Raw genomic sequence first — 118,345 nt, 5'->3', positions numbered from 1 at the left:
TTCTTGCTCTCATTGTTGGATGACCAAGCCCTTTCTCTCTCTCTCTCTTTTTTTTTTGTGCCTAAAGCATTGCCCGAATTTCACTCTGAACTAATGCTAAATACCTACTGCATGCCAAGCCCTGGGGGGACGAAGACAGACATCCCTTCTCATCAGGCTCACAGCCTGGCAGTGAGCAGGCAAGAAATGAAATCTGGAAAGAGGGGCGACAGGCAGGGCAATTGCAAGCAGGTTGCTGACTATGACAGATTGCCAGAGGTGGGGACACCGGCCTAAACTGTATTCGTGTTCTTGAGGTTTTCGGTTATACGGCCGAATTGTTGACTCACGAGTGTGTAAGGGCATCAGTTTCATTTCACTCTTGCCCAACTTAGATATTGCCACTTAAAATCTTTTTTTGGGTCAATTTTTCAGATAAAAATGACCATTTGGTTTTAAGATAATGTTTTGTGACCGAATCTAATTATGGCTTCAAAATACAGGGTGTCGGGGAGTGGGTGGGGAGAGATTAATCAAAGAACATATGTTTATAAGCATAACCCATGGACACAGATATTGGGGAAGGCCTGGGGGTGGGTGGACGCGGGGTGGAGGGGATCAAGGGGGGTAAAAGGGGACATCTGCAATATTTTCAACAATAAAGATTAAAAAAGTAACCAGATTAAAAAAATTAAAATACAGGGTATCCCCCTAAAAGTCTACACACTTTAACAGCTTACAGCTCAGTTTTGAAAATGAAATGCATTTGAATACACACTGTCTTTATAATTATTCAAAGTGTGTGTAGACATTTTTTGGGGACACCCTCTACCTGCCGAGGACTGTGGTCCCTCCTCCGTGTGTTGTCTGGTCAAGCTGCCGTCTGCTCACTTATCCCGTGGGGTCTTCGTGCTCTTGTTATCAATCGCATGGCTTCTGTGTGCGCTGAGAATGCTCCTCTCTTGTCTGGCACGCTTACTGTTAGTATCACGTCCAGTTTACTGTGTGTGGCGTCAGTGCTGCTCAGTTGCTTAATGAAATACCGAAGCTCTAAAATTCATGTAGTCAAACTCGGCGGTCCTTTCGGTGATTTCTTGTGCCGCTTTGACATTTGGAAAGTTGGTCGGTCCCCACCCAGAAATTTGATGAATGTTCACTTGTATTTTCTTCTAGGTATTTATAGATTGATTTTCCGCATCTGAGCTCTTAATCTGCTCAGTGTTTATATCGGCAGGTGATATAAAGTGAGACTCTAAAACTTTGTTATTGAATAGTTAACCAGTAATTGCTACACAGCCCTGGCCGGTGGGGCTCAGTTGGTTGAGCGTTGGGACCTACGAACCAGGAGGTCACCGGTTCGATTCCCAGTCGTCGAACATGTCCGAGTTGTGGGCTTGATCCCCAGCAGGGGGCGTGCGTGAGGCGGCCGATCAATGCTGACTCTCTCGTCATTGATGTTTCTCTCTCTCCCTTCCTCTCTCTGAAATCAATAAAGATATATTAAAAAAAACACACACATTTAAAAAAAAATAGTTTTATTTCCGGGAGAGGTAGTCATCTCTACTCTATTTTTTAAATCTTCAGCTATTTCTTTGACAATGATTTTTCCTTGTGAAATTTAAAATCATTTTATCCAGTTTCCCAAAAACAGTGAGATTTTTTTTCCCCCCTATCCGAATGGCACAAAAATTGCATATTTACTGGGGAAGAATCGACAAGTTTGCATAACTAAGCCATTTTATTCTCCCCGACGGGAAGTCTTCCATCCAGGGGAGGACTAGTCTGCTCTGCCTCCACCATCAGTCTGCGTCACTGGCTGACCAAGGCAAATGTCAGGGGTCCAGACAGGAGTGCCGATGCTGGGACCAGCTGAGGGGTGACAGGGTGACACTGAGGATGTGAATGGAGGAGATGGAGACAATCACCTTCCTAATGGTTTAAGGGCTATCCTCACGCTTATCTGTCCCGTGAACCGAAGTCCCACAATCAGGAACCGAGGACCTAAAGCCGCCCAGAGACATCCTGGGCTCCTGATCTGTCTGACTCCCGACTTCCTAGCATCCATCTCATACCTTCGACCACGGTAGCTGTAACGTCAGCCTGGTCTGCCTGAAATTTCCCATCACTTCTCCCAAATCTCCTGGGCATCAGGCACTTGCTGGTGTGTCCTAAATTGAATGGACAGTAACTCACATACCTTAGAGGCCCGGCTCAGGTGGGTGTAGGGATTAATAAAATACAATATATATTCAACGTTTACTAAGTTATTTAAAACCAACACATCCCTGCCCTGGCCGGTGTGGCTCAGTAGGTTGCCCGTTGTCCTGTGTACAGAAAGGTTGCCGGTTGGGTGCCTGCTCAGGGCACATGCCGAGGTTGCTGGCTAGCTCCCAGGTGCAGGGCCGATCGGTGTTCTCTCTCAGTATCCCTCTCCCTTCCTCTCTCCCTAAAAATCAATAAAAATACTTTTTATAAAAAATAATAAAATCAACATATCCCTGCCTCTCAGTCCTCTGAAATTTGCATTGGAGTCGAAAATTAAAAATTCGAATGTCGCCCGGCCGGGCGTGGCTCAGCAGTTGAGTATCGACCTGGGATCGGGGTTCGATTCCCGGTCAGGGCACATGCCCTGGTTGCAGGCTCGATCAATGACTCTCTTGTCATTGATGCTTCTATCTCTCTCTCTCCCTCTCCCTTCCTTTCTCTGAAGTCAATAAAGATATATTTAAAAAAATAAAATAAAATAAAAAATTCGAATGTCAAGTGTGCACCTTGATTCAGAGCACCTACTATGTGTCAAGCCCCTGTCCTCATGGAATTTAGATTCTATTGGGGCTGGGACAGGGGAGACACAATTTTTTAAATAAACCATTAGGTATGTAATATATGATACAGCCGTAAGGGCTGTGGAGGAACCTGACACAGAGTTAGGGACTGGAGGATGGGTGATGGGGACAATTTGGGGTTGTTGGGAAGTCCTCTCTGATAAATGACAGCTGAGGAGACCCCCTGGAGGAAGCTGGATGACTGAGACATGGCATCTGGAGGGACAGTAAGGAGTCTAGAGCAGATGTTCAAGGGGGGATGCAGGAGTGACAGGCTGCGGGTGGATCCTCAGGGCCTTGGTGCAGGGCTGGCTGTCTTCTGGGTGAAATGGGAGGCCCCAGAGGACCTGAGGACACGGTCCTTTAAAAGGATCCCTTTGGCTACCGGGTGGAGAACGGATTGCAGGGAGGTCTGGGGGAAGCAGGTCGGAAATGGGCAGGGAGTGAGGGAGGGGAAGGGGTGGAGGGAGGGTGCAGAGAGAAAACGGAGGAGGGGTGACGGGCCTAAAGGGGAACCGAAGACTATCAGGAGGAGGGAAATTAAGTTGGCTTCAGTCCCGATCAAACTGGTCCTCAGGGCCTCTCTCTCTCCGGGCCCACATTTATCATGTAAATAACTCCGTCCGTCACCGCCCGAGTCTCTCCAGAGTCTATGGAGGGGGCTCTTGGGCTTCATTTTCCGTTCTCACGGACCCCCTTTCACTTGCTCTCTTATAAAGCGATGTGGGTGGCTTGTTTCTTCAAAGAGTTTCTACCCTTCCCATGGGGGCCCCTCTGAGCAAGGAACTGACCAGCGCCTGCTAAAGATCGCTAAACGGTAAGAAAACGGGTTTTACAAAATAAGGCAGCGGGGGGCGGAAGTCATTTCCATTTTCAAGGGATACGTATCTGCTTCTGTGCATGACCGATCTTTCTAGCTTTTCTTTTATCAGCTTGAAAATGTGTCCAGTTCCTTTTATAAAAGCTTTAACCGCCCGCCCCTGGCGGTGGGCAGGGTGGCGGGGTGTTACGCGCGCGTGTGTGTTTGGGGGGGCTGGAACTGGGGCAGGTGTGTCTGGCCGAGACCCGAGGGGCCTCTCCGTTTGGGAGATGAGCTCCAGCCTGGGCTTTGTCGGAGGCAGTTTCAGGATCATTCCCACGTCCAGGTGATGCTGGATTGTAATGAGCTCCCCCGAGCCACTGGGCGGGTGGGGAGCGGGAGCGAGGAGAGGGTGAGATTTCTAAACGGTGGGTGCAAAGGAGCGCGAGCCGTTTCTTTCCAACACTGAGCTTGTTCCCAAGCTGACTGCTGGGTGTCTTCAAGGCCAGGCGAAGTCAGAGGAACCCACAGTCTCACCAGCCTTCTGTGCCAGGTGAGTGCGGGGAGGCCCTGCGCTGGCCAGAAGAGTTTGAACACGCGCCGGATTGAACCGCTCCGGGAGTTGCCGGCGCCGTCTGGAATCAGTGGCAATGAGGCCAAGCTGAGGCCCCGACACCTGGTACTTAAGGGGGCAAATCCACCCACAGGTGCGTCCGGGCAGTGGGCAGCGGGCTCTGGCTCCCCGCTCCTGACAGGCCCTCGGCCACCAGGTAGAGCTCGGGGGCAGAGATGGATGAAAACAGCATTAACAAAGAGCTGAGGCAGAAACTGAACTTCTCCTGCTGCGAAGAAGAGAGTCGGAACAAAGAAGGGCAGGAAGCGCCCGAGGGCGGGGAGGCCCCGAGCCACACCCCGGAGAAGGCCGCGGCTCCGGGCTGGAGGGCCAGGCCCACCCCTCCCAGGACACCCCGCAGTGAAGGACGCGGGCTCCCCACCTTTCAGGAAAAAGGCCCAGTGAGCCCGGAGCCTCTGCTGTCAGGATCTCCCAGGTGTCCTGCAACACCAGCCCAGCCGGACGACAGAAGCCAGCTGCTGTACTGTGAGAGTCCCTTCACCCCCAAAGTGAGTGTGGGGGGTGGGGGGGGCCCCAGGCCCCAGGGGGAGGGACCCAGGTTCCTTCAGGCCAGCTGACAGAGAAAGGACTCTGTGTATAGGATAGATTTGCCTCCCAGGCTGTCTTAAGCCCAATTACGTATTTATTGGTGAAAGTGAAGCGTGTTCCAAGTGATCAGAAAACAGAATTAAACGTCTCGCCAGCTGTCTTCTCAAAACCACGGGCACCAGTGACTATTTGGTGGAGGCCACCCATAAAGGTTGGGTGGGGAGAAAGCTCCCAGTTAAGTAATATTGGCACTGGGAAGGACATTGGGATCTGGGGCCGAACCTGTACACTCCACACAGGAGAAAATCAAGGTCTCCGGAGATAAACTGGCTTCTTGCTCAGCCACTGGGCAGAGACAGGACTGCAAACCTGACCTTTCGGTCTTAGCCCCTTCTTTCCGTTACGCCAACTGGCTCTGTTTTATGGGATCATTCACTAATATTTCGTGTTCACTTTGTTTGGACACATTCATATCTCCTTGCTGCTGCTCTTTCCAGAAGGAAGGCTCTTCCCCCCCTGGGCCTTGCCAAGTTCAGGCGCTTCTATTATATGTGAGCAAAGAGGCGACCTGTTGACACTTCTGTGCAAGCTGAGGGTTGCAAATAAGCAGGGGCCCGGGCAGTGAGCCTGTTCCTCTACTCCTGTTGTGGCTGGTCTCCTGCTACATGTTTCGTGTTCCTGAAGCCAGGGCTGGGGCGGGTGGCCTGTGATGGACGGGCGCCCGTGGGGGAGGGAGCTCGGGACTGCTGTTGGCTCTGCTTCCTGCTGGCTCAGCTGGAGGTGCTTGATCCTGGTGGAAACATCTAGGCTCTGATTGAAGCAGGCGCTGTCTGCAGGTCTCTTTAGTGCCTGCTGGGTATGGGCCCCGCGCCCACAGGAGACGCTAAGCTTCTTGTCTGCACAGTAGAAAAACTGCTCTAATACGTTCATGTGTTCATCTGTGGGGTTTTCAATGGTCCCAATGCCCACCAATCCACAGATTTTTATTTTTATTTTTTTGAGAACCCACCGGGTGCAAGCAGCACAGGACACAGACAGAGAGAAAGAAGAGACGCGTCTGTAGACACTGTGTGATGGGTGTTTCAAGGGCGGCCAGAGTTCACTGGGTGGGCTGCTTCTCAGGGGGGTGATCAGGAAAGAAATAAAGGTGAAGGAAACATAGGAAGGTCAGTGAGAGTTGGTGTGGTTTTGACATAGAAAGCGGGGGGAGAGTGGGCTGAGAGAAGGTGGCGCTGAGCAAACGTACACAGGCAAGAAAGCACGACATGGTACATATTTCACTCGTTTGCTTAAAACTGAACACCGTGATAGGGCAGCTGGCCCTCTGCTGACACACCCATCTCCTGCCTTCAAGGAGTGCCCACAAAATAACAATAGACACACAACTGGAACAATAATTAAAATTCAGATCCGGTGTCCTAGGGGAGTGGCACCACACGATGAGAGAGAATTAGGAATTAAGTCTCAAGAGATCAGAGAAGCCTTTCCAAAGAGAGCGATGTTTGAGAGACGTCTCAGAGAATGAGCTGGAGTTCACCAGGCAAAGAAGGGATTGAAGACTTGAGGCCAAGGGAAAAGCATCTACTGAATTTTGGAGGGGAAACTGCACGTTACAGGGCTGTTGCTCATGGAATTAGCGCCAATCTCTGGAGCATGTTTAGGTTCTCAACCTGGTCATCTTCCCAGAAATTTTCAATCTGCTTTACTTTGATGAAATCCTTTTCATACATCTTGTCCCAAACTATGTTCTTTTAGGTTCCAAAAGGATTCCTCCTAGTTCTGCCATTCTGACAATACAATCCTTATTAATATAACTAATATCCTTCCCTCTCTTTTAAGTGGAGCTCAGAAAACCTATCAGCCTTCACATTTCCAGACTAGGAATTCTGATATTGTCTGCCCTGGTGCAAATACTTCTCCTTCCTTTTACCTGAAAACTATCCGGGCCCGTTTTGTGGTCCTGGAGGTGTGGCAGCCAGAGCTCTGTGCGGGTGTAGATTCCAGGTGTGCGGGTGCCCCGCTGTTTCATGTATGAGAGATGCCCCTTTACTTCCCACATGCTGATCAGCATCACAGAAAAACCGTTTCTCAGACAATGACTGACTATCATTCTGAATTCGTCTCTTGGACCACATGGACAACTGAGAATCTGTTCAAACAGTTGTTCTTTTGAACCAAAGCTCAGCCCTATGGTAAACTTACAGGAAGACTGTGACCTGTCATTGATGGCCTTCTCCGACAATAGCCCCAGGGTAGTTCATCCTTCCATTCTAGGACATGCAGAATCCTTGTAAAAACTCGCCCCTGGCAATGACATCTTTTTCTTCATTTAAAAAAAAAAGTGTGTTAGTGCCCTGGCCCTTACGTGGTCCCACGCACTGAAAGATGGCAGGTTCGATTCCCGGTCAGGGTACATACCCAAGGTTGCGGGTTTAATCCCAATGAGGGTGCATACGGGAGGCAACCAATTAATATTTCTCTCTCTCTCCCCCCTCCCTCCCCCTCCCCCTTCCTCTCTCTCAAATCAATTTAAAAAATGTTAGGTTACTGTGCGTGCTCTATTGCTTCCTTCCTTTCTGCTTGTATTGGTCACTTAGTGAGCATGTACGAGGTCAATATTCATTTTTTGTAGCCTCACATCCCTTGACTGTATTTGTATGTGGTGAGCCATGGTGTAACCTACCTTCTGCTTCTAGCCTGAGCCATGGGCAGAGGCCCTGAGAGTGGAATTCTCGTAGAGAGAGCCTCCAGGACAGCGCTTGCCCTATGGCCCCCATGTGTACCCTGTACCCCTGAAGACCTAAAACACGGGTATCCCTCTGGCCCCCCGACATTTAGGTCATAATGGCATCTGCTGTCTCATCAGAATTCCGTCTTTGACCTCTGCCCTCTGCCTTTGGGTTCGTTCTGGTTCGGTCTTAGGCCTGTGTTCTCTTGCTGTGACCTACTGGGAGTGGTAAGTCCTGCACAGTTTTCTGTTTGTTGGTATGTTAGGTACAGTGGCTGTGAAGCCTTGAAGCTCAGGGGTTTAGAGTATTACTTCTCCATTTTTATTTTACTCTGCTTCATGGAGCTCTTCTCATTTGGGGCCTACGTTTTAAGGGGACTGGACATTTCTTCTTCCATGTTGTCTGTGAAATCTTTCCCTTACAAAGTGGTTATTTCCGACACATTAATGAATGGAGTGGACCGTTCATTCCTTAAGAGCTGGAGTCCCCCTCTGCACCCCTCGCCCCGAGCATCCCGCTCAGAGTACTCGGCACGCACCAAACGCGGATTTCCACGAGTGAACGAGGGGAAGAGAAAGCGCACACTCTGAGGGCATAAGGCAGGTCTTCTGAGGTCGTTTTCGTTTGTCTAAGCTTAAATGCCATCCTTAAAGTGTTGGAGGTAGGGCTAGATTTGGTGGTTTTCCAAGCTGGCTATCAGAACTGCCCAGGGCAAGGCGGGGAGATAACCCAAGTAGGGACTCCTGTGTTGGTCCCATGAATGGGAATACCCAGCAGGGGACAGGGAATCCGTAGTCGTAGTCGTCCCCGTCCCCCCCCCCCCCCCCCCCAGGACCAGTTATGAAGCGACTAGTTTGCGCCGAGCCAGATAACCCCTGAGGCCCCTTTCAGCAATAACAGTCTTTGGTTCAAATATTAACTAGCTAACTGATACGAATTTTATTTTTTCTTCACTAACCCCATTCTGATTTGCCTTTTGTCACCCCCGTTCAGGGCCTGCCGGGCCAGTCCATGATTTCTTCAACAGGGAAGCTGCCCTCCCGAGGCTCTAAGCATTTTAGGCTCACACCTGTCTCCTTCACAGATGAAATGACCTCATCAGCTCTGGTTAACATTAACCCCTTCACCCCAGAGTCCTATAGGAAAGAGTTCCTTCAATCCAGTGGCAAGAGGAAAACTCCAGGAGACCTGTAAGTACTATGCTGCCTTTGACTTTTGAGAACTGATCTCACTGTGGTCATAGGAAGGGAGGGGGCTGAAGTGAGACTGGGAACAGCAGCTCTGCCTCCCTCCCCTCCTTCCTAAATGTCACTGGTTTCCCCCTGCGTTGCCACGGAGATTCCAGCATCTTCCATTCTGCAGTGTACCCAGAGGTGCCTTCTCTAGGCGGGGCCAGAGCAGAGGGAGCCACGGACCTCTGACTTCCATTAGGCAGTTAAATGGGCTATGGAATTGCCTTCAGGGGGTCTCCTCCGGCCAGCAGAAGCCTAGCAGCTGGGGAAGGTGTAGTTCACACTTCAAAGAGTCTATTACTGTTTCCAGAAGAGCTGTGGGGCCAGGAGTTGAACTTCTCTGCTGGGGATGGAAGACTGGCGAAAAGAAGAGAGTGTTGCTTTCCAAAATGTTAAAAGCCAAACTGAGCCCATTGTGTGTCTCACATACGGACATTTCCTTACGACGGTCCTCCAGGCTTCTTTTCTATAACGGAGCCGCCTCTAAAATGGGCCAGTCGTCTGTGCCCATAGGTACTCGGCAAGGCAAAGGCCCAGGGAGCCATCCGAAGTCTGCGGAGCGTTTGATGTGCTACCTTGAGCTGTTTCTTTGGGGATCAGTGACTGTGTATTAACCAGCCTCAGGCCCAGAACAGGATTTCTCAGCACTGCCTCCTGGATCTTAAGCAAAAAGGATTTCAGCAGGAGTAAACCGCCCACTCTTGCTGCCAAGAATTCGGGGGCGTTAGCTGTTTGGGATTATTTGTAAGCCATGAGAATTCATGGTTCCCTCTCACGGAAGCTGGCCACATAGACAGTTCACTCGTAATTCCGGGCAATGAAAGTCGGGACACTTTAGTAACGATCGCTCAGTGCTCCCGAGAGGGTATTTTTCTTATTTATGGTGTTATTTTTATAAAGTTTAGAATGTAATATACAATTTAGGTCACAAATGTCGAGCACCAATTCATTTCCACGAGTGTGATGTCCTCCATTGGCCATTACTACCCTGTATTTGTCAAGAAGAAAAATCTATGGCCTGGCTGATCTAGAAATTAAAATCTTGCTTCAGGATTCAGGATGCAGCTGCTCCTGCCAAAGAGGACACTTGTCAGAGGCGTCGGCTAACCTATGAGCGTTTTTATACTAGTTTGGCATAACACTCATAGATTAGGAGGCGTGAGATCTTGCAATAATTTTGTGTTTTCTTTTATAATTTCTATTCAATCTTTGTATATTGTTTAGGACAGTCTTTGTAGTTTAAGGTTTCTAAATTCGATGTAGTTAAAGTAAATTTTTCTTTTAAAATATTAAAGAAAAGAAATCAACAATGTCTTAGCCAGGGTTAGAGCTCCTTCTTCTATACTTCTGGTCTACCTGGGGCCCACACACGTGCAAAGCCAGGTTCTGGGGGGGGGTGGGGGGGTGGGAAAGGGGACGTGCAGGGTGGTGGTGAAGACCATGGACGGTTGCACGTATGTTCTGTGTGCTTTCCTGCCTCCAGTTCTCAGCAGCTGTTGTTCTATTTGCCTAAAACGCCGCTCCTTTCCTCTACCTGGTTCCAACTCATTCTTGGAACCCAGCTTACACGGCCCCCCTTTTGGGAAGGACTTTTGAGATGATTAACTGGGTGTTGTCTATGGCATCCCTTGATGTCTTGCTCTTGTCCTGGCTTCTTATATGGAAATTGCCTGTTTTACCCTGTCCCCAAATATAAACTGAAGAGGCGAAGTAATTGTCTTATTTAGTCTCTCAGCCCCAGAACCCAGCATAGTACCAGGATCAATAAGTGCTAATTATATATCATATGGTGATATCACTTTTTTTTTTTTTTTTTTTTAAAGCGAGGAAGCTGATCCAGGGCAAGGCAAGGTGGAACAAGGGCTGCCTGCCAAGGTGAGCACAGTTCTTCGGCCCAACTGCAATAGCAGTCATTTGGTTCTCCTGCCGCTGTTTGTCTCCTCTCTTCTCTCTCCCCCTCTCCCACTCCTCCCTCCCTCCCTCCCTCCCTCCCTCCCTCCCTCCCTCCCTCCCTCCCTCCCTCTCCACCCCCATCCCCAACACTTTGTAGCAAATGTGCTTTGTAGCTGAATTCATTTGGACTCTCATTAGGGTCTATATTATTAGCTATTTTTTTAATAGAGGAAGGGAGAGAGAGAAACATCGACTTGCTGTTCTACTCATTTATAAAGTCATTGGTTGATTCTTGTATGTACCTTGACCAGGGATCGAACCCGCAGCCTTAGCATATCGGGACGACGCTCTAACCAACTGAGCTACCCGGCCAGGCCTAGCTAGTTGTTACTTTACCAGACACTGTCTGGTATGTATGTTGCTGATTCTTTGTCTTGGGGTATTTTTATATTAAAGGCTAACTGCTTCTATCCTTGATCTGAGGGGGGGAAGGGGAAATTTTACACTCATGGGGCAGAAAAGTTGAAGGAAAAACTGTGATATCTAAGGTCCCAAAGTAGAAAAATAGAACCGAGAAAAATAGCACGAAACCAGAGGTCCTATGTAAAATTTTAACTCTCAAATATGTCAAATTTTTATAATGGTCACAATCTTTGAGTGACCATTTGATAATCTAACCTAAGAAAATACTGTAAATATTATCACCAGAAATGTTTATCAGCCATAACTGTAAAAGAAAAAAAAAATGAAATAAAAGAAGGGGGAGTACTCAATGTCCAAAAATAGAATGGCAAATAAATTATGGTTTAAAGTCAGTGGAATATTACATTGCCATTAAGATGTTTATCATGAAAACATGGCTATGTTCAGTGTTCAGCGCACAAAAGAGGAAGGGAGGGGTTGGGGTGGGGAGTGGTGTGGATGGTAAGCTGGCTTATTAGGCGTCTGAAATGATGGGGAGGCAGACGGCCTTGAGGCCTCTGATCAGAAGTTTGGGATCCTCGTGGGAAACAGTTAAGTGTGTCTGATTCTACAGTGTCATTTTGCAAAAATCATTCTTACTGGTTGAGAAGACGGAGAGAGAGGGCTGGTAGCTATAGGAAGTCCAGGCTGGCTAAGGGCCATGGAAAGCACAGGTCTTGCTGATGAAGGCTGACTGATGTTGGAGGTTGAAAATGAAGAGCTAGTAAGAGTCAGGATTTTCAAAACTCAAAGTTAGATGAAAAAGTTCTTGCTCATGGAGACACTGGGAAAATGTCTTTGTGGAGATAAATGAGCTTGGATTGAGATTCATATAAATTTATGGAAATCAGAGCCACAATTTACTGAGAGTTTACTAGGTGTTTGGCATTGCACACACACACACATTTCATTGAGTAATATTTAAAAGAACCCCGAGAAGCAGTTGCTCTGAACCTCATTTTACAGATGAGAGAATGGATTAGAAGCTGAGCGATTTCCCGGGGGTTATTTACTAGCTGGGCAATCAACGATGTTGCTACCTGGCCCAGAGGGGGAGTGGCTGTTATATCTGAACATGGAATCTGAAATAATTCAGTAATTTTGTGTTCCAGACTAAGAGTTTTGAGGAAGCAAATTGAACACAAGTATGTTTATCCAACCTGGGATAAAATGATTAGCAGCCGGAGTGTGAGACACGTAGACTAGTGTCAGAGGGAGATTGTTTCGGTTTTTTCCTAACATGCTCTACCCAGGTCCCAGTCACTCCTTCAGCTGAGGCCGCAGCTCTGGCTGTGAGTGGATGTGTCTCCTCTAGGGACATACAGGTAAGAACTGTACGGTCAGACTGGAAGCGACAGTGCAGGGAAGGCAGGCAGCCCCTGGGCAGGCTCTCGCTGCCCTGAATATTGACACAGGCAGAATCCACTGAATTGGCCCCACAAGTCATTCTGAAAACTTAGAGAAATGTAGGAATAGACTATGCCTCAGTTTGAATCCCCCCTAACGGAAGGGCTATTTTAACTGTTTTTTACGAAAATGTTTCAGAGATGTGTTCTACGAGAAACCAACATGACCTCCCGCTACGAAAAAGAGTTCATGGAGGTGGAAAGGATTGGGGTTGGGGAGTTTGGCACAGTCTACAAGTGCATCAAGAGGCTGGATGGATGTGTTTATGCCATAAAACGCTCCACGAAATCTTTTGCAGAATTATCAAATGAGTGAGTACCTTTGAAATGTACCGGAAGCACAAATTTGGATTTGGAAAGCTAAATGTTTTAAGTAATAGCACTGATGTTATTAAAAACATTTGCTTTTTTGAAAACCACCCTACCTCCTCCATTGTATGTTATCTCACATGTATAAGCTTTCTGAGTTTTCCAGATCAGAGAGAGGTTATTTCTTAAAATATACCATGATCATTTCAGGGCATTTTGTGATGTGTGTGTGTGTGTGTGGTTTTTGTGGCTTTTGCTACTGGTCTTACTGCTTTTTAATAATTAATAGATTTACGGACTGATCTTATGGCGCCTGCTTAGTTCATCAGAAATAGCGCCAAGTAGGAAGTTACTGTTAACTCCCTGATTTATCTCTACTTTGTATTAATAATGAATTCAACAGTCACGTTTCAAGGACTTACAAGCAAGGAAAAAATTAACAGAAATTTGAATTTCATTCCCAGAAGTAATTGTTCGTCCTTTCCATAAGGAAAACAACCATGTTCAGATTTAGCCAATGACTTTTATGAACTATGGGGATGTAATACTTAGGCTGAATCTGAAATGATCGATTTTGGAATTCTTCAGTTTTATACTGAAACTCACCAAATACTGTATTTTGCTTTTCTTGCGTTGGATTTCCTATTCCACAATAAATATCCCTCTCCAAGACTGTCCCCGCGACATGTTGGCCGAGTTTCCTAGTGACCCTGACTTGTCTAGCCTCCATAGAGAAGATCGGGGGCCCAGGTCAATATCCAGAATCAAGTCCATGGAGGCCTTCCCGTGGGGCCCATCAAGATTTTATGATTCCAATGCAGTGAAATTAAGACCCAAAGCCCGTCTGCAGTTGAGGTAGCCCCACCGAAGCCTCCTCTCTGTGCCATGTTTAATCGAAAAACCATGGACTCTGGTATCCAGATGACCAAGGTCCTGGTCCGAGGTCTACTACTATCCCTCGCTTGACTTGGGGGTCAGTCGCCGAACTTTCTAAAGCCTTTATCTTTGCCACTGCGTCTCACTGCGTAGTTTATGGAAGCCAGGGATAAAATAGTAAGCAAGCAGGGAGCATTCCACGAGGGTGCTGCCCCTGTGAATCACGCGTCATCTCTTACCCTCTAAAAACACCTTGCGTGCGTATGACCGCGATTCCTTCCTCTCAATGCTCTTCTCTCCCTTAGGAATTCGGCTTTGCACGAGGTTTACGCTCACGCGGTGCTGGGTCACCACCCCCACGTGGTCCGTTACTATTCTGCGTGGGTGGAAGACGACCACATGATCATTCAGAATGAGTACTGCAATGGTAAGCATGCGGCCTGCTATCTGCGGGGAGGGAGCTGAGCTTCAAGAAAAATTGATTTAAGAGAGAAAAAAAGACATTGATTTGTTGTTCCACCGATTTACGCATCGTTGGTGGATTCTTGTATGTGACTTGACTGGGGATCAAGCCTTGGCATAGGGCGACAATGCTCTAACCGACTGAGCTCCCAGGCCGGGGTGGGAGGTGAACTTTTAAGTCTTCAGAAAAAAACATCTTGGCCTATTCTTTGTAGCTTCTGCCTGGTGTAGCGGATTCATAGCTAAAATGCCTGCACTACAGTTTTGCTTGGAAGCAGAGCTGCAGGAGATGAGTGGAAAAGGGGTGTCAGGTTCATGCTCTGACCTATTTCTGTGGGAGCTGATGTGTGACTGACACACCGAAGCTCTCACGCCCTTCACACTTGACTTAATAGTAAGTCAAGGGCTGTGACCCTAGTGGTGTGAGTGGGAAACCATCCTTTTACCAATTTGCTAGGTATTCTGAAAGATGCAAGCACAGTCCCTGCCGCTTTGGGGGGAGGAGGTGGTAAATGTATACAGCCAGCTTCTGATGAATTTTCAGGTGGACTCCCGAGTCTGGGGATTGTTCATGCTTCTGGCTGCCTCCGACCTTTTGAGCTCCAGTGTTCTCACCAGACTGAGGACACGGGGTGGGTGCTGGCACTCAAACCCAGAGACTCCAGACCTATTCTCCCAGGCCCTTCGGCGCCGGGCAGACACAGTAACCAGTACAACTACTGTTCTCGGAAATATTTTTCTCCAGAAAGTTCAGTGGTGTCGTAGAAAAAAATACCACCACACTGAATAGAAGCTTGGCATCGTCTGAGGAGCAGCAATCCATACTCTGCACGCGATGCTTGGTAACAGCATCCCTCTTTCCCAACACGCCCCCTCTCCGTGGACACCCACCCGAGTCTCTAATAGCACAGCCTGTCTGCAAGTAATTTTAGTAACCGCCATAGAGCCCCGAGTGTGTGTGTCCAGCCAGGTCAGTGATAAAGCTTCATCACTGTACAAACTATTCAGTATACAAATAGGTAATAACACTATGAAATGCTAGTAACATAGGAAATGGTCCCCATCCTGTAAAATAATGATGCGGCACTTTCCTCCTTTCCTTACAGTCTGATTTCTTTGTAGCCCCACCTGTGAACTTTGTGGGGTTTTTTTCCCCCCTCCAATAAGCTCACCCCAAATCCCTGTCTCTCTGGGATAAAAAATGGGCCCTGTCTTTATACTTGGGGTGGGAAGGTCGAGCCTTTTCTGAATCTCTTCCTAATTTCCTCTGATTGTGGTCTGAGATTCCCTTTTCCTTTCCTCCCTCTCTACAAGAACATCGGTTTTATTTCTATGACTTTTAGCTACTAACCAAAATAATACCCAATAACAAAGAGTACTCAAGAAAGCAAAACCACGACAGATCTGGGGCAATGTAAAGATTTCAGATTTTCAAAAAAAAAAAAGAGATGGAGTGGTTCCTATTCCAAATCACCTTTCAATTCTTGTCCACATTTGAATACCTCCTGCGGGTTGACACTGTATTAGGCTCTAGGGTAAGAAACACTGTAGAGTGAGAGAAGGGAAGGCCTTTAAGAAGCTTTGTTCCCCTTGCTCTGCAACCGTGAACACACGAGAGACGGCGAGGGGCAGAGCCGGGTGGTACAGCTGTGGGTAGAAAGCGTCCAGAGAAGCGGGATGTGGGCAGAGGCAGCCGGAGCGGAGGGAGGGCCTGGGGTCGCCACCCCGCCTGCTGCACACTAGTTGTGTGACCGCTGGGATGCCACTATCTCACCCAGTAGTAATTAGATCAGGGAGGAGCTTGAGAATTAGCAAGCGTCTAGGCCAGGTGCTAGCACAGTGACAACACCCGGCACAAAGCGAGGAGCCATTAGTAGAGTAGCCCCAGGGAATCTCCCACAGGAGGCAAGACCTGGAGGAGGCCCTGCAGGAGGATTGTGAGAGTTTAGGGGAGGGGAGGGAAGACGTCCAGTTAGGGGGCGAGGTGGTACTGGCCCTGGGTGCGGCCCAGCAGGACTGAGGGGACCCCTGTAGTGGGAAAGACCAGCAAGGTCAAGTGTGGGAAGGCTAGAGGGAGCCCGGAAAGCCAGTGGCCTGGGACCAGATGTGAGAGATGATGGGGAGCCACCCTCTGTTCGCCCTGCTGCTCCTCTACCCTCAGCACCTGCCAAGGAAAATGTAACTGTGATTTATCGAGCATCATTCCCACGCTTGGAAGCTTTGAGATGGGAGCTAACTGTGGAAAATAAAGCACGCCCTTCTGCCTTGTCTTGTCTGTGGTTCTGGATGCTCATGGCGAGACTTTGCCTGGTGGCTCTAAATCAGGGGTGGGGAACCTTTTTTCTGCCCAGGGCTGTTTGGAAATTTTTAGCGTCATTCGAGGGCCATACAAAATTATCAACTTAAGAATTAGCCTGCTTTATTTGGTCAGACGTTTAAGGTGATGGCTGGAACTGCCTCTCTTTGGCGAGGCCTTGGCAGGGCCAGCCCAAGTGATTTTGCGGGGCTGGACTTTCCCCACCCCTGCTCTAAATAAAGGGTGAGTCCAAGGTGTCTCTAAGGCAGCAGAGTAGCCAGTGCCTCGGTCCATCTCCTCCCTCCCCGCCCCCGATCCCCTACTTCATCTCCTGCCCTGTGCCCCCGCCTGTCGGAGCAGTCGGGCTGGGACATGCACAAGTATGCTTTTAACTCAGATGATAACTACTAGAGACCAGCAGCCATCAGATTTCCCCAACTGTCCCTTCCGAGCCCCGAACCAAGGAAACGTTCCCTCCTCCTCTCACCCTTGCCATGACCCCTACCGGTCACCTGTGGGCCAGCCTCAGCCACCCCGAGGTCCCTGTAGCAGGCTGATGCCGTGACTGGACCGTGACTCTCCCGACAGGCGGTATTCTCCTGGGTGGTCCCGTCCCTAAGGTTTCACAGAGCATGCTCCTCTAGAACAGCGGTGCTCATGATGGCCCCAGGGATGGGACATCGGACGTCGGTGTCCTCTGGGGAACACCACGAATACCGGTCATAGTTTCCACCAAACGGGACGCTCCGCCGGCAGGAGAGTAGGTTGGTTGCAGGCAGAGACCTAAACCCCAGGCGTGAGGGCAGAACAGCCTGTCGAGCTGCTGGCCTGCCTGCTACGCTTTGTTGTTGGAAGGCGTTTGCTAGTATCGCTACGTATTCGTTTTCGTATCTGTTAGGCCTCATGAGCAGGCAGGAAAATGTAGATATGTTTTTCTTAAGCCCTTTTTTGTTTCTGCCAAGTGGGGAAAGTGCCTTTATTTGACCCGGAGGGGGGAATTCGGCAGCTGGGCGGGGGTCGCAGTTCACTCAGTGTTGCTGTGTCTATAAACACGTGCCTCCCTTAATACCAATTTATTACGCTCCTGTATGTGAGGCGGACAGCTTCAGCTGTAGCAAAGCAAGGGTGTTCAATACTCTGCGTACAGCATACCTGGGGGTTTTCAGTAAGTGCTACTGTAGCTCGGTGTTCCTGGGCTAACTTTCATATTACCACCTCCGGAGCCAAGTAATTACAAGTGCCGCGGGCACGGGTCTAGTTACCCTCACTAAGCACCTGTTGCTCTGCAGGACATTAGAGGTACTTCTGCGTATCTAAGAGAACATATTAAAGGGTTTCTAAGTTCCCCCCAGGGTGCTCTGTTCTGTCCATCCTGGTACCGGATCCTTGATTAGGCCTTTCTCTTCCCTCGGTTGCCAGGATAGACATTCAGTTCAGAAAATATTAATTACGTGCCAGACCTTGGGAAAGGGAAGGTAAGATGCAAGCGCCGCCCTAAAGGGACACCCTGGCTGGTAGGAAACCAGGGTTCTAGTGGACATGGGGGCCTGGACGCGGGCCTCCCTCCTGTCACACCTCATCGCCTCGTCTGCAAACTGAGTCTCGAGGTGACTCTGTTTTTAACAAGCTCCAGCACCTTTACTGATTCTTCCTAATTCATGTCATCTGCAGTATATGCACCCTTTCCTAAACAGGGTCCCAGAAAAACAAACAAAAAAACACCCCACTAGCCCTCCTTGTGTTTCTGAAAGGGACTGAAGTCCTTTCCTTTCTGAACTTATTTTAACACAACAGATCCATCTTTAAATTCCGTTTTACATAGGATACCTTTAAATATGGATTTCCTAAAAAAAATATACTGTTACCGTCTGAGATCCTATTGTTCTGATATACACATAAAGGGTGGAACCGTGAGCTTTATAACTGCCAGGGAGACACAGGACTCTCTAATTTTGACTGACGAGGCTCCCAATAAGTGCTAATTAATGAAATAAAGGGTACAGAAGCATTCTAATACCTTAGTACAGGGGCATCCAAGACCAGGGAGTCAGATGAGCCCAGGCCTTACTTATTGATTATAGTGATAAATCAGGAGTCTAGAGCTGAGGTACAAAACTGTGGCTCAAATAGCATTTGGATGTATATTGACGTGTGATAGTTTCCTTGGGCCAGCAGTCATTAAATGTTTCACGATACATTTTTAATGAAATTAAACTTAGAATCAATTACATTAAAATTACTAACGGCCTATAATTACTAGATTGATACCGACACAAAATTAATTATCACACCAGTAGATCTATGACTAAGGCCGATTGGCCTTCTGGTTGATAATTAGGTAAAGCTTTAATTAGTGAATTGGGGCCTACTCAAGACAATAGGGCCCCATATTGGATATCTGGGATATGGCAGTTTCTTTTCCTCCTTAAAAGCCCTGTAATTCTTCTTTCTAACACGTCTGTGGGATAGGCAGAGGGGAGATAGTACGTTTCGCACTGACACTGGAGTAAATCTAGACTGGCTGGACTGAGATCATTCACAAGAAATTTATTACTGTGCATTTGTCTGTAAGATGCGTCCCTTTTCTCTCATTCTGTGGGGCTACCCCTGGTGGTTCTTTCCCAGGTGGGAGCTTGCAGGCCGCTATATCTGAAAACACAAGGACCGGCGATCACTTCGAAGAGCCGAAACTCAAAGACATCCTTCTGCAGGTTTCCCTGGGGCTCAAGTACATCCACAACGCCGGCATGGTGCACCTGGACATCAAGCCAAGTCAGTAGCCCCGCGGCCTCCGGCTGCACCGCTTCTTCCCCGCCCTTCTCAGAACCCGCGTCTGTGTGTCTGTCAGGTGTCAAAGGGGCCGCTGGCTGGCGGAACCCTTTTCTGTCATTTGTTTCCCTTCCTCTGGGGATGGAGAAAGAAGAAAAGACTCTTTCCCAGGTAGTGAAGTCAGAGGATGAAAATAAGTATTTAATTTACTATGTGGATCAATAACAACATACTGGCTACATCCTGTGTTTACTGGCGCTAAACCCTTTTGAATTCACCGGATTGCAGGGAGCAGAAGTGAACGGCTTTGGCCTTTGTCAATGTGAAACTCAAGGAAATGTTACTATATTGTGTCGTCTTCTTGCATCTTTGTTGTGAGGCCACCGACCGGCCTCTTCAGAGGCTGGGGTCGTGTCTGGCGTCACTGTCATGCACCGAGGTATTTATCGATCACTGAGCCGGCCGTTCATAAGCAGAGAGAGACTCCAGGGAAGGAAAGACGCCCTGGACTCTTGTTAGAGCCACAGGGAAGAGGGGGAGAGGAGGGTGGCTGTAAAGGCAGATGCAGAAAAGAATCTTTGGGGTGAAAAAGCTTAGGGATGATTATTTATATCAGTTCTGTGTATTTGCAGGTAACATCTTCATTTGCCATCAGGTGCAAAGTGGCTCTCCAGTCCAAGAAGACACTGGAAATGACGCAGATTTGTTTCTCTCTGCTAATGTGATATATAAAATTGGTGAGTCTGCCTTACACCCTGACCTGTATTCTATTCTCTTATAACATTTATACTGATGACTCCATTTATTCCTGTTTTAAGAAAGACATGCTTTTAAAGGGCTCTATTTTTTTTTTTTCTTTCTTCCTGTTTTAGGAGACCTGGGTCTTGCAACATCGATAAGCAACCCCAAAGTGGAAGAGGGAGACATTTACTTCTTGGCTAAAGAGATTTTGCAAGAGGTATAGATTAGGGAAACAAACAGAGGCTATTTTATAATCCACCGAACCTTTTGGCCCTCAGATGGAAAAAAATGAAAAGTATATGTTTATAATTTAAATTTATATTATCGCTTTTCCTATTCAGAATGGAGACCAAAGATAGGAGAGAAATTTCCCCCCCAAAAAGCATGAGGAAAGCTGGCTCATTTACGGGTGAATCGATATTTGTGGCGTTCCTTGTGAAAGTCCCTGTTTCTAATCCTTCTTAGAATTCCAAAGCCCACGGGTTGCCCAGTGGGAAGGGAGGCTTCATTGGTCCAGCCCAATTTTTATCACGCATCCTGTTGCTGGCACACCAGCTCTGGTCACTGAAATGACCGTCAGTCATTGTCCACCTTCTAGGGTGTCTGCAGAGTCAGCCTGGCACGGTGGATCTGGGCCCTATCTGCATTCCTAGGAGCAAACCACTAACCGTAGAAGATGCCACCTTGCCCACTGTGCCTGTTTAAGCTCTCATGCCCTCCGATGAACCTTTCTTCCCAGTTGTATTTTAGTCTGGACTCATTTCACCTGGCAAAAAAAAAAACCACTGGCCTCCCTGTCTTCTGTTTTGAAGGATTTTCAGCATCTCCCTAAAGGAGATATATTTGCCTTGGGACTGACAATGGCGATGGCCGCCGGAGCGGAGTCCTTACCCAGCAATGGTGCCCTGTGGCACCACATCCGCGAGGGCAACCTTCCACGCATCCCTCAGGAGCTCTCGGGAGAATTTTACAAGCTACTCAAGGTGATATATTGTATGGAATGAAGAGAAGATGGAAATATCTATTTTTTAAATAAATGTAATGGCAAGTAGGTTGGGGAAAGGGCAGTGGAAATGTTGGTACTTCTGTTCATACAGAAGGAAAAGGGAATCGTGACCAGGAAGCCCAGCAGAGACACTGGACACAGTGACAGCGTCTCAAGGACATTTAGAGAGTGTCATGAAGACCTTTTATGTTATAGTTTAAAAACCCTGTTATATTCTTTTTCATTTGTCTTTCTTGACAACCCTGTGAAGTGGACAGTTGAGAAAACCAAGGCTCACGGCAGTTTCTGCACCTGTACACCACCTTTGATAACCGATTAACTCCAAAATCAAACCTGGTCTCTTTGCTCCTATTTCGGGGTTTTAACCATTGTCAATAGTAACAGTGATGTTATTACTAAAAAACAACAACCTTGAATTTTGGGTACATAGGAGAAAGTATAAATTAATTAATAATTGACAATACCGCCAATCGTTTGAGCTATCAGGAGAAAGAAAATGTCCATTCAGGACGCTATGTGTCACTCGTATTCAATGACATCTGAGTATGTGTAGGGATAAGGGAAGGCAGGTATTACATTAAAACGGAGAGGTATGAAAAAAACCTACACTGTCGAGAAGCTTAGAATTATACTAAGAACACAAAATGTATACGGAAGGCTTGCTTTAGGGCTTAAGGAACAGGATCTGTTAGGCTCACCAAAACAGCCTTAGAACTATCTGCTCTCTTGGGGCTTAAATTTGAGTTTCACGGTTTACCTGAAAACTTCCTATTCAGTGACAAGCTGGTCCTTCTGCACTTCTGCTTCCCTGAGAGGAGGGGGCAGACCCTTCCTCACAGTGGCCTTTGCTTGTACCGTCTTGCCTATTTTTATGCGTAAATCGCCCTTGAATTTAGTAGATAATTATTGAGTGCCTCGATGCTGGTAATACGTACTTGTTAATTCATTTAATTCTCACAACAGTCGGGAAGGCGAGTATTTCTATCCCAGATATCAGGAAAGGGAAACTGAGCTTCAGCACAGCTCAGAGGCTTGCTCAGGACTGCATGGTAGGTGGTGGAGCTGGCTCGGAACGCTGCTCCCCAGATGGAAGGAGGCCTCAGTGTCTTCTTCATTATAGGACACTGCTAACTGCTGCATGTGATTACGTATTTTCTACTGTATTCAAGTCATTTTAGGTTATAGACACCTCCCCCCCCCCACCTGAAGATAAGTGCTAGAGGAATATTGTCCTTAATTAATTTTAAGTGGAAAAGGAGCACGTTGTGGTAGAAAGTAAGCTGAATAATTAGAAGTTGGGTAACCTGGATTTTCGTCTTGGTCCGGCCAATGACTTAGGCGCGTCACTTTTTATTTCAGGACCCCAGTTTCTTCCTGTTTAAAATTAAGGCATTAGACTAGTTAATCATCCAGCTAGCTCTCAACTGTGATACTTCAAGTCAGAGGTATGGATGGCTGATGCCACCAGGCAGGGATGACGTCCTGTCCCGGTGGAGCTAAGTTTTCATCGATTCCATCCCTCCGCACAGAGAAGAGGCAGTTTCACAAAACCCACCAGCGGAAGCTGGCTTGGGGCTGGCCTGGGTGAGCAGATTCCCCAACAGTGACGCCCCTGTTTCCTTACGCCATCAGAACATGATCCACCCTGACCCCGGGGAGAGACCCTCGGCAGCAGCTCTGGCCAGAAGTCGAGTCCTCCGTCCCTCCCTGGGGAAGGCAGAAGAGCTCCAGCGGCAGCTCTACTTGGAGAGGGTGAAGACGGCCGCGCTGGAAAGGTAGACCTTGGCCCCTGGAGCCGAGAGAGAGCCTCTCCGTGCACTGCTCATAGTGACAGGACCAGTGTCTGTCTATGGATTCAAGTGGAACCAAGGTTATAACACATAGGTCTCTGCCCACAAAGAGAGTAGGAGCACGAGGCCCTTGGTAGCACAGGGCTGGGGCTCTGGGACCGAGAGAGAGGAAATTCAGTAAATGCGAAGGAGGCAGAGTGAAGGCTACAAGGAAATACAACGGGTAAAGAAAATTTAGTAGGATTCAGAGTCACAACAGGTGTTCAAGAAACTGGTGGATGGTCTCCCGACGCAAGGTAACCCTAGCTAAGGGGGGAGACCTACTTTAGAATTCCGTCCCGTTTCAGGGGCAGGCTGGTAGTTTCTCTTGGTACATGTTCAGAGCAAGAGGTATTCTTCCAAACCAAGGGAAAGCATTCTGATGACCTAGTCACTAGGCTCGAATTCATGTGCGCACTCGTTTGTTAACCTATTCCTCCGTTCAACAAATGGGAATTAATTAGACGGGGTGGGCTGCTATAAAGGTCAGGCGGGGCATTCGGGCAGCGTCCTGAAGGTGCTTCAAAGTGACGACCACACACACTGTGCGCTGTCGAAAATACAGAAGATGAAAAGGGCCCATGGGCAGAACAGGTGTGGCGTGTACATTCGTGAAGTCAGCTATGCGGGCACAGGTGACGGTCATGAGCCATCACCAGCAATGGGCACCCACCCTAGGGATGGGGCAGGTGCCTTCTTGAAACTGTCTCGACCAGGGGTTGGCAAGTTTTCCATAAAGAGCCAGATAGTAAATATTTTATACTTGTGGGCCGTGTGATCTTTGCTGTAATGACAACTCTGCTATAGTAACGTGAAAGCAGCCATGGGCAACATACACATGAATGGGTGTGGCCACGGTTTCCAGTAAGACGTCATCTACAGAAACAGGCAGCCGGCCAGATTTGACCCATGGGCCATGGGCTGTGCTTCCACAGGCAGACTGTAGAGTTGTCCCTCCCCCTGAGGATATGTTTTTAGAGAGAGGAAGGGAGAGGGAGAGAGAGAAACATGAATCAGTTGCCTCCCACACGCACCATGACCAGGGATAGAGCCCAAAACTCTGGCATGTACCCTGACTGGGAATCGAACCCATGACCCTCTGGGCACAGGATGACACTTTTTAAAGAAATTTTTTTAAAGACCATTTACGCCCCAATCAGGATTTAGGAAACGGAACCTGCCGTGTGTTGTGGCACCTGTGAGCCAGCCATTTTTCAAAACAATCGCAGGAGCGAATTTTCTATTCTGTGTATAGCTTAGATTTGTTTCTGTAAATACCGAAATAAAAAGAAACATCTGTTTATATGTTAGTTTTGATCATAATCATCTCTAATTTAGGATGGAGTAACACGTTTTTCCTTTCATTGCTAGGGAACTGAGAGAAGCCCAGCAGGCTCAGTACCCCCAGGACCTCCAAGAAGGCCATAGTGACCCTGAGGTCTTGAGGACCCCCACAGGATCAAGAAGCACCAAACGCCTGGTGGGAGGAAAGAGTGCAAAGTCTTCAAGCTTCACCTTGGGGGAGTCTTCCCCATAAGAACTCATTTCACACCAACCCACAATACACATTGACCGCGCCAAACTACCTCCTGTAAGTGGAAAGATTAACCAACTTGAACACCCGAAGACGTTAAAAGCCATCCTAATTTAGCATTTATAGCTGAGATCCTAAAGCTATGGAGGCCTTTTACTAGCAGTGGTCTCTGGCACAACCCTCTTCTCTATTGTCACATTCCTAACACCGCCTGTCCATAGTTGATTTCTCACACTCACTGGACACAGCGGGAAAGCACGGGCCTCCGAGCCGATGGAAGACAAGGAATCGGCCCTCAGTGCAGCCGACGGACAGATGCTGCTCCAGCTAATTTCCTACGGAGGATCCCAGCGACTCTCCCTGCACACGGAAAAAAATACAATTTTGTTGAGTTGAGGTAACAGCTTACAAGAAAATGCACCTGAATTTCAACAGATGTTTCCCAGGTTATCTGACGGTATTTGCAAAAGAATTCTCAGCCACTTTAGTTTTCCTACCGGGCTCTCTGAATGGAGACCGTCTCTTCCTCTGATACTGTATTTATTAAATAGGTGGGTGGCACTAAGGTGATACGTAACTTGAAATTCCCGAGCTGGCTATTAAGTTATGGGACAGAAATACTGGGTAGAGGGTACAAGGGAAGTCTGATGGCTGGTCTTCCTCAGTCTATTTGCTCTGACCCTCCTGTAACTGTTATGACTGGTATTGATTTTCTGCATGTCACCAACCTCCCCTTGGTTTTATCAGAATTTGGCTTTGCTTCCTGGGATTTTTATCATGTTTTATCCAAATCTTTTTCTCTGTACATATTTTTAAAGGAATAGAATATTTGTAAATAAAGGTTTTTATCTCTTCCAAAGCCAAATATGGGTAAAGGACTCTTCTTTGTAATCTATAACTAACAAAGAGTGAGAAATTTATGTGGGAAGCCGTTTCACGAGTAGACAGGTGAGAGAATTTGGGGGGCTCGTACTGACAGGTCTTGGCTTCGAGGCCCAGCTTCACAGGCCCAAAAGCTTCTAATGGCCTGCCTATGATATAAAATAAGGTTGGTCATAAGGGCATTTGATAATGATGTCATAGTAATAAAGGTAGCCTGTAAATGGTTTGTAAGGGTTTTTTTCTGCCTTATTTTCTTTTCCCTTAATTTTTAAGTTATTTTTAATTGAATAAACCATCATACCATTTTTTTCTTCTGTCTTGGATTAGCAGTTCTTCCCATGCAATTAAGTGGGGTAGAGTGCTCCGTATGGCCCACTGCCATTTTTAAAACCAGTCTTTATTCAAGGTGTTAAAACTGAGTGGATTTGTCTCTTGCTTCCAACCCAGCCATGTCCTTTGCAGTACAGTGCAAGGTCAACCACAATTTGTGATTTGTAAACAGGTATATTATTAAGAGCATGCAATGTATAGACCAGAATTTTCTGTAGACTTGTCTTCTCTGGCATTGACTGCTCCTACTATTAGGGTCTATGGTCCCTTCTCTACCATGTTCCCACCGTGACACCTGGATGCATCTGGTGTCAGACTAGTGGTTTCTCTCCCTCTGTCTTTTGCTGGGCTCCACGGGAGCGAGAAGTCACTCAAAGGGCAGGTAACTGCATGGACACTGCTGAATGTGGAAGGAACTGGGACTGTTTTCAATTTGCATTGTGCTTTCTGCTTTTTTTTTTTTTTTTTTTTTAAACAACCTTTTCTGTGCTTCTCACCCCAAAGTATTTGTGAATACAAAGAAAGAGGGAGAGATCAGTGGCATAATGAAGAAAGAACTTTCAGGGCCAAATGACTGGGTATGGACGGATAGATGTAGGTGATCGGGAGAATTATTTTAAAGAAAATTCCAACGTTCAGTTCTGGGAGAACCTTGGTATCATTAACACAAGCAAGGAGCTTAGAAAGGGGGACACTGCCGTTGAAGGAAATGATAAATTTAGTTTCTCATTTGACTCAGCAGCTCAAGTGGAAGGAGGATTTTTAAATAGTAAATCACTGAAGGGCACTGACGGTAACTTAGTGGGTGGAATGTGGAATGGCTAATATCTGTGCAAGGCCTAAAGGCAGTAGAATAAATTAGGATAAACATCGCTAAGGGAGTCACTTAAAACAGCCAGGAGGCTATTAAGGAGGTAAGGGACACCTTGTGCCTCAGTTCTTAGAGCTGCTATTAAGTTGCTAAACCTGTTACTAAACTCAACTCAAGGCCCAGCCATAAGCATCCTGGAACAACAGCTGCTGCCTGGACATATGTGGACCTTCCTATCCTTATAGTTTTCACCCCCTCATCTGCATCCTGGAACCAACCAGTCCTTGTTAAGCTAGCCAGCAATCCGTCATCTGCATGGAAGGATTACATTTCGTGGGTTCTGCCTTTATAAACCCTGCCTTCCTTTGTTCTCTCCAGAGTGTAGTTGGGTTGCTACCGGAATCTGCCTTGTTTGGATCCAAATCCTTTAAGGCCCCAAATAAACTTTTGTTTTACAGCCTCAAATCTTTATCGGTTAGCCTGGCATTTCAGGAACTAGACACTGTGAAGGTGGAAGCTACACGGAGCTAAGCGTCTGGAAATACGCTGTGAATGGAAAGGGGGCTGTGCAATAAACCTGACAAGCCCCTGGGTGGGAGGGGGGCGCACGCAGGCCTCACAAACTCGGTGACCGAGAGTAACCCCGCAGGATGGTCTGATCACAAATTCCTCACTGGGTGTCCCAGACCTTTGGCAAAGGTCAGTCTTTAAGTGAGTTCTGTCCATTGTTCCTATGCACAGAGGATAACACACCTTTGAAACGTCAGAGTCATTTCCTTTTCCTGTGCCTCGAAAACATAACTTAGGTCAGCACCAGGGCACAAGAAATGTTAATTATTAACTATCCTATACCCACCTATGTAAAAGAAGCATTTTTCTCCATTTGCCTTTTATTCAATCCTAGGGATTTCCCGGCACCCCCTTGCTTGATCCCACCTCCTTAATCTTGTCAGTGGATTTCGTGCACCTTCCTTAAGTCTTCTCCTTTAATTACGACTTATAAAATCTGCAAAACTGCCATTCTACAGAGCATTTGAGATCTTCCTTCCTGGCGTATGTCATCAGTGAGGCTCAATAAACTTGTAAAAGTTCTTGATAGGTTTGGACATTCTACGTCAACAGTACCAACTAGTAAGTCGGCCTTTTAGGAATGGGTTACTGTGTGCGTTGGAAACCACCGTAAGCAGTTCATATTTTTTTCCTTCAAGGGCGAGCATGGGCACTGAAGGGTTTTTAAGTTGCGTCCTGAGGAAATCTGCATGTTAGAAGGATCTGGAGGGTACCTTCCTTTTCTAGAAGTGGGGCCAGGATAATGGGGAGACCCCCTCTAGCCTGCATTCTGCAATCTGTGGAGTTCCATACCCCTTTTCATTACCAGGGCCAAGATCAGGGTGAACAAGGCAAAATTTAAGGGGTGCCCAAAAACCCAGCCATTAAGGTGACTGATACTTTAATGCAATATTTTTTAAATGTTAAAATTAATAAAAAGTATCCACAATGAACAAAATACCAGAATTTTAAATAAAGACAAGCATCTATAAGCTGAAGTTAATTAGAAGTATTATTTAAATATTGGTCAAAAAAAGTTGTCAGACACGGCAATTTTTGCAATCGGAAATAGATAGGAATTAGGTATTGAAAATATTGACTAGCCCAGCCGGGCATGGCTCAGCGGTTGAGCATCCACCTAGGATCCAGGCGATCGGGGTTCGAGTCCCGGTCAGGGCACATGCCCGGGTTGCAGGCTAGGCAGCCGATCAATGACTCTCATCATTGATGTTTCTAGCTCTCCCTCTCCCCCTCCTTTCCTCTCTCTGAAATCAATAAAGATATGTTTTTAAAAAAAAGAAAAAGAAAATATTGACGAGTTTACCTCCATTAAAGCCGGGACAGTAAAATTATAATAAATTGTTTTTGCTATAAGTGAAATATTTAACTTTAAAACAGTATTGTGAGTTTTAATACACCTACCTGAAATAGTCAATGTTTCTTCCAGTAATTGAATGTTCTGGAAAAAAAAAAAAAATTAATATATAAAAATACAAGGATGCATATTTTTCCTTGTGCTTCAGAACCCAATATGGCTCTGCTTTTTTAAAATTCTAACTGTTCAGCACGAATTTTTTGCATCAACTTGGACTTCTTTAAACATCGCATGAACATATTCACCTTAATTGCCCATTTTTTGGCGCCTCCTTCCTCGGCGCGCTCAGCCCTGTCTGTCCCGCTCCTTTTTTCTCTTGTTTCCTTTCAGCGTTAGGCTGGTCTGGACCTTTCTGGTGTTTTCCAGAGGCGGAGCTATGCTGTGCGGCGCCCATCAAAGAATCTCGTTACATTTTATAACCTTGAAATCAGCCCCATTCACCACCGGGCGGCGTTCCCGTCTCGGCTCCCCGCCCGGAAAGAAAAGCTCCCGGAACCAACGCGTGACGGGGGGGCGTGTTTCCCGCGGCGACGGCCGGTAGCATCTCTACCACGCACGCCAAGCCCTTTCCGGTTTCTCTTTCCTCTCGCGAGTCTTGCGTCGTGGCTGCGTCGGGAAGTCACTTCCTGTCTCGGGGCTGCCGGGGCTGGCGCGTCCGGTGAGGGCGGGAGGAAGGTAGGAGCCCTGCGCCGGGTGCTCGCGCGGCCCCGCGCGGGTCGGAGGCGGGGTGCTGTGGCTGCCTGTCCCCTCTGTCCCCACGCGTGGGGGGGGACTCCGCGGTTCCCCGTCCCCTCCCAGCCCCTCCGTGCCGTCGGTGGGGGGCTCCGCTCGGAGAAAGGGCACCTGCCCATCCCGGCGGTGAGGCCGGCGGCCCAGGAATCCCCTTGAGCCTTCGCCAACCGGGATGGAGGCCGTCATTCTGCAGCAACAAGTTTCAGATTTAAGTCTCTTGGTGACACTCCAATTTTCGAGCCCTCCTCCCTGTGTTAGAACTGTTTTACGTGTATTGGATTTGACAGTGAATGATCAATCTGGACAAAAATCCCTGCACACCGGGAGCTTTCCTTTTAATAAAACTTGAGACGACAGTGGGACGGCAATGGGAATAACTCAGAATAAGGAGTTGTTTGGATGGATGGATGGATGGGGTCGAAAAGATACGGATGGAGGAATGGCGATGTGTTACCGTTATAAGGTGAAGGGCGTGCACATCGGGAATGCACCTCGGCATTTAGGATTAGCGAATTTGTGCTGTTGCTGTAAGAGGGAGTATTAATTTACCTTTCTTTTCCCATTCAGGAGGAGACTACAGATTAGGTTGTAGAAAAAGGAGAAGCGATGTTTCGAAGGCCTGTGTTACAGGTAATCATTTTCCACATGAGCACGGGGATGTGTTCTCATCCGTCTTTGTGATTAGATTTCTTTAGGCTTTTGGCTGCAGAGGCAAAAGACTTTTGATTCCCCCCCCCCTTTGTGTGTACTTATTTGATATGGAGGTGTGGGGACAGATTTTACCTGTGTAAATAATATTCACTAAAACAAAACATATTTTCCAGACATTCATATATATATATATATATAATGGGAGTCATTATTTATTAAAACATGTTACTTGCATTTAGATTAGTTCAGGAGCATTTAAAGTCTTCATTGGTCCAAAGACTATGAGACTCGTTGCCCCAGCATTTTTCTGTAAGTGTGGTTTCTTTTCTGACCGTCTGCCTTCTATGTTGTCAACTGCCCCCCAACCCATCTCCGCATACTGAGGAGAGCTGCTGCAGTCTGGGCATCACTATTTGCTATATTCAAAATTCCTTCTCATTCCACCCAGTCTGAAATTGCTCCAGGCATTTTTGCCAGCCCTGAGCCAGCCTGGGCTACCCCTTTTCCCTACCTAGCACATTTGGGCATCAAGTCCTGCAGATTTTCCTTTATGACGCTTCTTACTCCCCGTGCTGTTCAGGCTAATGAAGAATCAATTCCTCCATGAAAACTGTTCTTATCTCCCTCCTTCTACTGGAGAATTGACCCTACATTCTTGGAACCCCATTATAACCCATGCATACTTTTAGCGTGTGTGTGTGTGTGTTGAAGTGTGAAACTTGAAAAAGTTACTACTGGCTTAATACTCAATATTTCAGTATTAAGAGATCTTTGAAACCAGATCTAGAAAACCAGAGTTAAAAGTTTAATTTAAAAACATTATCCCAGTTAAAAAATTCTTTTCCTATTTCTGCTTCTCCTTAAGGCCTTGATTTTTGTAAACCCAAATGAAACATATTAATATTGTATAAGACTTAAGAGCTAGTTTGGATCATCTGAGTTCTCAAATGAGTACATTTCTAGAATCATAATACAGATACTATTTAGCAGTTTGATTCTTTAGTATGTTCTGACTCATGTCTTTATTTTCTTACCCACTCTCAGCCCCAAAACATAGTGATAGGATTTGACAGCCAACAGTACCCCAGAAATGGGTGTTTGTATGATTGGTGGACATCTGCTTTTTATGTTAACAGTGCTGCCACCTGGCACAGGGAGTTTCCCTGAGCCCAGCGCTGTGCCCAGTGATGTGTACTCGTGTCTTAGCAGGAGCTCTTGAACAGAGTGTCTTTAAGGAGGGAGCAGAGGGCATTGGGAAAAGCAGCAGCCCTGGTGCCAGAGGGTTCTGGGTTCTAGGCATGACTTGCCACTGTAGGATTTTGGGCAAGTTACTTAATCTCTCTGAACTTCATTTTTTTCATCTCTAAAGTGGGGATAATGGCCCAGCTGGGCATGGCTCAGCGGGTGAGCGTTGACCTGGGATCCAGGCGATCAGGGTTCGATTCCCAGTCAGGGCACATGCCCAGGTTGTGGGCTCGATCAATGACTCATCATTGATGTTTCTATCTCTCTCTCTCCATATCCTTCCCTCTCTCTGAAATCAATAAAGATATATTTAAAAAATAAAATAAAGTGGGGATAATTTTGCATAGTTTATAGATTTATTCTAAGGATTAACTGATAAGAGCTAAAGCACTTAGCTGGTATTGAGTAGTGATAGCTGTTATTGTCATTGAGTGCTGCTGTTATGTGGCAGCAACTACCTTTCTCTGCCAAACTGATTTAGACAATCATATCTTTATACTTTATCAAAGAACCAAATTTGTTGATCTTAGACTTTTCCTTTGGCCTATTGAAAGCATGAGTTTGTCCAGCGTATATTAGGTTTTACCTTTTCTGTGCAGCCACAGAAGCAGCATAATCAGGAGGGTTACCACAAAAGACACAGGAGAGGAATGTAAGTTAACTTTCTTCAGCATGCTCTCTGGTGCCTCCTTCGTACCTTTGCGCTTCTGTAGTAGGTTGCCCTTAAGTGTTGCGTGGTCCTTCTGGCACCGTGTGACAAGAGAACTCGGGAAGTGTGTCTCTTGTTTTCCGTGGATGTATGCTGCAGGAGCAGCTGACTAGATGGTAACTGAATGTGAGTAAGTCTTCTGTTTGTGTTTGCCTTTCCCTGAAAATTCTAAAACATCACAGCCATTTTATTCATTTGTTCCACTCTAGGTGCTTCATAAATTTGTAAGACATGAATCTGAAGTAGTAAGCAGCTTGGTTCTTGAAAGATGTAAGTAGTAGCTAATTTCCAAGTTTAAAGTATGATATTTGTAGCAGTGTGCTAATATTCTCTCACAGGTGCACTGGGTGGGTCATAATCTATTAGTCATGGTGCCTTTGGCTCACATTTGCCTCTCAGGTTTTGGCCTTGACCTATCAGGCTGTAGGGCCTAGTATAAATGGGCCCTTCTCCTTTACCAGTCAGATCGCACTCCCTCTGCCACAGAATTTCCTTGAGTCGTAGTTGGTTATCTGAGTTACCCAGGGTTATGTGCTATTTGGCCAAGGGACTGAGTTTGTGAAACCTGTTGTTTCACAGAAATATTCCCTTACATTTATAAAGATTTTCAGATCTCAGATTTGTTATTTTAATGATACAGTTTTTGTAAGAGGTATTTTAAAGAAAAATTTTAAGAGCTTAATATTTAGTTTGTGGGCTACTCTCTCTAAGAATATTTTCTCCTTTCTTGCCAACCCTTTTTTCCTCCCAGCCTCTCATTATTTGCCCCCTCAACTGATTTTCTTCTTCAGGATATTTCTCTCAATCTCATTTTATCTCTACATTGCATTTCAGCTCTGAATCGTGTGCAGTTACTTGGGCGAGTGGGTCAAGACCCTGTCATGAGACAGGTGGAAGGGAAAAACCCAGTCACAATATTTTCTCTAGCAACAAATGAGATGTGGAAATCAGGAGACAATGAGACATACCAAATGGGTGAGTATAAAAGACAGGGTGACAGTTTTATCAGCAATAAATAGACATTGTTTACTTTCTGTTACCTGACTAGAGATGAGCTACTTTTAGAAAGGATTGTTCTTCTCTGACTTTGTTCTGTTCTCCTAGACACTGTGACATTGGCTTTACTTTTGTCATCTATTTTGTCTGCTGGCATTTGTGATCCTATTTCGTGTTCTTGTGATTTAGGTGATGTCAGTCAAAAGACAACATGGCACAGAATTTCAGTATTCCGACCAGGCCTCAGAGACGTGGCATATCAGTATGTGAAAAAGGGGTAAGTGGAGGCAAGAAGCATCTTACAGTGTGAATGGTTTAAAAACTGATAACAAGTGTTCTCATGGAATGTGTAGCTCCTTTGTTCCTGAGTACTACTGATTTATATTAACTCAGATATTTATTTAATCAGTGCTTAATTCTATATGCATTTGTAGCTGTGTGTGAAAAGGTGTATAAAACCTGGTTTAGCCTTCTAAAAACTTAAAGTTTAGGGAAAATGGGACGTGTACATAAATAGAAGCAGATGAGGCCAGAGGGAAGGCAAAAGTGTACCAAGTGCCCTGTGAGCAGGTGCAGCACAGACTTAAGGCATACATGATTGCCTTAGCAGAGGATCTGGAATGTATGAAGCCTGGCACAGTGAGGTTTATGGTCATATTCACACCAGGTATTTTATATTTGACAGTTTTATATAAGCTTCATAGTTCCCCTTTGAAATGCTTGAATCGATTATATATAGAAAGTGCTTTGTCCAAACCCACAGGACAAAGGGTGTGTGTAACAGCAGCTGTATTCACAGTTAATATATTTCGTAAAAATATTTTCAGCAGCGACAACAATTCAATTTCCTTTCAGTAACTGCATACCTTCTCTTCTTATGTACTTTTGTGTCCTTTATATATGTGAGTATGAATATGTGCCTATACACACGCAAACATGTAGGAATGCATACCTATTCTTCGTATGTACCTCTGTGTCCTTTATATACGTATATATGAATATGTGCGTATACACACAAACACATGTAGGAAATTTCAAGGAAAATGTCTATATGGAACTTCACCTTGTGTGTCATGACTATCCTCTAGCTTAGTCTCCTAGATAATGCAGAACTAGTCTTAGTTATTAACTCTGAGTGAACTGCTAAGCTGAAAACCTCTTTTGAATTTTAATATCTAAGTCTCTTGAGAATAACTTGAGGAATTGAAAGTGAGAACCAGATCTGTTAGCGAGTCCAAAATCAAAGGTCAGGGAAACGACACATTAGAAGTCACTCCTAAATACTTAACGGCTGTCTCTAGATTGCCCTTCCATTTCCATGGTCTTCAGGTTGCCTTTTTTAAAAATTTTACCTTAAGATTTTGAACAATTTTTTTTTGAACTTCCTTATGGACCACAGTCAGCTCAAAGGTGAAACATTGTCCTTTTTACTGAGATGAGTCTGTCAGTGCGTACGCTCTGTTTCAGTCCTCTTCATTCTAAGCTTGGAGAAGTGGTAACAAAATGAGGTTATGTGTGATTATACATTCCATCCTTAGTGTACACTCATTACTGCACCCAGTTTGACTCTCTTGTAAAGCATATTAGAATCTCCAGACTGAAAGCGAAATTTTACGTATTTCAGGTCTCGAATTTATGTGGAAGGGAAAGTAGACTATGGTGAATACATGGACAAAAATAATGTGAGGCGACAAGCAACAACAATCATAGCTGGTAAGAAGCTTGTGGTATCAGCTGTTCTTTCCCCCCTTCTTTAAAGGCTTGGTTGTGTTCTAAGTAACTTAAACTGGGGTTGTAAGTGCTGATAACTGATGAGATTGTATAAGGCAGCTCACTAGAAGGATGCTGAGTGTGCTTTCTGGCCTTGCTAAGAGCTTTTACACATATCTATTCCTTTAGAAAATTATCTCTATACTCAGACACTCTTAGTTCACAAGTAATGTTGAATAGATTATAACTTGGGCTGTCTCTGCCAGTTTTTATTGTGGGGCCATGGCCTAAACAGGGAGAAGCCTGTGGCAGGATAGAGTTCCACTATTCGAGAGGCATTGGACATTTGTGCAGATTTATTCAGAACCTCTTTGGTACTTAACATGATGCTTTTGTTTTAAATTCCTATTGTTCTCGTTAAACAAAATACAAAATAACTTAGAAAAGATGGACGCACAGAGTTTAAAGAAGGTTAAGAATCCCCTAGAGCATTTTTCAACCTTTTTTGAAAATTCTACAAGAATTTTGCAAACTACCCTTTTGGACATCTTTAAGTTGACATTAACATTTTTTTCAATGTAAAATTGTTACTCTTAAATGCATTAATGGATCTAAATATAGCAGATTGATACCAATCATCATTTAAAAAAAAAATCTGAATCTTCAGCATTTGGAAATTTTATAATACAGTCATGTACCATATAACGATGTTTGGGTCAACAAAGGACCACATATAAGGTAGTAGTAGTACCATGATATTGTAATGGAGCTGAAAATCTTCTTTCACTTAGTGAAGTCGTAGCCATTGTAACATCATAGCACAATGCACAACTCACGTGTGTGTGTGTGTGTGTGGTGAGGCTGGTGTCAACAAACCTGCGCTGCCAGGCATATAAAAGTACAGCACATAGACCTACGTACAATACGTAATACTTGAGAATGATAATAAATGACTGTGGCACTGGTCTGTGCATTTACTTTTTATCATTATTTTAGAGTGTACTCTTTCTACTTATTAAAGAAAAACTTTACTATAAAACAGAATGTGTGTCACACCCGGCAGCTCTTGATTGTGTCATTTTTTTCTAGAGCTTGACTTAATCTCGTGTTGTTTGTACAGTAGCAGGATGTATAGGCTTGTAGCCCAGGAGCACTAGGCTCTACCATACAGCCTAGGTGTGTAGTAGGCTACACCGTCCAGGTTTGTGTAAGTGCACCCTGTGATGTTCACACAACGATCAGAACCCATCCCTGTTGTTAAGTGGCACATGACTGTATTCCTTTTCTCTGAACTTGTGTTTCCATTCCATTTTCTCCTCCGAAGTGTGTCTTAATAAGTTGCATAGTTAAGGATCTTTTATTATTTGTCTTGCTATATTTGTAATAAAAATGCATAAATAGAAATTTTAAAATATTTTTAAAAATTCTGTGACAGTAAGGTGCTCAGTGTCACAGAATTTCTTCATTGGATCATATTTTAGTTGTTTTTAGTACATAATTGACCAAAACAACTTTAATATATAAATATAAAAACTAAAATTATATTGGAAATACATCATATAATGAGATTGATAGTTAAAGTGCTAAAATAAGACCGTTAAGAACTAACTGTGTTCTTTTGTTTGTTTTTATGGGTATAAACACTGAGAAACCTTGTTTTTATAAATAAGTAGATGGGAATTATAGACATTTTATTGTAGTAATGTCTCAATGTTTAGGAAGTTCAGAGACATGCCAAAATTAGCATTTAAAAGTTAAGTTTTCATTATGGAAAATGTCACACATACAAAAGTGGAGAGAAAATTTTTTAAAAATTCCATCATTTAGCTTCAATAATTATCAACTGGTGGCTGATAGTACTTCATCTATGCCCCCAGCCACTTTCCCTCCACCTGGGTTATTTTGACATGAATTTCAGACATTATATTATTTCATCCATAAATATTTCAGTAGGTATTTCTGAAAGATATGAACTTTGTTTTAAAATGTAACTATAGTGCTGTTAAGAAATTATTATTCAAATTTTTTTACAAGTTATCACAGTTTTCAGGGTTCCTTGATTGCTCCAAAATACAAGTCCAAACATTATCTTACATTGTTTACATGTGTCTTAAGTCGCTCTCATTTTTTTTTTTGAAACAACAGAAATTTATTTTCTTAAAATGCAGAAGGCTGGACATCTGAGAACTTCAGTCTCTTTTAATCAACAGATTTTTTCTTTTTAATGTTTCTCTTTCCCTTGCTCCAGAGTCCATGTCTTAACCACTATACCACATTGATAAATTACAATTTGTTGTAAATAATAATTACAGTATATATTTTCTTACCGGTTTCTTTGAAAGTACATTGTCCTTGAAAACCAGCGTAGGTATCTTTCCACCTTCATTATCAGACCTTCGATGAGGTTCTTCCTGACCATTTTGCTTTCATAATTCTCGAGTGTCTCAACAATAAATCATTTCCTACATGCCCTGTTCTTCCTTTGGTTATATCTACAGAGATATCTACCTGTTCAGAATTTTTTCTAGATCTCTGTATGGTATAGATCTACACCTGTGAGTTCAGCAGTGGGAAAACATGCTTTCTAATAAAATAATAATTGACATTTCTAAATCTCTATTTATTTATGAAGCATTAACACTTTCATATTTCACTGTAAACCAAATGTGTGGGCTAAGTTTGATTTGTGAATTGCTACGAACCGAGCCAAATAGATGCATTTCCAATTATCTGCCTTTTTGTGGTTTTCTTGTCACTGGTATTCACATAGGTTTATAGCTCCTAGTAAAAATGAATAGCTCTTCAGTGACAGTTGAGTTGAAGGGAGTAGCCTTTAACTTGGTCGATCTATTTTATAGGCCTTATTTTTTCCTCCCTGGGATCGCGTCTGTAACTTAAAAATAACCGCCAGCAGATGGCACTCTTGCCTTTACACACTGATGCAATTCTAACAATCTTCTGAAATGGCCATTCTGCACCAAAATACTCCATTTTTGGAACATAGATAGTCATGAACAAATAGTCATTATATAATAACCATTTTTGAATAATTCCCGAGTTAAAAGAATCTAGATCTTCTAATGTTATACAGGAAGTGCTATTTAATTATTTTCCTTTGCTCATCCTAATTGAACTCTGTCTGGGACAGCATTTTAAGAGCAATGTCTGTTCTTAGATAAAAATGCTCTCTCTGTAATACTGATTAGTAAAAATTTTCCAAAGAATGAGTCTATAAAACTCATTCTGTTTTAAAATTAAAAAATAAAATGTCTTCTATGTGAGCGTTCTGAGTTACTTAAAAACATAAATCTGTCCTTGCTGACAAGGCCATCTGTTGAGCCCTGACTTTCCCCCACACCTCTGGCATGAGGAGTCTTCTGCTGGGTTCTTTCCTGCGTGAGGATGTGCTGCCTGGTTAATGGCATCTGTCTGAGCATTGAAAGCTTCGAGGTTTGTGACTAGTTGTTTGGTAGAAAGTCATTGCTGAGAAGACAAGAAAAATCCCACTTCTTCTAACAAGGCCGAGTTGTTGACAGACAGCCCAAGCTCAGCTTTGAACTCCATCATGCTGATTTTATGTATCTCTTGTGAACATAACAAGAGTTATTTCATATTTTGAGAATTTCTATGAAGTCCTCTTAGTTAACAGCACTGAAGTATGTATGTATTAGAGGGGAATGATTAAATGGGATGGGTAAAGAGTTCTGAAAATAATACTTGTACTCTGGCTTCTTTACAGATAACATTATATTTCTGAGTGACCAGACAAAAGAGAAGGCGTAGAGCGGACCGTTCTTCTTTGGCCAGTGTTTGGTACAGTCTCATTTCCAAATCATGTATAGTCTTTATAGTTTCTAAGGACAATAATTAAAATATTATTTTATATAAAATGAGTGATAATATTTCTCCTTTCTCCTGACTGTTGCTCCCCACTCCCTGATTTTGTGCTGTCAGCCTTGGTAGTTCCTGTCTAATGTGACATTCACTAGTTGTTTATCCTTTAAGGGATGGTTTCTTTGTACAAGTATACAAAATAGTGAACTGTCAGGGTCACCTGTGCTGCGGTGAAGCAATGTGTCCTCTCGTGTTTCGTGCCAACTTCTGTTATGGTATTGACTCAGCCGCTCAGTGACTATTGAGCATCGCTGTATGTCAGGCATCTGTCTCACTGTTGTAAATGTTGACTGTCCTACCTGTTTGCTCTATAGACTTGAGGGCAAGGACTGTATCTTCTGTGTGTACCTGCATGTGTGTACCTGCACGTTAACCAGTGCTTGGTGTAAACAGACACTGGATAAGTCTGACAGATGCAGGATCCCAGGGGAATATTAAGCTTTAGCCTTAATTGAAGGGGGTTGCTGAGCAGTGGTTGTTATCTGACCTAAACGGCTTCAAGACTAACCTACCTTCTTCACGCCTTCTGTTTGTGGGCAATTTGAATCGTAGCATTTATGAAATAGAGTTTGCTAGCAGTAAAGACCAAAGCATGACTAGGAGTGAAATAGTTCATCTCCAGGTGATGACACAGGGCTCTGGTTCTGCCATTCTCTGTCTGAGCCACTGTTCTCTGTTGGTTGAGTCTCATCTGGAACTCTCGGAGCAGGCCCCTGGCTGCCCATTGGCATGGCCTCCCTAGGTTAGAGCCTCAGGGATGACATTTTCCTTTTGTTTTCCACGTGGCCTCTTGATGCACATATGTTTACAGAGCATTGTGTACACACAGTGACTTCTAGTATACAATTCTGGAAACTACAGAGTTCTAACAATTTACTAATAAGGATCACACAAAATAAACTCAGCTTTTCAGTGCATCTTTTACTTGAAGTTTGCATCAGTCCTCCACAGGTCCACTTCTAGTTTGTTGCAGGGTTTTAGAGGTTGGCTGCTGCTGCGCATGCTGTCCAGTTCAAATTATAGAAGTCACTCATTCCATCTGGGCCAGGCTCCAGCTTGGACTCGGGCCCACTCTGTAGTGCCCTGAACTGCGCGTCCTCTCCCCTCTGCCCGAGAGCGTGCTGCCCACTGCAGCTTAGGTCGTGCTGGACTTGAACAGGTTCAGGATTCACACGCTATGCTATGGACCCTTAATGACCAACTGAAAGGAATTCCGAGTCCCGGGCACGGGCAGAACCGTGTGTTGTACAGGATCCTTGTGAGCCGAGGGGCTCTTCTCCAATCTCCCCCTGGAGACTCCCTGAAGGCCTTGAAGCTGGGGCAGCAGAGCCTGCAGTAGGTGTTCAGCGCAGAGGCCTCAGGAATGCTTGGTACGCAGACCCACGACCCACACCAGTCAGGCTGTGGGGGCATAGGCTTTGCGCTTCCACCCAGGCGGCCCCGTGTGCTGCTCTCAACCCGGTCTAGGCACAGAGGAGACGTGTTGAAAAAAAGTACCAAACAGCGTGTGTGGTGCTATCCCAGTTTTGAAAAGTTGCAGTTAATATAATTATGTGCTTGGAAAAGTCTGGAAGAAGAAATGTCAAATGTTAATGATCTCTGGATGGGAGGCTGTGTGGTTTTTCCTTACACTTTTGTACATCCTAATATTTTTCTTAGCATTGAAAGTGTATTACTTTTATAATAAGAAAAAATAAAGCTGTTTCCATCTTGGGGAAAGCAGCCTTTCCATTATTTCCGAGCCGGGCTTGCCCTGCTCATTCACCTGCAGCCAGTACTGCTTCATGTCCTAGAGGCAAGTGGATAATCTCACTCATCTTTCCCCACCGTCTGCAGCCTGGCAGCTCACTTAGACACTTCAGTCGCCTCTTTTTTTCCCTACACTCTTTTTCTTTCATTCTTTTATTACATGTGCACAACCCAGAGTGACCGCCTTTAAAGACCGGCCCACGTGAGAGCTACTGTTTGCTGCCAATGCAGTTTCCAGGCAGCCATCTGTTTCTTAAATATCCCTGGACGGTTAGTCCAGAGACATTGAAAAATACCAAGGATGTGCTTCTGTGGCTGTTTAGGGGAGTCCTGTCACTGTCAACCGGTTTACAGCGGAACCTTTGCAGCTTTGTTCCCCAAAGATCATGCAGTTCTTTAAGGCAGGGCTGCCTTTGACTCAGACTACCCTCTGCCCCGTCCAGTTCCGCCTAGCACGGCGACACTGGGACGTTCTGAATGTTTGTTATTCAGTTGGAGTCACTGAAGCCCTGACATGAAAATGAGGGCAGGATCACTTTACCGAGTTTTCTGTTGGGGTTTGCATTATGTGCCCTGAAGATGGGTGGAGGCAACAGCAAGCAAATGGAGACTGCGAGATGATCAGAGTTGAGTTGTAGAGAAATCTCTTAATAAGCATATAGATGGCCGACACTTACTGTGTGCTTACTGTGGGCCAGGCACTGAGCTCTGCATTCTACCATTGTCTCATTTAACTTAGACCCTGAGAAGAAGGTAGTATTAGCCCCATTTTGCCTGTGAGGAGGAAACGCTAGGGGCTAAGTAGCATATTGAAATCACACAGTATAAAAGAGGCAACCTTGCGCTGGCCGGTGTGGCTCAGCTGTTAGAGTGTCAGCCCCATGCACAGAAGGGTCATTGGCTCAATTCTTGGTCAAGGGCACATACCTAGGTTGCATGTTCGATCCCCGGCCCCAGTTGGGGCACGTGATAGAGGCAACCCCTCCCCCTCTTCCCCTCCCCCTCCCCCTCCCCTTCCCTCTCCTCCCCCGACCCCCTCCCTCCTTCCCTTCCACTCCCTAAAAATCAATGAAAAAAAATATTCTCAGGTGAGGATTAACAAAAAAAATAAATAAAAAGAGGCAGCCTTGAGTTTGAACTTAGGTGTGTGAACTTTGCATTTTGCTTTCTTCCTGCTGCCTGCCTCCAGCCACCCTCCCACTCCCATTGCCCCCAGTATCCAGAACTCCCCACGACTAACCTTCGACCAACACCTTTGCAGGGTGTGTCTGAATCTCACGGGGTTTAATATGTAATTGGTGGGGAGAGAATGACCTAAGAGAGAGAGGGAGACCTCTACCTCTGCCTCTTCATTCTTTCTGATTTTCAGCCTGACATCCTACAGGAGAGTAAGTTACAGTTGGTTTCCCTACCAGGTTATCTTTACAGATTCCTCTTCCTTTAGTCAAGCAGTGTCTCTACTGGTTAAAATGAGTTCAGAGTGTCTGCTCCTCATTGTTTCCTTCCTGTGAGGAGATGGAATTGTCAGGAAGTTGGTTCTAGAATTTGTCAGGCTCCCTGGAGAATGAGACTTGTCAGACGTCAACAACATTTGAGCCCTCTCACTGCTGTACTTGCCTCTGTGCCAGTCCCACAGTCTGGGACAGGGTGGTGTGTAGCTTTTCTGGCTGTCTGAGGGAACCATGCAGCCACAGTGATGAAATTTCTCTTTTATCTCTTTCCTCTTCATTCTTTTGCTCTCTCCTGTCCAAAAAAACCTTTTTTTTTAAATCTTCACCCGAGGATATTTTTTCTATTGCTTTTCAGAGTTGGGGGTGGAGAGAGAAGCATCCGTGTGAGAGAGACACAGTGATGGGTTGCCTCCTGCATGCACCCTGACCGGGCCCAGGGATCCAGCCTGCCACCGAGGTACGTGCCCTTGGCCGGAAGTGAACCCAGGACCCTTCAGTTCACGGGCTGATGCTCTAACCACTGAGCAAAACTGGCCAGGGCCATCTTGACATTTTTACGTTTTTCTGCCGCACCTGTCATTTGAGAAAAGGCGTCCATCATACTAGTTTAGTTAAGGGTATGCAGTCGGAGGGCCTGGATTTAAATCCCTGCTCCCCTCGCCAGCCGAGGGGCCCCTGGTGAGTTTCTCAGCTTCCCCTGCTTTGGGTTGTTGTTGTTTTGTTTTTTTGCAACTAAAACAGGCAGTAGTAGTATATACTTTATAGGCCTGCTATGAAGAGCACAGAAAATATATGTAGCTAACTTAGCGCGCAGTGACTGGATCAAGTGCTCAGCACATACTGGCTATTGTTACTGCTGCAGGTGTTTTAAACAGGGCCTGTCACTCAGTCACCATGCCCATTGCTTCGTCTTCATGGAAACATACGAGAGCATATTAACTTCAGTATATTGTACTTGACTTTTTTTGTTAGTAATGTCCACGGATTACTGAGCACATACCCCCACTTGGGAAGTGTCGTGTTGTTTTTTTTGTTTTAATCTTGCATGGCTTTTTACAATTAATCTGGGCTTTTTTTTTTTTTTTAAACTCCGAAGTCAGTTGGACACCTGCTGTATGCCGTGCTCCCTGCAGGCCTGGGTGTAGGGATGGATATAGCAGGAGTCCTGCAGTGAAGGAGCCCCTGACCTAAGGTGACAGGGGTTGGGTGGGGAGGACAAGCAGGAGCCTGTGCAGCTGAGAGGGATGCGGTAGAAATAAAGTCCTGTGTGGGGCACAGAAGAGGATAGTTAGGTTAGTTTTTAGCAGAAGAAACAGTATAGACGAAGATCCAGGAACTTAAAAACTCATGAAGCAGTGAGGGATAAAATCATGGAAAGTGGGTCGGGTTGAGATCAGAAAGGGCCTTGAAAGCTTGCAGAGGACTTTGGCAGTGGGCGCTCGAGAAGGTTTTAAGGCATGGGCATCTCGTCAGCATTGTGCTTTCGAAAGAACAGTGAAGACAGGTGAAATGTTAGGAGGGGGAAAGCCCGGAGGCAGTTAGCAAGCCACTGAACAAGCCTAGGAAGGTTAGTAGAGTGGGGCTGGGAGGTGACAGGAGGGCATTTGGAGTTCACAATGATTCATTCCTTGTGTACCAGTTAGGCGTTAGGTTCCTGTTAGGCTCAGGATTGGGATGCTAGTGGTGACAGAATCGATGGTGGTAAGAGAAAAGACAATTAAAAGATAATTCTGAAGCCCCGACCTGGACAGCTGTGTGGATGGTGACACTTTGTTTCTGAGACTAAGAAGTCTGGGGTGGGAGCAGATTTTCAAAGAAGGAACAATGAGTTTAGTTTTTGTTTTTAATCCCCACCTGAGGATATGTTTTACTGATTTTCGAGAGGGGAAGGCGGGGAGAGAGAGAAGCATCGATGTATGAGGCTGCCGCCTGTACTCGCCGCCACCAGGGATCGAGCCCACAACCTAGGTGTGTGCCCTGACTGGGAAGTGAATCGGCAGCCTTTCAGTGCACAGGATGAAGCCCAACCAGCTGAGCCATGCTGGCCAGGGCGATGAGCTTGGCTCTGAACATACATAGTTTTAAGCTTATATTTGGCAGGGTGATGATTACTGAGTCTGGAGCTAAGAAGAGAGGTTGAGATGAGCGACGTTTTTTTCCTTTTTCTGCCAAACACATTGTAAACAGAGTTTGTGAAATAACTTTCAAATGTTGCTTGGATTCTAGCTTTCTATGCGGAAAACCATAACGTGGGAAGGACCTGCAGTTGCCTGCTTGTTTCACAACATACCTGGGGTTTGTTTTAATCAGGTGTGGTGAGCTGGCAGACAGGGAGACAGCTGCCTTTGAGAGAGGTTTCTTTCTTACTGTTCCCAAGAGGAGGGGCCACTCCACACCATGCAGGACCACTCGGGAAGCACCAGGGTAGGTCAGGAGGCAGAAGGAGCGGGGGGGCAGTATGAGCCTGGGCTTTTATTGTGTTTTTTCATGGGGTAAGATTGGATGAGACAGGATAGGCAAGCTGAGCAAGTTCAGGATTGGACAGTTTGAATAATTCCCGGCAGGCTCTGGGCTATGTGGATGGTCCCTGGTTGTCAGGTACCAGGCCCTGGGTGATTTGAGGTAGAGGCGTAGTATCCTGTACAGTAGAAGCCTGATAAAGGGAGGCTGATAGGGTGTGTGGACTCAGGATTGGTGGGTTTGCTCATGGGTAAGTCATTTATTGTTTCTAGAAATTAGCTAAACCTGGGAGGGGGGCAGTTGCAAGGCCCCCAGATGTCAACGCATCACAAAACACAGAAAATAAGAAACGTGATAAACACCCAATACCATTACCCCTTCTGCATTTATAGAACCCAGATGTTATTGGGGTGACAGTGCACAGCTAAAATACCACAGTCCTATTCTCCTTTGCAGTTAAGGTTGCTAGGGGAGTACAAGCAGAAAGCATTTGGTGGTGCTTTCAGGAAAGTCCTTTAAATGAGCTGACTGTGTTGGAGGCTCATGTTTGTGTGTCTCCAGACCCTCATCTGGCATTTTCTTGTCTGAAATGAGGATGTGATGACTGAATCTCCAGTAGCCGTCTTGGACCACGAGATGATCTTCAGGGTGGAAGCCGGGAAGCCAGGGTCTGTGGCAACTGTGGAGCCACCATACCAGTCCTTGCCGTCTACCTGTGTGGGAGACACAAATAAATCTCTACCTTGTTTAAGCTGCTGCTTTGTGCTTTGTAATTTAACCTAGTCCTTATGAATGTACACATTTTTACCTTCATTGCCATACACACGATCAGCCCTTTATTCTTACGTTTTCTCTTAGATGACCTCCTACTGCAAGTAGGGGGATGACCTTACCTCTGCTCCCACAGTCCCTCAGGCTAACCTGTGTCTCATTTTAAGTTTGAAGAGGGAACCGAGACATAAAATGGACACAAAAGCTTAGCAATAGCCTTAAAAAGAGTGAATATAAGCACTTTTTTTTTTCACCAAATAGTTTAGTTTTTGTAGTTCCTAATGAGGACCTTTAGCTCAGCCCCGTTGAATAAAAGAGCACCTAGGTTAAGGACAGGAGCATTGCCCCAGTGCTTCCGCTGGCCGAATGCAGACGGGATCATCTGGAGGGAGGAGGCCTCCCACTGCAAAATAACTGGATCCTAAGTACAGCGTGGTTATTGCATCACTGGTGTCCTAGCTCAGGCCACCGTAAAACACCATGGACTGGGTAGCTTACACGACAGACGTGTATTTTCTCACCATTCTGGAGGTTCAAGTCCAGGGTTGGGTGCCTGCATAGTCGGTTTCTGCGGTGAGGCCTGTTTCCCAGCTAGTAAGTGACTCATTTTGCTGTGTGCTCACATGACCTCTTTGTGCACACTGGCAGGGAGACAAGAATAAGCTGGTGTCTCTTACAAGGACACTAATCCTGTCATGTCAGGATCCCACCCTTATGGCCTCATTTAACTTTATCCCCTCCAAATACAGTCAGCATTGGGGGCTGGGGCTTCAACATGTGGATTTTGAGGAGCACAGTTCAGTCCGTAGCATTGGACTTGCAGGAAGAAAGGCACCTCCACGTGACGAGTTTTAAACTAGGAGCTGCGACTGTAGCAGTAAGAAAACACCGAAAAGGGCAGAATTCCATGGAGATAGGTACGAATCTTGACATCGTGGTTTGGAAATCAATGAAGGGTATGTGTCAAAGGTGTCCCTCAAACATTCTCGAAAGAAGAGAGTGTTTAAATCTGGAACAAGGCAAGGATGTCTTGTTATCACCACTTCTCGTTAACAACCTACCTTACTGAGGCTCCAGCAAGCACAGTTATGAAGGCAAAGAAAAAGTATCAAGATTGGAAAGGAAAAAGTTACAGATGCTGTGATTACACAGAAAACAAAATCCATTGATGAATGAGGAGTAAGCATTGCTGGAAATAGGATCAGCATACAAACGTCAGTTGCAAGCAACAGTGACGAAAATGTAATTTTAAAAAGATGCCGTATACAAAAGCACCAGAAGAGGAAAGGAGTCTCCAAATGTGTGGTCTCTAGAGGACATTATAAAACACCACTGAAATACATGAAAGGAAGACTAAATACATTGGTACACCATGCTTATTGGAAGCGCCAGTAATAGAAAGATGTCAACCTTTTCCCAAGCTGATGTTACAGATCAAAATGCATAAAAATTCCCCAAAGCGTTTGGGAGAACTGGTCAACCTAATTATAAAGATTTATTGATAAGCAAAGATAATTTACTCGTGCAGAGGAAGAATGAATGGGGAACTTGCTCCTTCAGTTGGCAATATATATATTTTAATATATCTTTATTGATTCCAGAGAGAGGAAGGGAGAGGGGGAGAGAGGGAGAGAAGCATCAGTGATGAGAGAGTCATTGATTGGCTGCCTCCTGCAAGCCCCCGACCGGGGATTGAGCTCGCAGCCCGGGCATGCGCCCTGACCAGGAATCTAACCCCGATTGCCTGGATCCTAGGCCAATGTGCAACCTCTGAGCCACACCCAGCCAGGCAGCAATATATATTTTTTAATAAAGCTGTAGTGATAAAGGAAATGTACTACAGACGCAGGAATTAACAGAACAGTGGTGCAGCACTGAGGACCCAGAAACAGACCCGCACGTGTGGCGTTGCTGTGTGATAAAAGTGGCATGGGTCCCTGGATAACGGGCACATTAGCCAATAAGTGATGCTAGGAAAATTTGCCTTCCATACAAAAAGAGATGAGGTTGGATTCTCTACCTTACACCTGATGCAAAATTGAATACTTGGTTATTTAAAAGACTTATTTGTGAAACGCAAAACTTCAACATTTTTGAAAGAAAATATCAAACAATGTCCTTATGATTTGAGGATACTGACTTTTTCTTTTCAAACAAAAATGAAAACATAGAAAATAGCGATCACTTTAACTGTTAAAAAATCACCGGGAAGCAAAATGACAAGTCACAAACTGAGAAGATATTTGCAATAATATAACTAAAATATTATAAAGGCCTACAGAGCAATAAGAAAACAATAGCTCAGTAGAAAAAATGGTCAGAGCCATGGAGGCATTTCACAGAGAAGGAAATACAAACGATCTATTAATACATGGAAAAGTGATCATTAATCATCAAGGAAATGCAAACCAGGAACCAGTGAAATTTCATTTTAAGCTCTCGACGTTGGCAAATTTCAGTTCGTTTGCTAGAACCAAGTTGGAGGAGAATGTTGCAGACCAATGAAAACATAATGCATTGGTGGGGGAATGTAAATTGTCACTTTCTTCTGAGAAAACGTTTTGGCATTAACTTGTAATGTTGAGATTTCACCTAGTTACTCCACCTTTAGGTAACTTGCCCATGTGGTCCAAGACACACGTCTGAAGGTGTTTATAAGCAACAGTGTACCTAATAGTACAAAACTGGAAACGACCCAAAGATTCGTCGACAGGGAATGGGTAAATAAATGCTCACACAGTGGAATATTACACAGCAGTGGAAACGGATTGCAGCTATTGCTGTCACCAGATTAACTTTTAGAATTGGACTTGAGCTTTGTGGCAGTATCGTGGCCGATGAGGTTTATCCGAGGCGCGATTTATGCTAATAGAATCGGACTTGTAATACCTATGTGGTCATCTTGGTGGTTCATGGTCAACAAATATTTTGGAAGCAGCCGTTACTAAAGCTATGATATTTAGTCCTGGTGTGATAGTTGTAGTATTTACGTTAAAAATTAGAATGGTGTAACTGGGTTTATGATTCGTATCGGCTGTACCTGATGGAACAAGGGCAGAGATAATGATGGTATCCAGCAAAGTCTCTGAACTCCGGTCACCAGCTAATGTGGTGAACACTGTCCCAGGGTAGGATCAAAAGACGAGAAAAATTACAGTTAACCCTAAATTGCTCAATAATGGCTTATAAAAAGGTGCAAGTTCTCACTTTGGGAGGGGTAAAAGCAATCGGGCTAGTGAAAAAGTGTGATCAAACATGAGATAGTATATTTCATGAACAAAGTTGCTAGAAAATGCATTATGATAGGTTATATATTCTAAACTTTCTCCTCGGTGAATGCTAACACATGGATGGGGAATCTTATTAGTGTAAGACTGAGGGTGTGTAAAAGGTGTTACAACAGAAATCTGAATCTGGAACTGAGGCCATCAGAAAACAGCTGACCAGTGTGGGTGGTAGGTTGTAAAATTAGTCCTGCAACAGGTCCCCGGGGAGATAGCTGGGGACTGGCCACCTGATTCTGCCACACGGAGCTCTGGGGGCACCGGGCCACGTTGTTAAGTCAGCCTGAGAAAGCTGAGGGTGACTGAGGAGGACTGTGCTCATGCCCGAGTGAACTCTGCAGGGCTTTGAAATCACACTGAACACCACGCGACGCCGGGACTGATGAGTTCACCTGGCTCAGGCGACTGGCCCCTTGGCCCGTACTCAGAAGAGACAGTGCCTCATTTATTCAGATTTATCATCCGCTACTCTGTGCAGTCCTTCTGGGGGGACCTAGGAGCATAGCCTTCTGTTTTTCATTGGATAGTGTTGCTGATATGCTCTCCTCTGTGTGTCTTGATTTCTCTCCATCATTCAGATCAGTGTTTCCAAACAGTACTTCTCACAGCTCATTAGTAGGTTGCAAGGTCAAGTTTGTGATCAGCAAGCAACACTGAAGGAAAGAGAATGTCATAGGAAATATCAGAGAGCCACACATGTAGAAAGGGGAAGTATGGTTTTGTGAAACCTCTGTGTTCCCAAATACAACGTGTATTACATATATCACATATATTTAGATGGTGAATATGTATAATTTTATATAGTGACATATACATGTATAAAAGTCATATAAAGTATTACTGTTGGTCATGGTCAAGATTTGTAAGGCACTGTGTTAGATAAATAAGCCTTCTTTGCTTGACAAGTGATATCTGCGTGTGATCTGTCAGCTTAACTATTTAGGAACATGGGGTGGGCAAAAGCAGGTCGACAGCTGTTCGTATGGAAAGAGACCTGCAGGTTATGATTATTACAGTAGCTTTATTAAGGCAAAAGCGTGTCGCAGTGGCACAGAGCACTGAGATACAATCTCATAAGTGCTCACATTGCTGGCCCTTATTATTTGCAGTCTCATAGCCTTTGAAAATCAGTAAATGAACCTGGATCTCAGTGACCAGCCTGGGTCAGCCCCCTGCCTCCCGAGGTGGTTATACAAAGACCTACTTCCGCCCACCCCTGTACGGCGGTCGGGCACTCTGAGAAATTCGTATTTTGAATAGCTTATGTGCTATACTCCAGTATGGCTATCATGCAGGTGTTCAGAGAGCTAGGCCTTCTGAGCATATGGCTCACCGGGAGGAACTTGGGGCCCCCCAAGTATGGCACACTCCAGGAGGCACAGCCGTGGCACGGACTGAACTCTGTTTATGGACTTCCACCTTGACAGTGCCTTACGGCGGAATCCTGGTATTTCCCCCTTTCTGTGTGTGCCCCGAGTCCTCCGTCTGGGTCGTTTGTGTGACTCTTCCGGTGACGCTCACCTTTCTGTCCCAGGTAGCTCAGAGCTCTGCTCCCTTTGGAACTGAGCCCAAGTCCTCCATCTCCTTCGTGACTCAGATCTCTTTCCTCTCTGCGTGACACTGGACACTACCCTATTTGCATGTTGGCAAAGAGCAGCTGAATTTAGATGGAGTGTGACAACCCGTGTCATCTGTAAAGAGGACAGACCAAGCTGGAAGAGCCAGAGCGGGTCCCATCGACGGTGCTCCACAGCAGACTAGACTGGGAAGAGCCGGGAGCCGGGTGCAGTGAAGCAGCAGGTAGAGGCGACAGGCTCTACAGAAAGATCAACAGACTGTAGATCCACAGAAAGGACAGAGGTCAGCTCTGCCCAGCAGCTGGGATGCTAGGGCTCGCCAGGTCGCTGATTCTGTTTCTCTCTGTCACCCAGTTCACCCTAGGCATGCTGGGCAATGGCTTCATTGGGATGGTCAATGGCAGCAGCTGGTTCAAGAGCAAGAGAATCTCTTTGTCTGACTTCATCCTGACCACCCTGGCTCTCTGCAGGATTGTTGTGCTGGGGATCCTCTTTGCTGACTCTACGATAATGGTGTTCTCTCCCAGACTCCACGAGATGGGGGAAGCCATGCAAGTGATCGATCTCTTCTGGACGTTTACAAACCACCTGAGCACTTGGCTGGCCACCTGCCTCAGTGTCCTCTACTGCCTGAAAATCGCCAGTTTCTCGCACCCCACGTTCCTCTGGCTCAAGTGGAGAGCTTCCAGGGTGGTCGGATGGATGCTGTGGGGGGCGCTGTTCTCTTCGTGCGGCAGCCTCGTGACTCTGGTTCAGGAGTTCAAGCTGCATTCTGTTCTCCGTGGAGCCGATGGCACGGGGAATGTGAGCGAGCACTTTAGAAAGCAAAAGAATCAATTCCAGCTGACCCACGTCCTCGGGATGCTGCGGAACCTCCCGCTCCTGGTCCTGTGCCTGGCCGCCTCCCTCCTGCTCATCCTCTCCCTGGGGAGGCACACGCGGCAGATGCAGCAGAGCGCGGTGGGCCCCAGCGACCCGAGCACCGACGCCCACAAGAGGGCCATCAGAATGATCCTCTCCTTTGTGTTTCTCTTCCTGCTCTACTTCGTTGCCGTTTCAATCACGTCCTCCAGCTACTTCCTACCGGGGGAAAGAGAGATGACTAAAATGATCGGAGAGGTCATTACCATGTTTTACCCTGTCTGCCACTCGTTTGTTCTCATTCTGGGGAACAACAGGCTGAGGCAGACGTTTGTGGAGCTGCTCTGGTGTGAGTCTGGCCATCTGAAGCCTGTGCCCAAGGGACCCCTTTCCCCATAGAACGGCCCAGGGGACAGGAGGGAGCCTGGGAGCCCCTCAGCCCGGCTCAAGACTACAGGGCTCTCTTTCTGACCCACCAGTTCTAAAATATCAGTAGGTGAGAGACCGCTGACCTTCCCACCGGGGACACTTCTCACGGCTCTCTTTGCGTGATTGTTTTGGAGACTGTAAAACAGTCTTTGGAAAATGTCAATATATCAAGAACACTCTCACTATGTAGACATGGAGTTCTATTTTAATAACTACCAGCGCAACGTAATGAGCTGATTACTAGCTTTATCTTAAAGTGTATACTGACGTTGATAAAGCTGTTGTAAGTAAAACAGTGTCATGGACTTGAGGAAAAGAGCAAAAGCATTGCCAGTCCCGCAGATTTGGGTTTTAACTCTGGTTCCATGTGTCCTCCAAGACTTCTGGCCTTCGGTGAGTTACTTTAATCGCCTGTCTGGTCCTCTCGTCCCCCATTTTAAAATGTGGACTGTGACATCACCTCACAGGGTCTTAGAGATTCATGAGACCAGATGCGCCAGCATTTTAGCAGAGCGTATTGTATAAAGCGCTCAATAGGGGAAGCCCTTATTGTGAGTAACAGTGAACTGTGCAGCGGTTCCCACAAGGTACCAGTTTCCACAGCTCCACTGCATGGTGATGAGTGGCGCGGAATGACCCTTGGGCACTAGGGTCATCTTCCTTCTAGTGCAGTCGTCCTCGCACTCCTTTGCCATTTGGCTAAAGTCAATTTCCAAGTAATTTTTTTATTTTTTAGATTGGGCAAAAAAGACCAGGCATTTTTTTTTTTTTTTTAATGGCCCAAGGTGGGTATCTGCTTTTAAAATTTCAGAATTTTATTTAAAACATAATAGAAGCAGTTTTTATAAGTTTAATCACTTTTATTTTAATTAAATTACATAGGCATTGATTTCCTTCCCATTGCTGAACAGTGGCGACAAGTCAATGAGAATGTTATTGCTTAAGATCACGAAGAATTGTCGAACTTGTGCACATATCTAGGACATGTGGCCATCCTGAATCTGGGTTTTTATCACTAATGGGGTTCTCGGGTGTGGAGCTGTTGTGGAATATGGACCCCGAGACCCTGGATTCAAATCCCGACCCCAACCCTTAGGAACTAGGTGACTCTGGGAAGTTCTTTAACCTCTCTCTATTTCACTTTCTGCATTTGTAAAACGGGAATTGTATTTTGTTGGTGGCATTGTTGGAAGGAATGAATGCGTTAACAACATGAAAAATGCTTCGAGTTCCACATGGAGTAAAAACACTCAATAAATATTGCTATTGTTATTTTGTTATATTTTGCCATAGCACGAAGGATCCCCACATTACTTGGCATTTGATCATATGCAATCAGAAATTAATTTTAGGATGGTTCTGGGATTTATAGATTCATTTCTAAAATTATAGGAACAAAATGTCTTTTGGTCTGCACCGTTTGCTTCCAAATCGATGCTTGCCCCTTGAAGCTGCTGGGAAAACATGTCATTCCGACATAACTTAAAATTCCCTTTCAAAAGGGCATCTGTTGAAACTTAAAAGAATGGTTTAATATTCATCCCCAATTTACCATAACAGAAGGATTCTGAAACGGGTCTTTCTGCTATTAGTAAAAATCTGTGCTTCTCTTCAGCACAGGGCAGTTTAGCTATGGAAATCCACGCCGTCCCGACTGGCGTCCGCTGGTTCACCCCGCTCTCGAATTCATCCTAACCCACTCTGGGCCCCTTTCCCTGCCCGGACAACTTCACAACTTCTCTGCCCGGCTCTCACCTCCTGGTCCTTCATCCCTAACACGAATCCCTGATTCTGCTTCTTGCCTCAGGTGTGGGATTTTCCTCCCTTTTACTGGAACATAGCGTTTTACTGGCGATTTTGGCTTGGCTACCTTTCAGTTCTAACTCCTGAAGGATCCCTCTCTCCTGTCTCCACTGCAGCTGTGATAAATCCTACACTGACCCAAAAGATTCAGAAAGGTGCAGTGAACACGCTAAAGTTCCCACTGGTGTTCATTCCCCTGGAGCCCCGAGTGCGGTTGGAAAACCTAGAATTCCCCGAGTGGGGAGTCTGCTGTGGGAGTCCAGTTGGCTGAGTGCTGGCTCCTCACCGGGTCCCGGGGCGTGGGGAAGAAAGACCTAGTCAATGCTTCAGGCCCAGTTTTGAGAAACCCTGGAGGGGGCCGTCTTGTTAGTTTGGTTTTGCTTCCAGTGAATTAACTTGGGTTGCTAAACCCTTTAAAACTCTTAAATCTCATCGTTTGCTGCACAAGGGACTAGAGCAGGGCTTTCTTCCATTACAACCAGGTTCCTTGGGTCAGAGCACGGGAATGGCAAATGTCCCCGCATTTGGAGTCCAGTTATATGTTAGAGCTTGTTCCTGACCGTGTGTGCCCTCCAAACACATCTCTTCTTTGGTGCATTTGGTGTCATAGCAACTATGAAAGTAGCTCATGAGACCTTCCAAGTTTCCATCCAGGGCCCTTATGTTCTATGTCTCGTGGGATTACTTCTCAAGTTTTAAAAATATGTTTTTATTGATTTTTTTTTAAGAGAGAAAGGAAGGGGGAGAGAGAGAAAAACATTGATGTGAGAGGGAAACATCGATCGGTTGCTTCTCGTACACACCTCAACTGGGGATTGAACCCCGAAATCTGGGCATGTGCCCTGGACCGAGAATGGAACCGGTGACCTTTTGGTGCATGGGATGATGCTGAACCAACTGAGCCACACCGGCCAGGGATACTTCTCATTTTCTGTACCCCCTGACCTCTTGGGCCAAGTTCATAGATCTTATCAATTAATGAGATTGAACTGTAGCTTGGGTCCAGGAGGATCATATGTAAAAAAGACATTAAAGCAACAACAACAAAAAATATATTCCCAGATTTCTCAGTTTCAGTGCTTACCAGGGCTCTTTACCTTATATAGTGTCCCTTATATGTTTCCCAATTGTCAGTGAACAGGGATCTCTAGAGCATCTTAAAGTTGTTTGTGATTTTCTTGACTTTGGATAAGTGGAAAGTCAATGTTATTTGTTCTTAATCTGCAAGAAGTTATTTTTCAAAAGAAAAGTGACCTTATAAGCTCCAACAACTGCTGCTGACAATTGTATATTATTTTCTGGTATGTCTACCTTTTGCTGGGCTAGAAATATGTATAGTGTGATGGCAAAGAGTGTTAGTTCTGGAATCACACACATTTGAGTTCAAATCCTGACCCCACCACTAATTAGAAGCACATTCTTTGGCAAGTTGCTAAACTTCCTTGGACTTCAGCTTCCTTCACTATCACATAGGCATATTTCATAGGATTGGTGTGAGGATTATATAAGACAATGTCTGTAGAGTACTTTAGCAACTAAAGCATAGTAAATGTACTACAAATATTAGCTATTAGTATTTTTTTTTTAAAGCCACACCTGAGGATATTTTTTCTATTGTTTTTCAGAGAGAGTGGAAAGAAGAGAGAGAGAGAGAGAGGGAGAGAGAGAGGAACATCTATGTGAGAGAAACACATCGATTGGTTGCCTCCCGCACATGTCCCGACAAGGGCTGGGGATGGAGCCTGCAACCAAGGTACGTGCCCTTGGCTGGAACTGAACCCAGGACACTTCAGTTCTCAGGCCAGTGTTCTAACCACTGAGCCAAAACGGCTAGGGCTAGCTATTAGTATTTTAATCTATCGGGGGTTTCAGTCTGGAGTATATAGCTCATGGTGTCCTGCTCTTACGACAGTGAATCGGTGAACTTTCTTGTTGCTGGTGCTGTAAGACGACATGAGGTCAGGGGAGGTCTGCTCCTTCCAGTCCCCAGGGCACGGTGGGAGGAGAGAGGGAGAGAAAAGGGACTGCAGCAGGGCAGGCGAGAGTCCTGATTGCCCCTCTCTGTGAGGACTGCTTAAAAGCTCCCTGTTTGCAGTCCGTAGGAGCAAAGCGTGGGCACAGTCAGCTTTGAATGCTAGCGGGGCAAGCAGCAACCAAAGGACAAGGACCTCTTTCTGGAAGCCTGAGGAGACAAGGACACTAAGGGAGAGGACACGACACTTCTCTGCCACCATGAGGTGGAATTAATCTCACCCCTCTCTCCATACACCTGGACCCTAATTAAGCAAAAAGCTTTATTGTTTCTGTTTGGTCCAATGCATGGGAGAGGGCTCCCGGGTGGTTGAAAATGACGAGTGGTTTTAGGGAGAGGCTCAGGCAGAAGCCAGACACCAGGGGATGCAAAGGCCTCTGGGCTCCAAAGGCTCCTAGTCTGCCTGAGGGCGAGCCTTTCCAAGAGATACTCGCCCAGCCCAGCCTGTGGAGGTGAGCCAGGTGTCGCCCATTTCATGGTGAGTGTCACCTGCTCGCCCAGGGAGTGGTTCTCCAGGAAGTCACAGAGCTGAGGGTCTGTGCAGGCAGAACCCAAGGCCTGCAGGTCCACAAGGGCCTGGGTCAGGTTCCTCTCCAAGGCCACGGCAGCTTCCATGGCATCCTGAGTGTCACCCCCCTCTTCCTGGGAAGCTTCAGCACGTTCTGGAAGAGAAGGCGGCCACCGCATGGTTTTGCATCTTTAAGAGACGCTCAGCACCCTGGAGCTTTTTCTCCAGCAACTGGAGGAAGAAGAGGCCACGCCCTGCACAGCCAGGCCGTCCAGGTGGAAACAGAAGCCCAGAGAGAAGTAGGTGCAGGAGGCCACAGGTGCAGGTTGGCCAGGCGGTGGACGGGGCCTCCCCCTGGGTGGAATAATTCTGAGGACTTAGGGAGCTCATGGTTGTTCGGCAATAAGGAGTTATGGTCAAAAAATGGTGTTGGCTGGTTTCTGAGGCTGAGGGTGGCTGAGGTGGTTCCGAAGGTGGCGACTGGAAAGGGGGTTGGAGGGTGGTCAGAGGCAGGAAGAAGAGGCGTCCCTGGGTCTGTTCCACCCAAACACTGCTGAAGCAAGAGACAGATCCAGGGAACTGCCGAGGGCATTGCTGAGATTTTTGTTTTTAAATCTGAAGAGACTGGACATTTTTCTCAGGATGTCCTTCCTCCCTGAGCAACCAGGCGGTGAGATGCCTATCTGTGAGGCCCACAAAACTATAACTAAAGCATTACTGTTAAGGGTACCAGAGTATTTTGACTGGCAGTTAAATGCCTCAGGGGAAACAGCACGTGTGCCTGAAGCATGAACCCAGATCCATAAAGGAAGCCCACGGAAAGGCCGGCGTTGCTTTTTCTAGGTGAAAGCAGATTGCGGCAAAGGATTGCAGCACAAACCTGTATACGTGACTGGTGGGGGAAGGCAAAGTAAGGAGTCCTCACGAGAGGGTGGAATTAGACGAAAAAGGCTTTCTCGGGGAAGCGAGCGCTCCTTGAGCTTGTCCTGCCAGAGAACTAAATCACCGTAGGTGCTAAGGGATGGGAGGGGAACCCGGGCATGGCCAGAAGGGCAGCTGCGAGGCGAACAGATTCCAGGGGGGAGAGAGGTTGGATTCAGGTGATCCATGGACGTACGGATGGGGGCAGGGGGTAGGAGTGAGGCATGGGGGTTCCCACCCGATTCCGGGGTTGCTGGGAAGAAAAGCTGCACTCCCTGTGGAGCAATCACAACAGCGCTGGACGGGAGCTCTCACTGGGCTCGGAGGCCCCGGAACCTGCCCCAGCTCCTCCCCGCAGCTCTCCCCTCGGAGGAGTGGACTCCCGGGCTCCCTGCCGCTGTTGGAATCTGGGGCATTTCTAAAGAAAACAGGATATGAGTGAAGAACCAGTAATGTAATCCTTGGGCGATTTGCATCTCAGTAAAAGCAGCCGGCTCGCAGGCCACTAATGGCTCGCTTGCCACACTGGGGAAAACTGCAGAGGGAAATGTCCCGCCTGGCTGGGTCCCGGTGCCTCCTGGCACGGTTCAGTGTTTCCCCTGTTCGCAGCATCAGCACCACAGCTGTTGAGTCCCCCGCGAGTAAAGATGTTGTTTGTCCCTGCTGTTACTGCCTCAGCAGTTTTGAATTCTGTGGGACTCGTCGTGAATCTGTTTATTGCAGTGGTCAATTACAAGACGTGGCTCCAAAGCCGCAGAATGTCCTCCTCGGATCGGATTCTGTTCAGCCTGGGCGTCACCAGGTTCCTCATGCTGGGACTGTTCCTGCTGTACATCATGTACCTCTTCATCGCTCCGAACCCCGAAAGGTTGGTCCACGTATCCATCCTTTTCCTGTGGTGCTGGACGTTTCTGGACTCCAGCGGTCTCTGGTTTGTAACCTTGCTCAATGTCTTGTACTGTGTGAAGATTGCTAACTCGCAACACCCCGTGTTTCTCCTGCTGAAACGGCATCTCCCCCCGAAGATCCCCAGGCTGCTGCTGGCCTGCGTGCTGATTTCTGCCTTCACCACATTTCTGTATGTTGTGCTACCCTCTCGCGAATTCGTGACTGGGAGGAACGGCACACAGCCCACCGTCAGCGAGGACACCGTGTCCCTGGTGATCTCCCTGTGCTCGAGGTCATTTCTCCAGTTCGTCGTTAATGTGACGTCCGCCTCCTTGCTAATAAACTCCTTGAGGAGGCACGTGGGGAAGATGCGGCGGAACGCCGGCAGCCTGTGGAATCCGCAGACGGAGGCTCACGTGGGGGCCATAAAGCTCATGGCCTGCTTCCTCCTCCTGTACATCCCCTACTCAGTGGCCGTGCTGCTCCAGCACCTCCCTTCTGTACGGATGGACTTGAGGACCAGGTCCATATGTATGATGATCTCCATGGTTTACCTCCCGGCGCACTCTGTTCTCGTTGTCCTCACACACCCCAAACTGAAAAGCAGAGCGAAGCGGCTTCTCCGTTTCCGCAACTAGCGGGCATCGGCGAGAAGCGGCGGCTGGAGGCGCTGTGCGGCTCGGGAGCAGGGTTCTCCGCTAGCAGCTTTCCCCGCGGCCCGAGGAATGCGTTTCTGTAATTGCTGAGCTGGCTTCGTAGGCTTTTGAGTGCCTGTATTTCAGTTCAGTTTGCAATTTTTTTTTGGGGGGGGCTCGTATTTTAAATGTAGGCACTTTTTAAAGGAACTTGTTTGAGGCATCCCTCTTCATGTATTTTGTTTGCATGGGCGTTGCATCCCTGCATGATGGCAATCGCCACCTTGCCCCACCGGCTGCTGAAGTAGAGCGGAAAGTTGCCCCGGCCCAACACGCTGTAGGCCGCACCTGTAGTGTGAGCCCGACCGTAGTTCATCTTCCTCGTAGGACAAGTGCCTGACTTAAGCTTTTCTTTTCTTCTTATTGAGGTAACATCATATAAGTTCCAGGTGGACAGTATTGTAATTCACTTACCACCAAAGTCTAGTTACCATCTGTCACCATGTAATTGACCCGCTTCCACCCCCCTGCCCGCTGGTAACCACCAGCCTGTTTTCTGTATCTCTGAGTCTGTTTTGTTTTATTTGTTCATTAGTTGCTTTTTTTTTTGGTTTTGTTTTATATTCTGCATGCGACTGAAATCATACAGTTCTTGTACTTTTCCATCTGACATATTTCACTTAGCATAATGCCCTCAAGGTCCATCTATACTGTTGCAAATGGTAATATTTCACCTTTTTAATGGCTGAGTAGTATTCCATCATATGTGTGTGTGTGTGTGTGTGTGTGTGTGTGTGTGTGTGTGTGTGTATACACACCACATCTTCTTTATACATTCATCTGTCGATGGGCACTTCAGCTGTTTCCATATCTTGGAAAACAGTATGGAGATTCTTAAAAGAAATAAGAGTAGAACTACCGTATGATCCACCAATCCCTCTTCTGGATATTTACCTAAAGAATATAAAAACAATTATTTGAAAAGATATAGGCCCCCCTATATTCACTGCAGCATTATTTACAGTAGCCACGATGCAGAAACAATCTGACTTAAGCTTTGATTGCAAGACATCCACTTCAGCACATAAACACATTGCCAGCCTCCCCCCATTGAGGCCCCTTTGTTTTAGAGAACTTGGTTGATTTTAATAACTGGTCATTTGGGCCACATGTTTTTTTCTTTCCCTGCGCTTTAAATTCCCACTCCTATGTTTTAAATTCACCAAGAGTGATCCCTAGAAACCCTATGTCCCCACCCCTCAACCCCAATAAAAGCAGAGCCCATTCTCTCTCTCTTTCTCTCTCTCTCTCCCCTCCCTCCCTCTCTCCCTCCCTCTCTGTGATTTCACTGTGTGGCCTCAAGTGTGCTGTGTAATTTCCAGGTTCTATAAGTAATAAATCTTTATTATTTCAAAGTTTCCTGGTTATTGCTAAAGGGTATCTTGCAGTCATAATAAGAACCACAAGAGCCTGGCCAGTCACAGTGTTGGTTATTGATAGGCTGAGCTGAGACTGGCACACAACACTGTTAGTTACATTTTTGAAGTTTAGCTGAGGTGTCCTGAGTAAGGACTCAGCACTGGGCAAGTGGTCACTGGGCATCAGTGGATTGGCTTAAAGCAAGCAAGAGAGTGCACAGAGGAGAGGAAAACAGGACAGTTTCAGGGAGAAAAGGGAGTAAAAAAGCGAAAGAAAATAGGTATACATCGTGACAGTAACTGAGCTATTGCACGGTATTTATGTACAGACATACCATGTCTTCTGTCGATGGACACTTAGGTTGTTTCCATATCTTGGAAAACAGTATGGAGGACTGGATTTCTAGGTTTGTTCTAGAAAGAAGGGAAGGGCCAGAGTTGCTAGGTGGAGGGGAGTATTGAGGAAGCCCAACCCAGATAGTTCCAAGGATCTTCAAGTCCAGGGAGCTAGCCCAAGGTCAAAGGCAAGTTCCAGAGAGCGCCCTTCTAGTGGCTTGGTGGGATGCTTCCTGTTCATGAGTCTCTTAATTAAAGCCAGTTACTTAGATCTTCAAATTAAAAAACAAAAGAGCAAGTTCCAAATAGTGAAATTAACACAATCTGTGTGCAACCTTACAAAAGATTGTGTCTCTGCATGTGACATGGAAATCAGTGGAGAGCCAGGAGGAGCCATTGGACTGGTTGTGGGAGTACCTGACTTTTGGTGGCTTTAGGTCATCTCTGTGAATTTATGCATTGAACTGTCTGGACACTGCACAATTCTCCAGGAAAATGCTGGCTTTTTTTTGTTTTGTTTTTTTGTTGGAACAGCAGAACTATGGCTGCAGAGGAGCAGGAATGTGAAGATAGAATATTGGTAAGTTTTGTAATGGGAATCGGGGAATAATAATTTAGATAGTTCTTTTGGTGTTCATAAAATACTTATGTAATATTTGCAGAGCTCAGAAGAAATAGTCTTATTAAAATAACATTCTCTTTATTAACAACAAAAAAGAGAAATCACCAAATTTTACAAATTATCTGAATTTTTCTCATTTGGCCACTGGACTGCAATATTTAGTAAGGATTACCCAAGCCAGTATTTTATACTACAAAACCTGGAGGTACTCATTTTTTTAAGAATTTTAAGAGTAGGAGATAAAAGGATTACTGAGTGACTAAATGCACATTATGACATAAGAACTCTAAATGAGCCGCAGAAACCCTCTTGTTTCCCCAGTACCTGTTATCTTTCTCCTCTCTGCCGTAGTGACAGAATTTTTAGCTACCCAGAGTTTTGGCAGCTGATTTACATGCTACAGCTTCCTCTCATAGTAGGTGGTGCCTTGTGATCCAGTTCTGCCAACAGAGTCTGAGCAGAAGTGATGTGTAATTTCTAGGTGAGGCCCCAGGCAAGTAGGCCCTTCCTTCCCCTGTGCCTTGGCGTCTTCCTGTGTGCTGGAAGGTGGTGATTGGTCAGCTTGGACCATGCAGGTGAGGCGACTGCCTGGGATGGAACAATTATCCATCCTAGACTTGGATCCATAGCTCCTGACTGCTTACACCTTAACTGCAGGACTGTTCATGAGAAATAAGTATCTCCATTCTTTCAGACACCGTAGTTTCTCTGGTCTTACTCAAATGACTTAGGCTATATACCATAAATACATAAAATAACATATGTCTTCATGATGAAGTGGTTTGTAGTTATTTATTGTCCTGTAGTCAGGGAACATTTTTATATGACCTGAGAAAATACTTGTGACATATTAGTAAGTGAAATAAAAATAAAAAATTAAAATATGCAGTATGATACCAATATTTGTTTAAAAATGTATATCTAAAGAAAATTGCAAATAGCAATTATTTTTTGGTGGAGTAAGTTTAGAGTAATATATTTTTTTTACATTTTCTCAGTTTTCTGTGATGAACATAGATTTCTTCTGTAATCAGGAAAAACACATACTTTAAAGTATACATCGTATCTTTATAGTGCCAAAATTTCACTTAAACATGTGTGACTTTGGGGTCCCCTAATCGTTGTTACCAGCATTCTGTTGAGCCATTTTCAGCTGTTTAAAAAACAAACGAAAGAAAAGATTAAGAGGAAGGAGGCATGGATCTTGTAGAGCCTGAACTGAAGGTAAGTTTTAAGACAGCCTTAAATGCCAGTCTTCCGGGGATACGGAATCTCCCTGAAGGCATTTAAAGTAAGTTTCCCAGGAATGTTCCTTCCGTAAATCAACGTGGAGATGGATCTTCTAGTCTAGCCCACTGCTTTCTCAGACAGGGCTGGAGCGGTGAGAAGCAGCCTGGGTCCGCTGGGAATCTTTTTCAGATTTTGTATGCCCCGCCTCCCATTCCTCCAGGCCGCGGGGAGGGATTTCGGGACGCACCCTGCCTCAGGACGAGGGAGAAGGGGCCCTTTGACAAGGCTCCCTAGGGATTTGGATAACTGGCCCATGGCGAGTTTTATTCCTGGAGCACAAAAGGGTGAAAGGACACGGTATGTGTGAGAATTTGCCTGGCATGGAAATAAATGAACAAGGAAGCGAAAGGGAGTGTGGAGGGTGAAGACAGCAGGGGGGGGCAGGGCTGTGAGGCCCCTGGTCCGGGGGAGTCCCAGCTGGGCGAGGGGCTGGCGGCTGTGGGCACTGTATACAGGACTAGCTCTGCCTCAGCGGAGGGGGCGAGGGGCCTGGTAAGCCACTCCCTGTGTGTGCAGCTTGCGAACGAGCTGTCTGCACCCAGGCACACACTCGATTTATTTGATAACATTTCCGACCTGTTTTAAAGACAGGAAAACTATTTGTCTCAATGTCGCTGCCCTCACAGTTCAGAATGATGACCTGCATCGCAAGAGAGGAAATAAATACACCGATATTACTCAGTAAATCTCTGGATCTTTGACTGTAGCGTATGCTTTTAAAGGCCGGGGGTAATGAGCCTTCCATCTTTATTCTCTCTTTCCAGAAACCCTGGAGTCACACAGAGCCGATCACCTTTCTCTAGAAGCCGCAACTCAGTTCTTCCTGTATTGGCGTCCTGTGAATTATGTCAGACGTCAGGGGCTCTCCTGCTGTATTGAAAGGAGTGATTATGGAGAGAAACCACCAAGGAAGGAAAGAAAAGTAACATTAATTAGATTATAATATTTTCTAGACACCAGGCTGGGCGATTTCATTTGTCCTTTTATCATCACAATAGCCCTGTGGGGTAAACATACTTAAAGTTTTTATAAGAGGAACCTGAAGATCTGAGAGGTTGATTGACTTGTGTAAGGACACAGCTACTAACGGGTGGAGTTGGGACGCAGCCCCAAATCTGTCTGACATTGAAGTACATTGCCTTTCTCTTCTTTTCCCCTCAGATATTTTTATTGATTTTTAGAGAGAGAGAAAAGGAGAGGGAGAGGGAGAAACATCGATCAGCAAAACATCAGTCAGCTGCCTCCTGCATGCCTCCCACCGCGTGCCAAGCCCACAACCTGGGCATATGCCCTGACCGGGAATAACTGGTAACCTTTTGGTGCACAGGACAATGCCAACCAACTGAGCCACACCGGCCATAGTGAAGTACATTGTCTTTCCCGAATGGCCCCAAGTGCCCCATTTATAAATCCCCCTCATGGGGAGCTGGTCATGAGGTTTGTTTCTCGTTGAGGTCTGGGGCTAGCGTGGACCTGGGAGCACTTGACTTTGGACGAGCAGAGATCCAGGGAGCCCTGTCTGCCGTCCTTGTGGTATGACTCTTCCTAGCATGACCTTACAATGTTAGGGGAAACCTCAGTCTCCTGAGTCCCCTCTGGAGAAACGTAATGCTCTTCTTGGTAAGAAGTAATTTTCACACAAACAGTTTTCTGTAACTGAGTGTTATATAACTTGTCAAAAATAAAGCTTGCATTTTTAATTTATTTTATTTTATTTTACAGAAAAGTTGCAGAGAGTACAAAGATCCCCTATTCTCCTCACTCAGTTTTCCTGAGGTTACTATCTTACATAACCTGGTAAGTTGTTAAAACTAAGAAGCTATAAGCCAGTCAGAGAAAGACAAGTACCACATGATCTCACTCATAGGTGGAAGCTAATGAACGCAGTAACCTGATAAGCAAGATAGATAGATGGATAGATAGATAGATGGATGGATAGATGGATAGAGAGATACAGAGACAGAACCATGGGGCAGTCCGACAAACTTCAGAGGGAAGGGGGGGGTGGTGGGGTAATGAAGAACTTAGATGCTTATATACAGGACCTATGGACACAGCCAATAACGTGGAGAAGACCTGGGGGGGAGGGCGGGGAGGATGCCTGGTGGAGGGATTCAATGGGGAGGGAAAAGGGGGACATCTGCAATACTTTCAACAATAAAGAAAAAACAACAACCCAAAACCCTAAGAAACTAGCATTGATACATTACCTATGAACGAAAAACTTTATCCAAAAGTTACCAGTTTTCCCGCATTTGTATATATATATATTTTTTTGTCTTTTCCAGGATCCAGTCAAGGATATCACGTTGCATTTGGTCATCAGGTAGTCTTCGTCTACCCTGGCCTCTGATGTTCCTCACCTTTCCTTGGTTTTCGTGGCCTTGACAGTTTCGAAGATTGCCGGGCAGGCATTCGGCAAACCGTCCCCCAATCTGGGTTTGTCTGATGGGTTTCTCACGGTTAGACTGGAATTACGGCCTTGGGGAGGGGAAGTGCCCGTCTCACCACATCTGTCACTGGTACGTGATGGCATCATCGCTCACCACTGGCCCCGTGACCCCCGATGGCTTGGCTGAGGCGGCGTGTGCCAGGTTTCCCCGCTGCAGTTACTCTAGCTCCCTTTTCAGACTCTCGTTTAGAAGCCTCTGAGTCCAGCTCACGCCCAGGGGCAGGGGGATGAAGGCCAGGCTCCCGCAGGGTCCCCCAAATCTTGTCTCCTATGCTTAGCTCTCTTCCCCAGTCCCATGCTTCTGGAAGCCGGGGGACAGAGCCCCCGCTGCCCCACCTGCCAGCCCCCTGCCCCTGGCTGTCACCCCTGCTGGCCCTCCATCCCTGCAGCACTGCCCCTGCTCAGCATGTTCTCCCCGCGAGTCTGTGATCCTGCCCGCAGGCCAGGGACGCATCCTCTGCCCCCCAGGGCCTGGGCTTACTGACCCAGCGCTCCGGGGCCCCAGGGCTCACACCATTTCTCTTCCTGTTACACGTGCTCCTCAAGGATGCGCCTTGTCCGCTCGGTTTCCGAATTTCTGGAGCCACGCAGCTCATTAAGAGAATTCCTTTGCTCCGGTTGGCAGCCGCTGCAGAAGTGCCTGGGCGCCATCTGCTGGCCCTGCAGGCACAGATCTAGGAGGCGCTGCAAAGGGCCTGCGCAGAGTGCGGCCCGTCTGTCGCCCAGATGTCAGACCCAGAGCCGGGGTGCAGCTGTGCTCAGCCTTGCAACTCCGTGGGGCGGGGGGCGGGGCGTTTTGGGGGAGGAAGTTTCAGACCTGAGTCTTTGAAAGTGAGACCTTGTAGCTACTCCTTTCTCCTTTGCTTGGCTTTTTACGCCTTGGCAGCCTTCTGGCATCATCTCTGACACTCCCTCTCCCAGCTCACCACCGGCTGGCTCCCCTCTGAGACTCGCAGGGCGCTCCCCCTCTCTCCTTTCTCTCCTAAAGGCCACGAGGAATTCCCCCGGAGGTGGGCTGGGCCTGGAGGTCCCAGAGGCCACGGCGTGGGAGAAAGATCTAGTTAGTCCTTACTCCGGATGATTGCCGGCAGTAAAATCAATTTCCCGTGAAATTAGGTGAAGTTAAAACTTTTGTTCCCCATTCTGCTTTGGTTTTGAAATAAAGTAAGAGGATAGCATGGAAAACAGAATAGAAACCAGAACAATGCAAAGTACATTATTTTAATAAACTGCAGAAGTCAAAACTGAGTTTTCATGTTTTGCATGGCAAGTATCACATTTTTCTAAATTACCGCAGATACTTTAGTTTTCTTTGCCAACACACGGTGTCTCCCTGATGAAGGGAAGTAGAAAAGAGCTATTATTTTGAAATAATGTGTGTTTAAAAAAAGGACAAGCCTGTGCATTAATTGCTAAGTATTATTTAGGAAAGCATTTTTCTTATTGGAATTAGCTAATTATCTTAATTCCCTATGTGATTTAGCCTTTCTTAACACCAGTAATAAAGTAGTCTGTCAAGAAACCATCGTATTTATGGCAATTTCTTTCTTTTTTTTTTTTTTTAAGCTAGATTAGGCTTTCTGGATACATGTCCGGTAACCACTGTGCTTTGTATGATATTCCACTGCCCAGGACCCAGGTGGGACAGGGCAGTGTCACCACAGAAGCCCTGCTCTCGTCTTTCTCTGGCTGGCTTATTTCACTTAGCATATGCTCTCCAGGTCCGTCCATGCTATCGCAAAAGGTAAGAGTTCCTTCTTTTTTACGGCCGAGTAGTATTCCATGGTGTAAATGTACCGCAGTTTTTTTACCCAATTACCTACTGATGGGCACCTGGGCTGCTTCCAGATGTTGGGTGTTGTCAATAACACTGTGATGAGCTAATGTCACCCCGATTAATTCAATAAAAATCAAAAACAGAAACAAAACACAATAAAAGGTGAGAAACCTCGGTCTTGGAGAGGTCCATGCCTCACACAGGTTTTCTGGCCTGGGGCGGGCTGTGACCTCCTCTGCATCTCCACAGCCGCAGCCAGGGTTTCCAGGCACCAGGTCTTGCATCTGGGTGAAGAGGAGACCGTGCATGCTCGCTGCTGTGTTCGTGTGCCTGGCACAGGGCCTGGCACATAATGTGCCTCTTACCTTACCATCTGAACAAATGGAAATCTGGTCCTACGGCCCATTATATGATTAGTAGACCAGCTGAGGTCCAGAGGGGCAGTGGTTTGTCTGCAGCTTCCCAGAGCGCCCGCGGCAATGCTGGGACCAGGCGCTAGAGTCCGACCCCTCGACCCCTCATACAGAACTCTTTGCATAGCACTCATGCCGCCTTCCTAAAAGGCTAGCCCAGCCCTCCCCTTTCTCACCCAATTCCTCTTTCTCCCCATTGCCTCAGAGTCATTTCTACCTGGTTTGAACACTGTGCTGCTTTTCTATTTCCTGTGTAGCAACACAAGCTTAGCAGCTTAAAGGGACGCACATTTGCTGTGTCACAGTCTCTGTGGATCATGAGGTTCGGGCACAGCCTAGGTGGGCCTCTCCGCAGGGTCTCACAGGCTGCCGTGAAGATGTGGGCTGGGCTGTCCCTTCCTGGAGCTCAGGGTACACTTTCCAGCTCACTGGCTGGGGGCACAGTTCAGTTCCCACCAGTTGTAGGACCAAGGCTTCCTTACTGGCTGGCAACTGGGGGCCAGTGTCAGCATCTAGGGGCTTTCTGCAGTTTCTCACTGTGTGGCAGCTGGACTCTTCCAGGCCGGCAGGAGGCCCCGTCCCTCCTCCAAGACTTTAGGTGATTAGGTCGGGCCCACCCAGGATGATCTCCTTTTCCATGAACTCAAACTTCCACGATTTGGGATCTGGGTCACATCTGGATCCTCTTTGCCATGTCACGTAAGCACAGACGTGCCATCCCATTTCATTCCCAGCTCCATTGCAGCGCGAGGATTACTCAGGGTGGGAGTCTTGGGGCCACCTTAGAACTTAGTCTTCCACAAACACTTCTGTGTTGAGCTGGGCCCAGGGATGTTTGAATCTGGACCATACATGAAGCACTTTCCCTATATTTCTTGATAGCTGTGCTGGTCCCCCCCCCCCCACTTCTCTGAGCGCCTTTTCTTCCTCATTCCCTTCCTCTAAGACCTTGATGTGAGAGAGATGCTGAGTTGAATGTGGGAGGATCATAGGTCATAAAGTGCAGGTGACATCAAAGGCCCTGACTAACGAGAATGGCTCCTCTACCTGACCTATATATTTTTTATATATATAGAATATATATATATATTTTATATATATAGAATATATATATATATTTTTTTATATATATAGAATATATGTGTATATATATATATATATATATATATATATAAAAATAGAATATTTTGGCTCCTTTCTGTCCCCAAACTTCCCCTACTTCTCTCTTTGATAATGAAATATATTTTAAATTTCTTCAGCTTTCATGCTTATATGTTCATAGTTCTTTCTATGAAAATAAAATTTCTTCCTTATACATATGAGCTCACATCTGGCAGGGTATAGAGCCTGAGGACGTTTTGATTTGGCCTCTCTTGTTGGGAGGTCGTGTCATATTATGTGCTGGTGTCTAGACTTTAGCCTGTGACCTTGGAGAAAGAAGGTTGGCATCTGAGCTACTGTTTCCAATTTCTGAGTCTAGGATCAGAGTTCATTCATGTGGATGCAAATACAGAGGGGATCATAACTTCTGAACTCTCTGTTCCTGGTCACAGCCATTCAGTCGCTGCTTGGGGACAGGTTAGGAAAGAGCCAGGCCAAATCCAGGCTTTGTGGAGCGAAAATTTACCGTGAGTGTGGGGTCCCTCCCAGGGCATCTGAAGCTCAGCCAGGGGCGGCACACGCTCATCAGCACAGAAGCAGACTCCTCCCCCAGCCATGCAGGCTGCCGCCCTGGGGCTGCTGATGGCTGTGGCCGTGGCCGAATTTCTCATTGGCCTGGTTGGAAATGGCATCCTTGTGGTCTGGAGCTTTGTAGAATGGGCCAGAAAATTCAAGTGGTCCTCCTACGACCTCATTGTCCTGGGCCTGGCTGGCTGCCGGATCCTCCTGCAGTGCCAGATCATGGTGGACTTGATCCTGATCCCGCATTTCCAGGGGATCCCCTGGTTTCACTCTCTCAGCATCTTCTGGGTGGTGGTGAGCCAGGCCAGCCTGTGGTTTGCCACCTTCCTGAGTGTCTTCTACTGCCTGAAGATCACGACCTTCGAGCACCCGGCCTACCTGTGGCTGAAGCAGAGGGCCTATCTCCTGAGTGCCTGGTGCTTTCTGGGCTGCCTCCTCATCAACCTGCTACTTCTACCCCAAGTTCGCCGACAGTCCTCCAGCCCTTCCCGTGGGAACAGCAGCTTTCTGCGCCCCCTTTCAAACTGGCACTACCTGTATGTACTGCAGCTCAACTCGGGGAGCGGCTTTCCTTGCGTGGTCTTCCTTCTTTCCTCGGGGCTGCTGATTGTGTCTCTGTACAGACACCACCGGAAGATGAAGGGGCAGATGGCTGGCCGCAGTGATGCCCGGGCCAAGGCGCACGTCACCGTCCTGAAGTCCTTGGTCTGCTTCCTTGTGCTCTACTTGGTTTACATGGTGGCCAGTCCCTACTCCATAACCTCCAGGGTCCCCCCTGTTAACCTCCCCGCGGTCTTCATCTCCGAGACGCTCATGGCGGCCTACCCCTCTCTGCACTCCGTCACGCTGATCGCGGGGAACCCCAGGCTGAAGCAGGCCTGCAGGAAAGCGCTGCGGACAGTGCGGGCCTGGCGGCCCTGAGGCCGGGGACTGCAGGGAAAGTGCTGGGCAGGGCACTCTTTTGAGACACTGTTGATAGCTCCCTGTGAGGCTCTTACAGCTCTTAAAATTTTCCTTCTTTCACACAAATGGGCAACAGGAAATGCAGGATAAAAATCAATACTATTTCTCTCCTGGCAATGCAAAGTACAGTATTTTAATGTATTATGGAAACCAACGCTGGGTGGAGGTGGGCAGAGGGGGAAAATGGGGGATCACCTGCAATAGTGTCAACAGTAAAAATTTAAATAAAAACGAAAAAAAAGAGAGGAAAAAGATATCAATGCTGGGGCTTGATGGTTGGTCAAAGGGGTGTTCCGTTTATATATAATAAGTAGTTCATTTCTTTTTAATTACATATATAAGTTACATTTTTCCTATTATAAGAAACAGAGGTTAGGACAGTTAATACAGTGATTATGAATTTTTATGAAATTTCACCTATCCATTAATGTTATGTCATTTCAGATAAGCTTTTAGAAGAAATATGTATTTAATAATTTTCCCATTTCTTTAAGGTAGCAGGTCCAGTTATCTAACTAAAAAACAAAATAAAGCATCTTTATATTTCTGGAAGGTTCTCTGAGCCCTAAAACTCAGTTGGCTACCGTGATCTGTGTTAAGCTTCCAAGTCCCATCCTGGAGTGGGGCAAGGCGGGAGTGCGGGCACTTGCTTCTGCTCTGAGAAGGAACGCTGCTCCTTGGAGAGCTCAAGCCGCGTCCCCTTTGGTCATTACCATCCTCACTGTCCACACAGGCCTCTCCGCAGCCTGAAGGCGGAGTTGGAGCCTGCCACGTCTTTGAGTTGGATGGATAGCATCTAGGGAGTCAAATCTGTAGCAGCAGGAACTGTGTCTGTTTCTGTTTTCTCCTAGGTTCCTGGTGCCTAGAAAACTATTTAGCCCATAATAGGCACTTGATAAATATTTTCTAAATGATTGATTTGCTGTGCTGACTAGTCTCAGAATCCTTCTTTCTCTTTTATGTTATAGAGAAACTGAGGCCCAGAGAGGGCAATGGAGGGCTCAGAGGTTCATAGACAGCCTGTGGCTATGATGGGACCAGAACTTTGTATCCCGGTTTCTGGTCCAAGGCTCTTTCCTTGGCATCAGCTACCTTCCTGAAGAGCTAGCTTTGCCTTCCCCTCCCCTGAACCCCACATCTCTTTCTTAAGGCACTTTCTCAGCCTTAAGTTTTGGCCTTGTTTCAACACATTGCTTTTGGTTCAGTGCTAGGTGGTCTGGAATCTAATGGACAATACTTAATACACACAGTTGTTGTTGTTTTTCCACTTCTTACACACCATGCTAATCTGCTTTTGTTAATCTCTTTTCTCTAACATGTGTCTTTTCCTTACTGAAGGTTGTGGACTGAGGTGCATGCTAGGCCCACGTGGATGTCAGTCATTAGGGGAGAGCTGGCTCCGCCAATGTCACTGTGAGTTGTGTGTTGTGTTTTTTGTCTTCTGGGAATGATGATCCATTCTTTCAGGTAGAGAGATGCTTCTCCTTGGTTATGTTTTTAGTAGCAGGATGAATTTGTCATTATGTCCTGGCTATGTTCATATAGATGTCCTTTGTTGACCAATTATTGTAATAATGATAATGACAGTACCTAACATTTTGGGGGGACTACATTTTATTAAGTATTCTTATATTTAGTCCATAATTTCATTAGATTTTATAGCAGCTCTATATAGTTAGTAATGCTAAGCCCATTTTACAGATGAAAAAACTTAGGCTGGAGTGATGATTTGCTCAAGATCATCAACTATCAACTGGTAAAAATGCAGGTAAAACAGTTCCAGACTTTTGGACTCTGAGTCTTGTGTATTTCCAGTAAACCTTAAGTCCCTCTTGTTCATGCTTGTAAGAATTTATGCTGGCCTCAGCCTGTGGAATGCTCAAGTTTATGAGTAATTTTAAACAGATGAAATAAGCAACTAATCTTGCAAGCTTCGTCTTGGTGGGATGCCTGGGAGCCAAGGTCCAAAATCACGACAGATGGGAGATTCTAAGACTTGCTGTTCTTAGGGACAAAGCACTTGTGTTTTTCCCAGTTATCTTTTTGGATCGGATTTCCTTCCCTTTCTGTACATGATTTAGCTCATTCTGGGTGTGAGGCTGCTTTGTGTTTACCTAAGAAAACAAATCTGGAGGCAAATCTGTGTCCTTGACTTGCTTCCTATGTGACAAAATCTTCTATAGTTTGCATTCCTGGAGCTGGGGAGCTGCAGCTGGCTCCATGTGTGCATGTGTGCATGCATGTGTGTGGGTGGGTGCAGATATGCCCTGCCTCCCTTGCTCTCATGGGGTGTGATCTGTGATGGTGCAGGGTTCAAAAAAGCTGAAATGGTAGAGAAAGGTAGAAATGGAGCTGCGACATTTGCCCATTCCACTCTCGCTGGCCAAATATAGTCCTGTTTTACCACTTGTCCTAGTTCTCGCGATTATGTTCACGGCTCTAAATAATATGATTCGCCTCTCTCACTTGGTTTCTCCACTTTGAGCAGTAACTTCTGAGCCCCATTCATCAAAGTTTGGAGGTGATCTTGCTTAATCCCCAATCTCTCACCCTCCCCTAAATCCGATTGGTTTTACTTATTTGTCATTCTACCAGCCATTCATTTTAAAACTTTAAAGTAATATGTTTTTTTAACTTTGTTTCTTTGAACCATAACTTATGATAGTATCTACAGAATCTGAATTGTGTAGAAGGAAGAAATTAGTGCTTCAACCCTCCTATCCTCCCAGGACCCAACTCATGTTCACCTTCATGTGACTTATGGAGAAAATAGATCTGTTGGAAGAAATCAGCTGTCTCAGAGGATCATTGGGAAGCTGGAGAGTCAGTGTCGGGATGGGAGCCAAGAGGGTTTAAACAACTGAGAGCACCACCAAGTCACTGTGCAGGACTGGTGCTGGCACCCCCCGCCCCCCATCTCATCTGTGGGCATTGGTCCTGGACACTTTCACTGCCTCTGCAAATGTGTCCCTTTGGGTCATAGCTCCAAGGTCCAACATCCTGGCCACGAGCCTCTGGTTGGCTGATTCTAGGTCACACTCCTGCCCTAGCGGACAGGTCCTGGGGAGAGGACCAGTCTGATTCCCCTTTGGCTTCTGAACTATGTATTTTTAAATTACATGAAAAAATATGCTCAACAATTAGGTTAAGCAGCAGAACCGGTACAGCTGATGGTGAATTAGTGAGCAGGAAGGTCAGCGCAAAGAACCTGGGTGGGTCCAGAAGGCGAGAGGAAACCAGGGAGACAAGGCATTTGTTTCAATGCCGAGCAATGGAGCCGGCGGGAGGCCTGGGTTTCTGACTGTGACAGTGCAGCGGATCAGTGACTCTCATCACTGATGTTTCTCTCTCTCTCTCCCTCTTCCTTCCTCTCTCTGAAATCAATAAAAATACATTAAAAACAAACAAACAAATAACCCCCCTCCCCCCACAAAAAACGAAAGCCTTAGCAATACAGGAGCATTCCAGGAAAAAGCTGCAAGTTTGGCTGGAGTGCTTTCCTTTAGGGGGAGCTGGTGGAGCAGCTTCAGGAACCTCACATCCTACGCAAGGTTGAGTTACTGGCGAAATGATGAGTGAGGATTATGTCTCTGAAAAACATTCCTTTTGTGTTTTTAAAAAGTTCCTTGTTAGATAAGACTGTACTATGGTTCAGATTTTTAGTTGTAATGAAACCCACCTCTAGAGAGTAATGCCGTTAAAGATTTGTACCTGGAAAGAGCAAGCCCCAGTTTAAACGCTGAAGGATGGTTGCTGAGTGCAAAGGCAGAGATAGCTCTTCCTAGGAGTTTTAGTGGATTGGTTTTGTTGCCGTTAGTGTTGGCGTTACAAAGGTGCATAGGTTTTCGATAGCCTTCTCCAACATTATTTTCCTCATAAGCTCTTTTAATTTTTGTGCATGATTTTGCAGAGTTAGACGTTTTATGAGAACATGTATATTACTTCATGGCAGGAAGACTTATTTGTTGTAAGTTTGCCATGAGGATTAAATGAAGTAATATAAGTAAAGTGCCTAGAAGAGTCCCTGGTGCATAGTAATAGCTATAGATATTTTATATTATTATCCTACTACAGTGCCTTTAATGTTATTGTCATGCTACTCTTTGGAAAAGTAACTAAGCATTTGCATTGACAAGGAATCATTGAAGTTAGAGAAAAGACTAGAAATGCCCAATAAATATGGTTTGGCAGTGTCTTCCTAAATATCTATGTGCTTCACCATCCCTTGCTAGTTCCTTTAATCCTGCCCACACCTTTATAAATTATTTATTAAATTCTCTTCAATGATCTTTTGAGTGTATTGTTCTTTTGACTTACATATATTAATAAGTCAAACGTTTGCCCTTTGAAAAGACAAAGTAAAAAATCCACTGATTAATAAAAGAGAAAGGCTGATGACGTGATCTTGTATCTAGAAAATCCTAGGGAATCCCCAGTAAAACTGTTAAAAGTAATAAACAACGTAAGCAAGATTACAAGGATGCAAGATCAATATACACAAGTTAATTGTATACCTGTACACTAGCAATTAATATTTAAAAAATGAAGTTGAGAAAACACACTTATAATAGTAGGCTCTCTATTGTATAGAAAGAATAAAACACTTAGGAATAAATTTAACAGAAGTGCAAGACTTGTACACTGAAAACCATACATTGCTGAAAGAAATTAAAAACCTAAATAAATGGAAAGACATCCAAGTTCATGGATTTGAACACTTAATATTGTTAAGATATCAGTACTCCCCAAATTGATCTACAGATCAACACAATTCCTATCTGAATCCAGTTGGCCTCTTCCCCCCTCCCCTCAGATATTGACAAGCTGGTCCTGAATTTTTTATGGTGCTGTAAGAGACCCATAATAACCAAAATAATTTGAAAAAGAACAAATTTGGAGGACTCTCACTTCTTAATTTCAGAACTTACTGCAAAGCTATAGTAATCAGAACAGTGCGGTACTAGAATAAGAGAGACATATGAATAAATGGAATAGAATTGAAGGTCCAGAAACAAACCATCACAATTATGGAATTATGGTCAAATTATTTTAGTTAAGGGTGCCAAGACAATTCAGTGGTAAAAGAAGTCTTTTTAACAAATGGTGTTGGGAAGTTGGATCCTTACCTCACACTGTATACAAAAATTTACTAAAAATATATCATAGACCTAAGCATAATACCTACAATTATACAACTCTTAGGAAAAACCTCTGTAGGATAAATCTTCGTGACTTTAAGTTAGGCAATAGTTTCTAGATTCACACAATAATACAAGGAACAACAACAACAAAATAGATAATTTGGATTTCAACAATTTAAAAAACTTTTGTGCCTCAAAGGACACCATCAAGAAAGGAACAAACTATAGAGTGGGAGAAAATATTTTCAAATTATATATCTGATAAGAGACTTGTATCCAGGAAATATAAAGATTCTTACAACTCTATAGTAAAAAGACAATCTAATTAAAAATGGACCAAGAGTTTGAATAGGTACTTTTTCAAAGAAGATATACCAGAGGCCAACAAGCACATGAAAAGATGATTAGCATCCTTAGTCTTTAGGAAAGTGCAAATTGAAACCACAATGAGATACCACTCCATATCCATCAGGATGGTTAAAATAAAAATACCTCCTCCCCCCCCCCCCCCAATAATACATTTGATGAAGATGTGGAGAAACTGGAACCCTCATTCATTACTGTTGGTAATATAACCTAATACAGCCACTTTGGAAAAAAGTTTGGCAGTGCCTCAAAATAGCAAAAACATACAGTTAGCATGTGAACCAGAAATTCCACTCATAGGTGTATATTGAAGAGAAAAGAAAATATATTTCCACACAAAAACTTGGGCATGAATGTTCATGGCAGCATTGTCATTGCAGATGCCATTACATCTGGGAGACAACCCACATGTCCATCATCTGATGAATGGATACACAAAATATGGTATATATTCATACAATAGAATATTACTCATAAAAAGGGAAGGGGTGCTCATACATGCTACAACATATATAAAAATTGAAGACATTGTGCTAAGTGAAAGAAGCCTGTCACAAAAGACTATGTATTATATGATTGCATTTACTATATGAAAGTTCCAGAATAGGAAAATCTATAGAGATAGAAAGTAGATTAGTGGTTTCCAGTGGCAAAAGGGAGAGAAAATGGGTAGTGACTGCTTATGTGTGTAGGGATTCTTTAGGGGGTCATGAAAATATTCTAAAATTAAATAGGGCCAATAATTGCTTAACTCTGTAAATATATGTAAAACCACTGAATTATACACTAAAAGATATATTAAAGAAATTAAAGACATAAGGATTGCTGAAATGTTTTGAAGGTAGAACTGGCAGGATTTAGCTATAGATTGAACATGAGCTATGAGAGAAGAGAGGAATCAAAGTGATTCTGTTGCATGTCTCCATGCCTCTGAACCTCTTTTGTTTGTCAGTTTATTATGTTCATTAGATTCCACTTACAAGTGAGATCACTTGATATTTGTCTTTCTTTGGCAGGCTTATTTCACTTGACATATCTTAGAGGGGAGTGGGAGGTGGGGTGGGAAGAGATTAACCAAAGAACTTATATACATATATGCATAACCCATGGACACAGACAATGGTGTGAAGGCCTGGGGTGGGGCAAGGGCTGGAAGGAGGAGGTAAAGGGGGGGAAAATTGGGGGACATCTGTAATATTGTTAACAATAATAAAAAGGCTAATAATATTGAAAAATATATACTGAGAATTCCATAAGACAGTGTTATAGATATTATCCTTTCAACAGTCATACCACTTTTTAAAGAATTTTAAAATGAGAAAAATAAAAGATTCTATAATTTTGGGCCTGAGTAACTTGCACGGGCCATCAGCTTATCTGGGGAAGACAGTGGGTGAAGCATGTCGATCTGGGGGGTAAGATTTAGAGTCCAGTTTTGGACAAGTTAAGTCTGAGATGTTTATTAGATATCAAAGTAGAGATATTGAGTAGCCAGCTGAACTTATGAGACTGGAAGTCAAGGGAAAAGTTCAAACTGGAGATATTTAAAATCATAAGAGCCCGGCTGGGTGTGGCTCAGGATCCAGGAGATCGCAGTTTGATTCCCAGTCAGGGCACATGCCCGGGTTGCAGGTTTGATCCCCAGTCAGGGGCATGCAGGGGGCAGCTGATCAATGACTCTCTCATCATTGATGTTTCTCTCTCTCTCTCGCCCTCTCCCTCCCTCTCTCTGAAGTCAATGAAGGTATATTAAAAAAAAAAAATCATAAGACTGGTATAGGTCACTAAGGAAGTGGGTATATATAGATAAAAGAAGAAGTCCAAGACCTAAACTTGGGGAACTCCGATGTTAAGAGATTACAGAGATGTGGTGACATCAGTAAAGGAGACTGAAAAGAAGTAGCCGGTGGGGAAGATAGAAAAAAGATCATGATATCCTAGAGGCCAAGTAAAGGAACTTTTCAGAAAGAGGAAATGACTAACTTTGTCAAGTGATGCTGATAATATTAAGGGAGTGCTGAGAAGGGACCTCTGGATTTAGAAATAGACAAGTCATTGGTGACTTTAGAAAGAGCAGTTTAAGAGGGGGCTGAAGTCCCCATGTCCTTGCTGGCTGGTGGCCGAGGTCCTTCTCAGTTTCTAGAGACTGTTCACATTTCTTGCCTTGTAGTCCCCTTCTTCCATCTTCAAAGCTTACCGTGGTGGGTCAGGTCCTTCTCAGGCTTTGAGCCTCTACTGCCTCTTTTTCTCGTCATATCTCTCTGGCCAAGTGTCCTGCCTTCTTCTTCTACTTTGAAGGGCCCATGTGATTATGTTGGTCCCACCCAGATAATCCAGGATAATCTCCCCATTTGAAGGTTTATAAACATAAGCACATCTGCAAAGCTGCATTTTTCATTAAAATACCATCTTCCTGGGTTCTGGGGATTAGGGTGTGGATATTTTTATGGGGCAGGCATTTTTATGCCTAACCCCGAAATCATTAAAATATAAGATTGTATTTTAAAGCTTGGGAATAGAAAATATTGCCCAAGGATAGGGTGTGGTTGTCTCCTATATCTTCTGCTGGGAAATTACTTCACCCATCCTTGTCTTATATGCCCCAGTCTCTTGAGTATCCAGAATTTCTCTATCACTTCCAGATTTGGGATATCAAGAGAGGTGTTTTACCCAGTTCTCAACAGGAGGACTGGTACCCACTTTCTTGACCTTGTTAATCTCATGATCTGTGACTAAGTCCGACTTCTACCCAACCTTCGCCTCCTCTCAGCCATCTCTGCCTCTTGAGCTCTGCTGCTGCCCTGAGAATATGCTCTTCTTGGATCTAGGTGACTTATTTACCTTTCTCTGGAGCTGCCAGGCCTCCTTTCAGACTTCATTGATGGCTGTTGACTCTTTCCTGAGTTCTGCTTTTCACTTTCTGCCCACCCACTAGCTCCCTCCTTGCTAGACACTACAGTCAGTACATCAGTGGGATCGAGCATGACCATTCTTAGGAGAGCTTATTCCAGCACCCAGGATCTTAGCCACAAGTGAGAGCTTCCAGCCCTTTGAATGATAAGAGAGGTGGCAGGAAAGTAGAAGACAACATCTCTTGTGATGCCACACGGACTCCCCTAAAACTTTGAGGCTAAGAGCGTGGGATTGAGAACCTGACATTTGGGGGTTCCAGGCCAGGCTCTGATATCTACCAGCTATGGATGATGTTAAGTAACCTCTTTTAGTCCCGATTTTCTCATTTGTAATGTGGGGATAAAAGACAACCTTAAATGTTTATTATGAGCATTAAATGAGTGACCCCCAGGGTAGTGCAGCAAGTGCTCAGTTCGTCTTTTGTTCCCAGTTCTTCCCATCAAATAAGGAAACAGGTCACTGGTGCGATGCATCCAAATATTTCTATCTGGACATTTTATTTTGAGTTTGGGGAAAACAGCGCTTGCAGATTTAGTGGTAGAGATGGTGGGCTGCAGCGGGAGTACTGTCCTTAGTCACGCCTGTCTTTAGTGACGCTCTCAATCCAGGACAGGTACTTGTAAACATTGGTATAGATGCCTACGTCGCCACCCAGGAAGTGTCCGACCTCAATCCCCTGGAGCTTGTTTTTGCAGATGACAGTGGCGACAGCCACTTCCTGGCAGAGGTGGTGCAAAGAGAGGGAGAGAGAGAGAGAGAGATGGTCAGACCAGCCCTTTAGTCCCCAGCTTGGGTGAGCCCTGCCTAAGGTAGCGTGCTGGGTCGTCCTCTTTAGGACTCACATGTACTGTGAGTCAAACCCCATTTCTGTGAACTGGTGAAGCCAGCTGCAGTTTGTGAAATGCGTGAATTATTTTGGTCACGATGCCCATTTCCACTTGCGGCTATGAGAATAAAAGGCTTATTAACTGCTGGTACTACACGAAGCCCTTGCACGAATAAAGGCATTTGTGCCTGGCTGGGTGTGGCTCAGCGGTGGAGCATCGACCTGGGATCCAGAAGATCTCGGGTCGATTCCCGGTCAGGGCACATGCCCGGGCTGCGGGCTCGATCCCCAGCACGGGGTGTGCAGGAGGCGGCCGATCAGTGGCTCTCTCATCACTGATGTTTCTCTCTCTCCCTCCCTCCCTCTCTCTTCCTCTCTCTGAAATCAATAAAGATATATTTTTTAAAAATTAAAAAAAAAAGACATTTGTAAGGAGAGCCAATTACTGAAGAAACAACAGGAGCTTCCTGAAGCCTTATCAGATTCTCAAAAAATTCCAAGAGGATGAGGGCCTTCTATTTTTTTAAATATCAGGATTAAGTAATTAACTAGACACTTACACGTTCATGACAGCTGAATAGAGAGAAAAGATTACCCCAAAAATCCGGCCGAACACTTTGACAAACTTCAGACATAAGGAGTTGCGGTGGCTTTTCCCTTGCTCGGTTTTCTGGCAGTCTTTGTCGGACATCACAGGGGCCTCCAGGTTCTGCCTGAGGTCAGGGTGCCTGCCTGAGGGAGACAGGGGGACAGCCCCTCCTGCTCACAGCTGTTCCTTAGCCCCCCTCCCTGCAGCCGGGGCTCTGTGTGTGGTCTGAAGAGAAGGGGGAATGAGAAAAGCGGGGAGAGGGTCCCGGGTATTTATGAGAGCTATAGTCCTGGGGATTGTGAAATAGCCTCTATGTCTCTGTAAAGAGCAGAGTTTCGTTTCTGCTCCATGTCCAGGCTCGGAGGGGTAGGAGGTGACCTGACTCAAGTTCCCGGAGGCCTCCTCTGCATGTAAAGGAGCCCGTGCAGGAGGCTCTTCAACGCGAGTGGGCCTCTGACCGTGGACAGTCAGGACCCCAGTGCTCCGGGCAGTGAGCTGGCCTGTGGATCCAGCTGCCGATGCCCTAAAGAGGCAGCGGGGCATCGGGCTGCCTGGCGAAGGAGCAGCTTTGGACTCCCGGGCGGGTCTCTTTTTGCCAGACCACTCGTGTAGTCTGTCCCTCTGGTCTCCCCCCAGGCTCCTCTTCCCTGTCCTCAGCTATGCAGACTCGGGTGCTTCTTGAGGGACGACCGATGCCCCTGACCTGCTGCGGGAGGTGCACTCACCACTGTTTTCTCTGCTCCAGTCCAGGCCTGAAAGCAGACACACGGTGCCTGGCTGGACATTGCTGGTGGCCAGGCTGAGGGTCTGGACTTTGTGGCTGAAGTTGGCTGGCTTGCCCAGCTTAATGAGCATGAGGTCATCCTGGGGGTAGCTGTCGGAATAGTTCCAGTAGCGGATGATATTGATGGGGCTAATCGTCTGCTCTGTCCCATCTCTGACTCTGATCCGGAAATTTCCCAGCATCACTTTCAGATTTCTGGAGGGAGAAGGGTTTGGAAGTAATCATTGTCATCATCACCATCATCATCAGTCATCACCACCATCATCATCACCATCATCATCACCATCACCAAAGCTGACATCAAGCGTTACAGTGTGCCAGGTACCGTGCCAAGGGCTCCATCTGGGCTCTGGGTTACCTCATGTATCACTCACAACAAATCTATGAAGTAGATTCTATTTTTAACCCCCATTGTCCAGATGAAGCCATGGAGGCACATACAAGTAATTCGCCCTTGCTCACACAGCCGTGGTGGAGCCTTCACCTACTGTGTTTTCACGTAGTGTCCTAGGGTAGAGGAGAGGAAAATTATGCCCGGCACGGATCTGTTATTCCCTCCTTACCAGCGCCAGCCTGCCCGCTGGGGCGTGTCCATTCTGGTGGAGTTAAGGGAATGGGATGACCTGAGTGCTGGACAGCCCCTATTTGCTTCGTCAGATCCACTCCCAACCCTTTTTGTCCTGCTCTGTACCTTTGGAAGGTGATATATGTGGATTAAATCAATGGGATTTGGCCAGTAGGAAGCACCAGAAAGTAACTGAAGGAAGAAGGGTGAGACTGGAGTATTATCCTCCGGGCTCCCTTCCTGCAAGGTTGCCACAGACTGGCTGCTGGCTGTGTCTCATGACCAAAGGTTACAGCTCGTGTAAGGCCTTCTCTCTACAATGATTCCCTTCTCTCCTTCCTCCCCGCCTCCTCTCTCCCCTCCCCACTTGTACCCAGTCTCTCCTTGCCCTGTTGGGTCTAGGGGTGGTTAGTAACTGCACCTTTCTAATACTAACCGTGGGACTACTCAACTATTCTTTGTGGTTTTCCTGTTTCCCTTGTCCATACCTTTGTTGTTGGTGCTTTTAAAAAATTCTCCTCAATTTATCCCATTTGAGTGCATCGTAAGTTAACTGCTGGTCCCTTAATTTATAAAACACGTTCATATTGCCAGTACAAAACTTGAAAAAACTGCTGGGAGACCGAGGAGGCATAATATCTAGGACAGGGCTCTTCAGTGGCAGCACTGTTGACTCCTGGGCTGGGAAGGTCTGTGTTGTGGGGCTGTCCTGTGCAGGGCAGGATGTTTAGCAGCCTCCTTGCCCTGGCCTCTGTTCACTAGATGGATGCCGACAGCAGAGCCCAACCCACACCCAGCTCCACGGTGACAACCAGAAATATCTTCGGGCTTTGCCAATTGTACCCTGGGGGAAAGTGGCCTCTATCTGGGAACCACTGACGTAGAATGAGTAGTAGCTGTTGCAGGGGGTGGGGATGCCCAACACTCACGGTAAGTAGCAGTGAGCTGGGGCCAGCACCCAGTCTTTTTTGATGAGGACACCCACACAGGGGTTGAACTGAGACCTGAGGTACACCAAATAGGGAGCATTGTCTTCTTTCTGCACAGATGAGTGAGCGGAGGAGAATGTCCCTGAGAAAATGATATTTTTCATATATAAGACATTCTTAGAACAAATAATACCATCAACAGTTTCCTAGTTGAAAATAATACCATCAACAGTTTCCTAGTTGGGAAGGAATATGTACCGTTTTAAAGAAGTAATTGATTGGCCAATGTAAAAAAATATTTTTTCTAATAAAAATGTAAATTAAAATGACATACCATTTTACCTAATATTTATAATAATCATTTTTGTTGAATGTTGATAAGATTCAGTCAAGGAAAGTACAATGAGAAAGACTCTCATTCACTATTTGTAGGAATGTGAATTGATTCTAACTTTTTAAAAAACAATTTAGAAATACGTATCAAGAATTATAAATGGTGCCCAGCAGGCGTGGCTCAGTACTTGAGTTGACCTATGAACCAGGAGGTCACAGCTTGATTCCCTGTCAGGGCACATGCCTGGGTTTCAGGCTCAATCCCCAGTAGGGGGCTTGCAGAAGGCATCAGATCACTCTCTCTCATCACTGATGTTTCTGTCTCTCTCCGTCTCCCTTCCTCTCTCTGAAATCAATAAAAACATATTAAGAAAAAAAATTATAAATGGTTCATCACCTGCGACCTGATAGTTCCAGCCCCAAGCATCCATTCTATTAAAATAACCAGATGTACACAAAGATTATGAATAAGTATGTTCATTTCAGTACTATTTATAGTAGCTAAACATTGGAAAACTAAATGTCCAATATAGTAGTGTTGGTCATTGAAATGAAAAAGTACATGTACAAATGGAACATCATACATATTAAAATTGTATCAGTATTACTTATGAATATTAACCAGCAAAAGAAAAATTGGTAACTTTAAGTTAAAAGTAATAATTAAATTCAGTAATTCAATTGCCTAAAAACAAGAAGCAATAAACTATTTTTTAAATTTATCTTTATTGTTGAAACTATTACAGGTGTCCCATTTTTTCCTCCATTGACCCCCTTCGCCTTGCTCCCACCCCCTCCCCAGGCCTTCACCCCATTATTGTCCCACCCCCACCACCCTTCCCTATTCCCTCTGAGATATGACTGTCTATTGCATGCTTCAGTGTCTCTGGATCTGTTTTGTTCGTCAGATTCTGTTGTTCATTAGCTTCTTAAAGAAGACCCTTCAACATTTCCTGTAGTGCTGGTCTGGTGGTGATGAACTCCTTTAGCTCTTTCTTATCTGAGAAGCTCTTTATCTGACCTTCAATTCTAAATGATAGCTTTGCTGGGTAGAGCAATCTTGGTTGTAGGTTCTTGGTTTTCATCACTTTGAATATTTCTTGCCACTCCCTTCTGGCCTGCAAGGTTTCTGTTGAGAAATCAGCTGACAGTCAGGGGCTCCCTTGTAGGTAACTAAATGCTTTTCTCTTGCTGCTTTTAAGGTTCTCTTTGTCTTTAACCTTTGGCATTTTAATTATGATGTGTCTTGCTGTGGGCCTCTTTGGGTTCCTCTTGTTTGGGACCCTCTGTGCTTCCTGGACTTGTAAGTCTATTTCTTTCCCCAGGTAGGGGAAGTTTTCTGTCATTACTTTTTCAAATAGGTTTTCAATTTCTTGCTCTTTCCTTTCCTTCTGGACCCCAATAATATGAATGTTGGGCTCTTGGAGTTGTCCCAGAGGCTCCTTATACTATCTTTATATTTCTGGATTCTTTTTTCTTTTTGCTCTTCTGGTTGGGTGTTTTTTGTTTCCTCATGTTCCAAATTGCTGATTTGATTCTCAGCGTCCTCTACTCTACTGTTGATTCCCTGTAAATTATTATTCATTTCAGTTCGTGTAGCGTTCATTTCAAATTGGTACTTTATTATGTCATTGATTTTCTCAGTTATTTTCGTCATACTCTTACTAATATCCTTGAGCATCCTTATAACCATTATTCTGAACTCGGTATCTGTTAGCTTGCTTGGATCTATTTCATTTAGTTCCTCTTCTAGAGATTTCTTCTGTTCTTTCCTTTGTGACATGTTTCTTTGCCTCCGCATTTTGGCCGCTTCCAGGTGTTTGTTTCTCTGTATTAGGCAGAGCTGCTATGTCTCCTGGAATTTGTAGAGTGGCTTTGTGTAGTAGGTGTCCTGTAGGGCCCAGTGGCTCAGCCTCCCCAGTCCCCTGAGCTGGGCCTTCTAGGTGCTCCCCTGTGTGGCCTGTGTGCACTGACCTGTTGTAGTTGAGTCTTGGTTGCTGTTGGCGTCACTGGGAGGAACCGACCCCCAGGTCAATCAGCTGTGAGGACCAGCTGCAGCTACAGCCAGAGAGCTGCTGTGCTGGAGACACCCCTGTGGAGCAGGATTTACTTCAGTGGGGCTTTGGTGTTCACCAAGTGCGCCCCTTGAGTGTCACTTGTGGATGTGGTAGGGTTGTAATCCAGTGTGGTTGAGCCTGACCACCAGGTGCACTGTCTCTGAGGCCTCCCGGGAGGTGCACAGTCAGCGTGTGCCAGTGCCTTGCCCAGGGCCACCCAGCATGAGCTACTCAGCAAACCGTAGTTGGCTGCTCCTTGTGCTGGGCTTGGAGGTGCCCAGGAGAGGCCCAGCTATGAGCCAGTGCAGCTGCCGCTAGTGCCAGGCCTGGGGCCACTTATCAAGCCGTGTGGGGCCCGCTGCTGCTTGTTTGAGAGATTTTAGGAAAGTCCTAAGCATGAGGCTGGAGAGGCCCCTTGCACAGAAAAGCCCCTGGGAATGGCCCGGATGAGCTGCAGGTGGGGGGGGCGGGGCCTCCGGGAATCACGGGGCGGGGCCAACGGTGCGAGTCACGTGCTGGCGACTCAAACATGGCGCCCGCCTGCCGGCTGTGCGGCGAGGACTCGCCACAGGAGCCATGGCCTCCGCCAGCCCTTCTGCCCGGGAGGAAGCTGCCCTCCGCCTCTCGCCTGGATCTCAGGCAGGTTAGTTCCCCCCGAGTGTCCCGGGTCCTATCCGGCTGCTCCCGGCGCTGGGCTCAGAGGGAGCGTCCGAGTGAGTCCGCGCCGGGCCCTTTAGAGGAGCTGCTGGGGCTCCCGCAGCCTCCGCGACCCTCAGGGACAGTCCCCGTTGGTTTCACAGCCCAAAGCTGTGGGGACGTCTCTTCCCAGCCCTGGAGTCCTGGGCTGGGGGCCTGTGTGGGGCTGGGACCCCTCACTCCTCCAGGAAACCCCACCGCCGAGATGCCCTCTGGGGTTTACCCCGCGGCACTGGGTGGGCCCGCGGCCTCCTCTCCAGGATTCAGCCCGGATCCGCCCGCGTCCCCGCCCCTCCTCCTGGTCTCGGTGCTTCCTCAGCTCCCTGGCTGTGGGCCTTCTGTTCAGACAGATCTCAGGAGGCTCTGATCGATGGTGGCTCTGTATTTTAGTTGTGATTCTGATGTGGTTGCGGGAGGCGGCTGGTATGGCTGTTACCTAAGCTGCCACCTTGTTGTGTCTAGGTCAATAAATAAACCATTTAAATGCAGAAATATATAAATAAAATAAAGTGTGGGAGTAAATTCAAACCAAATATTAGCATATGTTGATTGAGAGGCGAGACTGTGAATGATGTATTTTATTTCATTTTACTTTTTAATATTTCTAAGTTTCCTAATGTGAAGATGCAATATTTTTTATAAATGAATTATAAAAAAACAACAACACCTAGAGAAGTAAGGGGAGGAAGGCTAATTCTAGTACCAGAAATAGAGCACTGTTCTTGTCCCAGCTGCCCTCAGTGCTTCTGTTAATCCACCCCACGTCTACTAGGCCTGCATCTCCCTCACCCTCCTCTGTATGATCACAGTTAGAAACGCCAAAGGAAAACAGGTGGCATGTTAATAAGAATACAAGACACTGAGCCCTTGTTCTACATGCTTCACATGGGTTTATTTAATCTTCACGATGATTCTGTATTGTAGGTAATAATGTCCCCGTTTTGACTGTAGGAACTGAGGCACAGATAGATCGATGAGCTTGCCCAGGCTCACACAGCTAATCTGGGTTGCGGCCAGGCAGCCAGTGGAGTGATGGGAAACACCTCCAGCAAATCCTGCCATCCTAACTTGATGGAAATCAGGGGGTGCAGGAGGTAGGACTCTGTCATTTGACCTGTTTCTGGCTTCCCCATTCCCTCATTCTGAGTCTTGAAGCTTTTGATGCCAAAAACGAGCTCTCTGTCCTTGGCTACACTGGGACTTGCCCTGTGGGTGATGGGGTCCACATTTTAAAATAGGGAGCACTCACCTTGGAGCATTCTTCAAGGCTGCTGTACACCATAAACCACCCCAAAGCTTAGCACTGGGAGAGTGGGCTCAGCCTGTCCCGAGAGCCTTTGGATGGGGTGGAGGAGGGGAGAACCCTAATTCTGCCCATGACCCTTTCTTTTGACCCTCTTTTTGCACCCTCCACACATCCTGCATCTGCGTTACTCCATCCCACTCTAACCTGTGTCTTATAGGATAGAGTAGAAGGTCATGGGTACATACCAACAAGGACACTCAAACAGAAGATAAACTTCATAGCAGCCCAGATCTTTCCCTGAGACATGCGGAGGAAGATCAGTAGAGTTTGGAACTTGGGCTCAGCCTTCTCCTTGAGAACACCTGGTGGGATCAGTGGATATGGTTAGGCTTGGGGGCACGCGATGGCAACAGGATTGGAAAGTAGCTCCTGCCTTAAATCGGGGAGGAAGAGGGTTCCAGATGGACAAATGGAGGCCCTTCTGCTCCAGGGAAGGTGGAAGGCTGTACCTCTATTGGGATTTTTTAGGGAAGGAAAAAGAAGCCTAGTTCCTTAGACTTCTGGATCCAGGTTCCTCTATCTGCTGTTGCTAAAAGCTCATCTGACTAAAAGCGGTTCAGCTGCCCATGGGAAAGGGCGCTCTAGGCTCAGGGCTTATACTCCCCATGGAGTTTCTGAGGCTTAGACTGTGGGGGACAGGATTCTTTACCTTAGCTCAGGAAGACAGTGCCCCCAGGTTTGCTCTGGACCCCCTAGTAGTTACTTATACTTCCCCTTAGCCCCTCCCTTCTTTATTACACTAGCTTCATCTTTCTCTGTGATCACTATTTCATCACTGAGTCATCATGGCCAGCTTGGGCTGGGCATCCTGATCAACAGCTTTGAGCTAAGGAAATGTAGAAATGAAGTGCATTCACATACAAGTTATTTTGACATTTGGAGAATGGTTTGAATTCTAGATTACATCAGGTCTGGGATCCACTATGTGTTGGTGATGTTAAGGAGGCAGGGCCTTTAAATGGTTTTTAACCTCATGAAAAGGTTTCTCAGCCACTCATAGATGGCCTCAGTCACCTTGGAATAATTGGGAGCACACTTTAACGAGAAAAAGAGGTAGCTACCACCCATCGAATGCTTACTGAGTCCTATGCACTGAACTAAATTCTTTACAGACATTGTTAGTGGTGATTTTGTATTAAGTTAGTCTAATATGATGTAAATTAATTATATTTTGTATCACTACAACTGTTTACATTTTCTTAAATCCATAATCTCATTCCAATGTCACAACAACACTGGAGAGAAGACACAGGGCTGGGCTGGTATTTTCTTTTTGGAGCTGTAGGTGACAGAACTGAAATGGAGAATTTTAAGTAATTTTTTCAAAATCACACATGCCTGGAAAGACTGGAGGTAGAATCTGGGTCCTACTGGATAGGCACAGCTTTTTAATCAAATCCTCTAGGCTGCAGCCAATCAACCAGCATTCATGGATCTTGGAAAATATTCCCTCATACAAAGTCCCTCAAGTGTGAAATGAAAAGCAGACACGGCCCATACTTTCCTGAATGTGACAATGAACACAGAGGTGCATTGTGGAGTAGGGCTGGTCTATGAGGCACGGGGCAGGAAAAAAGTAGGTTTACAGTTGTTTGTATGGAAAATAATACAATAATTAATAAATAGTGCCTGGCTAGCATAGCTCAGTGATTGAGCATCAACCTATGAACCAGGAGATCATGGTTCGATTCCCGGTCAGGGCACATGTCCGGGTTGTGGGCTTGATCCCCCGTAGGGGTCGTGCAGGAGGCAGCCGATCAATGACTCTCATCATTGATGTTTCTCTCTCTCTCTCTCTCCTCCCTTCCTCTCTCTGAAATCAATAAAAATATATTTAAAGAAAAGAATAAATAGTAATACAAGAATAAACTTTGTGTTTCGTGCACTCACAACTGTAAATCTACGTTTGCCCCACCTTGTATACTGTGGTTCAAAGACAGCATGGAGCTGTGGAAGGTTTTCTGTGGTGGGGGGTGGGATTAGCTAACACAAAAGTTGAGAAAGTGTTGTACTTGGCTCTGAAGTTGTTTTTCCCAGATCTTTTGAAATACTATGGGCCAGGAAGGGAGTTTGAGGCCTGGTTTGGGAGTGTGAGTGCCAAGAGCAGAAAGGCCATTTCACTATCTAGGAAGAGATCTCTGAGGACAACAGATTTTCTGGAGGACGTTGGCACTGAGGACTACTGCCTGTCTATGAGCTCGGAGTCGGTGTCGCTTGCCTAGGCCTCCAGTCCCACATCTTCAGATGCCCCTTAGGAGCCGTTGTTGGCGTCTTCCTCAGGCCCCTGAAGTTTAGCATGTTAAAAGGACACTCCTCACTCCTCCAGCCTCTCAGATTTATTCTCTCACCTGTTTTCCTTACTTTGGGAGGTAAACCTCCTTCCACTTGTTTGATTTCTCTCTTTTTCTCACCGCTCAGTCCCAAAGTCCATCTTACTTTGAGGGATCTCTAAAATCCTTCTGTATCTCTCCATTCTCGCTGCTGTCATCCTCATCTAGGCCATAACTGTCTCACACCAACTAATGTGTGTGCCCGTCCACTGTTGCTCAGGTGATACTTTCTCTCTGACTCGGAACTGTTTTTCCTCTAAAATGCAAAGGAGATCATATCAGCCTTTTTCTTAAAACTCTTCAGTGGTTCCCTGCTGCCCAGGAAGAAACTCGGAGCATGGCCTAGGGACCTCCCTTGATCTTGTCTTTGTCACTCTTCTCACCCCCTCTTCGACACCCTCTCCCATCTGCCCACCCCACATACTTTTTACAAGGCCTAGCATACTTGTGTGGATTTTCTTGTTTTATTACTAATAACTCTTTGTATTACTTTAGCCCTTGAACTCTCCTGTTAGTTCATCAATCCCATTCATTTCCCCTCTCTTTGTTTTGGGTTACCTATAGCTGGCACGGCCACTGCGCTTAAGGCTTCTCTTCGATAAAATAACTTTAGAATCTTACCGATGGATGGGTGATGATGATGATGTGAGTGTGTGTGTGATATTCAACATTTCCTTGTATGTTTGTAAATTAGTGGTTAAATTCCTTTTTTTTTTTTTTAAATGTATCTTTATTGATTTCAGAGAGAGGAAAGGAGAGGGAGAGAGAGATAGGAACATCAATGATGAGAGTGTCATTGATCGGCTGCCTCCTGCACGCCCCCGGCTGGGGATCGAGCCCACAACCCCGGGCATGTGCCCTGACCCAGAATCGAACCCCAATCCCCTGGGTCCTAGGTCCACGCTCAACCGCTGAGCCACGCCCAGCCAGGCTAGCAGTTAAGTTCTTTATCTGTTAGTGTTGTTATAGACTCTGTATACATATGGAGACATATCTGTCCCCAGCTTCATTCCACAGAATATCTCACATTTATAGGACTCTAAATTCATTATTGTTTCATTCTACCACCTGATTTCCTGTTTAAGTAATACTCTTGTTACACTTTGCCACCAAAAATAAATTTGAAAAAGGCAGCTAGAGAGAAAGCTGAGAGAGAGAATGCGTGCAGGTGAGCGTGTGCAGGCCATGCCCGAGAGGGCAGTGTAGTCAGAACAGATCGAAAGGTCCGCCAGGAGCCACTGGCATACGTGCTGGTTGGCAACTTTTATTCAAATGATGCCTGTGGTTACATGGTATGAATCCAGCACAAGGGAAGCCCCCTCAGGGAGGGGCGGGCTGAGTGTGACATATGCATAAAGGGGAGGGGAGTCAGTGTCACACAGGGGGGTGGGGACAGCTGTGCTCCCTCAGAGTGGCCCAGAACCGAGAGGGCTCAATGGGACATGTAGAGGGAGGGGTGCAGGACACACATTGTGGGGAATGAACTGGTGAAAAGAACCAAGAGGCAAGGGAAGGAACTGGGGATGAATTGTAACTCCACCGAAGGTTGACGTGACTCCTACTTTGGAACTCTTTCCCCTAGATGAGCGGATAAAGCTCAGATCCCAGGAACTCATCGTCTCATAGGGCTGAGTTTTGCTTAGACTGAGATTCCCCTGGCTACTGTCCTGGCTCACGCTGAGGCCTAAGACGGGAAGTAGAGCCCTCTAGACCACAGACCTCTGTAGAACCCTCAACCCTGTTCGATCCCCTGCATCCCTTCCAGCTGAGTCCCCGCGCAGGCTGTAAGTTCTGGCCCTGCGTTGTGTCTGTTGGTTCCCACTACATCCTTCAGAGCAGGCTCCAGGCAGCAACATGAAGTGTGTCCTGTTAACCTTGCTGATGGTGACTGGTGAGTGGCTGTCAAGTTGTGTAGGACTCTGTTGGGGGGTGAGGCTCGGAGCTTGTTGGAGGGGGCGAGCTGGTGGATCAGGGACATGGAAGTCTGGGAAGTCGGTGATAGACTGACTAGTCATTTTCTGCACAGGCTCAGCCACTTGTTGTACCTACTGGAACCCTTTTATTATGGGCTCAAAACCTCCTCTGAACGTCTGATACCTACTTGGGCTGAAACATTTGAGGGAGGCAAGCCAGAGGGAAGGTGGAGAGAGGATCATGGAAGGGAGCATAGGGGTTTATAAAAGACATAAAGAGCAAAGACAGCAGGTATTTTGCTGTAAGGTTCAAAAGGAAAAAGTAGATCTTGTTCTTTGGACTTTAAAACATAATGTATAATAATAATAATAATCACCACCACCACCATAAAAAGCATATACTTATATATAATAGATACTGCCCTGATTTCTACATATTAACTCGTTTAATTCTTATTACAACTTTATGAGATAAGTATTATTGCTCTCATTTTGTTGTTGAGGAAACTGAGGCACAGAACAGTTAAGTATCTCGCCCATAATATTAGACTGGCTCTGTAACTAGGCAATAACGCTCTCCTACTTCATAGTTAAGTGGCTTTGGACAAATACCCTAGCCTCTCTGAACCTCAATTTTCTTACATGAAACATGAGAAATATCATGTCTTTCACTTAATGATATGTCATGCTTCCTAAACCTGTAACAGACTGAGTGTAGTTAACCAAGTTATGTGTCGGGGGGTGGGGGCGTGCGTGAGTAGGTCATTCACACAGAAGAATCAGCAAGCGTGCAGGTGTGACGTGTTTAACCAAAAGACCACCTGTGTGGCTGAAGGCTAGGAGGCTTGGTTTTAGGAAAGATCCTGGATGTGAGAGAAAGCCTTTAAAGAATTTTAAATATGGGAGTTACGTGACATTTATGATTTGAAAAGATTCATGTAACTTCACTCAGCATAATCCTCTTGAGATTTTTTCCAAGTTGTGTATATTATTCCCTGGTATGGATGTACCATAGTTTAATCATTTGCCCACTGAAGGACGTCAGTGAATGAAGCTGCTACATTTTTATTTGTCTGGGATACATTCCCCAAAAATGCAATTTCTGACCCCATGGTAATTTTATGTTTAGTTTCATGTCAAGCTGTCAAATTGTTTTCTAGATCAGCTGCACCATTTTATATTCCCACCGGCGATGTAGAAGTGAGCTGTTTTCTCTACATTCTCGCCAGCATTTGGTGGTGTCACCCTTTTTCATGTTGGCCATTCTGTTACATGTGTAGTAGTATCTCGTTCTTTTAATGTTCATTTGCCCAATGGCCAGTGATGCTGAATATCTTTCCATGTGTCTATTTACCACATGTATATTCTCTTCAGTGAACTGTCTATTCTTGTTTTTTGCCCATTTTCTAATTAGACTTTGGGTTTTTCAAACCGCTGAGTTTGAGAGTATGTCGATAGTTTAGATACAAGTCCTTTGTCAGATGTGAGGTTTACACATATTTCCCCCCCAACGTGTAACTTGTCTTTAAACTCTCTTCAGAGGGTCCTTGATGGAGCAAACCTAAAACTAATTTTGGTGAGATCTGATTGATCAAACTTTTTCTTTTATGGGTTTTGGTGTCAAGTCTAAGAACTCTGTGTAACCTTAAATCCTGAAAATGTTCTCTCTTTCTCTCCTGTATGTTTTATTGCTTTATATTTAAGGCTGTAACCCATTTAAGTTAAATTTTGTATAAGGCGGGAGATTTAGGTGGAGGGTCCCCCCCCCCAATAAAGGCTTCACTTTATTGAATTGCTGTTGCACCTTTGTGAAAAATCAGTTGGGCATGTGTGTGTGTCTATTTCTGGATTTTCTGTTATGTTCTGTTAATTATTGTGTTTGCTCCTCTGCTAATACCTCATTGTCTTGAATATTGTACCTAGCTAGATAAGCAAGTCTTAAAATTGGCTAGAGTGATCTTTTCCACTCTATTTCTTTTAAAGATTGTGTTAGCCTGTGATTTTTCCAATAAAATTTTCAATAAGTTTCTCTGAATAATAATAAATTTTGCTGGAGTTTTGATAGGAATTTTGTTAATCCTGTAGATTGGTTTGGGTAGAATTGGAGTCTTTACTATGTTGAGTTTTTAGCTTATGAACATAGCATGTCATTCCTTTTATTTAGTTCTTTGATTTGTTTCATCAGCATTTTGTAATGTTTAGCATAAAGATCCTGTACATATTTTGTTAACTCTATGCCTAATTATTTACTTTATTTGGAGGGATTGTAAATGATATTGCATTTTTAATTTTGGATTCCATGTATTCAGTTCTAGTATGTAGAAGTTTGGTTGATTTTTGCTGATCTTGTATCCTGTGACCTTGCTGAACTCATGTATTCTAGGAGTTTTTTGTAGCATCCTTGGAATTTTCTATGTAGACAATCATGTCCCATACACATAGGGGTGGTTATTTTTCTTCCTTTTAAACTGGTTTGTCTTTTATTTCTTTTTCTTGCCTGGTTGCAGTGGCTCGAATGTACAGTACTATTTTGAGTAAGAGTGTTGAGAATGGACAGTGTCGTCTTATTTCAGATCTTAGGGGGTAAGCATTCAGTTTTTACCATTGAGTATGTTAGCTGTAGGGTTTTGTAGATACTTTTTATCAAGTTGAGATAATTATTCTTCTTTCTAACTTCCTGAGAGTTTTTATTAGGAGTGAATGTTGGCTTTGTCAACTGCTTCCCACCTGCTGCATCAATTGACATAATAAGTTTTGCTGTTTAGCCTGTTGACCTGGTGGATTACACAGTGATTGATTTTCAAATATTGAACCAGGCTTGCATGCCTGGAATAAGCCCCATTTAGGTGTATAATTTTTTAATACATTACTGGATTGGTTTTCCTAATATTTGGTGAGGATTTTTGTCTTCACGATGGATAGCCATTCTAACAGCTGTGAGATGATATCTCCTTTTGGTTCTGTTTTGCATTTCCCTGATGATTAGTGAAGCTGAGCATCTTCTCCTGTGCCTCTTGGCCATTTGGAAGTCTTCTCTGGAAAAATATCTATTTAGTTTTCCTGCCTCCTTTTTAATTGGGTTATTCATTTGTTTTTGTTAAGTTGTCTTGCATACCTAGGATAAATCTTATTTGGCCTTGGCGTATAAACAGAACAGGAACAGACTCATAGATACAGAGAACATTTTGATAGTTGCCAGATGGGAGGAGGGTTAGGGAGGTGGGTGAAACAGGGGAAGGAATTAAGAAATACAAATTAGTAGTTATAGACTAGTTATGGGGATGTAAAGTATAGCATAGGGAATAAAGTCATTAATATTGTAATACACCAGGTTTACGCATTTAGTCCCTACCACAAGGCCATTGGAAGATGCCAGCCTCCCTGCTTCAAAGCAGATTTTAAAGTTTGCTTGTATATAAAAGTGGCACTTTAAACACACACACACACACACACACACAAATAAATAATATTGTAATAGCTATGTGTGGTGTCAGACGGTAGTACATTTATCAGGGTGATCACTTCATAAATTATATAAATGCTTAATTATGTGCTGTGTGTCATATAATATTGTCAACTGTAACTGACAAATAAAAAATTATTAAAAAATGAAAATAATCCTAATTCTTCCCTCCTGTCCCTTATATCATTGCTATCATTCACTTCACGTATATATAAGCATATATACATATAATACATAAGCATAGTTAAATGCATTGTTGCTGTTATTATTTTGAACAAACTTATCTGTTATATCAATTAAGAATAAGAAAGTAAAAGTTTTTTACCTTCACTTATTTCTTCTTTGATGGTCTTCCTTTCTTTATAAGGATCTGAGTCTGTGGCCTATATTGTTTCCCTTTTCTTAAAGATCTTACTTTAACATTTCTTATAAGACAGGTATACTGGCAACAAATTCCTCAATTTTTGTTCATCTGAGAATGTCTTTATTTCTCATTCACTTTTGAGGGGTAATTTTATAGGGTCCTGAATTCTAGGTTCATGTCTTTTTTTTCTCTCTCGATGCTTTAAATACCTTTCTCCACTCTCTTCTTCACATGGTTTCTGGGGAGAAGTTGGATGTAATTCTTATCTTTGTCCTTCCATAGGTCAGGTATTTTCCTCTGGCTTCACTCATGATTTTTTTCTTTATTTTCTGTAGTTTGAAAATGATATGGCTAGGTGGTGTAGGGTTTTTTCTTTCTTTCTTTCTTTGGCATTTGTCCTGCTTAGTGTTCTCTGATCTTCCTGGATCTGTGGTTTGATATCTGCCGTTAATTTGTAGGACATTCTTAGTTATTATTGTCTCAAATATTCTTCTGCTCCTTTTTCCATTTCTTCTCTTTCTGGTATTCCTATTATGCATATGTCACACATTTTGTAGTTGTCCTTGGATATTCTGTTTTAAAACTGCATTATTAAGAAATAAGATTATTGAACATTCATTATATGTCAAACATTCTTCTAAGCAGCTTACATATATTAACACATTTAATTCTAAAAATAACCCTAGGATAGGAGTTTAAGATCTCAGTGTATGCAAGTGTCCGTCAGTAGGTGAGCGGATAAAGAAAACTGTAGCACATTTACTCAATGGAATACGACTCTGCCATAAAAAGCAAGAAAATGTTACCCTTTGCAACAGCATGGATGGACCCAGAGGACATTATGCTAAGTGAAATAAGCCAGCCAGAGAAAGACAAGTAGTACCATATGATTTCACTCATATATGAAATTTAATGAACAAACTGAACTACCAAGCAAAATAAAGATAGACTCATTGATAGAGAGCAGGCAGACAGGCCTGGGTGGGGGTGTTAGGGGCGGGTGGAGGGACTGAACAAAAAAGAAAAAAAGAGAGAACCCATGGACAGGGACAACAGTGTGGTGATGGTGTGTTTTGGGGGAAGAAGTTGGGTGGAGGTGGAAGAGGGAATAGAGGGGATAAATGCTGTTGGGATAAGTAAATAAATAAAAAGGAAAGAAATATTTCAGTGTACAAATGAAATTAAGATAGAGAGATTTACATTATTTGTTGAAGTTGGTACTAGTTGAAATGATAGAGCCAGAATTTTAATCCAGAGAATAAGTACTGTACTGTATTGAAGTGCCCATCTGTACAAAGTATCTCACCCGATATTCTCATGACAGAATTAGAGTTTTAATTTTAATTAATTTCTGTTGGAGTCATGAGGACTAGTAGGAAGAGCCAAGGAGCTGTGGGAAAGGCTGCATTGCTGTGACTGGATAGAGTCAAGAAATAGTAAGATTTTGGAAATGAGCAAGGCTGTCTGGAGAGAAGTAGGGAGGTGAGGTGGCAGATAAGTGGGTACATGGGATTTGGAATTAGATACACAGAAGCCTGAATCCTTGAGCCAACCACCATCCACTATTTGTATGGACTCAAGGAAGTTTCCTAATGTTAAGTTATTAATCTATAAAATAATACAAAATTTATCCACCCTAAAAAAAATTTTGAAATATGTGAAGCGCTTAGTACAGTGTTTCTATAGTATGGTTTTCTAGTACCATAGAGCAGGGTCTACCTGATTAATACGTGGTAAATACTGATATGTTCTGACGTTGGCATCCTAAAATCTCTGTAACCAGCCCATTTCCTTTAATTGGCTGGGCTGTCTCCTGATTCTCTTCTCTCTGTGTTCCAGGAGTTGTTCCATTTGTCAGTGAAGACATGGGAGAGTTAAATCACATGCTTTACTTATTATATCTGAAATCCAATTACCAGCCCTGCGTGGGGACTCTGATTGCCCCTCAGTGGGTGGTGACGGCAGCCCACTGCTTCTTACCGTAAGTAACGGGGATCAGTCCACTCTGTTCCAAAGCCCCAAGGCTGGGCCTCTACACTCTTGGGAACTTCTAAAAAGCCTGTGCTGGCCCCACTGGGCACAGCTCAGCGGTTGAGCGTCGACCTGGGATCCAGGAGATCGTGGTTCGATTCCCGGTCAGGGCACATGCCCGGGTTGCGGGCTCCATCCTCAGTGGGGGTGTGCAGGAGGCAGCCGATCAATGACTCTGTCATCATTGATGTTTCTCTCTCTCTTTCCCTCTCCCCTCCTCTCTCTGAAATCAATAAAGATATATTTAAAATAAAAATAAAAAGCCTGTGCTGGTCAGGAAATCCTAGGGCTATGATGGTCAAGGGGAGTGCAGCTACTCAGATAACACTTGACTAAGGAATGTCCCATCTTCTCAGGTTTAACATGTCCAGAAAGAAAAATAATACGGTATTATATCTTACATATTTGTAAAATTAATCCTGCCAATCATTCTTTTTTAAAAATATGTTTTTATTGATTTTAGAGAGAGGAAGGGAGAGGGAGAGAGATAGAAACCTCAGTGAGATACATTGATCCGCTGCCTCCTGCTCGCCCCCTCCTGGGGACTGAGCCCGCAACCTGGGCATGTGCCCTGACTGGGAATCAAACTGTGACCTCCTGGTTCATAGGGCGAAGCTCAACCACTGAGCCACACAAGCCAGGACTGCCAGTCAGTCTTAATATTTTTAAGATTCATCCAAAGTGTTAGGTGTGTGACTATATATTTCATTTTTTTATTGCTGTATAATAATATTTCAGTGTAAGTATCACACGATGCATTCATTCTTTTCTTGACAGACATTTGAGTTATTTCTAGTTTCTGTTATTTTAAACAGTGTTACTGTAAACATATTTGTACCATGTACCTTAAAACATATTTTTGTGTATATATATATATATACACACAATATTTATATGTGTTGGTGTGTACACATATTGGTTTATACCTGCAAGTATACCTCTTGGTACATCCCCTTTATCCATGGTTTTACTTTTCATGGTTTCAGTGTTTGGTACAGAGGACCAAACAGACTGAGATGATCCAATGAGAATGGCAACAGTCAGTGAAAACAACTTGGCCAAGACCAGTCATCCCCAACTGGGGCCCAGCAAAACCCTTCACTCCAAGCAGGTGAAAGCAAGGACAGCAGTTCTCAGGGACACAAAAACAAGATACGGGAAAGCCCTTATAATGTACAATGTCTTGTAAAATTGACCAAAGGCAAAGTATATCTACAGGATGCTGCTTTGATAAGATCTTCTAAACTTGTCAGTCCATGGGATTGGCTCACGGATGGATTTATCAGGCCCATTCCTGTCTTATCCCTTTAGACTTTATCTTATAAACTCCCAGCCATGTGGTAAGAACAGACTGAGAGACAAATGGTATTGTTGTTAGGAGACAAAATCAACAACATTTGGGAATTCAACAAAAAAATTGATGTGCAGCTTTCCATGTGTTACTTACCTTACTGTCATAGTTGGAGAGACCCCTGAGTGAGAGACGCAGGGGCCTCAGCAAAGTGTCTTGTTCTGAAATTAGGGTCTTGAGACATGATGTTGAGTGGATCTCAAATGGATCTCAGGGGAACATCCAGGATTTATGATGATTGTTCTAAAGGACCATCAGAAAACCTTGTTGATCCAGCAAAGTTTTGATAGAGATGTAGAGCATAGTATATTCAGGTGATCCTCCCTAGCTTTAAAATACTTCAGCACTCTAAGCTGTAACTTATTTTCTTTGTACAACCTCACATTTCTTGTTCCCTCCTACTCCCAAAGGAACCTCCCTAATAGAACCTACTACTTTCATAGACGCCTTGACTACTCATTTGCATGCTTTTATCAACTTTCTTGGTCTTGAATTGGAGCTACTCTGAAATTATGCTAACAGTAGAGCCCAAGCCATTGTATTGCTTAACTCCTGGAGGCACCATTCACGTTATAGGCCATGGAAATGGCAACCTATTGAATTTATATAGTGCACAACCTACATGATCACCTGTGGTAACTACACATAAAATGAACAGAGATGAGAAGAGAAGGTTAACTGGGTTATTATAGAAGGAAATTGTGTGTGTGTGTGTGTGTAAGTAAGTGATAGATTAGCCTTGTGATGTGTGATGGTATCATTTTTTCCCCTCTTCATTTCTAGAGATCTCCAGGTTATCTTTCTTGGTGGTTCTCGACGTTTTCAAGGCTTTACTGGGGAGATTCTACCTCATGAGAAGATCTTCGTTCACCCAAACTTCACCATCACTTCTCCTAAAAATGACCTTATGCTGATAAAGTTGTCTATACCTTTCCCGTTTGCCAATCACATTTTTCAGTTGCCTACTCATGGGAAAGATGAAGATAGAGATTGCTGGATTTACACCTGGTTAAGAGATGTAGAGTTTTTTGGTGAGTGACTGTCAAAAAGAAGAGTTATTTGTATTCTTGAATGTATTCACAACTTCAGGATCTCTGATGTATTAGGGGAAGAAATTGGAACTCATAGGCCCAGTGCCAGATTTCTAAGCACATAGTGAAGCTAGAAATGGAGCAACAATATTGCCTCTTTAAAGTAGAAGGGATGCTCTCTTTTAGGGCTTTGGGAATCAGATTCTGAATCAAGGTGTTACATGTATGTGTCACATTGGCAAATGTGGCAGGGTCTGGGATTTAGGATCTATGCTTGAGTATTGGTTCTGCCATTTATTATAGGGTTATGGACATATCATTTAACTTCTTTGAATAAAATCCTATTTTCCCTTTGCTTAACAGGAGTGATATTATTATAATGACAACATCAACAATAGCTACCACTTGTTGAGCACAAATTATGTACTAGGCAGTAAGTTCCCTTTACATATTATTTGGTCATCATCATAGATCACATAGATGTTTTCTTAGGGTTTGTATCTTTTAAATGAGAAAGACTCGGGGAGATGACCTCATTGTCCAAGGTCACAAACTTGGGGATGGCATAGCTTGGGTTCAGATGTTGCTTGCTGTCTTTTCACCAACCACCCCTCAATGCTGGTCATCTGCCAGAGATGATAAATTAAGCAGGAGCGTATGTTTAATCCATGATGAGTCCCATAAGTTCTTCCTCTGCAGTCCATTTTAACCAAGAATGAGCCCTGAAGGAGACAGGATGCCTTATGAAAATGCAAACAGGAATGGAAATCTCTTATTTCTTGTGCTTAGGAAATGAAGACAATAACCTGCGCAGCATAAAGATTCATCATAAGCGTGTTTTAAATTGCGCAAAATCACTGGGTGAAAAATTACCTGAAGACATGTTCTGTATACGACAAATGGCGGGAAGCCAAGAGCACTGCAAGGTAACTTTTCTTCTTTCATTTGCCTATATGCTCAGTAGCTTTTTTCTGTTTCTGTGTCCCTATTACCTCTCATCCCTTGTCGAGGGTGTGGAATTTACAGTCAGGTTGAGAGCTCCAAGAGTAAGTAGCTGAAGAAGGATGACTCACTGTCCTCTTCCCTCTATTAGAGGGCAGAGGAATAGATATTCTGGGAATTCAAAGCTCTTTTCCAGCTATTGCTTTGAAATTTCTGTCTAGGGGTTACTGGAAGGTAGGAGTAGTCAGTGCAGGGGAGAGAAGCCTTCACACTATTTTCTTATATCCTGGGCTCCTTTGCATGGCAAGTGTAGTGGCTCTCATTTACATTTAGATGTTGAGGAACCCTCAGGTGAGAGGGAAGTTCTGACGGCTCTCCTCTGTCTGGCAGGTGGTCACAGCTGCACCAGTCATATGCGGCAATGAATTACAAGGAATTTTGTCTTGGGCAACTGGATGTATTCTGACAGGACACATTATGGTCTTCACTGACATCCACAGCTATAGTCCATGGATCAAGAACATTATTTCTACAAAATAAGCTGACCTAGAGCTCCATTGACACCCTTACATCCCATCTGACCCATGGCAACCACAATAGGCATCTCAGTCCCAGGCTTGCCTAGGATCTAGGCTTGGCTGGAGTTTCAAAAGAGATCAGTGATGATCCTGGGTGTTGGCATGGCTCCTGTTTCTTTAACTGCTTGTTTACTTATACCCAGCGTGTGAATAAGTGTTTATAGCATTGAAAACATGAATGTTGGTTGCAAGAAGTGGAGGTTACCCAGGACGCTTTTTGGATCCTACTAACTCAGATACTTCTCCTAAAATACTCTCCGCTTTGTCCTAAGAACAAAAAAAGACAGTAGAAATGAGGGACAGTAACTACCAGGAGTCTCTCTGGGCAACTTATAAACCACATGCCACATAGTTGAACAGTAATTTGCTGAGAATTGATTAGATTATTTATCAATTCTTCTAAAGACCAACTGTCTATTGGGTCAGTGTGTGTCCATGTATGTGTCTGTGCATGTGTGTGGGTGGTGGTGGTGGCTATAGTTAATCTTTTCATTAGCTACTTAAAAAATCTCTAGAATTCAAGTTTTGCTTAGGTTTGCTGAGGCTACACAAATGTTGGTATAATTTTGGGCATAAGGATTTCTGTATTTTGAACTACAGCTGTAATGCATATTACGAATAGCAAGAATTTCATAAGTGGTAGGATGGGTTTTATCAAATACATTTTCCTTCCAGTTTACTGCTTTTCTATTTGCTTAGAATCACACATACTTTTGAAAGGGGAAGAGTGGTGGAGGTCATGAGGATTATGCCTGGGAGTTTTAAAACATGCCCCTGGATGCACTTTCTATACCATACATGTGTTCATGAGCATACACTTTCATCCACAAGCATACACCAGAGGTACCTGTTGGTTACTTTAAATATGTGTTCTCCACATATTATTTTTCATTAATCCATGATAGATTAAACTGATTTCTAAACTAAAACCTGTCCATTTTCATGTAAAATATTGGACATTCAAGAAATTTCAGTGTCTGAAATGTGAAACACATTTTGTTTTTTCCTGTGAAATATTGAGATTCTTTTGTTCAAGTTGCTATCTGATTGATACAAATCACCTACTTTTGGAGTCCTAGCAGATCTACATAATAAACAGAAACAAATCCAAACAGGCAGCCAACATGGGGAGACAAAAAAACAAGCCCCAAGTGAAAGAACAAAAGAATTCTCCAGATGAAGAGCTAAATAAAATGGAGATAAGCTATCTATCAGATATAGAGTTCAGAATATTGATCATAAGGATGCTCAACAGCATGAGAAAAGATATGGAAACTATGAAGGAAATTAAGAATGACAGTAGAAATAAAAAATACATTGGAAGGAATAAACAGCAGATTAGGAGAAGCTGAGCATCAGATCAGTGAATTAGAAAACAAGGTAGAAAAAAATCAGATTCAAAAGGAAAAAAACAAAAAACAAGGACAGTTTAAGGGAGCTGTGGGACAACATGAAATGTAACAATATTCTCATCATAGGAGTGTCAGATGATGTAGAAAGTAAGCAAGGGTTAGAGAACTTGTTTGAAGAAATAATGGCAGAAAACTTCCCTAACCTGGTGAAGGAAAAAGTTACACAAGTTCAGGAGGCACAGAGAGTCCCAAGCAAGAACTCAAAGAGGACCACACCCAGACACATCATAATTAAAATGTCAAAAATTCAAGGCAGGGAGAATCTTGAAGGCAGCAAGAGAAAAACAACTGTTACCTACAAAGGAGCTCCCTCCCATAAGGCTGTCAGATGATTTCTCATCAGAAACACTACAGTCCAGAAGAGAATGGCATGAAGTATTCAAGGTATTGAAAAACATGGATATGAAACCAATGCTACTCTATCCATCAAGGCTATCATTCAAAATAGATGGTGAAATAAAGAGCTTTCCAGACAAAAAAAAGGGTAAAGGAATTTATCACCACCAAACCAGCATTGCAAGAAATGTTAAAGGGACTGCTCTAATAAGAAGTTGAAATAGAATGAGAAAATAGGCATAAAGAAATAAAATGGCAATAGATAAGTACTTGTCAATAATAAACTTACATATAAATGGATTAAATAGAGTAGGTGAATGGATAAGAAAACATGACCCAAATATTTGCTGTCTACAAGAGTCCTACCTCAGAACAAAAGATTCACACAGGCTGAAAAAAAACCACAAAAAACTTCTAGAGGACTTTAAGGGAGGGATAGACAGCAATACAGTCATAGTAGGGGTCTTTAGCACCCCACTGACTTTACAGGATATACCTTCCATACAAAAAAAATCAACAAGGTGACTCTAAATGACACTCTAGATCAGATGGATTTAATTGACATTTACAGAACATTTCACCCCAAAGCTGCAGAATATACATTCTCCTCAAGTGCACATGGGACATTCTCAAAGATAGACCACATGTTAGGACACAAAACAAGTCTCTACACATTCAAGAATATTGAAATCATATCAAGCATCTTCTCAGACATTTTAACCATGGAATACTATGCAGCTGTAAAGAAGAAGGGTCCCTTACCCTTTGAGACAACATGATGGCACCTAGAGAGTACTATGCTAAGCCAAATAAGCCAGTCAGAGAAAGACAAGTGTTACATGATCTTACTCATATGTAGAATCTAATGAACAAAAGAAACTGATGAACAAAATAGATCCAGAGACATAGAAGCATGGAACAGACTGATGAATCTCAGAGGGAAGGTGGGGATGGTTGGTTGGGGAGAGATTAACCTAATAACTTATATGCATAACTCACGGACACAGACAATAATGTGGTGAAGGCCTGGAGGGGGGATCAGGTAGAGGGGATCAATGGGGGAAAAGGGACATTTGTAATACTTTCAACAATAAAGATAAATAAAAAAAATAAAAAAAATAAATCACCTACTTTTACAAAGCTTCACACAAGAAGAACTATTGTTTCTTTCCTTTCTCTTTATTTTTATTGTTGATACTATTACAGATGCCTCCCCCACCCCCACTTTGCCCACCTCCATCCAGCCCCCCCTTCCCTCTGGCCATCACCACATTGCCATCTGTGTCTATTTGTTATGCGTATGTGTTCTTTGGCTAATCCCTTCACCTTCTTTCACCCAGTCCCCCCTGCCCATCCCCTCTGACAGCTGTCAGTCTGTTCCATGCATCTATGCCTTGGTTTCTATTTTGTTTATTAGTACATTTTCTTCGTTAGATGAAACCATGCCTTCTTTTAAGATTATTAATGGGTATCAGAGATAATATGGGAAATGCTCAGTGTGCATAGAGGGGTTCAGGAATTGGGCAGTGATTAGTATTTTAACAGTTTCCACCTGTTTCACCCTTTTGTCACCTACCTAATTCCTACTACAAGTTGAAATATTCTCCATCCTTACTTATCTATACCAGCTGGTGTATTGTCCTCAGCCAGCTGAGCTAGTTGCAACCCAGCCTTTTCACTGGGAAGATCTTTCTAACAACCTACCTTCACTTCTGTCCTCTTTTTTTCTGGCTTCAAATTTTAGATCTGTCTCCATTAGACTGCAGTTGTTCTAGCTTGAATCAAGCTTTTTAACTGCTGGGTTACCAATTCCTCAATTATTGGGCATCTTCTCTTCTTCCTATCTTCTAGACTTGATCTTTCTGGTATGAATTCCTTTCTCTCCATCTCATCTTGCTCTGCAATATAAAAAGAAAAGAGTAAATCTATCATCTATCTATCATCTATCTATCTATCTATCTATCTATCTATCTATCTATCTATCTATCTATCTATCTATCTATCTATCATCATCTATCTATCATCTATCATCTGTCTATTATCTATCATCTATCTATCATCTATCTATATCTCTATCATCTATCTATCATCTATCTATCTATCTATCTATCTATCTATCTATCTATCTATCTATCTATCTATCTATCTATCTATCTATCTATCATCTATCTATATCTATCATCTATCATCTATCTATATCTATCTATCATCTATCTATCTATCTATCTATCTATCTATCTATCTATCTATCTATCTATCTATCTATCATCTATCTATCTATCTATCTATCTATCTATCTATCTATCTATCATCTATCTATCATCTATCTTCTATCATCTATCTATCTATCATCTATCTATCTATCTATCTATCTATCTATCTATCTATCTATCTATCTATCTATCTATCTATATCTATCTATCATCTATCTATCTATCTATCATCTATCTATCTATCTATCTATCTATCTATCTATCTATCTATCTATCTATCTATCATCTATCTATCTATCTATCATCTATCTGTCTATCTGTCTATCTGTCTATCTGTCTATCTGTCTATCTGTCTGTCTATCTATCTATCTATCTATCTATCTATCTATCTATCTATCTATCTATCTATCTATCTATCTATCTATCATCATCTACCTATCATCTATCTATATGTCTGTCTATCTGAGACTGGACTGTTTATCACACTACTAATTTTTGAAGAGTGTCACTACTTTTCTAATTATTTTGTCAATTTCTCCTAAGCTCTGACCCTGTAGATAGTTGGTTCTAAAGCCTTTTCTATGCTCATTTTAACTTGGTCTACCCAGAACTTCAGGTAACCTGTGCTCTGTCTTCTCCCATCCACCTCCCTCTTCTACCAATCACTGTTGCATTCCCTTTCTGGTTCTTTTTTCTCTTTACATGGGCTAATGTTCCATGTCCTTCTTTTTAGCTTAGGTCAGTTTCATTGAAATGGATCCCTGGTCCAAACCAGCAGATTTCGGTATGGTAAGTGGAGAACACAACAACGGGAACAGGAAGGCTCGCCCTGTTGGGGGTCAGGTGGTGGTTCTTCTCTGCACTCTGGTTCCCATCTTGTCTCCAAACCTTCTGATTGATCACGTCTGACCTTCAGCTCAGGAGGAGATAGATCACTTTCTTGGGTCCATAACTCTATTTAGTGATGGCTTCAAAGATCCCTTCTAAACTCATGGGTATATGTTACATATTTGGCTTCTGTTTACCCCTAATTTATTCTGTTTTATTCATCTCAGATCCACTCCAGCTTCCTGGAGAGTTCATTCAGAAACCCGATTATGGATCTTCATTTCTATTGATTCCCTGGGTAAACAATTCTAATCTCCTCATGTTTATTACACACACTTGCCTACTATTTACATACTTCTGACTTTACATCTTTTCTTCCCCAGCTCACTTCCTTCTTTGGAAATATATAGGGACTGATATTCAGGAGACTGTGGTTCGATTCTTGGCCTAGAATTGACAAATGATGTAAATATGGAAAATCATTGAGCTTTGGTTTTAAAATTTGTTTTATCTATAAAACAAAAGACTTAGACCTGATGATCTTAGTAGTGGACACAGTGATTGCCTTCTCAGCATTCTCTGTACCCCTCCTCTATTCTGTCACAATCCTCCTCTTTAGGGGTGTGGCCTGCTTGACCTAAGCTGATCAGAGAAATTTCTGTGCTTGATCCAGGGGTGGACAGATTACACAATTTGGCTTATTAAACATCCACCCCTCTACTTATGTTCAGTGTTGAGATAACCCTGTAATAAGCTGTGTTGAGACATTGCTCTGGGCAGTGTGTCACCTGACTGAAATGTCGGAATTGCTGTTGTCATTTTTGCAACCATCAGGAAAGTTGTCTAAGGATGAAGCATGCCCACAGAAGAGTCAGAACAAGAGAACTGCCCACCAGTGTAGCTGACATCCGATAAAACCATGCTAAAATTTAAGTCTTCTCTCTGGATATTTTTAGTTACCGTCTAAGTTCCTTTCAGTGTGTAAGACAATTTGAGTTGAGCTTTCTGTTGCTGCAATTAAAAACATCTCACCATCTCACATGATACAGTTTCCAAAATCCTGTCTAGCAATGCTACCCGCCTAGACGAAAGTGTGCTAGGTGCCTCATATGTTCATTCTCACAAATTTTAATGGACTCTGCGGGGTCATTTGTGTTTTAAACCTTCTGCGTCTCCTCAGATCTTCTAAACTGCTTCCTCCTTCCCAAAAGTGTCATCTGCCTCCTGAATCACGCTGGTGCCACCTTTCTGGGCTCTGCAAGCTGGAGGGAGGCTGCGTTGAAGCTCTGAGCACCAATAGTTCTCATGTCCATAAGCTGAGCCTGTTCATGCCAAGTGCCCACACTACCTTAAAATTCATAAAAAGGCACATTGTTAGGCCTTGAGTGGGGCTTCCTGAGTGACAGTCAAGGGGTAGAAGGTACCATCAAGTGTTCCATCATGCTGGACATGAACTTTGACCAATGAGCAATGAGATGGGGGAGCCCCTCAGGCAAACCCCCACTGTTCTGGCCCAGCCGGGGCTGCTTGGAGGTGTGGTTTTGTCTTTTACATCTTCCCACGGCTTTGCTTCCTATCTCTCCTTGCCTCACCCCACTTAATCCCTCGCTCCTACTTCCCTGGGTTTGTAACTTCAGCTCTTGACTCCTTGCCTCTGCTTTCTGAGGGCACCTTTATTCTAAGGAGGCGATGGAAGCTCAGAGGCCAGCTGTTCAGAATTGGTCAGCGGGGGCGCCCGGATCTGCGCCTGGATCTCATACCAAGGCAGACGGCCACAAAACATTTTAAAATATTTCCTTTTTGGCTTGTAGCTTTCTTTTTACGGCACAGTAGCAAACAGTTCAAGGACCAGCACTGGTCCACAGACCACACATTGTCCTGATAATGCGAGTTCTCCAAAAGCCTCAGGCCCTCGAGTTCTGTCCTTTTTGCCATCTCCACCCCACACCTCCGGCCCATCACACTTGCTGCTGGTGAACTTGAGTAGCAAAGGGACTTACATAACCCGCCCATTTATGTACTAAGTAGTCCACATTTCCTTGCAGCACTTCTTTATTTGGAGAGAGAACGAATGGTTAAGGACCCTATAGATAGCTATAAAATCTGTAGATACCTATTTATAGATATTCCAGATTTTTATTTCTCCTAGGCTCCATCCTGCCTTCTTGAGGCTCAAATCTTTGCCATTCAAAGTATTTTTCAGTGCATTAGACAGGAGAGCAGGTTCTTTTGTAAGGTTGGCAGCAGACGTTAGGGGTTGATCTGAAGCTGTAGAACCATGTAGATCTACTTTCAAAATCCTGCCTCACTGCGAATGAGCTGGGTGTCTGGGGGAAACTGAAACCTGTGCAGCACTCAGTTTTGTCATTCCACAAAAGGGGGTGAGAATAACTACTGACTAAGGAATCAGACCGTGGAGTCAGGCTGCTGGCTTTTGCATCCTGGCTTTTTTCCAACTGATGAGAATCTTGGGTGTGTTCCCTCACCTCTATTTTATTTTCCTTATCAATTAAAATAGAGATAATGCTACTAGGAGCACACAGAATAGCTGTAGATTATAAGCCACATAGTACGTACCTCGTTCTTAGAAGAGGGATAGTAGACAGTAAGATCTCAATAAATGTCAGAGTCTACTTTGGCAACGGGGCCCCTGCATTGTGTCACTGAGATAACCCAAAGCTCTAAAGCATCCGGCACACGACAGGTACGCAATCGATTGAAACCGTCGCTCTGTCATTATGCCCCTGGGAAGCACATCAGTCTCTTTGAACACCACAGCCCATGTCTGTGTTTATCAAAGAGCATTGGGGTTTCCGCTGGCAAAGCTTTTCTGGAAGAGAGAATCCAGGTACTTCCTCGTTTATTACACATACATTTATTTCTCTTTTAACAAAAGCTTACTGAATACTTGCACCGTGTCAGATCCTCCACCAGACTCTGCAAAGACTGTAAAAGTGAACCCTGCCCCTGAACCGAGAACTGTGAACTAAAAGTCACATAATTGGGACAAGACCTATCCACAGATAACTACAGTGCGGTGCTGAACCTGCTCGGACCTGGAGGAGAGAGCCGAGGGCCTGGGAGAACCCAAGAGGGAGAGGCCACATCTGGATGGAAGAACAGCTGACTTGAAGGAGTCATCACCTGAGCAGGGCCACACACTCAGGGCACAGCATTAAAGGACAGGGATGGGAAGAGGGCATTTCAAGAACTAGAATGAACAGAAGCCTGAATTCAGGGAGATCGGGGGCAGCACTTGGTGAGTAAGCATTTGGCAAATAGTAAGTAGTCCAGAATGGGGACAGGACAGGGAGAGGGAGCACAGAAGATTAGCTGGATATAACCGAAAGGGTTATGTGATAGGTTGTTATTAGGGGAGTTACATGTACTCCCTGTCTCAGCGGCTTCTAGGAGAGGCTGTCCCTTAACACTCCTGCCCTCTTGCCTACTCCCTTCCCTACTTCTAAAGGAAGGTGGAGGGATCTTTCTGCTTTGAGTTCAGGCGCAGAGACAAGCTCACCTCCATTCCCCTCCCTTGGATGGCTCCTCTGAGGGCCAGTGACTCAGCAGTTCCGTGCAGTGGGTTTGCGGGGCAGAGCTGGAGAAGGGCTGGGGTGGGAGGAAGCCTGCAGTTTTTCCTCTCTGCCTGAGGTTCATGGATCCCACCTATCCAAGCCATGTGTTCCAGCCAACTTTTGTCAGTGACGGGCTGCTATATATTTATTTATATGTACATGTTTATCTCCTTCAACTTCCTTTTATGTGTGTTCTTGAGGGTGTTTTATCACAAGACCTAATCCATCAGTATCAGTCTCCTGTTAGTACAGAACAGAATGAACCTTCGATAGTGTCCACATACAGGATAGGAGGCGGACATACCCCCGCCCCCCTTCCCTCTGTGAGTGTCCTTGAACCTGCCATCAAGGAGTTGGTCACCAGAGAAAGTAGTTTTCTCTGTTCTACCTTAGTCTTCCCAACAAATCATTTTGCCTGTCTTATTTGTCTCTTATGTTTGACTTTGCTTAAGCTTATTTTGACAGGCCAAAGTTAAACTTTAAAACATTTTTATTCAGTCAAATCTATCATTTCTTTTATGCTTCTGGACTTTGATTCACAGTGAGAAAAGCTTTAGGTTCTCCCAAATTTAAAGGAAATTTGCCACTCCCCCTCCCATTTTCAAAATTTACATTTAGCCCTCCTATCCTGAGCTTACTCTAGAATAAGATGTATGGAAAAAATTCACCGAACATCTACTATGTGCCAAAAGGAAACGATTTCTATAGGATACCTTCTAGTCTTATAATTTCTAAGTTTGTAGTTTCTAAGAGATCATCCAAGACAATTTATTATTTACAAGAAACCCTCCAGAAAATGTTATTTTGTATTGATAATAATCACTAGTCTAGGAATCAGGAGACCCTGGTTGCTAAGTCTGTTTTGCTATTGAATTGCTGTGTGACCTTGAGTAAGTCATTCGACTGCGTATTTTCCAGTATTAGGTATTGACTATCATACATTTCAAAGATTTTCTTACTTATATGTATAAAGAACTCAAACACTTCCTAACTTCAGAACTTACTGCAAAGCTTCAGTAATCAAAACAATGTGATACAAGCAGAGGAATAGATGTATAGACCAATAGAATAGAATTGAGAGTGCAGAAACAAACTCATATGATCAATTGATTTTCAACATGGGTTCAAAAACATTCAACGGGAAAAGAATAATTACTATAATAAGTGGTTCTGGGAAAACGAATTCCACATTTAAAAAAATTATGTGGAAAATAAAATGGAGTTAGAAAAATAAAAAAATACAATAAAACTGGCTTTTATATGAACTCCATTTTAGTGGAGATCTTTATATCTTCATGTGACTTCAAGTTACTGTCTAGTGTTTTTTCATATCAGTCTGAAGGACTCTGGCATTTCGTTTAGGACAAGTCTACTGGATACAAACTCTCTCAGGTTTTGTTATCTAGGATTGTCTGCATTATTGCTTATTTTTGAAGGACAGTTTTGCTGGATCCAGAAGTTTTGGATGACAGTTTTTTTTTGTTTTTTGTTTTTTTTTAAATTTTCTCTGGAGAATTTTTTTTTTTTTTAATATATCTTTATTGATTTCAGAGAGAGGAGAGGAGAGGGAGAGAGAGAGAGAGAAACATCAATGATGAGAGAGTCATTGATTGGCTGCAGCCCGCAACCCGGGCATGTGCCCTGACCGGGAATCGAACCCCGATCGCCTGGATCCTAGGTCGACGCTTAACTGCTGAGCTACGCCCGGCCGGGCAATGACAGTTTTTTCCTTTCAACCCTTTAAATATGCTACCTTACTGCCTTAAGTGTCCTACATAATTTTTGATAAAAAATTGGCTGTTAATCTTATGAGGATTCCTTATAAGTGACAAAGTGCTTCTGTCTTGCCGATTTTAGGATTCTCTCACTGTCTTTCTCTTTTGACTGACTGTACTGTGCCTTGGTGTGGATCTCTTTGAGTTTATCCTACTTAAAGCAAAAGGTCGGTGTCTTCTTAGCTTTTTTCTGAGTGTGCACCTTGCCCGGTGCATCTATATGGATTTTTAAAATTCCCCAGTACATGCATATGCTTTTAAATCCCCTAGTTTCCCAACTAGGAATATTCTCCAACTTGCCTGCCGAAGGCTTTAGACAGTCTGTTGTATTTTCAACAATATTCTTTTGCCCAAGGTGGCTGCAACTTTTTAGTAAGCAAAAAACCACTTGGGCAATGCTAATCTCTTTCCACCCTGAATGAAGTCCATTATTAGATTAAACAAAGATCAGCATCCTGTATGAATCCTTCATGAGCCCCAGGCAGGTAAGAACAGACGTGCACAATGCTTTGCATAAGGTCCCCTCTGCTGCCTCCAGAACCGGGAACCCGGGTCCCCCCGGGAAGGCAGGTTGCTGTTTTCAAGACTCCTGCCAAGCCGGGGAGAGAGTGGGCAAGGGATGTACGATCACCACAAAGCTTTGCTAACATTTCGAAGTTGCCTTTTTCTTGAGTCAGTGTTTCCTTGGTTGCTTTAACTTTTTGAATGTTTTCCAAAGTTCTGACAAAGTGAGTTCTGACAGCTTCTGCTGGTTTTCTGATGTTTCTGTGGAACTATTGCCCACTCCCCCGTTTTACTCATGTCATGTGCCTGTGAGCTTTTGATATATAATTTGGAATTAATTGTGGTATCTTCTGCTTGGGGGGATCTTAGGCTCTGTAAGGCTAAGGGAGATACGGTAGATACACAGAAGAGAAGCTGATTTGAACTGCTTTGTGGTAACGAGGATTTGGGGCCCAGGAAGAAGGCAGCTTGGGTGTTAAGAAACTCCCTATAAGGGAGATATCACCTTTTCCCATAAAAAACTTTAAAGAGTTCAACAATTTGATTAGCCTCAGGAGAGAAGGGCTGAAAGTTTCTCTGCCTTTCCCTTGACTGCATCCCTAGGGTTTCTCAGTGTATAACTCTCCTTGGGGACACATTGGAGATGTAAAGTACTGCATAGGAAATATAGTCAATAATATTGTAATAATTATTTATGGTGTCAGATGAATCTGAGACTTCTCAGGGTGATCACTTCATAAGGTATATAATATGTAATCACTATGTTGTACACCTGGAGCTAACATAATATTACATGTCAACTGTAATTGAAAATTTTAAAAAGAAAATGACATATAAAAAATAAAATAAAAAATAAAAGGCTAAAAATGATCAGAGGAAATGTGATCAGTTAAAAAAAATTCTAAAAAAAACAAATGCAATACTTGCAACTTGATAGGATCTTTGAGTTTTATAAAAGCTGTAAAGGTATTTGGGAAACATTTAGAAAATTTTAATATGGACTGTGCATTTTATATTCCTGAAGAAATGTTAAATTTCTCATGCGTGATAATGGTATTCTTGTTACGTCGGAAAATGTCCGTATTCAACATCAAGTGTATTCTCAATTTCAGGAACGTAGCAGACACTTTATACCGCTTAGTTCCTTGAAGAGTCAGCAGGCAGGGGAAGGAGGACTAGGGGAGGCGCAGGAGCCACCAAACCGGATTCCTGCCGACCACTCACCCAGGCCCCCCTACGCTCGCTTGCCCAGGGGGGGACCTTCGGAGGCGCAGGGAGCCCTGTGAAACGAACCCAAGGACTCCGCCTGGAAGCTGGCACATCCAGTCCACACTTGCCTCACATGCAATTACCCTCCTAGCTTTCCTCACGTGACATTATGTGCCCCCTGGTCTCTGATGAATCAAGAGAGAATGCAAGGGGACCAAGAATCTAAGGGTCAGTCTCACCGGGACAGATTTCCTCCTTACTTTCAAGGCCCCCTTTCTTCCCATTGGAGTGAGAGATTTTGGAAGCGGAATTATTTGGTTTAGCTTACCCGACAAGTTAATGCAAAGCTTAAGCTAAGCTTTCTGAGGCTCTAAGTTTTAGACTGTCTCTTCAGCAATAAGATCTGGAAGAACAGTCACCAGAAGTAATGGCAAATACTTCATAAAATATTCCTTTAGCAGGGTCCTTCAGGCCCAAGGTTAAGAAAATATCTGCCTAATGGCTCCATAATAAAATTTATTTTATATTAACCTAAATCCGAGACAGAGTTGCTCCTGTGGGATTCTGGGGATGATGGGGTTATTTGTTTATCCTAAACCAATTCCCAAACCCAGGAGTCAAGAACTTCATCACTTTGGGAGAGGAGAGCAGGAATGAAAGGGTCCTGTGCTTGGTTTGCGACGGGGGGAGGGCCGTGATTCAGAAGTCGGGAGAGTTGCAGGGAAGAGTCTCTCAAGGGGAAATTCTGAGTGATTTTTGTGCCCTGATGTATTAGTAGAGGCTGAGAGAAGGTGCGTGCCATCTGACATAATCTCATTGCAAGAGATTATAAATTCATGCAACTTTTCGGAGACTGATTTGATAGCAGTGAATAAATTTAATAAGAAGACGTAACTGTCCCAATGCACAGGCCTATGTGTGAAGGTATTTATTGCAGCATCATTTATACTGTGAAAAAATGGAAAAACAATGTTTATCAGCAGGTTGCTCATTAAGTAAATGATGGACTTTTCATAAGGTGAATATTTAGCAATTGAAAGGAGAGATATATGGGTGCACATATGGAAAGGTTTAATGAGCACACACATATACATATAAAAAGAGAAAGTAGCAGGATGATATGTCTGCTAAAATCGCAAGTAAAGATTATACAGAGATATGCTTGTGTCTGCATAGGAAACTGCTGTATGGACACAACAGAAGTCATAATAGTGTTTGCCTGTCCGAGATGGGTCAGGAGAATCAGGCATCAGTGAGAGGGACACTTGCATTTTGTTTTATATTCTCTATAAAATTTTATTTTTTACCCTGAGTTGTGCTAATTTTATGTTAAATGGAAGTTTTAAAAAATATAAATATTTTAAATGTCATTTAGCTATTTTATCTAGCACCCCAGCCACCCTCACTTTTATATACTGTTGTTTTGGTCAGTTCTGTATGTTGGTTCTTCAGCCTTTACCTCTCACTTCCAGCAGCTCAGGAAGGGACCCTGAGCGTTTGAAGACCTGGATGGGAAAATACGGCTGAACAGCCGCAGTTGGAATGTGTGCATGTTGGACGGAAGGGAACAAGCAGGGGCCTCAGCAGATCGAGAGGTTGGTTTGTGTGGCGGATCCTCTCTGTTTCTCTTACCAGGTTCCCATAACTATGGTCGGAGCGTATCAGGTGGAGGAGTGCAGAGCTTTTCTGGGAGAAATGAGATGAAAACTTTTTGACAGAGGTTACTTGGTGGCCACTGGGTGTTGGATGTGTGTCTTGGAGCCACTGTGGTGTCTTCTGCTTGAGGCTCGAGTGGGCTCTGCAGGGCTAATTGGAATCAGAGAGTCACTGCAGAGAGAGCGCAGGGGGCAGCCCAGTGCAGCCTGGACTGTTTGGGGGTAACCAGGATTTGGGGTCCGTGAGGAAGGCAGCCGAGAAACTCCTGGCTGGGAGGCATCAAGTTTGCCCATCACACAAAACTTCTCCTTGTTCTAAAACTTGATTATCCTGGGGAGGGAGGAGTGCAAGTTCTCTGGCTTTCCCTTGACTGCATCCCTAGGGTTTCTCTGAACTTCACAAACTTAATTCCTCAGTGAGAGACTCTCCTCGGGGACAGAGAGACGGAAAAGAGGAGGGAGCGAGACAGAGGGAGCCGCCTGGGCTTCCCACAGCACTGTTGCCGCTGGGCTTCTCCCCGAGCGCCTGGAGAGCAGTTTCCTCCGTCACCGTCACCGTCACCGAGACAGGCCGGCAGCGGCTTGCTCTGGCCCGCAGACCGTGCTCAGCACCAGTCAGGCAAGAGGGGGCCTGGGCTGATCCCTGGAGAGCCGTGGACCTTTCCGGTCCAGTCCCCTTCTTGGGAGGTGAGTGTCTTCCAGGGATTCCCCTCTGAGAAGGGCAGGGTGGGAGAGGCTCAGGATGGGCAGTTCTGGGCCTTGCTGTCGTCTAGCACGAGGACACCTGGAGCATGAAGGGTGGACTGGGGAGCTGCAGAGTGGGTGGCTCTGCTCCAGGTTCTTTCTCCACGGCGGAGAGCCGGCCCTGCTCTTCTCAGTGCTGGTGACCAGCACGGCTCTGCCACCACTCAGTACCCTGCTCTGTCACCCCTCCCCATCTCCTCCATGTGTGCTTGCCATTTAATCGGGGATCTGCAGGCAGAGAGATCACCGATTAACCAGACAGCGCCTTAGTGAGGAGTGAAAGAAGAGTCCTCTCTTCTAACAGGAGAGACAGCAGGTCAGGATGGAGACTCTTTGCTCATCCACTGGCTTGTTTGTCATTCGTCCATTGATTTATTTATCGACTAAACATTAAAAGAATACATGCTCTGTTTTTGGCCCTGGAGGTGGGACAGTGAATGATAAAGACACAGGAACTCCCTTGAGGTACTTCAATTCCAGCGGTGGACGAGAGCTGGTGAGTGGACAGGACGGCCCCGTGCGAGGCTGGGGTGCGAGCCAGTGCACCCGCTGGCTTAGAGAGGCTGCCTGGGGAAGCGCCTGTGGGCTGGAGACGCTGGATCAGGGGCCTGCGTGTGGCGAGGGAAGGAGCCCAGAGACCCTAAGGACATCAGTGTGATCTATTTTGGTGTTTTCCAACACTTTCCCTTATTTGTAGGACTTTGAAGAAAATGGACAAGCAGATGCTCTCTGGGGCCTTTTCCAAGCTTCTCTGTGGGACTCAGACTGTGGCTGGTTGGTGATCAGGACAGGCTGCCCGTTTGGATGCCTTGTCCCCTTGCCCGAACCAGAGATTCGAGACCAGGTGAAGTCACAGGGTGCTGCCTCTAAACCATAGCTGTTTCCTTGTCTCCTGGCCCCAGGGTGGAGACCATGCGGGACAGATGGGAGTTGGGGATCAAAGTCCCAGCCTCCTCTTGGATCCTCGGGCCCCCTACTCTGTCTGTCATCTGGTGGCAAAAGGGATCATAATCTTAGGGCTAGATGTCACTGACTAGGAGCTGGTGAAGCTCTTCTACTTGGAGGAGGAACATTCACTGAAGTGAGAGGTGGTGGGTGACTTTTTATCATAAGAACAAGGAGAAGGGAGGGGATAATCCACTCCAGGGAGTCAGCTCCCCAGAAGTCAGGGAAAGACTCAACACTATGTCTCAACTTAGGACAATGTCCCGAGTAGACCCCACCTCCCTGCCAGCCAGGCCTCCCAACAGGCTGAAATGATGATAAAGATGAGTGAAGTGAAAACGTTAAGTGAACGTAAGGCAAATGGAGTCCACATTTAGAGGAAACACAGGGAAGAAGTAATCAAGCCTGGGGGGGACGGCTAGGAGCACTTCCCTGTCATTGCTGAGCTGCAGCAGCGCGGCAGGGCATGGACATGACAGGCGCAGAAGGGTGAGTCGGGGCGTTCAGGATGGGAGGGGTGGTGGTGACAGCGAGCACCTATGGTCAGGGAGGTAGACAGGGTGGCAGGTGAGAGCAGAGTTGGAGGCAAGGTGTCCAGTGAATTGAGAGAGATGGGTTCATAATGGGGTGGCTGGGTCCTCAGGCCCGGGGTGCAGTATTGGTGACCGTCGCTCATCTTCTTGGACACACATCTGCCCTTATATATTTCTTCATAAAACATTGAACATCAATCTTATATGGAGAGTAGTGGAAGATGGACCCACTTGATCATGACATGGGGCTTAAGAGAGGAGGGGCTGCTTTCTCAACCTGGAAATATCTGTAGTCCTTTGACATTATAAACGTGTTTTCTCTCTTCTGCTCTCCAGATTTCACAAGGCGCAAGAGCACAGGACTAAATGTTGCCGAATTACTCCAGCGCCGTTGAATTTTACCTCCTTGGTTTCTATGGCTCCAAAGAAATTCACCATCTCCTGTTTGCTACCTTCACCTTCTTCTACTCGGTGACATTAATGGGCAACACGGTCATCATCCTGACTGTGTTGATAAACGCCTGCGGGCCCCCATGTACTTCTTCCTCAGTCACTTCTCTCTCCTAGAGATCCTGACCACATCCATCATCATCCCTGTCATGCTCTGGGGCTTGCTGCTCCCTGGGGTGCAGAGAATATCTCTGGCTGGATGTGTCGCCCAGCCCTTCCTGTACCTTGCTGTGGGGACCACAGAGTTTGCATTTCTGGGAGCGATGGCCGTGGACCGTTACGTGGCTGTCTGTCACCCGCTGAGGTACCACGTCATTATGAACAGCCACACCTGCCTCTGGGTGGTAGTTGTGTCGTGGCTGTTTGGGTTCCTTTCTGAAATCTGGCCGGTCTATGCCACGTTTCAGCTCACCTTCTGCAAATCAAACCTGATAGACCATTTTTATTGTGACCGAGGGCAGCTGCTCAAACTAGCCTGTGATGACAGCCTTTTCACGGAGTTTATTCTTTTTTTAATGGCCGTTTTCATTATCGTCGGTTCTCTGATCCCCACAGTTGTCTCTTACACCTGCATCATCTCCACCATCCTCAAGATCCCCTCGGCCTCTGGCCGGAGGAAAGCCTTCTCCACGTGTGCCTCCCACTTCACCTTTGTGGTGCTGGGCTATGGCACCTGCCTCTTCCTCTACGTGAAGCCCAATCAGACGCAGGCGGCCGAGTACAACAAGATAGTTTCCCTGCTGATCTCTGTGGTGACCCCTTTCCTGAGCCCTTTCATCTTCACCCTCCGGAATGACAAATTCATAGAGGCCTTTTGAGATGTCATGAAACACTGCTGTCAGCTCCTCAAGGGTTAGCTCTGTCCTAAGGACAACCATGGACTCACTGTCATGGACCTGAAGAATCTGAAATACCTGAAATGATCATTTTCACTGCCTAATAGTTCATGTCATCTACAGGGGAATTTTAAGATGCTGACAGGGCTCCATTTTGTAACTGGGTGGTTCCTACACGTGCATTCACTTTATTAACTTGTAAGTGCAATGATACATTTATACACCCTTCTGTAGTTATATATATGTCTTATAATATAAACATGACAAATGTAAATATACAAAATATGTGTGATTTTTTTTTAAAGAACACTCAGATCTTTGAGTGGGAAAAGCAAGGAAAAGGAAACTTCATTTCCTGCCAGCTGACCTGAGTTTGATTCTAGATGCTGCGGTCATCTTCCCCTGCCTTGTTCTGTGCTTTCACCATCTCACTGCCTGAAGTTCCCAAGCCCAGCCTCAGGCCTCAACCATTTCTTGAGGTTTCTGCCCCAAGGTCCAATAGGGACAGAACCTCCCTGTAGATTTTCTTGACTGGCAGTAGTGAGAGTGAACTCACTCCCAAACCCTGACCCCTTACTGACCTCAGGGCTGGACAGTCATACAGACACTAATTGGTGGGCTTTTTCAGGCTGTAGAGAGAAGGTCTTGGGAAGACACATTTTCTTACCAGGCATCACTTACACCATCATGCCAGCCGCAAATGTGGGAGGGCGATAGGCCTGTGTTCTCAGAGCTAAAGTAGCAAGAGACAGCTGGCCTTGCTGTGTCCTTTCGCCTGGGCTGAAGGAGGTTGCTCAGAGGGTGGAAAACGAGGCAGCCTCTGGTCCCTCTTCCCAGAATTTCTCACATTGTTCAACTCTGACATGGCTCATTTCATCTCCCTCTCTCAGCTACATTCTGTGTTCCTGTCCCCTCCCCTCCCTCACAAGGACCAAGTTTACCAAGCTGCCTTCTAGCTCTACACTGAGCTCCCTAACTTGGACATCTCAGTTTCCAGATTGTTCCACCCTAGCCTCGGTTTCTGTCACACCACTCTTGTCCATTCTTGTGTGGCCAGGCAGGTGACAGAAGAGTAGGCACATAAGACTGCCTTCCCAACATTATAAATGTATGACATGACCTCACGGAGGGGTGGGGAAAAAGGAAGTGACCCTCGTAGCTTTGAAAGCAGTGTTCAGACTGGAGTCTCTAAGGCTAAGTTAAGGAAAGGAACCATGTGCAGTCAGAGTACTCTTGTCAGTAAAGGTGTTTCTCGCTGGGGGGATGAGCCAACAATTTTGAAATTGCTGTGTGTGCCCACTACAGCTGAGCAACTAAGTAAAGGACAGCAAGTTGTGGGACCCAGGTCTTTCACTGTGGGTAGGAAAGTTACATGAGCAAGGGGAGAAGGCTAGACTGGGCATATGGTGCTCAATCAGAGTTGGAGACATCAGCATATACTCATATTTAGAATAATATATGTGCACAGGTGGTTAGATTCATATGTGATATAAATAACTAATATAAAGAAATGGCTTGTGTTTTTTTTCCAGATCTGTTTTAGCTGTTCTATTACCACTCTCTTTGCATGTAAATTTTAGAATCATTTTGTTCATATCTACAGGAAAGCTTTCTGGGATATTGATGTGGACTGTGCTGAATCTATAGTTAAAGCCCCGAGGTAGAGAACTCTCTCAGTTTATGTATGACTGTGAATTTCCTGCCTGATCATTGCATTGATTTAGGGGTTTTTTGATGGTAGGAGGCCAACCTTTCCTCTGTCTCTCATACCTGTTCTCTATGTCTCATTTAATTAATTTATTTTTATTATTATTATTTTTTTAAATTTATCTTTATTGTTGAAAGCACTACAGGTGTCCCATTCCCCCCCCCCCCAATTCCCCCTCCACCTCACTCCCACCCTTTCCTCAGGCCTTCACCCCGTCATTGTCCGTGTCCATGGGTTATGCACATATGCATATAAGTTCTTTGGTCAATCTCTCAACCCTTTACTCCCCTTCCCTCTGAAATATGATCGTCTGTTGCCTGCATTGATGTCTCTGGATCCACTTAGTTCATCAGATTGTTTTGTTCATTAGTTTCTTCTTAAAGAAGACCCTTCAACATTTCCTGTAGTGCTGGTCTGGTGGTGATGAACTCCTTTAGCTTTTTCTTATCTGAGAAGCTCTTTATCTCACCTTCAGTTCTAAATGATAGCTTTGCTGGGTAGAGCAATCTTGGTTGTAGTTCCATGTTTTTCATCACTTTGAAAATTTCTTGCCACTCCCTTCTGGCCTGCAAGGTTTCTGTTGAGAAATCAGCTAAGA

At 44.9% G+C, this 118,345-nt stretch overlaps 8 protein-coding genes and 2 non-coding genes across 13 annotated transcripts; 9 read left to right on the top strand and 1 right to left on the bottom strand.

Moving 5' to 3' along the window:
• Positions 1 to 4,392: 4,392 nt before the first annotated feature.
• Positions 4,393 to 24,639, top strand: WEE2 (WEE2 oocyte meiosis inhibiting kinase). The gene is made up of 11 exons (XM_087821375.1): positions 4,393 to 4,725; positions 8,488 to 8,684; positions 10,550 to 10,601; positions 12,627 to 12,799; positions 13,978 to 14,099; positions 19,056 to 19,202; positions 19,832 to 19,936; positions 20,072 to 20,157; positions 20,753 to 20,923; positions 22,579 to 22,721; positions 24,147 to 24,639. The coding sequence occupies exons 1-11, from the start codon at positions 4,393 to 4,395 to the stop codon at positions 24,310 to 24,312; spliced, it is 1,695 nt and encodes a 564-aa protein (XP_087677501.1). The 3' UTR covers positions 24,313 to 24,639.
• Positions 24,640 to 29,067: 4,428 nt separating this feature from the next.
• SSBP1 (single stranded DNA binding protein 1) lies at positions 29,068 to 49,531 on the top strand. 3 transcript variants are annotated; one of them, XM_016205082.2, is made up of 7 exons: positions 29,068 to 29,618; positions 31,803 to 31,863; positions 32,428 to 32,568; positions 32,779 to 32,866; positions 34,214 to 34,302; positions 38,039 to 38,112; positions 49,447 to 49,531. In XM_016205082.2, exons 1-6 carry the CDS (start codon positions 29,595 to 29,597, stop codon positions 38,080 to 38,082), a joined length of 447 nt encoding a protein of 148 aa, XP_016060568.1. In that variant the 5' UTR covers positions 29,068 to 29,594; the 3' UTR covers positions 38,083 to 38,112; positions 49,447 to 49,531. The 3 variants fall into 3 exon arrangements, with proteins under 3 accessions (XP_016060568.1, XP_016060567.1, XP_087677102.1); XM_016205081.2 differs by having other exon boundaries at positions 49,443 to 49,530; XM_087820976.1 differs by lacking the exon at positions 49,447 to 49,531 and having other exon boundaries at positions 29,069 to 29,618; positions 38,039 to 38,189.
• On the top strand, positions 47,431 to 47,571 carry LOC148092175 (U4 spliceosomal RNA). Its single transcript, XR_015715262.1, has one exon. It is a non-coding gene; the product is annotated as a U4 spliceosomal RNA (small nuclear RNA).
• Positions 49,532 to 49,755: 224 nt separating the features above from the next.
• TAS2R3 (taste 2 receptor member 3) lies at positions 49,756 to 52,047 on the top strand. Its single transcript, XM_016205078.2, has one exon. It carries the CDS (start codon positions 49,792 to 49,794, stop codon positions 50,743 to 50,745), a length of 954 nt encoding a protein of 317 aa, XP_016060564.1. The 5' UTR covers positions 49,756 to 49,791; the 3' UTR covers positions 50,746 to 52,047.
• A 4,596-nt stretch (positions 52,048 to 56,643) lies between these two features.
• TAS2R4 (taste 2 receptor member 4) lies at positions 56,644 to 57,565 on the top strand. Its single transcript, XM_016205059.2, has one exon. The coding sequence runs from the start codon at positions 56,687 to 56,689 to the stop codon at positions 57,563 to 57,565; it is 879 nt and encodes a 292-aa protein (XP_016060545.2). The 5' UTR covers positions 56,644 to 56,686.
• A 283-nt stretch (positions 57,566 to 57,848) lies between these two features.
• LOC107531095 (uncharacterized) lies at positions 57,849 to 62,141 on the top strand. The gene is made up of 3 exons (XR_015715163.1): positions 57,849 to 57,990; positions 59,851 to 59,896; positions 61,993 to 62,141. It is a non-coding gene; the product is annotated as an uncharacterized LOC107531095 (transcript).
• Positions 62,142 to 63,621: 1,480 nt separating this feature from the next.
• LOC148092173 (putative inactive serine protease 58) lies at positions 63,622 to 99,293 on the top strand. Of its 2 annotated transcripts, XM_087821374.1 has the most exons (6): positions 63,622 to 63,750; positions 65,247 to 65,424; positions 94,931 to 95,072; positions 97,257 to 97,504; positions 98,294 to 98,430; positions 98,837 to 99,293. In XM_087821374.1, exons 2-6 carry the CDS (start codon positions 65,391 to 65,393, stop codon positions 98,984 to 98,986), a joined length of 711 nt encoding a protein of 236 aa, XP_087677500.1. In that variant the 5' UTR covers positions 63,622 to 63,750; positions 65,247 to 65,390; the 3' UTR covers positions 98,987 to 99,293. The 2 variants fall into 2 exon arrangements, with proteins under 2 accessions (XP_087677500.1, XP_087677499.1); XM_087821373.1 differs by lacking the exon at positions 63,622 to 63,750 and having other exon boundaries at positions 65,237 to 65,424.
• Positions 67,533 to 68,660, top strand: TAS2R5 (taste 2 receptor member 5). Its single transcript, XM_087821372.1, has one exon. The coding sequence runs from the start codon at positions 67,587 to 67,589 to the stop codon at positions 68,472 to 68,474; it is 888 nt and encodes a 295-aa protein (XP_087677498.1). The 5' UTR covers positions 67,533 to 67,586; the 3' UTR covers positions 68,475 to 68,660.
• PRSS37 (serine protease 37) lies at positions 77,508 to 85,240 on the bottom strand. Its single transcript, XM_016205058.2, has 5 exons — positions 85,207 to 85,240; positions 80,630 to 80,771; positions 79,077 to 79,330; positions 78,358 to 78,494; positions 77,508 to 77,654 (listed from the first exon to the last, which is right to left on the bottom strand). Exons 1-5 carry the CDS (start codon positions 85,238 to 85,240, stop codon positions 77,508 to 77,510), a joined length of 714 nt encoding a protein of 237 aa, XP_016060544.2.
• A 14,606-nt stretch (positions 99,294 to 113,899) lies between the features above and the next one.
• Positions 113,900 to 116,172, top strand: OR9A4 (olfactory receptor family 9 subfamily A member 4). Its single transcript, XM_016205069.2, is given in 3 exon segments — positions 113,900 to 114,119; positions 115,090 to 115,255; positions 115,258 to 116,172. Coding segments are annotated over 2 exon segments (900 nt in total). The 5' UTR covers positions 113,900 to 114,119; positions 115,090 to 115,119; the 3' UTR covers positions 116,022 to 116,172.
• The last annotated feature ends 2,173 nt before the right edge of the window (positions 116,173 to 118,345 follow it).

The sequence above is a fragment of the Miniopterus natalensis genome, chromosome 10, assembly GCF_054644295.1.
Source record: "Miniopterus natalensis isolate mMinNat1 chromosome 10, mMinNat1.hap1, whole genome shotgun sequence".
NCBI lineage: Eukaryota > Metazoa > Chordata > Mammalia > Chiroptera > Miniopteridae > Miniopterus > Miniopterus natalensis.
Note: the sequence above shows the minus strand (reverse complement) of the source record. Positions and strands in the feature narration are given on the sequence as shown.

Excerpts from the sequence above, each read along its gene's own strand:
- TAS2R4 (XM_016205059.2), top strand. The coding sequence starts at position 56,687 with ATGTTGTTTGTCCCTGCTGTTACTGCCTCAGCAGTTTTGAATTCTGTG.
- TAS2R5 (XM_087821372.1), top strand. The coding sequence starts at position 67,587 with ATGCAGGCTGCCGCCCTGGGGCTGCTGATGGCTGTGGCCGTGGCCGAA.
- LOC148092173 (XM_087821374.1), top strand. The coding sequence starts at position 65,391 with ATGCTCTCCAGGTCCGTCCATGCTATCGCAAAAG. Across the intron at positions 97,505-98,293 it reads AAGAGATGTAGAGTTTTTTG|GAAATGAAGACAATAACCTG; the intron begins GTGAGTGACTGT and ends TCTTGTGCTTAG. Across the intron at positions 98,431-98,836 it reads GAAGCCAAGAGCACTGCAAG|GTGGTCACAGCTGCACCAGT; the intron begins GTAACTTTTCTT and ends TCTGTCTGGCAG.
- SSBP1 (XM_016205082.2), top strand. The coding sequence starts at position 29,595 with ATGTTTCGAAGGCCTGTGTTACAG. Across the intron at positions 32,867-34,213 it reads TATCAGTATGTGAAAAAGGG|GTCTCGAATTTATGTGGAAG; the intron begins GTAAGTGGAGGC and ends TACGTATTTCAG. Across the intron at positions 34,303-38,038 it reads AGCAACAACAATCATAGCTG|ATAACATTATATTTCTGAGT; the intron begins GTAAGAAGCTTG and ends GCTTCTTTACAG.
- TAS2R3 (XM_016205078.2), top strand. The coding sequence starts at position 49,792 with ATGCTAGGGCTCGCCAGGTCGCTGATTCTGTTTCTCTCTGTCACCCAG.
- WEE2 (XM_087821375.1), top strand. The coding sequence starts at position 4,393 with ATGGATGAAAACAGCATTAACAAAGAGCTGAGGCAGAAACTGAACTTC. Across the intron at positions 19,203-19,831 it reads GCACCTGGACATCAAGCCAA|GTAACATCTTCATTTGCCAT; the intron begins GTCAGTAGCCCC and ends GTGTATTTGCAG. Across the intron at positions 20,158-20,752 it reads CTAAAGAGATTTTGCAAGAG|GATTTTCAGCATCTCCCTAA; the intron begins GTATAGATTAGG and ends TCTGTTTTGAAG.
- PRSS37 (XM_016205058.2), bottom strand. The coding sequence starts at position 85,240 with ATGAAGTTTATCTTCTGTTTGAGTGTCCTTGTTG. Across the intron at positions 80,772-85,206 it reads CTGTTTGAGTGTCCTTGTTG|GGACATTCTCCTCCGCTCAC; the intron begins GTATGTACCCAT and ends TCATTTTCTCAG. Across the intron at positions 78,495-79,076 it reads CTGGAGCAGAGAAAACAGTG|GCAGGCACCCTGACCTCAGG; the intron begins GTGAGTGCACCT and ends TGTCTCCCTCAG.